Source organism: Chlamydotis macqueenii, chromosome 20 (assembly GCF_036417535.1).
Source record: "Chlamydotis macqueenii isolate bChlMac1 chromosome 20, bChlMac1.mat, whole genome shotgun sequence".
NCBI lineage: Eukaryota > Metazoa > Chordata > Aves > Otidiformes > Otididae > Chlamydotis > Chlamydotis macqueenii.
Window position 1 is genome coordinate 1,124,123 of NC_141575.1, and position 123,177 is coordinate 1,247,299.

The window sequence follows — 123,177 nt, forward strand, 5'->3', positions numbered from 1 at the left end:
CTCCCGTCAGTCAGGAAAAGTATCCCGGAGTCGGCATGGGTAGTTCTCTGAACACTTCAGCTCCGTGCTTAGGAGCAGTCAGAAAGACAAATTGAACATCAGAAGTTAGGAAAGGAGTAGAGAACAAAGCAGAACGCGTTATCGCGCCAGTCCATGAATCATGGTGTGCCCACGTCTTAATTGTTATATTTTATCTCAAAAAGGATGATACAGAAGTTAAAAGGTGCGGAAATGGGTGAGTGCAAAACTGGATCAGACGTGAAATGAGGAGTAGGTGCTAAAGAGAGATCTGTTGTGGTTTGGACAGGATACGTCTGGGTGCAAGAGAAGTCTGGGAAGTGCACGTGGTAGAGACGGTAAAGTGGGAGGCTTTGATCACAGTTGTTCAGACAAGAACTGCATGCCCCAGACGTGGTGGGGAGGCAGAGGCTTTTTGAAATAAAAAGGAGTTATTTTTCTCACACTGCGCAATGAATTCTGGAGGTCAGTGTTACAGAAATCAGAAATCCAGAAGTGTTTTGGACAAATGCATGGACCATAAAGGGAGCAGAAAAGCTGACGGCAAGCATGATGGGAGCTGCGGCTTTTGGGAGAGTTATAGGAGCTCTTGAGAGGGAGGTGGAGATGAGGGATAAACAGGACAGAGCAACGTGTTGCAGGGACTAGCGCTGTAAGAACATGGGTTCAGTTTTAAACCTTTGGGGGATTTTTGTTTATACTGGTCTTTTTAGTTTAGTTTGACAGCTCCACGAGCATTAAATATTGAGGTAAGTCTTTCCATAATCCGCATTTTATCCTATTAACTAGTTTGCAGCTGGAGGTGGGTTTTGTTTGGGGTTTTGTTTAAAGCCTCTTTCTCTTTTTAAGAGTTAGTGTTTGTTTATTGTGCAGATTCAACCCCTGACCGAGGTATTCTTCATTGCTATTGAAAGTTAATGGGGGAAAAATTGCATTCCAAACATTTGAACCTGTAGTAGCCATGGCTGAACTTAGTTGATCTCTGGTGATCGGTTCAATTTAGTTACGATTTTTAGCCATTAGGCTGGGGCTGAATGATGGTGATTTGGTTGAGGCCAAATGTCTGTAGAAAATTGGCTGTTTGATAAGAGCCCTGTTATCAGAGGGGGATACTTTCTCATTTACATTTAGATGAGTATTGATTATTTATTTACTCAGAGAAGTGAGATTCGTTCCCAATCTTATCTCTCTCGTCTCTGCTTGTCAGCAGAAAGAGAGATAGAGCTCCTGACATCAGCCCAAGATAACAGCACTTTGTAGTGAAGATAAAAGTTGGAATGGGCCTTTTTCTAGTCTTGACTGAAAGGATAAGTTTTAAAAATTAGAACTGATGGGTCATGCTTTCAAAACCCCATTCTGAAGGCTTTGCAGCTTAAATGGCAACAGAATTGGTTCGTTGTGATGTGGATGGCCATTCCCCTTTTGTAGGAGAGCTGCTTAATTTGATTACGTGGTGGGATTCTTCCTGGGGCACCTTCGTACCGCGCCATGGGAAAGCGGTACAGAAACAACTGGGGGTTGTTTCTGGTTTTAATTCCTGATGCACCTTCCCTGAAGAGGTATCTTGAAACAGCGAACTACAACGGCTGTCTTTAGGCAGAAACCGTGGTGCGCATGGCTACGCGGGGATTTTAGCGGAAGGGATGTGCTTTGCGCGGGATCACAGCGGCAGGTGAGGCGTGCGAGCGCCCGGCCCCGCGGTGCAGAGCGCGGCCCTGGGAGCGAGCAGCTCTCTGTCTGCCGAAGTTGTCCCCATTCCTGCACAGCTGCTGGTCTGTCAGAGCACCAGAACAAGTCTAGAAGAGAAAAATTGCTGTTGCTGGTAGTACCGGCAGCGTGTGGTTCAGGCACTCGCCCCTGCATGCAGGATGCTACCGGTAGCATGGTCTGAGAGTGGAGAAGCCCCAGTGCCTCAGGCCAGCAGGCCCGGTGGAGAAGAGACCCAGCCTTCGCACCCTCCTGGGGGTCTCTGGGGCCCAAACAAACCTCTGCTGGTTTTGGAACAAAAAGAGCTTGCTAGAAGGTACAGCCACTTCTCTTCGCCGTTTTGTGGCGTGTTTCAGACTGCTGCCTTGGTTCCCGCCTTCCTCTCCACACACGTGGACGCTTGTTTTTCCAGCCCTGCTTACTTTAACCCAGCCAGTTTCTCTCTCTCCAAGTATCTGTGACAAAATTACAGAACTAGAAGAGGTGTTCGTATTCATTAGCTTTGTTTTCTGGGTGCTTTGCCCTGGTAACCTCCATTTTTGCGTGCTCGCTCCCACCGTGGTGGTGGAGCATCGCACACGTGATTTACTCTCCCGCCTTGCTGCAGCGAGCCGCGCTGCGTCAGAGCCCCGGTCGCAGCCCCGGCCCGGTGCCACTGGGTGCGGGACGTGCTGGAGCTGCGGTCCCCGCCGTCAGCAGGAGAGCTCTGCTCGGGTTGCGGGCCAGGCCCGCTCCGCGCCAGGATTTTAAAGGCTTATTTAACAACTGCACAGAGCATTTGCATCAGATTACAGAAATCCCTAAAATCCAGCTTTGGTATTACCACGTGAAATTTTGTTGAAATTCCCAGAGCAGTATGCTGTTAGGAGACCGTTAAATTACCTCATATTTCTGCTCCAATGACATCATTTGAACTTGTGAGAGAAGTCTGGTAGTAAAACTCCTCCACAGAATCAGCCTAACATTTTTCATCTGTTGTGGAGTAGAGGTCAAGCAAATGTGTAGGGATATTTAAAATGCATTATTTAAGAGTAGATACTGTCTGAAAATCCATTTACACTTTTTTATTAATTTCTTAGTATTTTCTGTTTTAAAGGAGTTATTCACACGGCGAGTTGCCTTGGTTTCTGGTCTGTAGCTCCATTTCATTGCCTTGTTAGCAGACACTTAATGGCAGTCTTAACACAAACTGGATAAAGCAAACTGCCTGATCACAGAATTCTCAAGTTGCTCCAGATAAAAATCATCCTTTGACATCGGCGTGGTGGTGTCGAATGTTGTGATGAATGATGGCTGTCCGCAGGATGGCGGAAGCTTGTTTGGCTGCGTGGGGATAGTTTCTGAGATGGGTGATGCTGAAGTGCGTTTCACTTCTTCCTCTGCTCTGATTTTAAATGTTTTTGGGGTGGGAGTGGAAGAGGGGCTGTAATGACGAACCAGGGAGCTGGGACACGGCGACGGGCGCTGGCGTCCGCAGATCCCGGTCCTGGTGATGGTAGGCTGAGGCTCCGGTGTGCCAAGAGGAACACTTGGAGCTCGGGGTTTGGCAGCAACCGAGAACACCGACATTCGATGGGAGCCAACGGTTCCTATGGCTTTGTCATTGCTGGAGGTCATTCAGCATTTGGGAGTGGTTTGGAACCTCTGGAAGGTCCTTCGTACAAACGGACAGAGCAGGCAGGTTTTGCTGTCACTGCTTCTGTTTTTAAGCTTACACCAGTTTTTAAACACAGATTGATTTACCACTTTGATATTTGCTTCAATTCAGTATATTTTACTTCTGCCTAACAAGCCAGGCCTCTGTTTATTTAATTTATTTTAATTTTTAATCACATTTCCAGTAGCTGGGAGAGGAGAAATGATGGTGCTGTGTATTTGCCTTTCTGTTGTCTGAGCTCACGAGAGGTCTCCGCTGTTTCTGGAGAGCGGTTTGTTCTGCAAGCGCTTCGACCGACCGCGCATGTGGCTGCTGGTTGCGCTGGGCAGGGAGGGAGCGGTTGTGCTTTCCTCCCGCGGCCTGCGCTCCCAGAGCCACGGGAACAAGGGGGCTGCGTTTTACAGAGAAATAATGTTCCACTTCGGAGCAGAACGTGCTTGGGCCGTGCGGCGAGTGCTTCACATGGCTTCTGGGGAGACGAAATGAGAAGTCGTAATTGAAATTCTGCTGTAGTAAATTTAAAATTAATTGGATAACAAATTCCATTTCTTAGGCATGCCATCTGAGGCTAAAATACTTAATTTTTTTATATGTTTTAAATATTTCATCATATACTATCATAATTCAAAGTCAGGAAACATTCAGAAATATTTTAAGTGCTGATAAAGAGGGAATAGATTTCATTATTTCAGTTCTGGTTAGTTTGTTATATTAAGACCTGGTTAAAGGTGCTTTGCATCACTTAAATTTTTTCAGGTATCTGTTTAGCATTATTTTACTGGATTATACAGAAATTACACAGCTGAGAACTTCGTGTGCACATCTCAGGTGTGAGCAGGAGTGGAGGTCCACCCTGCGCTGCTTGGGGATACCGCGAGGACGGGAGCGTGTCTGCCTCCAGCTCCTGCCTTTGGAAGCAGCTTTTCGTCTGCCCGGGGCCACACATGGAGCTCCCCTTGCCCGAGTCGCCCCTCTCACCCCGCCGTGTCCCCTCCTGCCTCCTGCTCAGGCAGCGGCCTGGAGCTGGCCCACAGGCCTTTCACTGGGTGGTACTAGCGTCTAATTGTCTTATGCCAGTTCAGGCAGATGGTTTAAGGATCTATTCAACTAAAATATTTTTTTTAGAATGGCCTAATTTTTGCAAGAAGAATTTTTAATACTTTTTCTGTAGCTGGAGCGCAGTTTTTTAAGTAGTATCATCTTTCCTTCAGCAGTTTGGTTTGAGAAGAAGGGAGTTGGCAGCTGCATCTTGAAGTTCTACAGTTAAATGCCGTGTGTATGAAAATAATTCATTTGAACAACAGCATCCATACACGCTTATGTTTGCTGCAGTTCAATGTTAACAGAGTACAGATCTCTGGAAAAAGATAAAATCAGTCTTTCAGTGACCTGTTCTGCTCCTTGCAGCCGCTGAGCTGCTGGGCAATGCCAGACCCCCCTGTGCCAGCCTCGAGCCAGCCTGGAAAGCCGTGCCGGTGGCTGCTGGTGTGTGAGGAAATCCTGCCCCGTGCTTCAGAAGTGCAGCCTTTTGAGAAACACAGCGTTGGCAGAGGCAGAAACAGCCAAACTGGGTGCCGTGGAGGTGATTTTCACAACAAAACACAATTCTCAAACAAAGGACTGCTTTCCTTCCAGATGTTTCTTGGCACTCTGTGCAGCCTTGCCTGCGCAGCCGGGCTCTTCTTGGCTTTCCCCACCAGCGGCGGGTGTGAGCGCCGGTCTGGCTGGGCCGGGCTCAGGACGCAGCCTTTGACCCCGCACTGGAAGGGTGACGCGCCCAGGGCCGCAGGGTTGCTCCTGTCCGCGCCGGCTGCGGCTCGCGGGGCCGGCCTGCGGCGTGAGGCAGCGCGGGATGGGGCTCCGGTGCCCTGCCGATGGCAGCTGGGTAACGTTCACAGCAGCCTGTCCTCAGTCTGTGGAGGGCCACAGGGAGGGCAGGGCACAGGGGAGCAAACACATTGTGCTTTTTCACATCAGGAAGAGGCACAAATACCACAACACAGACGTACCCCAAGGTTGAGCAGGTGTTTCTTACAGCAGCCGTACCCCTGTCTTGCAGCGTGGCAGGGTGTTTAGTCCAGGCTCCTCCGGTGCAGGACTGACACAGCACTGCTGTCCAGAGTTTGCCGGGTAGCGCTGTTCGGCAGCGGAAGGTGACCGGAATATGCTGTTTTCTTGCACACTGTCCTCCGTTTTGTGACAGGGCCCCTCCTGTTGGCAAAGAGCTCTGAAACATGAACATCTTCCAGGGCACCAGTAACCTTGTGTTAGTTGAACGTGATAAGCCATCACTGTGTTAGAAAACAGATGATTTTACAAGTTACTTTATGTTTCAGGTCCTCAGTATCGGCTGGAGAAGCAGAGTGAACCTAATGTCCCAGTAGATTTAGACTGTACCTTGGAGAGCCAGAGCACTTTGGAATTCTGCCTTGTCCGGGAGAACAGTATGTTTCCCCTTTTCACTTTTGCTCTTGTAAATTGCTTAAACTCACATAAGTTATGTATTTTGGAATACAAGCTGTACTGTCTGGGCAAGTAAGTTTTGACGAGACTCTCTTTCCTGAGGCACTTCTCACTTGTGCCAAAACAATATTCCAGAGGGAAATGATGGATTTCATACCTCCTAGTAAATAGTCTGCATCCTGTTTATCACTTTCATGATTAATCTTTTTCTGTTAAACTCTGCTCTATAAAATTATGACAAACCCTGAAAAACACTGGAAATATGAAACTTTTTCTGATGCAGGCATTGCTCAGTGAATAAAGTGATTGGTCTGCAGTGTATTTTGCCGTGTCAATACGGCCGTTAGAGGCACCGATTTTTTTTTTTCTAATAGAATTTTAAAAATTAACCCTGCAGATAGAACTGGAGCAGTATGATGATTTTTAAAGTGCTAGACAAATAATCTTCTCTCCAGCTATGCTCAAATGTTTTTGTTACTGTTTTAATGGTCCTACTATTATTTCCTGATTTATTTATTTACAAGGAATTATATGAAACTTTAAGAAAAAGGCATTTAACATTGGTTTGTGTTTGTCCTTCGTAGCATTTTAGTCCATCCTTCATTCTTTGCAACAGTCATGCTCTCAGTTTTGGCATTTTTTCCATTCCACTTTAATTCAGCTGTGAAAAAGTTGGTTGTGCTGATGAGGAAACTGGTAGCGTTCATGCTCTCAGCCAAGACCATGCTCCCAGTGTTTGCTGCAAACAAACATAGTAAGAGCCTGTTTCAAGTAGTAGAAGAGTTGTTTTTTTCTTTACAAAGATTAGACCTTTCCATTTATGCTTTTTGGCTGTAGCATTTCATATTTTATCCTAAAACGACAGCAGAGCATCCCCAGAGCACCCCTTAATTCCAGCGGCGAGTAGCAGGCTGCTCCCACGTAAGGGCTAGCGGAGGGGAGACGGCTGCCGCGAGCTCTCTGGCGGTACGTCAGTGCTGGAGCCGGGCTTAAGCTCTCACAGTTTTGGCTGCTGTTCTCCGTAAAGTGGGACTAGCTCTGATGCTCCTGGTTCTTTTCTTCATGAAATGGTTCTAAGAAACTGTAGGAGAGAATGCAGCAGAAGGTAGCGGGGGTGCTGCGCGTGAGGAAACCGAGCAATCTTAACCTCGCTAGTCAGGTTGCACTCCGCCAGAATTCCCCAACGTTTCTGCATCCCAGCTATTACTTTTGTATTGATTTTTAATCTGTGAAAAGATGCATACTAGTCATACTTTCATAGCTTTTGCATGCTTTGATTTTTAAAAATACTTTTTAAATCCAGGCTCTGTAATTAAAAGTATATTGTATGTACTGTGTTTTTAATATATTTTCATGATCTGTGGAGGAATCCATGCCATGGCTTGTAGCTGTATCTACTGATGCTCTCAGCTCTCCTGAGTGATGAGGTTCAGGCTGCACTGTTACTTTAATAGTAAATCTGTTGTAAATTTGTAAGTGGTTTAGCAGGAGGCTTTTGGTGTACTCTGCATCAGTAGCCAATGCTCCAGGAGAGCCTCAGAAGCCTTGTCTCAAAATAAATGTCAGTCGGAATGCTGAGGGAACACTCTTCTCTTTCCCTGAAGTCCTTGTGCAGCCACTGCTCCTCTTCTCTCCTCGGCGAGGGGACACAAAAGCAAGCTCCTTGGCAGAACAGAACGTGGGAAGGTGTAGAGTAGATCCCTGAGGCAGTCAAGTCAAAAGTACTCTTAGTTCCTGAGCTCCCCTGGCCCTCGTTAGGCAAATTCATGGTGCCCATGGAAGAGCATGACCTGGAGCCCCAGCTAGGACGGTGATTTTCTCTAACAGAGACGCCCTGGGCTGGACCCTGAGGGCTCCCCATGCTCCTGGTGCTGCTGCAGCCGCTATCCTCCCCTCCTGCAACGGCGTCACATTGGTAGGTGATGGCTGTTTGTCCACTTCGTGGGTCTGGTGTTTGTCAGCCAGCGCCTGGAACATGGCAAAGCGAAGGCAAGACAGGTGCTTTGACTGTGTGGAGATCAAGAGCAAGTCAAGTTTGGTCAAGGCTGACAGTAATCGGGCAAAATAATAAATGCTTACATGAATTCTGTCTCTTTTCTGCTGTGCTATTACTGAATGTTTTCTGAATTGATACCAAACTTGAATAAGGAAGGTAGGAGAAATCTTCTGCTTATAGTTTCTCCCCAGAAATGTGGGTGAATTTAAGTGATCTCCCCTTGTCCCTGCTCAGGGATGTATGTGGAACATACAGTGAACTCCCTGCACGCATAGATGTTCAAGGACAACACAGTATACAAGATCAGTCATAATTCATGCATTGAGCATAGCCTGGTTCCCCCAGTACACAATAAGAAATTGGATTTTGTAGTGCTTAAAGAGCTATCTTGGCGTGGCATTAGGATAGAAATATTGACAGTTTTGCACTATAAATAAAATAATAGCTTGAAAGTCCCAACATCAAAATGAAATACTAATTTTGTGCATTTTTTTTTAATTTAAAATATTTTTGGCTTAGATATGCCAGTCAGGAAAAGCTCAGTTACAGCAGCTATTATTTTCTTATGTGCTTTTCATAGTCTCGTATTCATTTATAAATATATATATGTATGATGCCAAACACCTGCTAGTGAAATAGCTGCCAGTTTCCTTTGGGCAAATAGAAAGTTTATTTTTGAGGGTATTAAATGAAACAGAAAAGTTTCCGTTATGAAGAAATATGTATGGAGAGAACCCCCATCCACCCCACGTTTACTAGTAGCATTCCAACTAATGAACTGTTTCCAGTATGCAGAACTTTTAAACTCACCCCAAGATTGATCTTTCAACTGAAACACCGCACTTGGTAACGTGCAATGCTTATATGTGCAGCAGCAGACTATTCATGGCTAATTTAGTTTTATTCTTACCATCTTACTTCTGGAAAGTTCCTCTTTCTCATTTTATCATTAGATAGTAATTAGTATTCAAGGGAAATTGGTCTTAATATATTAAAATTGGTTTAGTGCCTTTAGACCTGTACCAAAGCCAATGTCTTATTGGAAAATGTAATTGGGGACTCTGTGTATGTAATTAATTGTATTACAATTAAGAACTTTCATTAAGCAATATACTAGTACATTAAAGTAATAAGGGACATTTTTGCAATGCAGTTAACTTTGTATCCTATTGCTTTGTCGAGGAAATACAGGCTCACTTGCTCTTGAGTAGGCTACACTCAGCGTTTCCATATTCTGACATTACTAATGTGACATTTTTGTGCGTCCTCTAGTGCTTACAGGAGCCCTTCGGATTAGGCTCCTTGTTTTAGCTTCTGACTTGTTTTCGGACTCATGCCTCTCGTGCCTGTTGTTTCGGTACTGTTTGTCTCATCCGAAAATCAGGGTTTTCTATGAGGGGATTGGGCTGAGTTACAAATATAACTCTGTTATTTCACAGTAGTTCAAGTACTTGAGAAAAATACTGCCTCTGTACTGAACCTAGTTTAAAACAAACCAAAGAAACCTAACAACAGAGTACAGACCTGCAGCTGTTGTTTCCAGAGTGGGAAATGTGTCGGGTTTCTGGATGACCATCAAACGTAGAGACTGCAGGCTCATGCCGTGGCTGTGGCTGCTGGAATGCCGTAGAGCTTCACCACAGTGGCCGTCTTAACGTGTAGAAGTGTGTAGCCCTTGATACCATTTTTGCTTTTTATTTAGATTCTGTGGGCAGAAAACACCACTCTGGGGTTTTTTTTTTAAAAAAAAAAAAAGAAGAAGGTTTTTTAAAAAAGAAGGTTTAATGGTTTGTATGGTTGTTGGAGTCCCTCCTCTGGTGAGGACCAGACAGGAGAGCTGATAAGAACCAGGCTGATAAAGAAGACACGTAGCTGCATGGAACGCATATGCTTCCATATGGGATCTCCCTTCGTCCAGCGCCACATATTCTCGCATGGTGGCTTTGGTTTCAGGGATTTAAAAACATTGTTTCTGTGAGCACACTGTCAGCGTGCCGTGTCTGCGGTTCCGTCCAGGAGACGGACTCTGCAAACACCGACTGCCCGTGCTCCCCACTGAACCGCACCCGACCGAACTGAGGCCCAGCGGCGTGGGGCAGCCTGCGCGGTGTGTGCGGCCCCGAGCGCGGCCAGGTGCTGCTCTGCCGGGGTGCCTGTCGATGCTGCTGGGTACAAGCGATTGTAGGGAGCAGAGCTGTGCAAGGTGGCAGGGTTGGTCTCAGAAGTGACCCTGGTCTTGCCCGGTGCAGCACCGAAGCCGTGGCTGCCGGTGCAGGGCGAGTCGGCCGGCCGTGCGGGCAGCAGGCGATGGTTGCCCTGGCCCTCCGTGCCTCCTGCCAGCCGGAGCCCCATGTCGAGCCCCAACCTCGCTCTGCTCGCACACCAGCTCCCGAGGCAGGGTGGGGGCTGGCACCAGACGTGGCAGTGCCAGCGTGCTGGAAGATCAGGAGGCTCTGTTCAGCTGTGCAGGTGTTGCTCCATCCCTGGCTCGGGGATGGCGGGGCAGAAGCTGCTTCTTTTCCTGCTCCATTTGTGGATTTTCCTACCCTGCTTTCCCGGTAACTAAACCCCTGTCCTGGGCTAAGGGAAAAGCCTCCCTCGTAGCTGTGCTTTGCACTTCATGCAGGTTCTTGTCTTGTGCCTTGTTTATCCCACACCTGACTCCAGCTTTTTTCACTTGTTCTTCCATGAAGTAAACATTTATTAGGTGGACTGTAAGGGAAAATACAGAGGTCATTGCGAACGGGGTCTCCACGTCGTTATGTGGAGGAGTTTGGTTCTGAAGAGGAATCTGTTCCTCCCAGGACCGAGCGCGCTCTCTGCCAGCAGAGCCTGTTGCTGGGTCGGCTCTTGGGCTAAATGATAGACCTGGAGCATCCACTTTACTTGATTGTCTTCCCAAGCAGAAGCTTTTACATTCAAAAGCCACACTGTGATCTCCATTACAAATACCCTGACAGGCCTCTAAATATTTGACAGGTTTATTCACAGCTGCTTGCATGTGGAAAATATTTTTATGATTTTTTCCCCAATCAGCCGGTGGAGATGGCTCTTCCCTCCGCCGCCGAGCGCCGGCAGTCTCGCAGACATCCGCGCGGAGCTGCGGGGTAAGAGCAATATGCCAAGTTCTGCAGTCAGGTTTTTCCCTGCAGGGCATTTCTCTCTGTTGTTACTGATATTACTGCTATTATCCAGTGCCCCCTCAGGGGTCCGCGTGCCTTGCCATCTTTAGACAGATGATCTGCTTTGATGGTGGAGCTCCTGGCTGCTCTCCCAAGAGCAGCAACTGTAGAAAAGCTGTAAACCTGAATCCATTCACAAAGCTTCATAAAACAAAGTCGGCAGAGGTTACTGATACGCGGAGGAACTGAACGGCTTCCAGAGCAAAATCCCGCTGTTCGGCTGCTCCGGCTGCGGCCCGCGATGCTCCTGCCGCGTAGACACTGACCACGTGCTCGTGTTTTTAGTTACAGTGACAGTTCTTTCCCTGGATATGACCTGGCAGGCTGCTCATTTTCTTTCTAATACTTTTAATTTGGGTGTGCAAAATCTGAGAAGGCTCCGCTTGATAACAGCCGTGTCAGGTCGAGACGTGGTGTCCCCGCTTTGCCGTAATTCGGCGTGGAGGGTGAGGTGGGGTGGTTCGAGGCAGGGCACGCGAAGGCAGCAGTACCTGCAGAGCGTCCTTGGGAGCCTTGGGCTCGTGAGGTGTTGTAAGAACATTTCACAGGAGCTGTGGGAACGGGGTAAATGTGTTGCTGTTCTTTGTGTTATTTCTGACTTTCTTACCGCTACTGATCGGCTTGTCTGCTGGTGCTAACGCTTCTTTACGTGTAACGTGGTATGTACAGCCCCGCTCTGTGGGGTGCTGCCCGTTGCACAGAGGTGAGAGGCTTGTTGCCCGCCGTTAGCGCGCAGCCCGGCGCTGGGAGGAGGCAGCGCACTGTGCACCGCGCACCCCAACGTCCAAAGGCTTGGGGGAGGCGGCTTCTCTGAATCCTGGAGCGGGGCTTCGTTGGGGGCAGTGCTAGCGGCCTCCCTGCTGGGGTTCACGCCCTGGAGCAGCCCCCAGGGTCCTTCCCTGCCCCTCCATGTCCCCATCTGTCCCCAGCCCCTAACTCCTCTGCGGGCCGGGGGACACCCGGGTGTCACAGCCTGGTCCCGCGGAGCTGCGGGTTGTGTCAGCGGTGTGTGCTGTAGTGACCGCACACTGTGGGGACAGGGACGGGGCTGGCCGCCCGGCCAGGAGCCACTGCCGGGGCTGAGGGAGGATTTCCCAGTGTCCACACTGCAGGGGGGTCCCAGCTCGCTCTGGACCGCAGGGCGGCAGTGCCGTTGCCAGCCTCCTGCTTTGCTTTCAGCACCGCCGTGCCGCAGTGTTTCACGCTTTTAAGTGCACCAAAAAGTTTGACATATCTCGGTGTATCTTTGAAGAACTGCAGCGTGAGGGTTTGACATGATACATTATGATAATCCATAGCATAGAGACATTAACACGGGGGTCTGACAAAATACATCGTCATGTCTCTGAAGGAGCCATTACAATTTATCTTGTCATTCTGGAGCAGAGAGTGGCTGCAGTGTTAAGATGGCTCTGCATAAATTCACATGTAGACTGTTTCATTTGATTTTTGGATTTCTTTCAAGCTGGATGGCACAGCCCAATTTGCAGGTTAACCCTTTGCTGTCTCCCTTCCCCAAGGAGAGGCCCCCAGCCGCGTGTCGGGAGGCTGCGTTAGGAGCGCGAGGAGCGGGCGTCGCGCTCTCCTGAGGGCAGGGTGGAAGGCTTGTGTGGCCTCTGTGAAACATGGATCTCCTGCTTTCTGCTCTCAACACATATTTTGGGTCATGTAACAGCAAATGCTAGCCTTACTTTGGTGCAGCCGTGAAATATATTGATCATAAGCGGTGACGTTTGTTGCTGAATTAACCGACAGAGAAGGGAATGCTTGCAGCCAGCCAGCCACACGCCTTGTGCTCAGGTGGGGCTTTTCTTCTCCCTCTCTACGTTTGTCCTGCTTACGCCCACCACCCCAAGGGTTTCCCTTGCTAAAGCCACCGGTGGGTACTTCTGCATCTCAAAATTACCCGTTAAAGGGAGCCTGCTTCTGCATCAGCACTGGGTCTGAGGCAGGTGCCAGGGTTTTCCTCCCCTGGGAGCCGTGGCCTTTCCTGGCAAACCACGCGCCTGTCGCCGGGGCGGAAACCCGCCATGGCTTCCCTGCAGCCGAGGTCCCCGATGGGCCTGGAATTTACATCCCCGGAGGGAAAGGCCAGCGCAGGAAGCGTTACTGTGAGGCTGCTCCAACTGTGCAAGTCTCGAACAACATTAATAGCAAAAACCTGACAAGTTCTCAGCCTGCTTTGCTGGATCTTTAAGACCTGTACTAAAATTCCATCATCTCATCTTCCCATTATTAAAATTTCAGCAAAATAGAAAATTTTCATTAATCTCCTGCAGCAAATTTAGTACTCTGAACTGGCAGTTGGTTCAGCTTTTAGGACTACATTAGCTGGGATATTAAACAAAACGTGTCATTCTTCAGTATCTTCTGTAAGAAGCTAAATCAGTTTTCAAACGTATTTATACCACTTTATCTAACAGCATCTGAATGATCATTTAGAGCTGAGATGCTTTATTAGCAGCTGGCATAGAAATTACTCTGTACAAAATTATATATCGCATTATAGTAATGTTTAAATTGGTGTTAATCCAATGTCATAAAATGTAAAAAATCTTTAAAGTGCGTTATATTTTTTCAGTAATTGGCATTTTGGCTTAATGAGATGTTACCTTTTATAAAGCCAGTACCTGCAGTAGTAATGAGAATACTAATCAGTAAATAAAGTGCGGCTTCATTACCGCAGGGCTGAGATCAGAGTGCCTGAGGTGTTGCCAGTGCCGCAGCAAGGTGCTGGTGTCCCATCCCACGTTGGGGGCTCGCTGAAACGCGGCAGAACAGTGCTAGTGCGTATGCCGAGGGCGGCACCTGAAGATGCTGCCCTGCCTGGGGACAGGACCCCTTGGCCAGCCTCCTTCCCGGGGTGCTGGGCTGCGGGCGTCGGGGTGGGGGTCCCAGCAGCTCAGCCCCCCCAGGTGTCTGCAGTCCAGGGGTCTCGTGTCACCTGTGTGGGATACAAACGTGTGTTGTAATGTCCTTAACGAATTACTGATTTCATCTTTGGATGAAGGGTGAGAACTGTCCCCTCCCAGAGACACGGACTTGGGCATTTTGTTCTTTCTTAAAAAGCCATCTGCAGCCGCAGATGTCACAGCCGTACTTGCGTGCTAGCTGAGTGGGATGCTGTATTTTAAACCTCTCGTTCATTATTGTTGGCTTGTTTTGCAGGTTCAAGAGGAGAAGAGGTCTCGGAGGAGGACCCTCAGATCGATATAGCTACTGTTCAGGACATGCTCAGTAGCCACCATTACAAGTCCTTCAAAGTCAGCATGATCCATAGGCTTCGATTCACCACTGATGTTCAGTTAGGTAAATCAATCCGTACGGTAACGCTTAGGAAAATGGAGTGGTTCAAACCTTTGGCCATCTCTAATAGCTAACTGTCCATCTCGGGCGTTTTTAAAGCAGTCGTTATCATATTGGTCTTTTATCGTGGAGCACATCACTTGAAGGTGTTACTAGCATTTCAGCAGTTAAAAAAAATTGCTGTCAGTTGAAAATACTTCAGTATTTTTGTTATCCACAGTCAGCTAGCACATGTTTCTTCTGAAAGAAGGCTATTATTTAATGACCCTGTCTCTTTTTTTTTCATCTAGGCTTCCTAATGGAAAGCTTCTTGCCAACTGTTTTGTTATTTTTAAATGAGGCTATGCAAAATTGGGAATGATCAGGTTTTTCCTTTTCCGAGACTGAAAGATTTTAACAACCAAGTGGAAATTTGAGGTGAACCAAGATAAAACCAGCTTTCTCTAAAGGTTTTGTATGGTCCTTATTAGCTTTCTGAATGCTTTTGAAAACCTGAAGGCCAAGGGATGACAGAATCTTGAATTATAAAAGCCCCATTACTGTTTTAAAATGATGGAATGGCTTTTGATCTTTGTGTTTAAATTGTGAAAATTTGATTAATGATGCATTGGTAGGTGACCTGTGACATTCTTGCAAATACCTTCCATAAAGAAACGATTCAGCAGTAAAATGCTAAGTGCCGTAGTGTTTACAAAATGCATCTACTCTGTAGGATTCAGTAGAACTGTTAAATTTACACTACAGCAATTCCTGTATTATTATCACTACAGTCTCTTCATTCTTCCATCCTTAAGCACATATAAAAGTACATGACTAGAATTTTTGCAGAAGAGGCTTTCTTAGTTTATTTTGACCTGTCTTGTTAGGGAAGGATTTATATGCTGGTGCTGAGGCAGGACAGCACCGGGCATGTTTTCTGCTTTGGAGCAAACTGGCTGGGTGTGATAGTTTGTTTCCAGTGAAGTTTGACTCACTGTATCTGGAAAGTGTCAGAAATGAGAGCTTGAAAAGGTCATGACAGATCACTAAAGATAAATGGTTAAGGGAGAAAGAGCTGTTAAATGAAACAAATGGCTTAACTTGAGCAGCAGTGCAGGAACTGACCCTGTCCAGCAGTGTAAGGACCATAAAATTTCCCTTTTATAACAATCTGTGTACTTGTATGTTTTTGATGGCAGTACACTGACAATGTGAGTTTTATAATGTAATTACTTCTACAAAATAAAAGAAAACCCCAGTGAGATATTCAAAGTTTAGAGATCAATGTAGACCATCAAACCCTCTAAATAAATTCAGAGCAGGTGTATGTGACTGGGTTTTCTCCAGAGTTTTTTAGGCATAAATAAGCTTTGAGGTGCTATTTGGATCAGTGCTACCGAGCGTTAATGTGTTCATCTTCTGCAGGTGACAGACTGCTCCATACCATCTGAAATGTAAAAAAAATATCTCTAGTTTTTTTCATTGCTCATCAGTAACTGTGATTGGGGAGCCATTCTGTGTCAGTTAAAGGACAGCCAGTTGCAAAGACTTTTCTCTGTTGCATGTTTATGTCATCGGTTTTACGTAGCAGCCGTAGCACAGCGGCAGTTTTCTGGAGGACCCTGCGAACGCAGAACCGTTCCGTTGACGGTATGGATGCTGTCGGCAGCTGTGCAGGAGCGTACTGGCTGTCAGCACCACTGAAATTCTGCACGGTGCCTGCACCAAGAGAATCCCCGTGGTTTTGGGGCTGAGCCCCAGTTTCCCAGGCATCACGCAGAAGGGTGTTTATGTGTGACAGAGCCCAGAAGCCGTGGAGAAAGCGCTCAGCGTAGCTCAGCCCCACTGCCTGCAGCTCGCTCCGGCATTGTGAGACATACACACGCCATCGAATTGGAATGGGTTCTGGATTTTATTTCGGTTGCATGGAACAGATTGTGAATTAATGATTGCATACTGGTACTCTTTGAAACGTTTTAGCTGTTTGGAGGCCTGATCATTGAATTTGAGGCAAAGTTTACTGAAAACACTGGAGCAAGCTCAATCTTCGGTACACTGTGCATAGCTGCTCTTGACAGTAAAAAGTGATACGTAAGTGACCGCGGGAGGAACGACCACCTTTGATATTTTTATGACAGTGGAAAGCTTTAGCCGTAGCAGTTTGAGATCCGAGGTTTTGTTGTAGCTTATGTTACAGTGTGGTGCACATACAGTAGTACTCTTAACATTTTCACAAAGGGTCCATCGTGTTGTGAAGGAACAAAACACATTTGCTTGTGTATCACATTAGCGAAGCCAAGAGAAGCATATTGTCTTGGAAAATTACTGCTGGCAGGTGTTTCAGAAAGGGGGGGCAGTTTCAGACCCCAACAAAGGAAGCAAGAGCAGAACAGTGTTAGTGGACTGACACATGGATGGCATTTCTTTTGATAAACTGAATGAATTAAAAAAATAGTAGAAGCAGCATTTTTACTTGATTTTTGAGTATGACTAATCTGTGCTGCAAAACAGAGACTGCAGAAGCCACGTACACAATGCTGTTCTGATTTTAGGTTTCAACACATACAGATTGTGAGAACAATAACACAAAAAAGACAACATTCTTTGTCAATGTGCTCTTTGGATGTGTGTGAGCTTAAGCCAGTGGTGTCGAGATACAGAAATAATGGATGAAGTATACAGCAACAATTTGCAGATAAAAATAATAGAAGTTAAAGTGTATTTTACATGATAAAAAAAAGATGAAAGAGGAGGAAGTCTGTTCCATCTGAGATGGTTACAAAATCCGTGCTTGGTGAAGTAGCCTCTGCTGAAAAGATTGATGCAACGGGGAGTGACCTTGGCTTGGAGCAGGAGCTGGTGATGTATGTATGAGCATCTCTCTGCTAAATGGACCCAGATTTGTAGCACTAATATACATGGGAGCCCAGAACCAAACTCAGGATGGCAATAAATCAACAGCCACTTTGGGTGTCATTTCTGGTTTATATTCCACTATTGTTCTATCACTTTAATTCATGTCACTATCATCTGTTCATCTGGAACAGTTTTATATAATTTTCCAGTGGAGTTACCTGACAAATCCTATCAAATTAACAAGGTGCGTTAACAATATTGACTGACTGTGAATTCTGAAGTTGCGGGACCATACAGTGAAAAATGTTTAAGGATATTTTCAGGGGTGACGTTTTTAGAAGGAGGGATGGGGAACAACCCTCGCACACAAGGAATTTGCACCTTTATTTTTAGAACTTGACTTTTTTCAGTGAGAAAATAAGAACTTTAACCATCAACTTCACATATTTTCCTTAAACTACAGAAAATGCCATTTTGAATAATTAGCTGTTACAGTGAAATAACAATACTGATTTTAAATAATCTGTCAAAAGTTGAATTACAGAACAAAATGGGCTCCAGATACAGAGTCAGCCTGCTCAAATTACCTAGTTCTAACAGTCCTTGTGTTAATTGGACTCTTGATACAATGCTTAATTGAAATGTGATCTCGCTGATGTGACGTATGTTTAATGACAAAGCGCATTCTTGGATTAATCGAAGGGGGGGAGCCGGGGGCGTTACTATAACCCTAATAGCGGGGTAAGAGGAAGGTAACCCTGTGTTTAGAGGAAGCGGCCGCAGCAAGGGCCCTGCCGTGGGTGTCTGCTCCTGGCTGGCTGTACGCTTTGGTTTTGGAGTTATGTGAAATACAAACGAACGTGGCTTGCATTCTGCAGTTTTAAGAAATATTCGGTTAATTTTGGAGGGCTTGGGAGAGTCCTTATGTGTGTGACATCTTACTTTTATTTTGTCACATGTCTTAAAAGTTTTATCATCAGCTCCTTTAGATTTCTTGTACTTCAGACGAGCCAAGCATATGTGTTTGTCTGAAATCATCGTAGCCAAAGCCCTCCAGAGGGAAAAGGTTCTCTCTGCTGTTTTCCCAGACATGCAAGAGTTAAATTATGTTGGAATACTTTTTTCCTGTATTGCTTCCTTTTGGCACTTTCTCATGAGCTTCACCTATAACTCAGGAGTGAAGAAATGTAATTATTTTTAAGGCTCCACTCGTCTTGATGTAAAAAGCGTGCTGGGAAGTTTGTTCAGTCGCGTCAACAGCTGCTGAACAATGCGCTTCTGTTCATCAGTGCAGCGTGGCAGGGCTTCTGCTCCACAGTACCATGGTAAAGACTGCTATAAGTTACAGCCAGCGTCCCAGGCCGGCTCTGGCGCGCCGTTAGCCCTCCGCCTTGCCCCGGCAGCGTCCCGCGGGAAAGGCTGTTCTTGCCCGACTTCGGGAGTGCCGTGTGGAGGGATGATGGAGGGATTTTCTGCTCTGGCTCACCAGAGGTCTGCTGCAGGATCCGTGTGTGGCAGCGTGCCGTGTCCAGGTCAGCCTACACGCAGCGGTAGCGGAGCGCCAGCCATCTGGGGAAGCCCGTGTTGGGAAGCAGCGCCCGGCGCCCGTGCCAGGAGCTACACAAATCCTCAGCTTGCTTTCAAAGCAGTCTAATTAGAGCTGGCTTTAAAATGCCAGCAGTGTGGAAACGCGGAGGATCTCTGGGACTGGATGTCTTTGTTTATGAGTGTCTGGGTAACACAATGCGCGTTCCTGTGATGCCGCACACGGGTGTTGTCCTCTCGTGCAGAGGACGTGGTGTGTAGGCTGTAGGAGGGGGAACAGGGATGGTGTGAGAGGGTCTGTTACACACAATAGTGGTGATGCAAAAACTAGCAGTATCTTTTTATAAATCTTACAGCTCCTGTAGCTACTGCTTCCAGAAGAGCTCTGTAAGTGTTGAGAATAATTTTTTCTGTGATGTTTCTTTCTTGTTGGTATGCTTATGCAGGGGAATAAAATGCAGATTACCAATGCAGTTTGATAACCATTTGCTTTTGGTTTCAAAAGCTCCTGTGCTTTCAGAAAGCCCAAAAGGGCAATATATTTTCATCCCATTTAAGATTTATAAAGTGTGTCAAACGGCTGATATGAAATCACTTAAACAGATCACTATTGTGGCTCTCTATTCTTTCTCATCTCAGGAATTTCTGGAGACAAGGTAGAGATAGACCCTGTTACTAATCAGAAGGCCAGCACTAAGTTTTGGATTAAGCAGAAACCCATTTCAATCGATTCTGAACTCCTCTGTGCCTGTGACCTTGCGGAAGAAAAAAGCCCAAGTGAGTAGTCCTTTTTATTTATGTCCTCTCTTCTCTCCCTCCCTGTGTGTGCTAGATGTCCAAAGAATTATTGCTGCCGTGTCCTTTTCTTTGTATAGGTGTATTTTATTCATTATAGGATGTTTTTAATCTGACTCAGTTCTGTTACAGAGAACACAACAGAAACAGATACACATTTTATGAGTGTCCTTCTAATGCTGCTTGCAGCTAACGGCCTCATTAGGAGTGTTTCTTGCCCGCTGTCAGTAGCTGCTCATACAGCCACACCAAGGGAGCACTGCCTTTCCCTAGCTGGTCTCTAGCCCCATGGCACGGTAATCAAATATCTGTTTCAAATAATAGCAATTTTTTTTTAACTTCTTGACATCCAGACTGGTTTTAAACAATTTCTTAGGTGCAATTGAGGATCTCGGACATACAGTAAGTATCAGCACAGCCTAAATTTGCTTCAACCGTGGCTGCAGGGTCACCAGGATTACGACGTGCTGCTGGAGAGCTCGGTTTCAGGAAAGCGTGACTGTGCCTGGCCAGCAGCAACAGCTAAGCTGGCTGGAGGTCAGGTTGGACGTCCCAGTTCAGACGGTCATCAACAAGAGGTCAGGGTTTGCTACCTTTGGAGCGCGACTTCGAAAGCCAAGTGCTTTTGCTTGTTGTATCAGTGGAGTAATGAGAGTCTTTATCTGTGAAATTTGCCTTAAAAAGCAGAAGATAGGCCCAGGGGGAACTGGGCAATGTCTCCCAGTGGTGCCAAAATGTAACTATCTACTATCAAAAAGTAACTGCGGCTGGAAGGCTCAGGTGGGTTTTATTACACTTGTTTGCAGGGTAGGGATGCTAGGTATTAAGTACTTATCTGCAAGGTGACAGAGAGGGAGAGTTATGTGCTACATATTTACAGAGGTAATGATCTGTTGCATTCTCTTGGAAGAGTAAATTTATAGCTGCCACAGATTTTATCAGCAATTATTGAACTATATCCTTCTCCCCTTGATTACCCGTTCCTACTTCATGTTCTCAGTCCAGTCATTGTCTTCCTTTTCTGTCTCTCCAGCAAGATTTCATGGTCCTTGGGAAGGCCTGATCCCAAGGAGAGAGCTCCCTCATGACCAGGCAGTCCAAAATGTGTAACAGTTGTCTTTATAGTTCAAGTGTGGGTTTGCACTTGTAAATGTGTTAACACCTCTGGGTTTGTAGCCACACTTCATTTCAAGTGCAAACACTTGTGGTGGTAAAACTGTGCCCAGCAAATGAGGCTGTGTCTGAAAAGCCAGCCTTGAAAGCTGAGGTTTCCAGTCACTCTTCCATTGACACCATGGCCTGAGACGTTCAAGCTGTCCCTGAACACCTCCCGAACTGCGTCCTGCAGGGGCTGGGGCTCTGCAGCCCCAGGGGCCGCACCTGCGGTGGTGGGAGATGATGCTTCTACCCAAATCCTGCCCACTCAGGCAGAAATAAGGGACAGAATTTGAACCCCAAATGGGGTCCAGCAGCAGAAAGGCAGTACCTTCCTGTGGAGACCATTGAATGAAGAATTGTGGTCCCTTTGGAGAAGATGCTCACAGGTTACGACAGAGGCAACCTTTACGATACTGAGATTTTTCACTCATTTTCACATGGCCATCATAAGCTTTATGTATTAAATAAGTGTTCTGCATAGTTCCAAAAGGAGAAAATAATTCCCCCTGAAATCTGCTGACCTCTTCCCCATTCACTGAAGATGTTCCAAAAGTCATTATTTTAGGGCAGTAGAAGAGACTTCTAGTGTGACGTCTCAGAATGATACATTTTGGGTAACTCTTAACAGCAGATCAGTATCTCTTGAATTTTAAATGGAAAAAAGTTATTTTAGTAGCATAAAGGAATGAAACTCACTGTATTTCACAAGTTTTGTCTGTGATTTTTATCAGCATAGTGATGTATGTCTGTAGCAGAGTTTACATCAAAAATTATTCCTGGATCTTCCCTGAATGAATTATTGCAAAGAAAGAGAGGCTGAGTAAAGATAAGGTCTCTGAGTTCTGCAATATATTTTGTTTTCATGGTTTTATCTCTTGTAACACAAACATGCTCCATCTCGTCTTTCAGAAGTGCTCTGCACATGTAGCAGTGCTTGTACGGCTGCGGCGGCCAGAGCGCCGTGTATGCTTATTGAGCTGCCTGCCTTCCCTGGACGCTGGCAGCTGGGCTTGTAATAAAGCTGAGCGCTGTGTTGCGAGACTGACTTGTAATTCTGAAGGGAGGCGAAGGGTTTTCAAGAGCCTCCAAAAGTGACCTTGCTTTTTAGTAAAGGCAGGGGCTGTTGGGAGTGGCGTTTGGGCACCGCGATTGGTACAGCTGGAGGATTCTGCAACAGTTGCTCTTCTGAACAGGGTAATTAACACAGTGTAATACTCAGCTCTTGCTTCCTGCAGATGAAAGAGGTTTCTGAGTTTTTGCTGATAGTTTTCTGCAGAAATGTAAACAGTTTCCCATGTGCATGGGCGTAGTGGAGAGACTCGCGCTTATTTTCTGTTAGTTTTCTCTGAAAAGACAGGTTCATGCAGCAAAGCTTTAGTGTCACTTGTGTGAACGCTAAAGGACTCGAGAGCTTCAGAGGTGGCGTGTTGGGAATGCTTACGGAGGGACGTGGGGCTGTTCTGGACAGGGCTGAAGCTTTGCTGTGCTGTGAGCTCGCAGAACCTAGAGCTGCGTCCAGGGCAAACAGCAAATGAAAACAGAAAGCTTTGGCATCTAATTTGCCATTAGTGTGGATATTGTAGGCAGGAATGGCTGATGATTTTTGTTTGCCCTTGTAGTACGCCTGGGTCAGCATTTGAATGTTTGTTGGTAAATTAAATCAGACTCCCTGAATTTAGACAGAGGGAAGAGGTAATGGCCCTGCTGGCCGATCAAATGCCATTAGAACCTGAAGACACTGCGTACAAACGGCTTCTTTAAATCAGGTTCGGTCTGATTATCACGAGAGATTCTGAATGTTTCGAGTCTTGAAAGGAAGCATCCTATCATTGAGAAATAAGATTTAAGCCTTAATAAAGTAGTTGTCATTTTTATAGCTGAAAAGAGCTTTGTATCTCAATTAAGTGTACATAATATAAAGTCTTAAGGAAGCAACATAATATGTTTAATACAATTATATCCCTTTGCAATAGTGTAATTTAAAGGAAATCTGATTCTGTTAATGTCTCTTACATTACTTGGACAAGGGAGAAACTTCAGTGTCACTGACCGCTGCCTCTTTACAAAGTGCACTGTGGACAAAGTGTGGCTGTGATGGATGCGTTGTGGCCGTCCCTTCCGAGGGCCGGGGCTGCCAGGCTGCTCGGCGTCCGCACCACGGACCATGGTCCGACGCACGGAGGGGCGAGCAGACCTCAGGGCTGGCCTGTAGTGGCACTGAGGATACGCAGGTGGGCAGAGTTACAGATTTTTAAACACATGGGTTTCTTCCATTCATGCGTATTCTGTGATAGCAGCAGAAATCAGATTTATTTGATTATTTACTTGAAACACTGAAGAAATGTTCTCTATGATCCTTTTCTTGCTTTTTTTTTTTTTCTTTCTAATAAAGCAGAAACATCTCAATTGCTAGGTCAAAATCTCCTTAATATTGAGGTAGTCTAAACAAAGGTGTTCTGTAGGTCACGGAGTACATTGGTAACTTCGGTTTGTAATTTAATTGCCTGCTTTACACCCTGCACCTTAGGATTTCCTTTAAATTCTTATTCCATTGTTGCACTGGGGCTTAACAGAGTGTTAACCTGGTAATAGGCACAGGGCCTCCCCATTATATGTCTCGCTATCGAGCGGTTCTGCATGACTAGTTAAAAAAGATGGCAAGAAGATTAATGAAAGGCGCCTGGTACAGAAGGGGGGTAGGTACCTTTGCAAGACTTCTAGCGAGGAGATATTAGAGCTGAACCAGAGCTTGGCTTTTTCTTTATCCTGTGACCTTTGAACCTGCCTTACTGTCGAGAGCTGCCAGCGGAGCCGACGTTTTGATTGATGTTGCTACACGAGTCAGTCTTTCCCATTGAATTCCACATCTGCAAGAAAATAGCTTTTCTAGCAGCGTTCATACTGGCTGTAAGTGATAGCCAGAGTGATGCCTGAAATGCTTTCATGTAGTTTTCATTTAAAGCTAAAGGTATTTGATGATTTAATTCAATATCCAGTTCCTCCAGATTATGCATGGGGGATAATAGCAATTTAATGAATTCATTGTTGGGTTGTGAAAGGACTAAAAACACACAGAAAGCGTTGGGGAGGCGTGCATTCCTGCGGCTCGGGGAGCTCAGATAGAGATGTTGCACATTTGCTCGGAGCCCTGCCGTGGGACCAGAGCAGAGAGGCAACGATTATCCGTGTGCTCTGCAAATGATGCACAAAATATTGTGTGGTTGTTCCTAACAGTCGTGCTCCCGCTACGGATAGTGCCGCGTGTGAAATGACAGAAGAAACTTCGGACGTGATAGCAGACTAATCACAGATCCTGATCAAAAGGTAGAAAACAGGTTCAGCAGAGAAGATGTTCCCAAACTTCAGGCTTGGAGCGAAAGGAGTCTGGCAGCGTGTAGCAGAAGGAAATGAGTCCTGGTGCACGTGGACAAGCTGTTTGCAGAACAGCTCGGTGCCTCAGAGGGGAGGCAGCAAGGGTGCAGATGGCCCCTGGGTTTACTGCGCTCCCCATTTACCGTGGCAGGCCCAGGACCGTGCCCGGCTGCGGGGCCAGCCTGAGCCCCGGCAGAAGGCCGGGGGTGTTGGGGAGCCGGCGCGCAGCCGCACGGGTCGGGCGTTAGTTCGTGGGGTGTCCAGCAGCGAGGGGCCCGCGCCAGCCTGCCTGCGCGGCCGAAGGAGCGGGCAGCGGCGAGGTGGCCGCTCCGCTGCGAGAGGCTCCTGCTGCGGCCCCGCCAGACGTGGCTGCGACTTATTAAATCCATCCCTCCAAACAGCCTTTCCGTAAAAGTCCTCTGGAGCGCAATCAGGAGTGTGCATTGCCTCATCCTTTTAACAAATATGTTTTGTAGCCCTATTAAAAGGGGTCTTCATCTATCCTGTCAAAGCTATTCTGCTGGGGTTTTTTAGTTTAATTACACTATCCAATTAAAACTCCTTGCTGCATTTTGATTCACTTCTCCTTGGGCTTGAGTGGATATGACATTTACAAGGCTCGCCTTTCAAGCAGACAATGGCGTGATTGATGAGGTGCAGACGCAATGAAGGAGGCGATTGCCATGTGGAAACACTGCTTAGTGCATTTTGATTTATTTATCATCTTTTTTCCCAAACAAGGTTGCTGGTGAAGAGGTTTTGGGCAACCCCGAGTTCCTCCTCAATTTGCACCATTCTTGCAAAAATCTTTATTAGTATTCTGCCTGTGATAATAATTCAAAGCAGAAACAAAAGACTGTGGGGAAAAAAAAATCCAGATGTGTGAACAGTTAGCACAATCTGACGTGGAAGTGCTTGTATGCAGCACCTTAATTGGAACTCTGCTTTCAGGACATCTGGAAACAAGAGACCCGCTAGTAGCCGTGTTTTATAGTATGCCTACGGTAGAATATAAAGACCTAAGCTATAGGGAAAACTATTATTTTTTTTTTCTTAACAGTCGCAGCCTTTGTTCCCACTTACATAATGCTGTGGTGGGAAGGAGATCCGTCACAGGTCCGTGGTGTGCAGTCCAGACTCATCGGTTCTGCTGGTCGGGATTTCATCCATAACTTCGACCGCACTCACTGCCTCTGAAGGAGACATGGCCTCTAAAATATGCACCTCTCGGAGAAATATCGCTGGCCTGACATGGGCTTGGCCCCCCTGTTACGCTCAGGACGACATTCCTGCTGAGCCCGTGTCCCCAGCGGAGCTTGGAGCTGTGGCCCTGCTGATCCGGCTGTGGCTGCGGTGCTGTTCCCGACATCCCGCTGGAAGAGAACATCTAAGTTTTCTTGTTATTAGAGCTTGTCAGGAGGGGTGTTTTGATGGTAATACAACACTTGCATTTTTGTAGGACCTTCAGGCCCCGCTCCAGGGTCACGGCATCATTTTTGAGGTAGCACATAGGGGTTTCAAACACGGAGCCCATCCCCAGAGCTTTTCGATTAAATACGAGAGTGGCTGGTGAGCAGAGGCTCCCGTTGGCGTGCTTGCAGTACATCTGCCTTTGTACAGAAACATCGCTCACGTGTATTTGATTTCCGTCATTCCTTGTGTGTTTACTAGTGTATTTCTAATTCTTCATAATCCCTTCTGCGGCTGTGAGCAGAGGTTTCAGGTTTGATCCTGTTGTAGTCACGGTTTCTGAAATGGCGAATATCTGTGATGATGTCAGGTGATGCCCCTCAATGTTTTGTTCGTAAGAGGCCTTTCGCTAGCTATTGATGCCACTAATAACTCTTAATTGTTGGCTTTTGTCTCATGGCCCTGCAATGACAAAGCAATCATCAAGGTATGTTGAAAAATTAACATAGATTTGCATTTCCCAGTGTTTGCTTTCTGTTTGTCCAGGTCATGAATATTCTTTTCATCCTCCGCCCAATTAGTGATTTGATTCGGTGCATGCTGTTGTAGAGTGGCACTGGCAGGAGGAGGAGAGGCTTTTGGTACGGTCTGGCGGGGGGGTGGGGAAAAAACATTTCCAGTCTTGGTAGATTCAGTAAAAAAAATTTGTGTTTTCTTGTGCAAATTCACGTCCTTCCAATCTTTTCCAGGCAAAAAGTATTGGTTTTTTTGACTCTCTGGTGAAGAGTTTGTATGTGGTTTCACCAGACCTAAGACAGAGCAGAAACGGGAGCAGCAGATTTGCACCTGGCCGTGCTGCTGGGTTTGGAAGGGATGTTGGCTGTGCCGTAACCAGCCTCGTCCTTCACTTGTTTTGGCAGTATAGTAAAAATTAAGATTGTTAAAATTTTTTTTAAATAATTTTAAATTGTAAAAATTTGAATTGTTAAAAATTAGGAGATACACCAAACAATTGCGTTTACGACGTTGTGCTGCGGAGCCAGTGAGCTCTCCTCCTGCCCAGTGAACGCGCATCCTGCCGCTCCGCCTGCCTGCCACGGGCGTTGCTGCGGGTGCACCCGCGCTGGAGCCTGTTAGCGTGCCGGAGGTAGGGAGGATGTATCAGCATTCAGCGCTGGGGCCAAAGGCCGCCCACGGGTGGGTGGTGTTTTCCTGCTGTCGCAGTGAGGTGACCCCCAGCGCGGGCTGCGGAGGCACGGCAGGAGCGGGGCTGGCGTGGGGCACCCGCACAAAACCTGCTCAGGTGCGCTGAGCTGGCCCGGGGCTGGCGCCTGTGTCGGACAAAAGCCTGTGATAACGGATGAGTTTGTCATTTCGTCGGCCTGCTGTAAACGTTTTAGCGGATAAGGATTGTTGGGGATAATGTGTGTTTTCCGTTGTACAGCCAATTAATTCTGATTGCAAAATACTGAAGTTGCCGCCGTTCAGCTCGCCCTTGCCATCGGCTGCGGTGCTGACACTGGATACGCCTCTGCCTGGTCGCAGGGCACTGACAGACAGCACGGCCGTTTGCTGGAGCCGAGCGCTCCGGTGTCAGGCCCTCCAGCTGAAGGACAGCAAGCCACCGTTCCTGTTGGAGCCGCGGTAATGAAGCCGCTCGTGCAATATCTGCATTTGGTTTAATTCTGCCGTCGTGTGCGGTAGAAGCCGCTTGAGCTGCTGCTGTTTGTTACCAGATATTCTTATATGGAAATAAAAAGCCACTGAAGTTCCTATTGATCGCCAAATTGCCAGGGGTGGTGCTGTATTGGAAAGAGGTACCTCACGTATTTAAGCACTCTTGGAAGTGGAAATCAATCTCACAATTCATGAATTCCAGCTGGCTAGAACAGTAGCAGAGCAAAGTGCCAGTTATGATTTCAATGAAGCAATATTTCACGCTGTAAATAGTGTAACGTGGACACGGCGCACATAAACATGATGCTGTAATGGGGCTTTTTAGAGAAAAGTCGTCTTAGCCTCTTTCCACTAAATCACCTCTCAGGGCGTGGGACTGAGCTACGTGGCCTGCACGGCAGGTTGTGCTCAACCGTGGCACGTGCCGGCACCGGAGCAGCCTCCGTACGGGCGTGCTGGCCAGCACGGGGGCGGCGCGGGCTCCCCGGGGGTGCGGGAGGGGCTCGGCTCCCTGCTACAGGGCACACGGGGACTGTTATTGGCATCTGTTGCTCTAATTGTCATCGAAAGAGCTGACTCCTCACAATCCTAAAACGAGCGCTGGAAATAAAGTTCTGCGTTCTGCTTCTGTCAGCTGTATAAATACTTTTGCCGGAAAGGAGGAGTAAATCACCAGTTTAAAAGAAAGATGGGGATACTGGGGAGGGTTTCTTTGTCAGACACGACGGAGGCTGTGATCTCGTTCAGTTTTCGTATGAACATTTCATTTGGCGGCTCTGTGCGCTGGCTCTGCGGGGTGACGTGCAGTGGCAGAGCTAGAGAGGAGCGTGCCAGCGGCACGCTGGGTCCTCTGCACCCGACGCAGGTGTGACGACGAACACGCGGAGGGGTTTTGTGTCTGCGCTGCTGGCTGCACGGAGCAGGTCACTGCTTGTGTGTGGGGGGCCCTGGGAGTGTGCATTGGGTTGCAGTGGTTGGGTGCTGCACGTGGCCCTTCCCGGGGCAGGACTGATGGCGAGCGGGCAGAGCAGCGGCGTGCAGGGGGGTGCCCTGAGGCGCAAGGCCGCTCCTCAGCTTCTGCCGCTTCCAGAGCCCCTGGCCTCGGCAAGCGGCTGAGCTGGCGAGGCCAGCATCGGGACAGCGGGCTTCTCGGGTCGAAGAAAACGTGCAACGAAACATCCAAACCAGGTAAAGGGAGTCTTGATCCACACCAGGAACCGCCCGATGAGCTTCCAGCACCCGAAACAAGGAACCTCGTTAGAATCCTCCCGACCGCGTTTTGTGCCATTTTTGTGTTCGTTCTTAGCAGTCAGTTCCTGTAACTGTGTGTAATGTTAAATGTCTGAGGAAAACCGTGGTGGCTGGTGGGGCGCGGTGCTGGGTCCCGTCCCCAGGAACGGCACACGGGCACTTCTGGAATCGTAAAGATGCTGAATTGGGTCCCAGGCAGAGCCGGGCGTGCATGCATTAACATACTAACGAGCTTGCAGCTAGGAATTCCCGCATTTTTAGTACCACCGAGGCATCATTTGTCAAATGATTTAAAGGGGGATTTTTATTATTATTAGCCAATTTTTCAATATAGACTTTATATTCCAGATTAGTGCATCATAATGGTGTTTAATTAACATGCCACAATAAAATACTGGCGTCTAAAATTTTCTGGCCACAGATCTGAGCATATATCAGTCACTTTTTGGAAATCTGGAGAACTAGATAACATAAATAAAATTTCAAATTTGCTTTCCTCCAGGAAAGGCCTGGAATTACAGTAATGTGGCTGTTACTTTACAGTTCGCTAATTCTGACCTTTGAACTGAATAGATTCTGAGAAAAATGGTGGAAAAGCACAATGTATAGAATACACTTAATTTTAATTTTGAAGCCATGAGCACCCATACAAGTGCAGGGTGTTTTGCCTTCCTGCACATTCTGCGTACAGACCTTGGTGTTGGCGCCGTCGCTCCCGTCAGCTGCGGTACCTGTACAGGGCGGCAGTCCCCGTGCCGTTCTCCAGCGCTCTCCGTTCGGGACAGAGCCACGGTGAACCTGCCAGCAAAGCGCTGCGTAGACGGGAATTACAGTTACACGTTAATTCTGATTGCCCTGCTTGTGGGGAGGGAGGTTCCAGGTTTGGCGTCTGTTCCGCGGCATCGTCGCTGCGTCCTTTCATGTTGTGCAGCGGAGATGTTTCCCTTTGCCGTAAGCAGCTGGGTAGGCTGGGGTGATGTTCGGGGAGAGGTTGCTGGCGTGGTGATTCTGGGGTTAATTGGCCTTTTATTTTAAACATAACGCTTACCTGCTGCGTGTGACGGCTGTACGGTGAATGGTCACATAAAGCAGCCCTAATGCGGTGGTTAACTGGAGCACAGGCGCTGGCCGAGCGGGAGCTAACCAGCCTTTTGATAGATTTTTGCATTTCCTGCAGCGGGGCTGTGAGAGGAAAACGAACTTTACTGAGTGGGGTTCAGCTGCTCCTGCAAGCCACCACTTGCCTTAAATTGAAATGACATGAGAAGCCTGTCAGCGTTTCATGGCTTCCTTCTGTCGTGCGGATGGTATGCTGAGATCACCATCTGTGGTTTTCTTCTGTCAGGCACACGAGCTCTGCCGAAACTTTACAGGAATATTCTGAACAGTTTTTTCTTATCTTTGCAGGTCATGCAATATTTAAACTTACATATCTAAGCAATCACGACTACAAACACCTTTACTTTGAATCAGATGCTGCTACTGTCAATGAAATTGTACTGAAGGTGAGTATTAAATTTTAACGTGACCCAAACCCGGGGTGTTTCACCACTTGTTAGGCATGACAGTACTCAAGAGGCTCTGGAAACAGCTGAGCGGCGCAGTGCCTGCGGACAGCCAAGGTGCGTTTCAGTTACCGGGCTGGTTGCTTGCTGCCTTTCTTTTCTTCATCTTTCAAACAGCCGTGCTGCAGACTCCTGTTTGTGTATAGTGTTTCCTTTTATACCTGTTTCGGTTAATAGAGACACCACTTTTCTGTGGAATTCTGCGGGAAACTACCCAATTTTATTGTGTCCAGATAGTTTCCCCCTCCAGCCGCGGATGGCCTGCGAGCCCCGTGTCGTGGCGGAGGTGCGGGGCTGCGAGGGTGCAGGTGCCGTGCAGGGTTGGGTGCCCCTGCCCCGGGGCCCGCGTCCGGCCCAGCGCCGCAGTGCTGCCGCACGGCTGCCGGCGCGGGACCCAGCCTTAGAGACCCGGGCGGGGGCGCCCAGCCGGTGGTGGCATCGAACCAGCACCGCGAGGAGCCGAGGGAGCTGGTGCGGAGCTCGGCAGCAGGGCGGGCGGCCGAGCAAAGGTCCCGGCACCGTGGGGGCTTTTGGGGCCGGAGTTAAGGTTGTGCAGGGGCTCCAGGGAAACCGCGCGCTGCCGTGGTGCTCGAGGCCGCGGGCTGATGCGGGGTTCGCGGCGCCAGCGCTGGCCCAAGCGCAGGCAGTAGCGTTGCCAGGACAGCGCGTCTCTGCTGCCCTTCGCGCGTCTCCTCCAAACGCAGGTGTTCGTACAAAGCAAAAAGGTTATTGTTCTCATCGCGATGCTGTATCAGAGTTGCGTGCTTTTCTTGTGGCTCGGTACCTACGCAAATCGGCTTGCTTTCTGAAACAAATTTTTGTAACGCTCTCGGAAGATTAAACTTAATTTTCCACAAGCTAATATTTTATAGCAATCGGAAATTTAAAAAGCAGTAATTTTGGCAAGCCATCTGTTATGTTTGCTTGCATTTTCTGTGGAGTTTAGAGGATTGCTAAATAACTGCTAGATGATAGAATGATTTTTGTTAATAACATGGCAGGTGAGTGTATTTGGGAGTTTTCTGCTTAAGCTGTGAACTGTTAGGCCAATTCTTTTGTGCCCACTTTATCTTAGAGAAGCCCTTGTAGTCCAGGACACTTGACACATCTGAGACTGGTCATAAGAGAAGGCAAAAAAAAAAAAAGGTTTTGTATGAATAACATGAATATTCAAGAGAGAAATATTACTGAACAGTACTTTTTTTCTTAAGTTGCAGATTGTTTTTGTAGAACATTTTCTGGTTTTGTGCATAAGTTACCAGTTTGTTTTCGTTTCCGTCAGCATTAGCAGACGCAGAGAAATCAGACTTTTCAAATTAGGCTTTTTACATGATCAAGTGAGAAAGACGGAGACTTTATTGACCATGAAAATTCCCTGTATTTTTATACCTTCAGCTGTAATATGCAATGAAAGTGAAACACTCTACAGTGCATAAAATTGTGCGAGTTTTAAGCCACAGCATATTAACCAGCTAATGGCAGACCAAAGGGCATTTTTATCTTTTTGATTCTTGCATTAACCTTCCATTAAAATTATCTATGTGATTATCACAAAGCACTGGAGATAATAAATTTAGGGAATAGCAGGCTTGTTAAATATCATTTTTAAATGCTTTCATCAAGTAAAATGTGCCAAAACACAGGGAAACTATGAGATCAGCTGAGTATGCAAACATCGTAATGAAATAATTATTTTTATTGAGGCTGATAAAGTCTTTTATTGAGGCCCGTTACTGTGTTAGCCCAGCACCACGGGTCTTCACGACTTGCTGCGTTCGCCCGGAGGTTTGGGTGACGGAGCTGGGACGAGGGGAGAGGGATGCCGAGAGCCTGCAGCTGCCGTGGCCACCCTGTGCCGAGCCGAGGGCCGCGGGAGGAGGAACCCAAGAGCGGCCCCGCGCAGAGCGGGCTCTCCTGGAGCTCTGCGTTGTCTCTGCGCCGTTTCCTTGGCCGCCCGCTGGGACCGGTTTCCCTGAAGCCTCGTTTGGTTGGGTGTGAGGGCCCTGCCCTCCATGGGCTGTCCTGCTGACGCACCGATGAAATGAAATACTATTTCATGTCTTGCAGGTTAACTATATTCTAGAGTCGCGAGCAAGCACAGCCAGAGCAGATTATTTTGCTCAGAAACAAAGAAAACTGAGCAGGAGAACAAGCTTTAGCTTCCAGAAGGAGAAGAAGTCGGGACAGCAGTAACGCCTGGCCTCGAGGAGAGCCTGTCTGCCGCGTTCGGAGGAGACGCTCCCCACCGCCCGAGACCGGTGGGAGCCTGGACTGCGGGGCCTCTGCTGCCAACGGGCAGAAGCAGCCGGGGAAGAAATCTGAATTATCCCGTCTCTCAAGGCTGGAAGATTATCCCTCGTTGGTGATGGGAAGTCTCCCCTGTGACAAAAATAAAGAGCCATATCAGCCGGAAAGAAGACTGTTACGCTTCAGGTTCCTTTGATTAGAAATAAGAGAATGACGTAGACTGGCATCATTTAATTACTGTATTATGTACAATCACAAGAAGAGATGTGATTACATATTATTTCACAGCCTGGTTAAAATAAATTATATACATCTGTAATACACCCACGTACACACAGGTATTGCTTGTGACATGATCAAATTTCTAAAAACAAAATGTAGGACAAATGTATCCATTTTTGCTATTAATAAACAGATGTAATCTTTTTCAAGGTCCATATGATGCACAGTTCTTTTGGGGGGAGGCTGTAGTCCCAGATGGTTTCACTGCTGTTGCTGAAGTGCAGGAGGCAGCCGTGAGCCAGGGAACAGCAGCCGTTGCAGGGGAGCGATTAGCGCCGAAACGGTGAGACGGCCAGGTCTGCTCTGCTCTGGTTTGTTCAGAAATATTTCTGTTTAACTGTGCTTTTCAGCTTTGCAGACGTTTTAGTGGAAGTTACTTGCTGTAGTCAGCACGGTGTTTTGAACGCCAAGGCAGCGTCTCTGGTTGGCAGGAGAGCGTCCTCCTGCCTGCGGGAGCTGCCCACGGCCGCCGTGCATCCGCGGCTGCTCCCGCCCCGGGCTCTGCTCTTCTCAGAGACAGCCTGCACCTGGGGCCTGAGAAATGCCTTCACCTTTTCTTAATACTATTCTTTAAAAATAAAAATTAAGACCTACTTTGTACTGAGATTTGTAACTATTTTGGCCTCGTCCCTCCTTCATACATCAGGGAACGGGTGAATGGGATTACTGGGAACCAGAGCTGCATTTTTGGTTCAGTTCACCAGAGGTGTCCTTCATAAATCTCCCCAAGGTGTTGAAGCTGAAGCTCTCTGCTCTGCTGCTGTGGATTTTGTACCAGGAAAACGCCCCCACTTCCAGGGGGCTGCAGGGCAGGCTGGGGCGCTGGGGGTCCCCCCGTCAGCCCAGCTCCCTCCCACCGCAGCGTGGCCTCCTGCACCGTCCTGCCTCGCATTTGTCTAGAGAAACCCTGAGCCTTAACACGTAGTTTGGGAATGGACACTAGGGCAGAGAGCTCTGTCTGTCACTTACCTGTTGCGTTCCAGTTCTCGGTTTTTCAGGTCTGGCCTTCCCGGAGCCGGTGTGGGTGCTGCCCCGGGAGCGGGGCCCTGCCCACGCCGCGCAGGCCAGCCTTCGCTGTACAGTCTTCCATGGTAACTGCAGAACAAGAGAAACGGTATTTTATAGTATGATATTAATTTTTTAAATATTTTATATGTGCAAATGCAGCACAGATGCAATGGGAAAAGACCCTTCAAATAATGCAATGTAAATTACTCCGTTAACCAACTCTGTGAACTGTTTAACATTAAAGTTGTTGTGTGAATGTCCTTTTGCCACCCAGTTTCAATTCTTTGTAACGGAACTAAGAGATTGCCTGCGTTGGTATCAGAAACTGCGCGAGTCTCCTACTTGCTTCCACGGCCGTGATGCTGTTGCCACCCCCTTCCATTTATTTATTATGAGCAGATATTCAATACGTGCAGTATTTTGCTTTCAGTAAAGCCTCAAGATTCACAGAATAAAACCACCTCTGCTGTCCAAGCTGCGGTAACGTTGTGGGCGCAGTCTCTGCCCCAGCCCACGTGCCTTTACACCATCTCGTAAACCCCCGTCCAGGTGCTGTGTTTTCAGTGCCGTCTTCCCGCGGAGCTGGGCCGCGCAGCGCGTCTCTGGGGAGCGCATCCCGGGCGGCAGGGACGGGATGCGACTGCTGGGGGCTGCTCTGAGCGCTTGGTGGGAACAGGCAGGGTCTGGAGCCCAGAGTCGGTTTGTTTGCCCCAGAAGAGCCATTCACAGAAGAGCAAATTTACTTTCAAAGCTCAGATGCAGTTGAATGCGCGGTGTGGAGGAAACCTTCCCTGAATTCTGGAAGCATCCAGCTTTTCGAGAGATGAACAGCCTGTCCCGCAGAACAGTCTTTGCTGCCGTTCCGTGTTTGCTGAAAGAGTTAAATCGCAGCTCATGGTTGCAATCTGTGCGCAGCTGAACGCGAATCCATCACGGGCTGGTCTTTCCCCGGTAGTTGTAGATTTAATTGATTCAGATGGGCATTCAACTGGGTCAGGAAAGCAAGCTGTTCCTTCCATGCCTCGTTCCTGGGCTCCGGCAGAAGAGGGTGGCTGCCGGCTGGCGTAACGAGGACGGCTTCTCGCTGGCGTGCGTCCGGAGCTGTTGGAGCCGTCAGAGCTTTTCTGGATTTTCTCCTGGTTCTGCTGTTGGAGGGGGCCTGGCCTGCACGAGCCCCTGAAGTTTTGCAGTCGATTGCACCTCATGGAGCAGAGCGCACGCTTGCACAAAATCTCGGGCACAGCCCCAGGGAGGCCAGGGCACGCAGGCAGAGCAAGCGCCAACTGGAGAGGTTTCCCCTCGCGGTAGCGGGAGCCCCAGGGACTCGTACCTGCGGGCTGCCCTCAGCCCAGCGCCTGCAGCAGCAGCCGGCCACTCGCTGCCCATCTTGCCTGGCTTTGCACAAAAATAGCCATGGCTCAGAGGGTCCCGACTCCACCAGGAGAGATGGGTGACCTTTGTGGTGAGAGCTGGAGGTCGTTTGTTGTGCTCTGAGGGTGACCGGGCATTTGTCTGGGAGGTTTGTGAAAGAATAAAACAGCCGATGGGCGGCTTTGCCTGCTCAGGCGCGGGCGGGTGGGGGTGGCCAAGGCCGCTGCAGCCACAGCGAGCGCTGCCCACGGAGCCGAGCCCTCGCTGCCACCTTGGCTTTGTCAGAGTGCTGGGGGACGAGAGAGCAGACAGCACCCAGGGCACCCAGCACTCGCCGGCACATGGGGCGAGATCACCAGGACGCCCGGCCTGCCCCCAGCTCTCCCCGGGCTTTGCCGTGAGCTCCCGCAGGAGCAGCCCGAGCCAGCGGCGCCTCTGGGTTTGCACTGGCGGGAGCCTGGTGCATCCCGGGGGATTTTGCAGCTGCCCCTTGGGCAGGGCTGTGACCTGGCCAGGAGCTCGGGCTGCACCCACCCCGCAGCGGGACAAGCAGCCAAAACCTGTCATGCAGCCCTGAGATGAACAGGGGGTTATTTATGGAGACGTGTTTGTAACAGGCCCATGAATTTCAGGGAAACGCGCTGCTGTGGCGGCAGGTGGCAGTGGGTGCTGCTGCTGTTAAAATGAATACCCCTTAAATCACACCCCAGTGCAGCCTCCCCAGTGCAATGCTGGGACAAGGGCGGCGATGAGGACAGAGACACACGGGCACAAAGGCCAGGCAGGGCCAGCCCGCGCCCCGGCCGTGTGCTGCTCCCCAGCGTCGCTGCAGTGCCCATGACGGGGGCCCGGGGCCACCGCGAGCGGCTGGGGCGCGGCCAGGGCTGGCCCTGTGTGCAGCCCCGCACTGCCGCTGCACGAAGGGTTAAGCACTGTCACATTTTATTCTCCCCACACACCTCTGCTTAAATGCAAAAAAAAAGAAAAAAACTCAACAGGGTGTTGTTCACTCTAGAAACCCTAAGCATGATTTGTGAACTCTCACAGCCTTGGTAATCTCATCAGAGTAATGGGATTATATTTCAAATCACCATGGCCTGTTCATTACACATTTAAACTCCTTTGACAGAGGAAAAGTTAAATAAAATGTGTGCGTCAGCCCTGGTTGACTTTCCCAGTTCTCTTTCTTGATTAGACAAACAGATGCTGAGCTCCAAAATGAAAAAATAATGTGCTCATTTATTCATTTTTCTGACAAGTCACAATAGATTTTTAACTACAAATGAGCCCCCTCCCCAGGTGGGGAGCGCGGGGGCAGCGCGTAATGGGCTCCGAGCCAGCGGCTGGGGCTAAACTGGGGCACAAGTGGTCATTTCCGCGCCGCGAGCGCAGGGACAGTGCTGCGATTCCCCCGCCGCCGCCGCCGCCGCTGCTGCATGATGGATTTCTCCGAGGAGCTGACGAACAGCACTTGCATGCCTGCCGCGAGCGCAGCCATCACCCGCAGCAGCGTGGCCCTGGCCGAGGCAGCCCTGCACGAAAAGCCCTGACCACGGGCGCCCACTGGCACCTCCTGCATGGCTCCGTGGCTCTGCTCGCCCAGGCCACAAGGCACCCGAGCGGCAGTGCTGGGGCGGCCACGGCCATGGAGGCTGCCACGGCCCGGCCACGCTGAGCATCTCCTGCCGCAGGCACGGGACCTGCGCTGTGTGCTCAGCTCCCGTCGTCCTGCTCTGACTTTTGCACCAGCATCAGGCGTGCGACTGCAGGAAGCGGCTGAGCTTGGCCCGAGCGCGGCAGGTCTCTGCAGCCAGCCAGCGCGCTGCCCCCGGCTCGTGCGTGGGTCTTCACCAGTGGCGTGCAGACCTCTTCCCGGGAGCTGCTAACGAAGAAACACACGTACGGCAGGGAGGCCGTGGGGCTGCCGGCGGGCTGGGCTGCGCTCAAGAGGAGGGTTTCACATCAGGGCGCACTGGGGCTCTGTTAGGGAGCTGAAATGCCAGATAATTAGAAATACACCAGCAAACACCGTTATTGTCAGGAGAATGCAACTGCATACAGTAATGAAGCAATTATTAATGAGCAACTGCAAGGCTGTCATTAATTTAAGCTTTTTCAGGATCACAGACTAAGGCAAGTTAAATGTTAAAACAGAGCTGGAGCTGGGCTGAGCGGGGCTTTTCCCCGCTGCAGAGTGGGCAGGTTGGGGCCAGTTCGCCGCTGTCTCCCCGGGTGAGACACCCCAGACGCCCGCAGTGCCTTCCCCAGCCCTGTGCCCCGCCTGGCACGGCATGGCACGGCACAGGGAGCTCATTCACCCCAGCGCCAGCATTGGCCCCTTCGAGCAGCCCGAGCGAAGGCTCTGCAGGGGACGAGGACAGGAACGGGGACAGGGACAGGGTCGGGGACAGGGTTGGGGCACTGCCCCATCCACAGCAGCATGGGCGCGGTGCGGGTGGCTCGGCGGCACAAGTGCCGGGTGTGTTTGGGGACGGCGCAGCCAGGAGCCACTCCCGCACCAGCGCGCAGCCCCGCGCCGCAATCTGTCACGGCGGCTGGGGCTCGCCGGCTCTGCAATATGTACCTCATGTCTGGGCTGTCATCGGACATAATTCCTCCCCGCTGGCATATTGCTGATTTGTGCATAAGTGATGCATGCAATCCACCTGAGCTGGGAGTCAGGGGTTCCGTGATCCGGCGCTGTCAGGGCAGAGTGTTTTAGTGCCTCCTGCGATTAGCTGGAATTGACAGGCCCTGAGAGCGGGGAATTGCACAACAGGGGAATTAACAGCCAGGGACTGAAGTGGAGTGTGGCACTCGTTTAATCTGCAATTTATCAGTTTATGTGGCTTCTTGTCGCAGGCGGAAGATTACACTCCAAAAAAGAAGGCGCTCTTTTTTTTTTTTTTTTTAAAATTTCACCTGACAGGGAGAGGGAAGAGCAATGTTCAGAGCCTGACACGTTCGCTGGCTCCCGCTGGGTTACCGGCCCGTGCCGAGCCGGGTGCTGGCACGGCAGCGACAGCACCATGGCTCTCGCCTCTCGCTCTCCCCAGCCCCATCGCACGGATGCTCCCACGTGCCGGCCACACCTCCGGGTGCCCCTCCAAGGGTGGGGGGGTGGGGGGTCCGTAGAGCCCCCATCCCGCTGCTCTCATAGCACTGGTGGGGCGCGTGGGAGGCGTATCTCAGGGCAAGGAAAGCGGCAGCCATGGCGCTGGCTCCTCCCGGCCCCCAGCACGCCGCGAGCTCCAATTTTGATAATATCGTTAGAGGCTGATAATGGTTTCCAGGAACACTGTAGCCTTTCTGCGAGGTGACAGCCTGGAAAGGCAGCGTGACAGATAATGTATTCTACAAGGGTACAATAATGTGACTCCGAGCACATTAAACTCCTCTAATGTGGGTGACATACACCTTCCTCTTAACATACATTATCGTCCTGGGGGCACAGGCGGCACGCCGCCACACGGAGCCGGCACCCCGGCGCCAACCCTGCGCCGCTCCCCAGTGCTCCCGGTGCTGGTACCGGCTCTGGCGCTGGTGCCAAGTGCTGGTGTCTCACCCCCCCCCCACGCACGCGGAGGCTCCCGCGCCAGCCGCGCTCTTCCTTCCCCCAGTGCCGGGAGGTTAAACCGCGCGATGCAAATGCTCTCGCTGCGCGTAGGCGATCTCCTTGGCCTTCCTTGGCGGCCTGCTCTGATACTGCAAACCTTTATCCAACCTTATGGTATCAAAGATTATTTATAATGAATTAAATACATTTTTAGCAGCTTCTTTCCACACTTACTGCCACACTTGCACTGCCATTTCAACTTAATTAGGGAGGCCTTGCTAAAGAGACGGGAATAAATGCGTCTATAGAAATATATCTATGTATAAATGAAGAAAGCAGCCACCACAGGTCAAACCAGTACTTTCAATTTATTGCCCTGGTACATTCATTTGTAAATAGCTTTGCCTTGCTGGTTTCTAAGTGCAAGGCTAATGTTGGAGTGCTTAAATTAATAGTGACGCACACCTTTCATTATTGCTATTAAATTAGGTGCTGGGCTTTGATGGATTCACTTGTTGCTGAACTAAAAGCCTCATAGATGTGGGTGTGCGCATCCATTTGGTTTTACAGCAAATTTAGGTCTTAATGTCAAGCCAGAGAGAGCTGAGCGAGTTCCTCCTCAGCGCACTCTAATTAGCAGGACGGGCACCTCCAGCGGCCCCGGCCCTGCTCCCGGGAGCGCTGGCACAGGCTCGCTGCCGCAGGAGCCCTGTGCCCAGCCGTGGGCTTGGGCTGTGTTTCAAGCAAGGGGGAGCCGGAACCCTCTGGCATCATACCTGGCGCCAAAGGGCTGGGCGGGCCCACGCCACCACCTCCCACGGGCACCAGCCCTGCACCGCGGGGAGAGAGGCCCTGAAACACGAAAAAACTTGTGAAGTCCCTGCAGACACGTGGTGTTATGATGTGTAACATCATCCCTGCCGCCTCCCGAGCTGTGACTGACGTGCGTTGGTGTGACACGGGGTCCTGTGACACACGGCCCAGCGCTGGGAGAGCCCTGCACCGGGGTGTTCACAAGGGGGTCCCGTTGCCCCATGCCGGCCAGGGGGCTGCAAGTGTACTGGGACCCCTTCGCACCGCCCTCACTGCTCCGTCTCATCTGTTAACGGTGTGATTTCGCCAGTGGCCTCGTGAGGAGAGAAAGAGCAGCTGTCTCCCGGGGAAGGGAGGGGAGAGAAGGGGTTTGTACTCCGGACGCCCCGGTGCCCGGTCCGCAGCGTGCCCGTGTCCCACGGCTCCTTTCTGACCCAGCGCCACGGGGCCGCTCGTGTCGTGGGTGACCGAGGCTGCGGCACCGTCCTGCTCGGCGGCAGGAGCGGGCGCCCGCGACGGGGGGACGCTGGTGTGCGGGGGCCCCCCACCCTGGCAGCCCGTCCCCCGCCCGGGGTCAGCTTGGGCAGCCGATGCCCCGGGGCCGGGAGGGAGCCGCGGTCGAGCGCTGCGGCCGGGCTGGGGCCGGGCTGCGGGGCGCGGGCAGCCTCCTGCGGGGCTGCACCCATGGAAACGCGGAGTGCGCTGGGACGGGGAGCCTGTGCTCTCCGGGTGACCCCGCTTCGGGGGGCTGCGGGGCAGAGCGCGGGACGGGGCCGCGGAACGGGCCACACGGCAGGGCTGCGGGCCGTGTGCGCGGCTGCGGGCCGTGTGCGGTGGCTGCGGGCCGTGTGCGGGGCTGCGGGCCGTGTGCGGTGGCTGCGGGCCGTGTGCGCGGCTGCGGGCCGTGTGCGGTGGCTGCGGGCCGTGTGCGCGGCTGCGGGCCGTGTGCGCGGCTGCGGGCCGCGGCGCCTTTGTTCTGCGGCCGGTTCCCGCTCCCAGCGCGCCATCTTGAGGCCGCGGGCAGCGGCCCCTCCGGCGCCGCACGGGCTGCGCGCCCCCCGCCACCGCCACAGGTTGGCCCAGAGAAAAGGGTCAGCATGCTCCTGGCGGGGGGGGGCGTCCCTACCTCTCCAGAAAGAAGCCCCCAGACCACCGGCGTGGGGCCAGCTGTCGGCGTGCCCTGTGCCCCGTGGTGAGGAAGGTTTGGCCACCGCTGCACGTCCATGTGCGCACGCGCCAGCATGGCCCCACGGCACGGGGCTGGCACGAGTGCCACAGCGACGCGCAGGAAACCTGCCAATGCCGAGTGTTTTTCGAACGATGAAATTGGTGTGCATCATGCAACGTAAGCCCCTGGGTTCCCGAGAGCTAAACCGCGGTCAGGTTTCGTTGCCGTGTGAATCTCGCTTGAGAATTTCACGTCCCTTTGGCACGGAGCCACGTTTCAGCGTTCCCAGGCGCGCGACTGTTTCCCGTGGTGAGCCAGCGTGTGCGGGGTGGACAGCCCTCGCCGGGGCGTGTGGGACCCACAGCACCCAGCAGCCGGGGGTCCAGGGACGAGGGGGCCGTGCCTGGCCCAGCCCCCGCGGCCAGCTGGGCGCGTGGGGACCACACGGCTCCATCCTCGCCTTGCCCATGCCGTCAGGGACCTGCACACACGACAGTTCTGAGCGGCTGGGGTTAATAATGAGCCCCCAGCGCTAACTCCATGATTTCTGGTGAATTAGGTAAAAAAAATACTCTCCAGGTCCCTTTGCAGACAACATCCATTCTCAAAGGCATCTCTTCCCCAGCTCCATGTGCCATTTGGAAAAAAAAAAAACAACACCACCGTCTTCGCAGGGAATGGGGCCAGTTCCATCCCAGTTTGGTGCTTCTCATCACTTTGTTGCTGAGGTGTGGGGATCAAACTTATCCCCGCAACGGAAAATAAACAATGCAACACGGTGGCTTCCCGAGGCTGTGACACTTCCCCTTGGCGCAGGGCCCCCGCTTCTGAAGCATCATTATTCATCAATAAAAGTTGAATCCCCGCGATAAGATGGTACCCCCCCCATGGAGGTACAGGCTGATGGACTGGGAAGGAGGGGATCTGATAAAGCCCTGATTCAATTACTGGCCAGTATTTGCGGGTTTTTTAATGGGATTTTGGAGTTGGTTTGTTGGGTTTTTTTTATTCTCCTCAATAATTTTCTGAAATGGTGCCAGCCACGGGAGGTGGCCAGAGATGAATGGAGGACCAACCACCGCAGCCCCTCAACAGCCGCGGGCAGGGCTGCCAGGCAGGGGTCTCATGGCAGAACGTCATCACGGGCTCTCCAAGCAGCTGGCATCAGCAACCAGGTCACCATTTAGCCTGAGGGACCGCCGTCCCCGTGTCCAGAGCTGGGGCAGGGACATCTGTTCATGGCAGCTTCCCTACGGACAACAACGGGGCGCCTGGGGTGGGAGGGGGGATGCACTGAAATAGGGGGAGCGGGAGCCCTCAGGCTTCAGGGAGCCGCTGCCGGTGGCGCGGTTACAGCATCGCCTGCCCAATTTGGGATCTTGCTGTCAGGGCTTGGGTGAAGTGCTGCTCATTATTAATTTTATTCGCTCGTGCTCTCCGAACCCGAATTCCCAGCTGGTGTGATGGCGTATGCCGTCCCGCCCTGGCAGTGGGGATGGGCGCAGGCGGGACGGGCAGACATTTCCAGTGGCGTGGGCAAGGTTTGGCGGGAGGAGCATCCCTGCCGCGGGGATGTGCTGGAACCGTGCGCCGCGATCACCTCCAGCTGTGCTAGGAGATGCTCGCCCATGCCAATGTGTCGGCCACGGCCCCAGCCCTCTGCCGAGGTGGGTGCCTGGTTGTCCCCCGCCCATGCCTGTGCAGGCACAGTGGGGACATGCGCACGGAGCTGGTGACGGGGACAGGTCCCACTGGTGCCCCGTGGAGCCGGTGGTGGGCACAGGACACCCTGGTGCCCCAGCCGGGACCCCTCTACTGGCAGTGGCGCTCGGGCACAGGCAGTGCCAAACACACAAACTCCCCTTCCACATCGCTCTTCAGTGTTTTAGAGATAATAAATCGCTAATCAGCAGCCACCCCCTCCTCTGTAGCAACGCTCCAATAATTAATTATAAACCACAATAGTGATCAGCCTGCGTGTACTCCGTCTGCGCTGACAATCATTAACCATAATACGAAATTTATAATGTTGAGATGTGGAACCTGGTGAGATGAACTGCTCTGCGTTTTAATCAGTTTTATGGGATGATATAATGCATTGATCGACAAAGACAAGATACAGCGCGTGTTCCTGTGTCTGTAGCCGTGCAACCTTATTAGTTTAGATTTACAAAGAGTTGCTTGATCCGGAGGGGAGAGAGCCGCTGATGATACCCTAGGCAGGACGAACCCATGCGGGACCCCAGAGGGGCTCCCTGGGTGGGGGACTTGCTGGGGTCCCCCAGCCTCGACTCACCTGGCGCTGGGCAGGGCCCCGGCATGGAGCCGGCTGCGCCCAAGCCCCCATCCAGGGCAACGCTGGCGGGACCCCGGCGTGTTTGTCTCGGTCTGCTGAGCGGTGGTCCCTGTCCGGCAACGTGGCATTGGGCAGCGTGTGCCTGCCTGCACGTCCGTGCCTGCGCCTGGCCCTGCCCAAGCCCTCCCTCCTCCCCCCGAAATGCATCTGTGACTGGGGCATCGCCTTCCCAACCAGTAGGGCCCAGTGCTGCCGGACAGCTGGTAACCATATTGGTGTGTCTTGGGCTGTCATATCGCATTTGCACGCCTGCTCTTGCTCCGCATCCAGGGAGGCTGGGGCGGTGGTTTCCAGGTCAGAGGCTGCATCCAGCACAGGAGGAAAATTCCCATTTCCCCGCCAAGACTTTAACTGTGAAGTGCCCCGGATCCAGTTCCTTGGCCCCCGGCAGCAGCCCCGCACCGCGGCCACCCCGGCACCCCAGCCATTCCCCGGCACGTCCAGCCCCGCGCCAGCGCCCGCCACCCACGGCTCACCGCTCCGGCCAGCGTCCCCCGAGGCCGCGGCGGAGCCGAACCACGGCAGTCGCTAGCGAGCGGAGCTGTGGTCGGCGCCGGTAGCATGGTTTCATGGAAAGTGAAGCGCGTCAAAAAATTTGGTTTCATTCTTCTAATTTAAAAGTTTAACTAATAAAAGTAACTAGAAGCCGTGGTATACTTAGGCTTCTGTTAGGCATTTGATTTAATAGTACATGACGTTTTGATTAAAAAATTAGCTCTATATAATATCAATAGAGCACACGATAAAAGGATTAGGAACTGGCTGACTGACAGGTCTCAGAGTAGTTGTCAATGGGGAACCATCATCGAACGACAATGTTCAACATTTTCATCCACGCTCTGGAAGTAAATATGAAATCAGTGCTGATGAGTTGGGGATGACAAGGATTAGTGGGGAGGTGGGAATGCTGACAAGGCGGGGCTGTGGGGGCTGAGACGACGCCCAGCACCAATGGCATCCCGACCTCGCTGCTGCTGAGAGCCGCCGGCGGCCGAGCCCCGCAAGGGACGGGCGACCATGGGGTACAGGGAGGTCAGCACGAACTTGGCCCCCTAAGCAGCACACGAGCCCGACTCGTGCGACCGGACCAGGGCGCAGAGTGGGTGTGGGAGGGAGCCAGGGACCCCCTCCCCCAGGGCCCCTGCACGGGGAGGCTTTGCCGGGGTGCAGCCTGCCTGCGCGGGCAGCTGCTGCCGGAGTTACTAACGTGGGGAGGGTGGACTGGGAAGGACCAGGGAAGGATTGGAACTGGGGACGTGATGAGAAATTGAACACCAGAGCGGTTCTGGCTGAGCCCAGCCGGGAGCATCGCTGTGCCCCGAGTGCCGGGGGGGGGGGGGGGCAAGGGGCACCCGACCCACGGCTGCCCCGTGGTGCTGTGTACGCGTGTGGGTCGGCCTCGGCAGAACCTCAGCTGCTCATGCCACAGGGGGCCACGGGTCCCCGTGGTCCTGTGGGGATGTAACAGCAGCTCAGCCACCCACCCCGCAGCCCCCACACCCCATTCACTCCCCAGAGAAATCACTGGTGCTGCTGCAAAGGGTCACGCATGAGCTGTGAGCCCTCACAAGGCACCACGCATCGCGCCTGGCACCCCAAAACAGCCAGCGCCAACGCCAGCACCAGCAGCCCCCACAGCCCCAGGGTCAGGTGCTGCATTTCTTAGGGTGAAGTATGAGGAGAACCTGCAACTGGGTTTCGTGTCAGCCCTGCGCTGGGAAGAGCAGCAGCCACCTCTGCTGGAGCTGCGGGCAGGAGGGCTCGCCGCACCCCAGCACGCGGGCGGCCTGCGGGCACGGGCAGCTGCACCGCCAGCGAGGGCAACTCCGGCACCCGCGGGCCAGGCACGGCACACGTGGCGTCAGCCGGGTCCATGTGCCACAACACTTCTGCGCGTCGTCTGAGTCCTGCAAACGGGGCGTGGCGGAGCTGTCAGGGGGTGGAGGGGCCAGCACACGCGGTGCTCCGCGGATGTGCGCCGTGCCGGCACGGCTGAGCCGTCTGGTGACCGCTGCTCGGGGTGCAGCTTTGAGGCTGGGGAGCAGCAGTTCCGCAGGGACCCGTGCGGCCCCGACGCCACCGGCCGCTCCCCAGCCTGGGACAGGGCGCTGCAGGGGTCCTTCCTCTGCCGGCTTCAGCGGACGTGGACATTAGAAAAGCAAATCTTTATTCGTGCGAGGAGAGTGCTAACCCACATTAATTCCCAACTGTGAACGCTTTCAATTAGCGACTGCAGCGCTCAGCCCGCTGGATGTGTTCATTAGTGACACGGCCTTGCCGCCCAGTGACGAGCCAGCTGACAAAGCTGTCCGAGGGGCATGCAAGGTTCCGGTGTTGCGTTAGGTGCCCCAGGTGCCTGCAGCGGAGCGGGGACGCGCTCCCACCGCTGGGTACGTGGCTCCCTCGTGGGCTCGGGGGGACAGCAGAGCCCCAGCACCCACGTCCCAGCAAGGGCGACTAGGTGCCTGTGACGGTGAAGGAGCCTCCCCTGTCCCCGGCTCAGCACATCCATCACCAGGAGAGGCATCGGCAGAGCCCCTGCGGCCACCGCGAGTGCTGAGGCCTTGAAACGCGCTGCGCAGGTGGCCCTAAGCCACCTTCAGACACCTGGCGAGCAGAAGGACACGTCCCGTCCTCGACAGAGGGCACGGGGAGCGAAACTGCGGGGCCTCCGCTGCTTCTGCAGGGCCACAGCTCAGGGGATCCGCCTGCCCGGGGGACACGTCCCGGCACGGCCGCGGCGCTGCCTGAGCTGGGCCCCGGCAGAGGATTCACCGCCGGGCATCGCTGCCGTCCTGGCTGCCCACGGGAGCCACGTGGCTCGGCGAGCTCCCGGCCCCGAGTGCCCACGGCAGCCCAGTAAAGGCATCGCGCTTCCACAGGGCTCGACTGGCCCAATAAAAGATTATCAGCTAAATAAAACAAGAAGTGAGTGATGCCACTGTGCCCCGCTGGATTGAAATTGTGTGAGCAAAGTGGTTTTCTCGGGGAGATTTATTTCCTCTGCCGGCTGCAGGCAGCCAGCCCAGCGGAGAGAATGAGCCTCTCGCTCCGAGGCCACTGCTCCCTCCCGCAGTCAGCACTCAGCTTTTATTTCATTTTTGAGGGAATCGGAACAATGAAAGAAATGCAAACAGATATTCACCCAGCACAAAACACAGGAGCACACACATGCACACCGTGCATGTGCTCCAGCGCTGCTGCCCTGGCCCTGCTCTCCCACGGCACCAGCAGCACCGAGCCAGCACCTCGGCACCGAAATCCACCCGCGGACCCCAGCTGGAGCCAGGACGGCAATCCCACTGCCTGGACCCGGCCTCAGCTGTGACAGCCGGGGCAGCGCTGGCGCCCATCCCCACCCCCTGCACACCAGGGCCAGCGTTGGTGCAGGCAGTGCCACGGCCGGATGCCAGCTGGGGACTCTGCCCCAAAACGCGCCCAGGGACGCAGCAGGCAGCAGGTACCGGGCCAGCAGAACCGACTGGGCTGGATGTGCTCGCCGTCAGCGCCCTTTGGGCTAAAGCAGAAGCTGCTGTTGCTGTATTTGCTGCCCCTGGGCAGGAAAGCTGCGCGGCGCCTCAGCAAGCGCTTTGCTTCGCTCTGGACCAGCGCATGCGGGCAGCCACGGGGCAGAGGACAGCATGGCCAGTGTCTCCTGCGCCCCGGCGAGCTCAGCATCCCGCGGTGCATCCCGTCCCTCCTGCTCAGTGCCGAGCGCCCGCAGAGGCTGCACGCGCGATGAGGACGAGTCCCCGGAGCCTCAGGGCCTCGGAGGAGCCACCGTCTCTGCCGCGGGTGGCTGCCAGCTCGGGGGACGCGTCCCAGGGCTTTGCCCTGCTGCAGCCCGCAGGGAGCTGCCACAACACCCAGCACGGCGCCCACGGTTATCAGATCTCTGCTGCTCAGAGCCAGCCTCCCGCAGGCAGCGCAGCAGAAATGGAGTCGTAAGCCGCTCACCATCCCCTCTCCTGCCGCGAGCTTCGATTTCAGATACCGTTCCCCTGTAACAGCCGGGCACCGGTGCCTGCTCCCTCCAAGCCCCGCTTGCTGGAAAGCAGGCCATTAGATCCCAGTAATTGTAAATATTGCAAAGTGCTCGAGTCAGCAGTCTTGCTGAATTTTGCTTTCAACATCTGCAGCCCAATAAATCTTTGTCTCCTTCAGGTGAACCGTGCTCTCCGCTCGGGCGCCAATTTACATCCCTCCGCACTGTCGCCCCAGCCGCCAGCCCGGGCCGTTACCCCGTGGGGCCGCGGCCGCAGGGAGCGCGAGGGTCCCACCGACCTCCCGGGAGCCACGGGCAGCCCCGGCCCCGCCAGCGCCGAGCAGCCGCGCCGCAGCGGGCCTGGCGGCCACCGGCACCGTTCGCTTTGTGCCAAAACCCTTCTACTCACCAGACCTTCACTGGGCTTTTTTTCCTTTTTAATTGTTTTCAAAACAGATTTCATGTGGTCCCAAAATGAGACCATGATTGTAAATTAAAGTGTAATTAGCCTTTACGCTTTTATATTCATTAACTCTTCTCTGTTAATGATGCAGAGGCTGGAGCACAAACCCAGCATTATGAAACCACATCCAGGAAATAAAATAGTGATTTAGATAATGGCCAGAATGTATTGCTACTTACACATAATTAAACAAATGCTCAATTTACACTTGGAAACATGAATGAATGTTGATTAACCCCAGCCCAACGGCTCTGCTGGCGATGTGGTTAAGTGGCTGTGCCGGCGGCAGAGCTGGCAGCGGCGGGCAGGGCAGGGCGCCCGCTGCCCACAACGCACCTGCCCGCCCAGGTGCTGCGGTGCCGCCGAACCGCGCGGCTGCCCCGGCCCGGACCCGCGGTCCACGGCCACCCGGGCAGCTCTGGCTCGGCGGGCTGGTGCCAAAAGCCACCCACCCTCACGGCAGCGATGTCCCCACGGCCGCACGGACAGGGGTTGCTGCCATGGAGGGGCTGTATCCAGAGCAGCAGGGACAGCGGGGCCAGGGCGGATGCTGCACCCATGGCAGCGGGGCCCAGGGCGGCATCGCCTTCGCTCCCAGCCGAGCCGCGCCGCGTGCCGGAGGAGCGCACCGTGGGGCTGTGCCTTGGGGTCTGCCTGCCGCTCCTGCGCAGGCTTTGTCTCCCGTCCCCCTGTGCCTCCTGCCCTCTAAACGTGCCAGTTACTATGGAGACATCCTCTCGTTAGCGCAGGAGGAGCCTAACGAAGTCCACTTGCGCAGGATAATGTAATTTTCTGCTGCAGATCTGGACGCAAGGATCCCGGGCAAGGGACAGGGGCCAGGCCTCTGGCTCCATCTCCCCTCAGGGTGGCACAGCGCTGCCCGCGCCCTGGCTCTGTCTGCCAGGGGCTCTGTGCCCAACGCCACTGCTGTGCCGAAAGCAGGGGCTGCGGTAGCCCTCGTCCTGGAGGGCCCTGTCCCGCGGGGAGAGAGGTGCCATCCATGGTGGGCTCTGGTACCCGGCCATAAGCTGAGCTGGAGCAACAGAGCTGTTCACAGGGACAGCTCAGGCTCCTCCCTAAGGACCTGGCAGATGCAGAGCTGGATCCGGTGCCAAGCGGGGCCCCCGCGGCGTTTCCCGGTGAGAGTGGCCGTGGGCACCCCGCCAGGACAAGGCAGGGACTCTCACCAGCAGCGTGCAAGCGACACTGCCCCACAGAGGGGTCACCTCTCCCGGAGCCAGAGCCCGGGGCGTGCTGGTCACGGGGGACCCCTGTGCATGCCCTGGACGAGCAAGAGCTGGGGGGCTACTGCAGATGCAGACCCTCCCTTTGGGAACCTTGGGGTGCGTGGGGGCTGCCCCCCGCCCCAGCTCCATGGCGCCCTGCAGTACAGAGGGCACAGGATGGGGTAGCTGGCAGCACCCCACTCCCCACACCCCAAATTGGTCTCCCTCCTGGCACCCCGTGCACCCTCAGTGAGGGAGGGGACAGAGGTGCTGGCGCTGGCAGGGCTGTGGAGACCTCCGCTGCCAGGGACTGCCCGTTCATGGCTGGTTGACTCAACAGGGCCATAACGGCTCCATCCATCGGGGTCAGCACGGGTGCCTCTGACACATGATAGACAATAATTGCTCCTGCTTAGAGACTTTTTAGTTCATGGATCATTGACCTGATGGGCTGTAACAGCTCCGAAGTAGGCTGCGCACCCCTGCGCTTAAATGTCCTCAGGAGCCAGCGGCTGCATAAAACCACCGCACGGGGCCCCGCGAAACATGCTCTCCCCAAAACCAGGCTCCCCAGCACAGGCTGCCGAAGGCCCTGGGGCCCCTCGTGGTAGCACGGTCACAGCGGAGAGGCCGTGGCAGGAGAAAAGGCCAAAACGTGCCGGCACCCCTCAGCACAGGGGACAGGACCGGGGTGACGGGGACTGCAGGCTGGAGCTCCCCTCTCCGATAGCAACTTCCAGGTATATGATTTAATGAAAGGCACAATAAGAAGTGAAACAATTAGAATTTCTGCCTCATTATCATGGTAATCTTATCAGTCGGATAATGAGGTATTAATGGAGATTTAATGTGCCTCTCATAACAGAATCCCTTGGAGAAAACACATAAGGAAATTGCTGTAAATCCACTTAATGATGGAAAGGTCCCCAAACACCATATTCCAGAGGATGAAAAATGCTGGATGCAAATGAGAGAGAATCAAGGTCAATAACACTGCGGGGACCGAGCTCAGGGCAGCACCACCGCCGCCGCGCGTCCGACCCGGTCCCGCCGCGTTGCCCACCCGCCCCTTTGGGGCGGGTGGGCAACGCGGCGGGACCGGGTCGGACGCGCGGCGGCGACTGAGATCCCACTGTCGTGACAAACGGGAAACCGTGCGGAGTTAGCGGTAAGCCGTTCGCACTTGCCATGCCAGCGCTAGCGCAACTGCTGATCGCATTGGAACGAGGCAGAAACGTGAAACCCAGGTGGTTAAACTGCTCTCCTTTTAATCGTTTTTTTACAGAATAATACATTAATAATCACGTTAGAGACAAGATGGGTTTCCTGTATACAAGATTGTGCAAGCTCATTTAGATTTATAAAGGCTTTACCAGTTTCGAAGAGGAGAGGCAGTACAAAGCTTTTCAATAGAGGTAAAGCACAATTAAAAGGTACAGAACACACACTACTAACGCAGCAGAGATTAACTCTCAGTAGTACAGGCTGAACCAAGCCACCAGCTGTCACCCAAACAGGGGTCTTCCTCCCCCTCCTCGTCCCCTGCTCTCCTGTCACGCTGCCAGGCGGAGGCTGCACGGTCTGCGCCGCAGCACGGCCACACGAGTCACGCTCGTGCCAAACACAGGAGCTTCACTCGCCCGCAGGTTGGCTGCCGAACCGCTCTGCCTCCTCCTGCCGCTCCTGTTCGGGCCTCGCCCCCCGTCCTCCCCACAGTAGTCAGGCATCACATGGCAGGGAGTCCTCAAACTGCCCCCAGAATTCAGCTGAACAGAACACAAACGTTTTCAAGCGATACGAACTAACACTGTGCTCACCAGAAACTCACCTACAGCAAACAGGATCATGTTCTTGGCTTTTTTTCCTGAAATTTATGGCAGTTACATTCAGCATTTGGTAGTATAAGGTCTTCAAAATAAAAACTTTCAAACTTAAATACTTAATAAGCTATACATGTTCCAATTCTCCTTGAAGAGGATTTAAAATAGCTTTAAAGAGAAACCTCATTTAGGATTAGGAGCAAAAAGGAATCTCCAGGGATGAAAAAACCAGCCCCTTCCTTTCGCTCTGCTACCCAAAAAAGGAAACCACCACCTCTGCGCTATTAATAGCACAGCCACGCCATGGCTCAGCGTGGCGGTTCCTCCACGCACACCAGCCACCAGCGCGGAAATCAACGACCGAGCCCCAAGTCCATGACTGCGCTCTGCCAGTGACCTCTCCCTCCCCTTTCCCCAGAATGTTCCATTCACCCTTCAGTGGTTGAAGTAATTTAATCAACAGAAAGCACCAAGTTTACAGCAACAGGTACACGGTTGGCTGGCACCTTTTGGCAACAGTTCCATTACTTTTGGTCCTTTATGCGCCTCTGTTCATCTTCTATTGCACACCAAAACATAACATCACTTCCTATACATGTAATTTATCATTTTAAAACAAAATGTTATGGGACACCAGGGGAAAATAGTACGAGGATGTTAGAGGAAGTTTTTTAATTCTTTGGAAAGTCTAATTCTCTAGCTACACGTATCACGACTACATAAAGGACTTTCAGAGTAGGTCGAAAAAAAGAAGCAAAGGCCCGTCTTGCTATGAAGACTCTCAGCTCGTCTGGGGCTCAACAAAACATTTACTGGTTTTAAATAACTAAATAATAAGAAGAAAGACTCCAGTTCTTTTAAGCATTTTTCTATGCAGAAAAACAAAGTGATAAAAACTGGGAAGGAAATCGTTCTTGCCCCTTCCATAAAGGAGAGCAAATCAAAGACCTGGTGGTGCTGATCAAACCCCGCCTGCCGAGCCTGCAAACAGAAGCAACGCACAGGGGCATCACCAACCCCGGTGTCTTTGTGCCGCTGAGGATTGTACAAACACTCTCCTCGACCAAAACCCAAACTGCAGGACTAAAACAACTTTCATTCATCGGTCTCAACACCTCGGATATTCAAGTAATAATTAAATGTTACATGACACTTCAGTATAAATAAATCTATATTGCTTTTAGATATGATCTGGCCATATCTTCAAGGGCATATTTGTGCTTTGCTGCTGAGTGTTATTGGTCAGGGCTGTGCTTGCAATATTAAGTTACGTGTTCAGCACCAAAACCCCATCAAGGCGAAACAACTAGAATATTGCAATGCTACACAGAGCGAGTTACCACAGTAAGGCAGATCAGAAGGATTTTGTTTCTACTGAGTATTGCTCCTCCAGACAATCAAGTCTCTAATAGAGGAGAAAGACTATAAACAAAAGAAAAAAGTTACCATCCCACCCTCTCATCTGTGATTAGTTTTGCAAAAACGCTATCCTGAATTACATATTAGAGTCTTAGAAAGTTAAGTTTCTTTAATTATGCCTGGACAAGTAGCACAACCAAGTCAAGCACTCAATACTTTACATAAATTGCTCTAATTTCAGTTAGCCAAATTGTTTTTCCCAAGTACTAGTTGCTTACAGGTTTTAATCAACAAAATGCACACAGACAAAAAAAAAAAAAAAAAAAAAAAGACCCCAATGAATCATATTTTGAAAAGAACGTGAAAAAGATTCTGTTTTCTTTACCACTCACAGACACCAAGTGTTAACACATCCCTCTGTCAGAAGTGCAATGAAACTCTGGGAAGAGCAAGAAATAATACTGACATGAAAGAGTTAAATGCTCGCTGTCCTTTTTCACTGTAATTCCAGCTAAAAAAGAACAGCAAGTGCTCGTACACAGAGAACAACCACTGGCCATCACTCAGACCATTTCACTCATGAAAAATCCATGTGGTGGTGTGCATAAAAACTTCTGTAAATTGGTAATTGTCAGTTTAAGGGAAAGGCGGGGTGAGAAATCTATAAAACACCCTGAACTGATGTCATGATATGTTTCATAAAGAACAGTGTTATATTTTAAAATATTTTATATGAACAGTAAAACTTGCACTGCTGCATAGCAGACAACACAAAGAACATTTAGTAAAAACATTCACTGAAACCCCTGGCATATGTATTTAATGTCGCTAATCAAAATATATATTACAGTCCAAGGTTCTGTTAAGGAGCTCTGTTTGGGGTTTGTACAGTATACACAATATTTCAGAAAAAAATATTACAGTAAGGTATCTTATTTCTCCTTTTTTATATTAGACTTATCTATTGTAACTTACAGTCCCTCTCCTCTATATATCCAAACCTCTATAACACCCTAATGCCCTAGCCAAAAAGTGTTTCACTATCTAATAAGCCCTGTCTACTATAAATTCCAGTTTTAGAAATTTCAGTAATCTTAATTACATTTTAATAAATAGTTCAGTTTGCCCTTTTTTAATCTTAGCTTTTTGAGGAAGTCCTTTCATTACCAAAACACAGTATGTCACAACCCGTTAGAGGTCAGAGAGGCTTTTGCTTGTTTATTCAAAGGATAAGGAGTCCAAAGATAATTGCAATGCATTAAATATAGGTATATAATATTTACACTGTCCTCTCAGATTTTAAATTTAGGTGAAATACAATTGATAACTAATGTCAGCTACTACAAACTCTCAGTGTGGCTGGTGTTTTATCAATAAAAGGTGTATTAGGCTAGAAAGTATACCAAGTGGTTGCCCTGATTCTTCTTGTTTCGACTTTCTATTTGAAATTAAATGAAGTGAATTATTCACGTGAACAAGAATTCAGGAAGAGGGGTTGTGGAAATAGTATGAAGAATTTTCTGCATGTTTTGAGATTCCAAAATACCTGAAAACTATGGTCCCTTTTGCAGTGCCCGCATCTATAGGGGAGAAAAACGCAACCGAAAGAGAAGAGGAAAATCTGTTAAATTAATTTGATTAGCAAAGGTGTGTTTTAAAATGCCTCAATTCTGTACAGTATTATACAAGGAAAGTCTCTTCTTCAGCTTTTGCAGCTGTTGTACATTCTTATATGCTCTTCTTCTGCTAACAGTCTGCCCATACATGTGCTGTTTGAGTTACTTGCGATCATCAATAGTTTTAATGAATTCGACTGCTGCTGTGAACTGCATCCACCAGTACGATTCTTCTCCAGATAAACAGTTGGCATAGAAACTGCTAATGTACTGAACAGTGGACAGCAAGCAGGGTGGATTTGCCTGAGGGTTAAAGAAGAGAGAGATACTCACAGCTTGTTTGCAAGGCCAAACATAAAACATTACAGGATACAGAACAGCAACACAATTCCATTTGTACCGTGACCCTCACACGTTCAGAATACACGACTGTAGGACACACTGGTTACTCATCCCACACACTCAGAAGGCATCAGACTTGATTAAAGCAGCATTTTTCCACAAGGAAAAATGACTAGCAGGCCAAGAGAACGCAGAGTAACACTGGCAGAATCTATAAAAGTCATCAAGAATTTCAGCACATTGGAAGCCTAGCACTGTTCTAGCATCTTCTGTACGACAGCCCATTCTCCAAACACTCGTATGTCAAAAAAGGTCAGCAACACAACGCATGCCAGTCCTAGTGCCGACCTCTGTCCTGAAAGAGGGCAACATCAAGCAGGCGCAGATGACAGATGGTGGTGGACACACCTCAAAAAAACCTCACTCCACACACACCACCTGTATCCCTATTTCCTTGGTTCCAAATGCAAAGTTTGCTTGGATTCTAAAACAGTAACTGTGACCACATTTCTGATGCTTCAATTTAAATCTGCCAAATTAGATCTGGTTTTGAGTATAGCATGCTCCCAGTTATCCAAATACGTTATTTTTCTTCCTAAAATGTGCTGGTTTATTACAAGAATTAGCTGGGGTTTGTGATCTTTGCAAAAGAACTCACCTTTATGAGGACGAAAACCAGAACAGGAACAAAATCATCTGCCCCAGGTACCGAATCTTCATTTGCCAGACTAAGCAGGTTCATGATGGTTGAACACATTCGGAGGATACACTGTACTTTGTCTCGTGGGGTTTTGTAAGCACTTATTGTGCGGATTTCAGACTGTGCAGATGGCCACGGTGCCTCCCGGAGATATACCTAGAAAAAAAACAACATGCTGCCAGTTCTTGTTTATCCATGCTACTGCTGTGTGCCACAGAGGATCTGAAGTACCAGAGACATGCAGACAGGAGTAAGGCTCCAGAGAAATGGGAAGCATTAAGTCAAGGTGGTTACATTACACTCACAATGAAGGTGGCTTCCTGCTGCGTTATAATAAAAACCTACAAGGAGCCAGCACTCTACGTGCAACTAACATCATTAGCCCGTACTTCTCTAGTACACTGTTTCAAATGAAGGTAGAGCTGCATGTCTCTGTCTTCCGTATCAGCCGCTTTACGAACACTCACTGTTTTGAGTCATACAGTTCAACTGCTGAACTGAGAACCTCTGACAGACGACTTAAGCCGACTAATCTGCTTTCAGTTATGAGAAAAGTGAAAGCACTGGGCAAATTCACAGATCTGCAACGTTCCATTAATTCTGGCTGGTTCAGAAAGTAAACTTGACAGCGGTAAACCACAGCTATGGCATATGAATTACATTAGAAGCATAAGGGATTCCAATCTTGTCTTTTGAAGCAAGTTATCAGGAAGTTACTGCATCTTAGCGCAGTATAGTATTAATTCTTAAATATTACTATCAGGACTGAGTTGGTAAAATCACAAAGAAAAAAAATAATGTGGAAGCATCAGTCAGGGAAATATACCAAAGCATGGGTACAGCACGTTTTTCCTGCAGGATGTTTCAGCTATCACAGATAGAAAAGCAATGCTTCTAAGTGTAAAACAAAACAACCCTCTCTCCATCCCAATCACAATCAAAACCAAGCACCCCGACACCCATACGAAAGTGAAGGAAAGGAGAAGTAGTTACCTCAGGTATCTGAAGTGCTTTGTGGTTTGCAGTCACTACTTTAGACAACCTCTGTATGTGCTCATGAAGGACCCTGAAAACAAACAAACAAAAAAACCAAGTGTGAAAAATAAGCAGTAGCCAGCCAGTAGACCCCTGGGGTTTCCCACTAGTTTTAGGTTTGATACTACAAGAGATCTTCAGGAATGCATACAATCCTGATGGTCCCACAGCTAACGGACACGAGGTCAGTAAGAGATGCAGAGGATTTGCTATATAATCAAGTACACCCACACAGCCAGTAGAGCATTCAAACAGCACATGTTCTAAAACACAAAAACCAGAAACTCCAAACACATGGAAAATACTGTACCAAACCAGAAAACGGAAGGAATCCAGGCAGGTTTTGATCATTCTCTCAGCATGCACACTTGCAGATCTGAAAGCCTGTATCCCAAGTAATTACATTTATAATTTTATTCTGTTCTAGCAGTTCGTTGCAAGCACAAACCAGTGCTAAAGGACTTCCTTGTTCTTTTACAAAACGCTCTGAAAGAAAACATGAGTTTTTACGGCATGGCTAACTTAGTCAAGTCTGTCACACGAAGACTGCACAGCCTCCATCTGCACCAACTGCAAAAGAGAAACCAGGTACTTCAAATCACATTAACTTACTGGTCACGCAAAATATCTCCATCCTGATTAGGGTAGAACGCAAGTTTGAAAATACGATTCATCACACTGCGTTCTATAGCTAATTGTGCATCCTGAAGCTGTTCTTCACTGGCATTCTGCCATATGGCATCCTGAGCCATAGCCCCATATAAGAACTGAAGAAAATCCTCAACTTGGGCTGTTTTATCATCTGCTGCTGTGAGTTTCTGGAAATCTGATAAAAAGTAAAAGGAGAGAGAACATTCAGTTAAGTAAAAAACATTATTTCTGATAGGTTTTTCTGGAAAGAAAAGCCCAGAACCTGCTTCAGACTTCTCACCAGGCAGCACTGAAGCTCTGTTTTGCCCATGCCCCAGTAAAGGAAATACAAGCAGGAACACTTGAAATAAATGGAGGAATTAAAGGAAAAGCATATAGAACACATTTACCAAAGCATATGGGCAAAATACTCTACTTGATATGTGTTAATCACTTCCTCTGTAGTATCACTTCTTACGCCTTCTTTCCAGCCACCCACAGAGATAACACCCAGAACAATCACTGGAACAGTCGCGGGTAGGAGCCAGCACACACAAAGTCATCAGATGCTTGAAGTGGGGCAGAGGGGGAAATACCAAGAAAACCCAGGTGTACCATTTCCTACCCCTTCCTTTATTAAGCAGGCATATTTGCAACATCCATATGTATCTACAAAATACAGAATGACTGATGCAGCCAAGTTAACGGAGCATAACCACATCACCGGCCATTCATCAGCTTCATATTTATAGCACCCTGCACCAGAAGACAACCGCCACTGGCATCTACCAGCAGCCTAAAAGACACAGTTGCTAGTTTCTCTTTTAGATCATCCAGAAATAGCTGTCTTCTTCCTGTCCCATGGAAAGGCTTTAACTCCTTCCTAGGTCACTGAGTCTCATTACCAAAACATTAACCCCAGTAGACGCAAGTTCTCACATTAATTCCAGCCTAATCAGGTACATTAAATATACAGCACTATTTTGCTCCAGGAGCAAGAGCTGACTCCACATTTCTTATGTATTTCATTAAGTCAGGTATGTGCACAGAGAACATAGAAGTAGTTTCTTTTAAGTGACTCTGGAGAGAGCTGTCTTCCTGGTGCTGATATCCCTCATGCTATGATATTCTTGAATCTTTGATTCATACTACTACTATTCTCCATATCAACCACAGGTTCTGTGCTGAGGACCGAATGCTGCAATTTAATTTATCAATTATCAGTAGATCTAAAATAATTAATAGTATTCATGCTTCTTCCATGGGGCAGATGCTAGATAATATGATTTAGCATAACTTTTTAGGCCAAGTGAGGACAAATTACCTTCATTCTCTTAGCCCATGAAAAATGGAGACAGTTATCATGGCTTAGCTGCCACAACATACAGTTAAGTCACAGTAATCTGTCTATCTGAGCCATTAACTCACCAGCTGAAGTAAAAACCATTTGCGGAATCTGCTTCTCAGAGGTTGTATTCTAAAACATTAACCCAAGCCAGCACCTAAATTTGGAGTCAAGGAATATAAACATTTCAGAGGCTGCATTAATCTTACCTTGAATAAACTCCCTTATTTTCTTTTCTTTACTCTCTAGCAGTAACCTCACACAAACTGTAGTGAAGTATCTGTTGGCCACTTCTTTATCTCGCAGAACTCTTTGCAACAGCCTTTCCAAGTGCGCTTGTGTTGTTTGTAGGCCTTGGCGACATCGAGTTAAATAAGCAATATATGGAGCTCTTTTCCTAAAATAAAGAGTGCTCTATGTTCATAATAAAGATAGAAGCTAATAGCTTTACAAACTGCTAAGTTGTAGTGCAAGAGGAATCTTCAACCTGTTGTTTTTAAAACAAAGATAACATGTGAATTGGGAAGTTCTGCCTTATACAGATTTCTCTAACTGAATTCACTGCCCTTGCAGCACCCCAGAATGCCAGACCAAAGCAAATTCCAAACAGTATCTCTTCTGTGTTAGAGCTGAACGTTAGCTGCAAATTGATTTAGCGTGAGTTTCTTACCATCTGAACTGACTTAAAGTCCAAGCTTTTTTAAGCCATTCACAGATAGGTGAAACAATTCCAACATTTTGTGGGGAAGGAGAGATGTACAACCTGATTTGGTAAAATACAATTTAAACCAAAAGGGATTTTCCCAATCTGCTAGTGAATAAATACACACATTTGGAAATCCATCGATAATAAGATACCGAACAAACTACCTGTAGTCCTCCGCAATAGATGCCAGCAGCTTTCGACAGGTCCTGTTATCAAAGCGGCTTACACATCGCATTGTCTCTTGCAGCTGGGCCATCAAGTTCTTGTCTTGGAGGTTAATAGCTTCAGCTAGCTGAACTTTCAAGAAGCACACAATTTCATTATCTAACAAAGAACAAAGGAAAATTATTAAGAAAAAGAAATGTAGGCATGATGAAAATAAAACTGGTTTTGGGAAACAAAATGGGAAATGTTACAGTTTAAAGTAAAAATTCTGTACATTAGGCAATAAATGTTATTTTAAGAACAATTTAATAAGTCTTTCTTAATTTTCCAGATCTCAAGGGATGTTTCCATATCACTATCTTATTTAGTATTTAGAACCATTCTGAAACATGAAGCCAACCAGATAAGGTGACAAATTCACCTGTCTGCAAATAAACCTAGAACGAATGGAGGGATGCAAACACAAGACTCGTACACTAAGCCAATGTAAAGACTCAATAAATCATTCAAGTTACTCTGTCAGTACTGTACCACAATTCCCAACAGTATACGTATTTTTGGAAGTCGAGTCTACAGCTTTAGGCTCTACCTGCACTATATCTGAGATACTTAATTAGGAAAAAAACAGACTAGATTTAGTTGGCTGTAGTTGGCTTTAGTTTAGGTTTGTTTGTGTAGTAAGAAAGAAAACATTTTCGGGGGGAAAAGGTGGCCTATGCCTTCTATATCTATGCCAAATAGAAGTTACCACAAATGGTGCAGTACAAGTACCATTAGATAGGTGAAAAAAAGAGGTACACACAATGCAAAATATCTGTATGCATAAAGAACATTTACCTTCAGGGTCTGTGTGATCTGGTAGACCGTTCCTTGTTGAATGTGTCAACATGGGGAAGGCAACAGAATCTGCTGAACAAAGAGCCAATCTCAATTTCTTCTTCGCATCCCTTAAAGAGGAAAAATATTTTCTTAGCAAAGTTGCTGCAAGGTCTGCTTCTTCAACAAGCAGTCTTTACTTTTTGGGTTTTTTGTTCAGTTGGTTTAATACTGCCTAAAAGTTATTTAACTTAATTTTAATACACAAATGTTGTCAAGACATGAGAATATCAGTTCTTTTGACATAGCACTTAGACTTAGAAATCTTCCTAACAGTGAACTCCTCTCAGGTTACGATATCCCCCCTTCATCAGTAGAAATATGACAGTTTGAGATGCTTAAAACTAAAAGCATGTAAAAGTTTACAATTAATCCATATTAAGATTTTTGTGGAAACCAACCACATGACTTCAGTTCTACTCTGTGGGTAAGATTAAACTTGCCAATGTATTTACCTATAGGAGAAAGCAGAACTTTGTGGCTGTGCTACTTGACTTGCCGAGTCTGGGAGATCATCTGCAGACATGTTCTGCAAAGCCTCATCTCGTGGAGAGTCATGCATACTCTCACCATCCCCAATAGTCTCTATGGAAATGAAAACGCCAACATTACACTTGAAGAGAGGAGTCAGAAAAAAGTAGACTAATATTCTCTATTTTCTTCTTATTATTCTAAGGTCGAGGAGGAACGGAGATAGCAAATAAAATAACTTGTTCTGAGTAAGTGACAAAAAGTATATTAAAAATATACCATCTACAAGTCACTAAGAAGAAATTGCCTCTGTTTTGGAATGCGATATACTTCTTCAGTATCCATTAAAAAAAAAAAAACAACAACAAAAAAACCCACGCAAAACCAAAACACTGTTAAGAGATGGGCTATTAACAAACAACCACCTCAATGGCAATAGGAATTCAAGGCCAGGTTGGCCGGGGCTCTGAGCAACCTGATCTGGTTGGAGATGTCCCTGGCTCCTGGCAGGGGGGTTGGACTGCGTGGGCTTTAATGGTCCCTTCCCACCCTAACTATTCTATGATTCTATGAAAGGGCTGAAAGAGCTGTTCTTGGGAATACCGATTTAATTCCCAGTCTCTGAGGTACTCCCACAGATTATTTGATGAACGTTCCTGGTTTAGAGCTCACATTGTTCAGCCATTAGTACCAACACTTAGCTTTAAGGAGGAGAAACTATGTTGGTGATGATTACAAAAGCCAGGTTCTTACCTGCACCATCATAGTTTACTATGGCTCCTTCACTAGGACTGGTTCGCTTAATTGCATTCCTGTATTTGTCCAGAATGTCCTCTGCAGCTTGTGCCTGTGCACTGAGCCTCGGGCTGGGATCATCTGAAAAGGCCATTAAAAACCACAAGAATTAACCTCGTTTTGTTCCAACTGAAAGCAAATAGAAAAAAAAATTATACTGAGACATTTGGGCTGTTTTCAGCCATATCAAGCAAATGTGTCCCATGTAGCCACAAAGCAAATATATTTATAAAGTCTGAAGTAAAAGCAAAAAAAAATGGAATGAAGTGAACAAATAAAGCCAGATCCTTAGCATATTTATACTGTATACACAAATGGTTCTTATATGTTTGAAGACTTCTAGAAATGATTAGGCAAACAGAAAACTAAACACTCAGGTTCAAATCATGTTTAATCTAGCATTTAAGTAGTTATTACAGGAACGTGTCTGCAGCTATCCTTACAGCTCAGCTATGGTAAGGGCATCAGCTTTATAATGAGAGGGGAAAAAAAAAAAAAAGTGGAGACTTGAGTAAACAACCAGTACTATACATATTGACAGAAGCATGACAATTTAAAACCAGTCTTCAAGGCAAGAAGTCTTTATCCACTTCCTTATTCAGAAAGCCAGCTGTGAACATTAACTACAACGGTGTGTACCTTTCTGTAAATAGACAACTGGTGGGCACTCTGGAACTCTAGAGTGCATGTTCTGGGAGAAAATTACTGTGACGATATTATTCACATACCTTGAAGCGTTGAATATCTGTCAGGCACCATGTCGTCTTTGTCTTTTTCTTGTTTTTCTTTCTTTCTAAATGGAATAGGAGCTGGAAATACGAGGTACCTTATCAGAGACTATTCTAAGATAATTATCAGATTGAAGAAAACTTTAAGGAAGTGGCTAATGAATAAGTCTGTCATCAAATAAACGTCAATAAAAGCATAAGCCTATCTATGAGGTGGAGTAGAACTGTACTGCCAGTTTATGTAGTAAGCTCTGCCTTTAACAGACATGCTACCGTGAGCCAGGCAGAACAGTTTTACCTTGCAGGCACAGTACGCTCCAGGCAACCACTAGCCAAGGGAGTCAGGTAGCTTCTCATTTTTATTTACATATTTATACTTCAGCTTAGCCAACAGTCCTAACTCAAATATTGGTTATAATGATATGAATCTTTTCCAGCAACTCCTTCCCACTAGTACATGGAGGGAGAAGATTCAAAGACAGCACATTGTGAAATGGAAAAGCAAAGTGGTATTAAACTCCTGTATCATTATCTAAAGTCACACAGAGACTGCAAGGATTATGCTGGTTCCTTTCTCACTGAAAGTCTGTTTTAAAAAAAGGCAAGTGTATCTAATATCGCAAATACTGTTCCATCCCCAGTTGTCATTATTCACAGGATGAAAGCCAAATATTATCTTGAGCAAGCTTTACTTTGTAAATATCTAAAGCTTAATTTCCACTCATGCTGTATTACAAGAGATATCCTAAGCTACTGGTATCCTTCAAGTAACAGGCCACCACCCACAGAGAATTAAGACTAGCTCTCAGTGAAGCTGCCATGAGGTTAGTACCATACAACTATGGAACAACTGGCCTCACAGAAAGATTCCAAGGGTACCAAATGATTAAGATAACACAATGGCTAACCAAATTCATTTCAGCTTACACACCTCTTTATAGGTACTGCATACTTTGTATTACAGTAATACAGTATATACAGTATATACAGTATTACTGTATACTTTGTATTACAGTTCTCTCTTTACTGTAACATTTGCAATTCTGTAAATAAGAATCATTTGTTTCTAAAAATTAAAGAGAACAGCTATTACTCTGTAACAAATCTATGTCAGTCTGGTCAGTTCTTCAAAGGGGAACTGTAAAAGTGACTAAAGATACAACAAAGGCAGCATGCACTCTTACTAAAGTACCAAAACCAGACGGACATGATCCTACCTTTGGGCATGGCAGACACAAAACGTTTCCTCCACCAGGGCCTGTTTCTGTCAGACTTCTCATCATCACTGTCTTTTCGTTCTTCAATCTGTAGAAGGGCAGAGTCTACATTTAAGCATCTATTGTATCAAGTGTAAAGACAAAATTTCCCCTCAACATCACGTTATGCTACATCGACAGTAAAAACAGAACTACAGCAGAGCACACAGTCATAGCAGGTTAAGTTCGAAATATCCCTCCTGAAGAGAGCAGCCTATGAATGCAAAACCAAAGACAAGGAGAAACTTAGATTTCACTTATTTCTTTTCTAAAGAAAATTACTTTTCAGGATGCTGGAGTATTTTAAATTTAAACACTACAACAAATCTATTTCTGAAGTCCCACCAAATCAAGTAAAGCTCATCCAGTAAATTTAAGAGAAGCCAGATTCATTTAAGCCACTCTGAACATCTGTAGCTTCAGCTTGTAAAACATTATTGTTGAACATTTAAAAGGTACAAAAGTGCATTGTAACTCCTTGCTAAACACATTTAACACCACTCTTCTGTCATTAGGTGCGTAATTAAAGTGGGTATGCTAGAAAAAAATTAAAATGATAAATAGAAGCCTTACCTCTCCTCTAGAGGAGTCTTTACTGGGAGACGAAGATGACGACTGAGATGCAGCCACCAAAACAGCTGCCCCAGTGCTGGTGGTTGGCATAGGAAGCTCTCTCTCCTCATTACCAGGACGTCTGTTCCACCCAGGATCACTCATAGGTCTCCGAACCGATGATACTATATCTGAACTCCTACTGCGGACTAGCCTCTCTGGATAAGAATGCCTCTGCTTGAAGGCTTCTAAATCAGTTGGAATTAAACTGTGAGACCCAAAGTTTGGTAATCGGGCTTCATTACCTCCCATAGCTCCTTCCAAGATTGGTGGATCTGGTGGTGGATGAGAGGGTCTTGCATAGTGTACTTTAGGCCTTACTACAGCTGATACACCTGCAGTCATAAGCATAAAAGAAGCCACAGACATTTCTTGTAAGAGTCTTCCAAATTAGCTGACACTAACATAGGAGCATTGAAAATGCCTAGTTTTTTAAAAAAGCTTATTCTTTACAACTCACCCTCATTTGACGACAGAGGGTCAAACAGTGCAAGCAAAGAATCTGTCTGAGAAGGAGGAGATGTCAACTGACTGGCTCCTGAAATACAGAAAAAAAAAAAAGTTAGCACTGTGACAAGAACTACCTACAACATAAGACACATTGGAAAAACAGCCCTCAGCAACAGAAGTTTACAAAATTTATACTGCAAAATATTTTTAAAGATATTCTTATTCTGAAAGATCTCTGGAGTATGCAGAAATGATCAAAGAACTACATCACAAGAAGTGGGGAAATCTTGAGGAGCGGATCCATTCCAAAGTGCAAGAGGACAGTCAACTTAATCAAATCAAATTAGGAAAAGGTGATCTTGGATCTAGTACTCAAGCTCTCGTACTACAAAATACCGGGGTCTCCTTGTCAAACAAATACAGTCCTAGCAAATGAGGAAAACATTAAGCTTAGCCACCAGAACTTTGAAACAGGGAGAAACTATAAAATTTAAGGATTCTACAAATGTCATTTTAAGCAACGTTGTGAGAGCTCAGTTATCAGAGATTCTGATTCTCACTTACAGGTAAGTTACTTACCATGGGCTGTTTCATCCATGTCAGGACTTGTCACAGAATCTTTTCCCCCAAAGTCAGAGCTACATTCAGACCTGAGATCCTCAATCTTATTAGGAATATCTTCGGATGTTGCACTAATACCTTACACATAACAAAAGAAGAATCTGAAATAGTCTTTCAGAGAAAAAGGAAGCAAAATTCTGAACCTGTTAAAATGTTCAGTGAACAATAATCAAGTGCAATAATCACAGCAGCACCTAGAGACATTTCATTCCGATTTTCTATACTCCTAAAAAACATTTCTGCTCTACAGCTGTTTTAACATAGCCATGAATACACTTTGACAATCGGCATTATAAAGATGCTTCACTCTGCTAAGTATTTTGCAGAAAACTAAGAACTGAAGTAGATATATACTGATTTACTCAAATGAAAAAAGTTGTGATAATAAACTAAATGCAAGAAAGTTTGGAGTTCCTTCCAAATCAGCACCACCGCTATTGTAGCACAGAGTATTTGATGCTCTGCTGCCTTTTTTACTTCAAGATAAACAAAGAATTACTGTCTTGAAATTCCAGAATGAGTGCAAAAAGTTATTTTGTGAGGGAAATTACGTATGACTAAAGCAAGTGTAGCAAAGCAGACGCTGATCATGTTCTAATAAAGTGTTTTCAGAAGTAATTAAACCCACCTGATACAACGCTGAGGCCTGGTGTACTGGGTCGAGAACTGACCTCCCTTACATCTGTGTCATCAGACGTGCTACCCAGCCCAGAACAGCTTTCCAGTTCTTGCAGTCTTTCCTCCTGTTTTAAGTCCGGGGCCTCTACAAAAGGGAGACAATGAAGAGTAGAGAGAATCTAGCATTACTCAATGCCATGCTCCCTTAACGTGCACGTACACAGGGAAGGGAAGTGTACTAAGTTCTAAGCTAACCCAACCACTTTAGCAAGAGTTTTCTCTCTACACAGAAGGCAGGGCTCTGCACAGACAACAACAGCCGATCTGCACAGGCATTCTAAGAAGTTTTTACTGGTTTAAGTAACGCATTTGTTAGAGACAACAGCATACAGTCAAATCTTAATTAACCAAAGTAAACTTAAGTGGCAGTAACAATGTTTTCTCTCTTCTCTCCGTTTGTCCTTTTAATACTGTAGCTGTTCACAAACACTAACTTAACCCTAGGACAATAATTTCTCAAAGAAAGAAAGAGGTTGTTGCTTTTCATTATATGCCTCTGGAAGAGTCTTGATTCACACTAAAGAAATAAGCAAAAACTGCACCATTCTGACCTGAATCACTTGGTAATACTTCCACACTCCAGGCCTCGCTTGTGGTTTCTGATATGGTTGAACCTGTGCAGGGATCAAGCAACACGGATCCTGAGCCTGGCAGACACAGCAAGCTGCCTAGCATGTTCTCTGCAGCTGCACCTGCAAAAGTAAAGCCAAAGTATAGAGCTAGATACTGACTTCCTGAAGACAGCTCTAAGTAAGAGGAAAAAAATAAGAACACATTTTAAGTGTCCTTAAAAAAGTAATCAGGAAAGACAATGTTGAAAAGATAGAAATGAGCAACCAAATACAATGCAGGTCATGCACACAAAATCCTCCTACAGAAAAGCTCCAGTTTAATCAATGAAAACACATCTGGTTAGAAAGAGAGGAGGGCAGCTCTGCATCCTCACTATTTCAGAGCAAGCATGAGGCATTTTAAGGTAAGAGATTTACCACCAAGTTACCTGCTATTTCTTGCAAACGATCTTCATCAATATTTGGATCGAAGTCACTTCCCAAGACATCTGTACTCCAAGTTTCGCTCACCGTTTCTGATATATCTCTGTCATCAGTCAATCCCATCATATCACGGATTTCAAATTTACGGAGCTTGTCATCAAGATTATCCTGAGTTGTGGCTACGTAAAAATAAAAGTTCTCATTTTTTTAAAAGGCTTCTCTAATTGCTTTAGATTTAAAATAGTAAAAAAAGCTCAACTCAAACAAAACAATCCTCTAATTCTGTCAGTTAAGACAGCGTTTTACAGTAAGGCGTGCAAAGCAGTATTATACTACTCAACATATGCTGCATGAAAACAGTTTTTAAGCACATTTGAGACATAAGAAGAAAAAATCTTAAACTACACCTGGTGACCGATCAACGAAATTGACAGACAAAACAAATAAAATTAAGCACACTATCAAGAAATTGATATAATTCCTGTAGGAATCATAGAAAAGCTGAGGCTGGAAGGGACCTCCAGACATCATTCAAGTCCAAACCCCATACTCAAGACAGGGTCAATTACAGCAGGTTGCTCATGACCAGTCATGTTTTGAATATCTCCAAGGCTGGCGATACCACAATCTCTTTGGGCAACCTGTTTCAGTATTTGACAAATATATATTAAACAGGAAGCTATCCAGATGCTTTAAGACTACTCCAATCCAGATCATCCTATTCCCCAAAGAGAAAAACATGGTATCAAGCAAAACTTAACAAGCAGGACTTAAGCCTCACAATCCCATGCAATCTCCTCTTCCTAACAATGGACTACAAAAGTATTTCTAGGGAGAAAAAAAATCAAATCCATAAATAAATGCAAGAGTGATTGCGCAGGGAAAACTTTTACTTATTTTTTTCCTGAACCAGACAATTTTCCAATCTTTTTCCCCAGAACTTTGGCTTTACCATCTCCAGCACCTCAGGCACTTGTACTAGAGAATTTGCACCTGCCTTGTTCATGCTCTAACAGCTGCAGAGCCTCGACGCCATTGCTCCCAGACGGGCCCGCGCCAAGCTCTGACACAGACTCCCCTTCTAAATCCAGAGATGACACAGAGTTGGAGCGATTTGAAGGACCTGTGAAAATAGATTTTACTACAAATCTGATTTAAATAACAGTTCCTAAATACACAGGACACAATTAACTAGAAAGATTAAAAGAAATGAAGTAGCAGTTCCAATATAAATTCAGGATTTTATGAACTAAATATACGTTTGCTCTACTCTCTATCCCTGTTCTATAGATACTTAATCTGCACTGTGATTTGTACCTCCCACGTTTAGAGTACCGTACTAATTATAATAATCTAGAAATACATTACCAGAAACAGTTGGAATCTCACTCACTATTACCATACTTAACTGTAAATAAAAAGTTAATAAATTCTTTGCCATTAATTTGTTTACTTGTCCATGAATTTGTTTTCTTATTTTGAGATGAGAGCAAAAACTGAATTATGAAAGTTATACAAAATAATGCAGGCCGAGTGATCTGTAAAAACTCTTGAATACCACAAACAGACTTGTGCTTTGTTGTGTCAGAGGTTCAGTCCAGAGTCCAGAAACTATTCTGAGATATGTAATAGCTTATTAAAATATGATGAAAAATAAGTCTGAGAAGTCTACACTTAGAGCTACGTTAGATTATCTTAATAACTAGTACTGCATTTAAGTTTCTAAAGAAAAAAAAAAAATTCCTCTGTTTTCTCTTTCTAAATACACTTAGTTTTTTTCTTCCTAATTCTCAGACTCAGTTATGCGTTTGCAGGTCAAAATTTAGCTCCAGATTTTTTTTGTTTGAATGGCACTCAGGGTAAAATAGCACAGTCTTCAAAATGGCAAAGATGACATGCTGTATTTAACAGAAGTTCCTTTTATAGTTAAGGGGTCGGAGAAAAAAAAAAAAAAAAAAAAAAAAAAAAAAAAGGACAAAACTTCTTCAAGACTTAAGTAGCCCTTCACCTTCAGATATTCCTTCCAGATTATCACTGCAGAGGGAAAAGCGCAAGGTTTTATCAGGTTTACCATGGAGTTTGTTTTCATCAACAGGGACATCTCCTTGTCCGCCATCTGCAAGCTGCATGTTTAAGACCTGTAGAGTGGGGGAAAGAAACAAGACTTTTATAATTAAACATCAAACAAAACATTGCACAGATTTTTTTTTTCCTTTTTTGTCCCCCAGATGTTAATGACACAATCAAATTTCTAACATTCTGTTTCAAAAAAAGACAGCTATTTCCGAAGTCGGAGCCTGGAGAGAATGCAAGGTAACGAAGAAGCGAACATAAGGCAAGTCCTGATAACAACGGAGCCACCAGCTCCCTCATCACCCCAGCAGACTAATATAATACAGAAAGTGATCATTATGAGGCTGCACGAGGAGATAATCCGAACTACCAGGCAAGGCAGCAAAGATGAAAGCAGACGCTGTGCTACAGCCGGTGAAGGAAAAGGCTGTAAAACCAGCCTTACCCTAGGCAACAGGGTAATGCATTCATGGCAACATGACCACAGCTCCACCCTCACAAGAAGCTGGGCCTGCGCGTTTCAAGTCTGAGCTGCCAAAACGTTGGGATCAGCATTCCAGTTCTGTCATTCACCTGTGCTGCTTGATCCAAAGGACAGAGCATGCAGAGAGATAATTGAATCAGTTTCTTCAGGCTCAGAATCAGCAGTCTAAGTTTGCTCTTAAGCACATTAGATGACAAAGCCTCTTCATAAATCTACCAGGTTCATTTTTCCTGTGTTAATACACTGCTTTTCACACCTGGCAGATACACTAAGTGAGGGGGGGGGGAAAAAAAGTCTAACAAAGGGAAATTTAAAAGGTACAACCCTCAAGTTAAGTAAAATAAAGTAAGGATTTTAATTCTCATTTTGGATTTATTACTCAAACTTAGTGTCACAACTTCATTGTTCTGCTATTAGAGAACACAGAGGTTGTGTGTATACCAAGAAGTTGGTATACTTTTCAAAATATCTGAGATGTGATAGTTTTTGCATACCTCATTTTCTGACATCATTCCTGGAGTAATCTGTGGACCTGTCCCCAAAGAAATCACCAGCACTTCTTCCGGCTGAACTTCTGGGATAGTCTCCTGGGAGGATCCTTCATGATCTCCATGCTGATCCATTAGAATATTTGATCTGCTTCTGCTACGAGTTGCTACGAAAATATTTTGAAACATCAACATTACAAAGCTTTTCCTTGTTTAAGGAGGAAAAAAAAAAAAGACAACACAATGGAAATATACAGCAGCCACGTTTTCAATTAATAATATGCATACTAAATAAACTTACAACATGCAAAGTCATATTAGACTTCCAGAGATGGAACTAGTGTTTAAATTTGATTACTGAACTGTGAAAAAGCAAACTTTCAACATAAAAGTTTAGAGAAACAAGCTATACTATGACCTGTTTGCCTACACAAATTCAGTGTATTCCCATCACAGAAAGACCCTTAATAAATTAATTGAGAAAATGAAGAAGTTTGTTACCAATAAAAAAAAAGTCTCAGTTCCAGTGGTTTATAGCTGTTTAATTAATTTATTCAGAAGCTTTTTCTCCTAAAATGCAGGGAAGCTAATTAAAACATGTGTCTCAAACCCAGACACATAATTCAACATCAGGTGGTTTACTTTCAATATTCTGTGACTCTCTATTAGTCTTTTCAAGTAGCCTCATATTCCCACGTTTGGCACTGTGGAAGGAAAAATGCCCACATGGAATTAAGATTTCTAAGTATGACACCAGTCATTTCTTTATTTGCTCCTGGGAAAACAAGGCGAGCGTGCAGAAGTCACAGTCAAATTTTTATTATCACACAAAGGCACATAAGGAGTTTTAAAAACATGTACATACGAAATGAGTTTCATATAGAAATCAATGACAAAATCTGAAAAAGCAACTCATTGCCAAAGTAAACCGAAGGCATGCTTAAGTCACGTGTTACAAGTAAAAGTTTCACAGAGAAGAAGGGAAAATAGGGTATTACCCACCAAAAGGGGTTACTAGAGTTATATGAGCTGAAAGATTGGTAGCAGAAGTATCCCAGGCAGTAATGGCTGCCAACTGCTGTCCTGGATTTCGAAAGCATTAAAATGAAACAAAAGAAATGAAAACTTTGAGCAAAAGCTATTTTATACCATAAAAAGAAATGCTATTGTGCCACTACTTCATAGACATAAGACCAGAGCCATTCAGAATTAGAGCTAAAACAACATGGGATAGGTTTGTTTTGGGGTTGGTTTTGTGGGGTTTTTCACCACTTATTGGGCTCTACATATTTTCCTCCTGTTACACACTAACACCAAATCTCTCAAACAAAAATATCCCATGTGGTCATAGTAATGTAAAAATACACTGACAAAGAGTACCACACTTCCTACCTTTAGAGAAAATATTATTGAAATGGAAGAGTTCAAGACCCAGAAATTCTATTAAAAAGGGGACAAAACCCCAACAAACATAAAATTGCATTACAATATACTAACACTTGGAACTAGACCGGGCAAATAATGGAGAAAAAAGAAAGCTTCTCTTCTCAGCATATACACTAAAAGTTCTGCTCTTGCTTCTTCATCCTCCTCCACATTTGCTCTCTTCTGAGACACAAAAATTTTGAACTTATTCTATCCCACTAATTAAATGTCATCGCTTCCATCTTGCCACTTACCTGAGCAACCTTCCCTCCTAGATCTGCTTCCTGTCTTCAAACTTTCCCTTTATTACCACTGCACTAGCGTGACCACCCACCACCCCAGTTTTTTTCTCAAGTTCAATTGATGAAGCTCACCATACTTGCATCAGAAAGTAAGGAAGTAATCTGGCTTTCTATGCAAAACAAAATTCTTCACCATCGACACAGAAAAAGTAGGAACTGAAGGTGCAGTCAAAGAGTAACCCTGAGAGATAACTGAAAAAATGGCACAGAAAACATATCGAGGTACCAGAAATCATGCAAGAAGTCTGCTTGCTCTCCTTACCTATTGGTAATCGATTTTTTTTGTTAGCTGGAGTAGTTGCAGGAGAAAGTTGTGGGGTATTATATGGAGTCATTTCAAGGCTGCTGCTTTTCCCTGGTTTGTTCTGGGGTAGGTTTGCCAGCAAGTTTTCCAAAGCCATCCGATCTTCCTTAAGTTGATCGCTTGACATTACATTCCGCATAAAGCCAACCTAAAAATTCAGAATTAGTGTCAGTAAGAATTGCAGTGCAAATTGTCAGCCTTGTTTATCCTATTTGTAAACACATGGGGACAAGTTTATATTACTTCTTTTTAGAAACTGAAGATATTACCAGAGTAGTTAGCTGGCTGTATGTCATGTAAACCACTGTTCTACTCAGCCCCTCTAGAAGGTTAACAGAAGACATTGGAGGAGTTTCAACCGCACGCCCATCAATAACTACATCCAGGAAAGCAGCCACACAGCTCTGCAAAGAGAATAAATACTTTTAAATGAGAGACCATTTACTAGAAGTTGGAAAGAATGTAAGTTACGACAGGAGTTCAGCAGTTTACATAACGATCTAAGTTTTGCTTCCTGCTTTTAAAATCTTAGGATATAATACCACATATCATTAAAATCACTGAAGAGCAAGCAAGGAAAGCATGCAGTTAGTTTTAGCACCTTCCTTCATTCCTTTTCTGCATTCAAAAGCGTTACTTACTTAAGTGTCTTACAATTACAAAAAAAAAAATAAATTAAACTGTTATGACAATTAAACTGCCCCTTCCTGAAGAATCTACTGAGCGCAGACTAAAAGTGAAACAAGGAAGCAATACGCAATGTCACTTTCTAATCTGATTGAATGTTACTTGTATAAATAAATGCATAACTTTGTGGGATGACTGTGTAACAATAATGATTAGCAAAATCCTGGAAGCTATACCAGCAAATCAACAGGTTTTTTTAACATACGACAATACACCAAAGATCATTAGTTTCACTGCTCCTCTGATGAAGCTAATTTCAGTATTGCTATGGATGATTCATACTAACGAAGGAAAAGCTGAACAAAAAAAAGCAAAACTATGCAAAAAAGGAACAAAAGTTCCTTGCATTAACAAATTACTTGGTTTTAAACCAGATTTCATACAAAAGTTGTCTTCAGAACAAAGTGTTTTCTTTAGGTTAAGTAGAAAAACCACAGACAGTAATTCAGCATTTCAGTTTAAATGGTAACTTGCTTTTATTTCTTTTTTGTATTTTCTTTTATTGTGTCAGGGTAGAAGCAAGAAACCTGACCCTTAATTCTAATACTCAAGATTTTGTTCCCAGCTTTCTGCAGGGTTTAATATGCTTTTCAGTACATGTAACTCAGAAGTTAAATGGTTGGTAAGTCCTTTGCAATGTCTGAAAAAAAAAAAAAAAGAGACTGCAGAAGGATGAAGTATACACATGAGTCCTAGCTTTTTTTAGTCTGTGTTCTTACTTTGTCAAATTTAGCAAGGTTGCTCTTCATACGCGGATCTCCCTCTTCAGAACCTGTCATTGCCAATTGCTGCAGAAGTCTTCCAACCTGAAATGAAATAAGTATGAAGAATAAGCATTTCAAAACAACATCACCATGGACCTGATTATAAAAATTAGTTAAGACAACTCCTCCATTCTAATTTTTTTTTAACTTAATACTCTGAGAAATACTTAAGATTGAGTAGACAGTCTTGTGCTTGCTTTCAGGGCAGAAAAAAAAATGCAAGAAGCTTTAGAAAAAAAGCAGTCATTGCATTTAACAAGAAAATCTGCACACACAGTATGCTATGAGCATCCATACTTCCCCCCTTCCCAGGAACAAAGCATGTTTTGTTTTTGCAACACATCAGAACTGAGAGTTGAATCAAGGTCATCTTAAACCTAGAGATTTCAAATGGCTGATATATTTTACTTAGAAAATGTTGGAGGGAAAAAAAAAAATAAAAGGCAAGAGGGCAGGGATAACCCTTTTTTCAGAGCACGTACTCCTTATTAATCTCCAACCGCAAAGCAACTCTCAATTTTAAACAGTCGCCACCTGCAAGCTCTGCTAGAACACACAAGCAGTAACACTGGAGAAGACTGCCAATGTATTTTGGAAAAACACTGGCAAGGCCCTGTCAGTAGAGCCCAGGTAAGGCTCACCAGAACAGCTGTACTGCGAGAATCACTCACTGTCCAGTTTACAGACAACATTAAAAAGTAGGATTTGTTACTTGTGTGGAGAACACCCTCAATCAGAGAAGTGGAGCTTAATACCTTGAGGCTACACCTCTACAGACTACCACTGAGCTGCCCAAGTACTGGCACAAAGACAAAAATTTGTCATGAGGGCTGGGGAAGAACCTAGGGTCTAACGAAACAGTAGCTAGCTACTGACTAGAAACACTGGTCACTACTGCCAGACAAGAAGTCTTTTTAAGCAAAGTATGTAACGATTTTGTACAACGTCTGGCATAATATTTAACATTAGCAAGAACAGCACAACACTCATTTACACACATTCCAGAATCCACCTTATAGTCACTTTTACACTTTAGCTTCCATCCCTTTTAGTGGCTTTTATAAAGCACACTTGCAACTCTTCTAAGAGATAAAGGAATACACTCTATCAGCTTTTTAAAGTCAATACTTTAAACAAACAGACAAACTTTAGAGTCTGCCTTTTCAGCAACAGATAACACAAATATTTTGTTAGCATTCGTCTTCCAGGTAGGAGGCAGAGTACCTTTACTGTAGTAACATCAGTTCTGTCCAGAAAAAAAAAAAGGCCAAGAACATTTCTTTTCTTTTTAAGACTACTTTAAAGTGAATCATACCTGCATCAGATTAAATCGTGCCACTTCATTTATAGGAGCATCAGAAATGATCCCATACTGTTCTGGGTTAACAATTGCAGGACAGATGAAACACGCTAGAAGAAGATCTGTGCACATTGCTCTGACCTCCCCAACCTCCAGCCTGTCTACGCAGGAGAGTGTTTTGTACATTTGTGACACAATCCATCTCAAGCTGTGAGGAAAACAGTAAGTGTTTTGTTTGAGATAGCCAATGAATTTGTTCACCAAGGTCACCAGCTTGGCCTCATTGGAGTCAACCATCTCTTGGACTCTTTGCTTGAACTTTTCTGTGCCTTTCTCTCCAAATAACTTTTCCTGTTGTACTGGAGAGAATCTCTCAATTAACTTGTTTGGATCAGTTTCCAGGTGGTCTTCATCTTCAACCAGAAGCTGCATGATTGGCTCATGTAAAGTTGCAGTAAGAAAAAGTTTTGCAGAAAAGAGTCCTTCAGAGAAAAGTTTGAATAAGATGCTGAATGCACAGGTGCCTCGTCTCAACAGCCGCCTAGGGTTGTCGCTTTCCTTGAGTTCAAATTCAATCAAGTAACGGAGGACCTGGAGGAGGTAGCTCTCATCCTCCTGCATGATGCAATTGCCATAAATGGAGGTAAAGACTGTGTGAATGACACTCTGAGTGTTGTCCTGGTTGAGCTTCTCTCCAGCAACCAGACAGGATGCAATAAGCCTAGGGTTCTCTCTCAATCTGTTTAGGAATTCTCCGTAAGCAGTCTCCTGAAATCCCAACTGCTTATATCCATCCACAAACTGTGTGTCCTCCAAGATTTTAGCATGCTGGCAACATTCAGCAGGAGAAGCTTCAGCACTGTAAAGAAAAACATCGAAACAGTTTAACTAACTCTGAAGCAAACAAGCTTCATAAAAGACGCCACGTGGTCAATCGATTAACAAGTCTAGCACCAAGGAAAAGCGTCTTTCCATATCGCTAATACAAATGATTTGCAAATTCAGGAATAAGGAGAGTTTGTTCCCATAAACTATGAACAGAAGCAAACCAAACACATACACCAAAAAAAGATAACTGAAACAGACTACAATAAGTTTCAGGTGAGCCAGATTCCCTAGTTCAGATTTGTTTAAAAACCTTACTGTTTTTATGATTAGTGCAGCAAAGGACTCCAGATGCCAAGTGTGAGTAATCTGATGGAATTTGCTGCAATTCACAGAAGTTCAGGAGTTTGTTCTCCCCAGGCCCATCCCCACCACGCCAAGTCACCTCGTTATGATCAGTCTGTCCAAGTTAATCCTTTGCTGCTTGGAAATCCATGCTGTGCGGTACAGCTTTTCAGCTGTCTTCAATACATCTGCATTGAGCCTTTGAATAAGTTGCTTTTCTGAGTTTACATACAGCCGCTCCTGCTTGAGGTGATGAGCCAGCGTGTGTATATCCAGCTTCACCATCTTGAGCAGCGAGTGGGTTACACAGTACTCACTGAAAGAAAATTAAACAGGTGAATTCCAACAGTTAGGGAACACGTTCTGCCAGTGCTAATGAAGAGATAAGCAGGTCAGAAACTTACACTTAGCAGTAAATACTGCTGCACCCCTTCCAAGTCAGCATATTAATCTGTTCTCTCAAACCCAGGACCCACCACTTAACGACTGAGTCACTCTTTCTTAATGCAAGGTTTCCTAATTGCCAATTTAATTAACTCCTTGTTATGTCAGCACATCAGGGACACTGGCATAGTAGCAAACGGTATTTTAAACTTGCACTCATGAGCTGAAATAGTAACACAGTACAGCGCTACAAAACTCCTGCACCACACCTCCAACATGCAAGGTAAGAAACTGGCCATTGCTCGGAGAGATGGGGCCCTTAGCACAGTTCAGGCGACACAAGCTCCAGCACGTGAAGAGGAGTCCCATCGCGACTCTGTCAGGTGAACGGGCAAAAAGATTTTGGCACTTACTCCTTTGTCCCAAAGCACGCCCGCATAACGCAGCACTACCGGAGTACTCGGGTGTGGTTATCCCTGCCCTCTTAAAACAAATGCCCTCTCTCACTTGTGCATAAGAAGCACCAAGCACCCAATATCAGTCTTTTCTGCTAAAAAATTTTAAATAATAATATTAATTTAAAAAAAAGAAATAAAATCAAGGAGTACCAATATTCAGATAAGGCAGAAGTTGGAAATGAGTCTGGAGACTTTGCTCAGCAATAGAATTCATTAAAAAAAAATATTCCCCAAATATTTCAATTCAGAAGAATATTTCTTTGGGCCACGATTCAAAAATGTTGTTTTAAAGAGAGAAAAACTGAAACAGCTGTAGGCTTTCATAGCACATGAGGGACAAAAATCTACACAAACTACTGTTATGTCTCAATGTAACATCAGCTCCAACTTCATTATTAGAAAACATCTTAGTTACCAGTTAGATAAAGAGGATCACACCATTCAAAACAAGCTCAAGGAGCTAATCCACCTAAAAAAATAACTCCATGGAAGAAAAAAAAAACATCAACTGCATTAATGCTGACAAGGGAAGGGGCAGAATCATGCAGATCAGATTATGTTTCCATGGAATTAATGATTAACTGCTTTATGTCTTCTTCCCCACCAGAACTAACAGCCATGCCAGCTAATTTGAGAGGAAAAAGGGTTTGATCCAGATATAATCTGTAAGAGCTATCTGTCAGATACATTGGCAACGGATACGTGTCAGAGCTGTCAGGGGATCTGGCGATGAGCCCTCCAAAGCCACGCTACAGTTACATGAAACAACCTGTAGTGACTCAGGAGGAGCCTTGCTGCACAAGACCATTTAGTCCACGCTTCAGAAACTACAATGTTCCATGCACTGGCCTAATGCTCTCCTCTTCTAGTGTTTTAAAGATCTGTGGTTCACTGCTCAGCATAGCAGATGATCCTCTCTGAAGAACACAGATTAGCTCCCTAATTAGGCATAGGTTTTACATTTATTGAGTTTTTTCAGCAGCTTGTGGAGAAAGGCTGGCAACCAGGTGCACTGACAACCATCACTGCTCCTTGAGTGTGTAATTAAGTTCTTCCATCTACAGTTTTAACCTCACAACCAAAACCCTAGCAGAGACAAAAAGAGATGCTGTCACAAGTCTTTATGCATTAAAAAATATGGCAAACTTATTACACTTGATAGTTTAAAAGCCATTCCTAGCAAATACAGACAGCCGTGTATATAAAGCTCTCAAAAAAAAAAAAAAACAACAAAAAACCCACAACAACAAACCCTCAAAAAAACCCCAATAAAAAACCCCAGCAACCCTAATCAGTGGTTACAGCTCATGCATCCAAACATGAGATTAAGCAAGGAATTTGAAGGACGCACTAATTTAGATGTTTTTAACTAGGACAGTCTCAGAGAAATTATTAGAAAAACACACACTGCTGCTACTGCCAAAGTTCTTTGAGAAACAAATTACAACTTCTTGCAAGAAATTTATTTTTAGTTCCAGAATTTAAGGGCTTGCAAAAAAAAAAAATAAATAAAAAAGCATTAAACTTGATACTGCCTGCAAGCACAGTAGTAACTAGTTATTAGGATGAGCTATTGGTATCAGCCAGGGAAAAGAAGTTGTATCCACGAAAAATACACATCCACGCAATCTACAGAACTACCTTCTGTCTTTCCAGATGCTTTCCACCGTTAGGTTGTACTGAAGAGTTGCTCATGGTTTATCAAACCTCAGCAGTTTTAGTTGATGTTTTCCATTTTAAGGTGGAAACACACACAGGCTCCGCTCTTCTGGACAGAAAGTCAGTCCAGGTGGTTCTCCTGCTTGTAAGCAAGTTTTGGGAAGGAACAGGGGACCCACATGGGGTACCCCCGATGAACAGCCTGTTGACTTCGCCTGCGTTCCTACGCCTTTGCCTTGCCAAGTTTCAAAGCAAGTTTCTATTTTTGTGTCACTCATTATAAACACATTTAACAGTAGACAAGCCGATTAAACGGCTTCCAAGGTGTCTCATATACTTACAAGTAAAGTGCTTTCTCTCACTGTTTCACTCACTGTCTTTCTTTTTTCTTTTCTTTTCTTTTTTATTTTTACACTAGAGATGTTTTCAGCACCAGGGATGGGCTAAGCACTCTGACAGCTTTCAGCCGCAGAGGAAAGACTGTTCTTTTGTCCCCTGGCCCACAGGTGGGAGCAAACTTCAAAAGCCCAGTCAACAAAAGAGACAAAGGTGGCCTGGAAACAATATACTTTTTCTGTTAAGTTATGATTATCAAAATAGCAGTTAAACTACTGGTAACTTTTTCTGGAGCTATGAACAATTAGAAGGGTTTTTTTGTTTTAAATCAACTAGTACTCAGAAAGCAAATAAGACTCCCACACAGTCCTGAGTCCTAATACAGATGCATGCAATTCACCTTGTCCATCAAACAAAAAAGCAACAAAACAATAGAAAAGGTCAGACTACTGCAAAACAATACTGTACCATTTGTGATGCCACCTGAAAAAAGAGACAATATAGGTCTCCTACACGCTCAGAAAATGAAGGTGTCACCTAACATACAAATGACTTGAGCATTTCCTCATGATACTGCATCACAGCCATTAAACAGAGACACTGAAGCACTGAGAAACTGTGAGAAGCTGCACACTGCCATGCATTTTAATTTTTTTTAAACTGTCACCGTGAACTTCAAGCCCAAACCAAAACAAGGCTCTGAAGACTACCATCACCTGCATCTGCACTTCTAAATATACTGATCCCATGACTACTTGATAGTATCCTATCAACTGGCCACTACTCATGCGTCTATGTTATCTGTCTCTACTGTAGAATACCATAAATAACAGAAGCAAGAGGGCAATTGATTTGGAACTGAACCACAGCAGGTTAATAAGTACCACTACTTTGTCAAGAACTATGAAAATCCACAGGATATTCCCGTCAATCTACAGGAAGTCAACTGCACAACAGCAGTTTTCACCCTATGTACAAGAAAAAAGGATAAGCAGCTTCCCCATCTTTATAACTCTCCATAAAAATTCAAACTAATTTGATCGCTAGAACTGCTACTGAAATACACCTCTCTGAAGAGGAATGCTTCATTCACTTCCATTAACCAGTTTTTAAAAACTAATTATTCTGAAGTCACACAAGTACAGCAAGCAACAACACAAAAAATTTTGTCTTGACCTTAAGTTTCTGGCAGACACTTGAGAACCCTAGCGATGTAAAGCAGGTAGTCCAATGCACACGATACTTCAGCAGGTTTCAGATGGGCTCTAAAGAAAACCTGCAATATAGTTAAGAAAACCCAAAAAACATAGTTGAGCAAGATGAACAAACTATTACTCTCTTCAGATACTGATACTAACACAGCCTGTCTTGAAAGAAGAAACTATTGTACCACTAACACACCTACCTGACACACGCCACTCCCTCCAAAAACCTCTTCCCCTTACGATCAGTGTGAAAAGAGAACAGTTACATTCTCTGACCTTCCCAGGCCACACAACTTTCGCTCCGTGCCAGCATTCGGGACGAGCTTTAGAAGCAACTACCCGCAGTTACATATTTGGTAACACACCACAGAAAGCAGCATCAGCGCAGAGTGAGCGGCAGCAGCTTCAGCCGGTACCAATTCCAGAAAGCTGTTTGTCAGATTACCTTATCAGTTCCCCATAAACAAAAATGTGTCCATAATTAGCCAATTTCCTGGACTACCATGCACCATACTTGAAATAACAGAGGTCTGTAAATAGTTCTATAAAGGAGATGGTTTAGGAAATATAGATACCCAACAGTCTGCTGTGGCTGAAGAAACAACAGACATTAAATAGCTCCTGCTATGTGCAAACTATTTTTCAGTCCTGGCAATTTAATTCGATATGAAAGCATTTCAGTTTTTTTTTGTCAGTTATTTCAAAACTGCTTAGTAACCTACTAAAAGCTGCGACACGGTAAGAGACACTCAGCACAATTCAAATTATTTCGCTCCACCATATCAACAACAAAGACTGCATGCCCTGACAGCATCTAAGATGTTTCGCCCTGCTATCAGTACAACACAAGCTTTTTCAGAACCCAAGACAATCTACGTCTTTGACGAACACAGGACATAGAGCGCTTCCTACATTTAAAAGTTCTGGAAAACATTGCATTTCATCTTTAAGTACTGACCATCTCAAAGTACGTGGTTTTGTACCGCGGCACACACGACAGCAACACCTGTATTGAATATTTCTGCCATTCAGTTGACAGAAAAGAGATTCAGCAAAGTAGTAAATACTGCTAGTACACTATATTCTTCTTCCTCCTCCAGTGTTTCCTGCTCAGGGTTGTTTGCTCCTCCTGAGTCTCACTACGCAAGACTCAACTTCCAAAGCAAGTTTGGGCAGATCTAATGTAGGCAGGGCAGGGCAAGGAAGAACTGAAATAACTCCGTCTTACTGAAAAATAATTCCTAAGCAAGCTTGAATACCTTCCATGCTATTTCACCCCAGATGAAATACCTCTTTCTTCATTAATATTTACAGTAATAACTAACAAGCCTTATGGTTATATATAAGCTAGCAGCCTACCTCCAGAAGTTGAGCTAAAAAAAAAAAAAAAAAAAAAAATCCATTTTTCAGTAGGATAGTTCACCATAACCTAGGAGTTCCCTGCTGAACTCTCACGTTACAATACCCGCAATCTCAAAACACGCGTTCAACATGCAAAATGCATTTCAATTTGCTACAGTTCAACTATCTAATCAATATTAATAAGGAACTCCTACCTCAAGTCTGTTCCTGCCCAGTGGCTGCTCTGCAGCTAGCATTGAACATACTGTCTATCCAGCAAGACTTATGTGCAAAGAACACCCCATTTCTCATGCCCCTTAACAGAACTTATCAGTAATGCACAGGATCAGTTACTGAATTATCTAGTACGGTACTCCTGCGTTGCATAAAACTAGCAAAAGCATACAACCATGCTAAAATCTACTCCAGTTGCCTGTCGTGCTAGCAGGAGGCATTGCCCTTACGTAAGGAGTCATACTAATAAACTTAGTCAGAAGAAGTGCAGAACTTGAAGCTGCTCAAACTGACAAAAACAACCTGCTCCCAGCCCCTTCTCTCGATACTGGCTCCCTTCCTCATCATGAAACATCCCATCTACGGTCCACCGTGAAGGGTAACTGCTGCGAAGGACAGAGCACCTTCTCCTAGACCTGACAAATCTCACACCAAAACCCTTGTGTGGAGTATCTTAAATATCTGGACCACTCCACGGCAGCAGCAGTTTAGAAGCCCATCTCCTAAAACCACCACCCTGCTGCTTTTAGAGAAGTGCGGTATTTCAGATTTCACACACTGTCTGTGCCGTTCCCCCCTCCATCATCTTCAAATAGCGGCTTCTACTTGCGAGTCACCTGCATCGTCCACGAAACCAGCATTGTACCTATCTCTAAGCGTAGCATCACATGCTCCATTTGAGAGCTTAATCGTAAACAGCTCTCTTCCTTCAGAGCACAGTATCATGACTTTGCAAGAAAAAAAGACAGACAGCTGCTTAGTCAAGTTCTTCAGCATTAAGGGTCTATTACTAACAAAAAAGAGAAGTCACGATACACACCAAATTACAAGTTTTAAACCTGCATAACACAAAAGCCATAAAGACGAGGCGGCAGCGACGCTCACGCCAAGCCGCTTCGATAGCGACTCATTGCCGAATCCCAGAGTGGCCGTGAGCAGAGAGGGCCCCAGCGCCAGTGCTTCAATTCTTGAAATACTTCCACAAACCTCAAGAACTACCGGTTCCCAGACACTAACATGGCAGGTAGGACTGGCTCCGGCCGGAGGCGGCTGACAGAGGGAAAAAGGCAGAGACAAACACTCGAGGAAATCTTACCGCCAACTTCACTCGGTGCCCCTCAGCGCTCCCAGGGCGCCAGCCTTCCCCTCGCACATGACTCTGGACAACCCCCTGCCCCGTCCCCGGAGTTAAATATCAATAAATCCAACCTACCTACCCACGGCTCGCTCCCCCGGAGCGCTGCCCTCGCCGCACCGTTCGCTTCCCTGAAAAAAAAGAACCAAAGGGTTTTGTCAGGCCCCGGGCCGGCGGGAGGGCTGCGGGGCGGCCTGGCCTCGCCTTCCTCCTCCTCCTCCTCCTCCTCCTTCTCCTCACAGCAGCGCGACGCGGGGGTGGCGGAAGCCAAGCGGTGCCGCGGAGAAGGAACGGGTGGGGGGGGGAGACGGGGACGAGCCCGGCCCTACCCGCCCAGCGCTCCGGTTCCGCCGCCGCCCGGCTCCCGCTGCGGCCCCGAGCCAGGCGCGGCGCGGCGACTGCGCAGGCGGCGGGCGGTAACGGCGGCCGCGCTCCTGGGAGTTGTAGTCCCGGGGCCGGGGCCGGGGCCGGGCGGAGCGGGGGGCCCGGCCCAATGCCTCCTCCTTTAAACGCCCAGCTTACCCGCAAAGTGACCATGCGGTTCCAGCCCCCCTGGCCCAGGCAGGGACACCTTCCACCAGTCCAGGTCGCTCTCAGCCCCGTCCCACCTGGCCTGGGACACTGCCAGAAATAAAATGCTTACATTATTTACCATTCTCAGGACACATGGCTCTATTATGAGATAATTCTTTTCCAAAAATTCCAGGGACTAAGCTCACCCAGACACCGCAGGATTTTTAAACAGAGAAAATCAAGTCAATGTGAATGCAATGCAGATATAATTCAATAAACAAACCTCAAAATCACAAATATATAAAGGATGCAAAATATACTTCAAAATAGAAAGAACAGTGTCAAGACCAAAGTAGCATTTCCAGATGTACGTTGAGCAACAACAAAGCTGACAGTGCCTCACTTCATAACTGTACGAAATCCCAGCAGCTGGGCCAGGTGCCACTGGCACAAGAAGTAACTTTTTAAAAGTCATTTACACTCACAGAAAACCAACACAGCAGCATCTCTCTGTACTTGTAACCACTTTTTTAATACTACAATTACCCAAAATTATTTTTGTTAGACTTCAGATCTGGAATCATCCAAAGGTGAAGGAACAACGTTTTATTTTTCATCTTACGTCACTCTTCAATCACCCAAAACTTTAATTTTTAATTCAGAGTTCTACAGTTGTAACTTTCGCCTTAAAATGCGATATTAAATATAAGCAGGTAGATCACATACGCGTACATGACCCACAGACATGTAAGCCAACGGACACCAGAGACGCAGCCAGGCCTGTTACCTACACAAGCGGCGTGACCTGGGCAGATCTACTCTCCCAAGGACTGTGCCTCCACCTTCCCCTGGAGTTTCCCATCCCCAGAAGCCGAGGGGCTGATGCAACACCGTGTCATGAGTTACATCTGAGCGAGGGCACGGTGACTCGGTGTCCAGCATCGCGGTTCAGAAGGTGCCAAGGGCCTTCCCTGACAGAGCTGCTGGCTCCGGGCGGGGGCCGGTGGGGGGCACAGTGCCGCCCAGGGACAGGGCCCGGGTGGGGTGCGCACCCCGAGGTGCACGTGGAGAAACCCACGTCTCCTCAGGGCTGGCCGCCCACATTATCACCTTGACCCCAGCGCTCCCGCAGCTGCTCGGGGACGGACAGGGGCGAACGGGTGTAAGTCCACCGGCTCGGAGGTCCCGCTGGGCCAGGCCCTACTCGGCCACAGAGGGATGCGTCCCCCCTGCCCGGCCCCGGGGCCGCCGCTGGGCCCTGGCCTCACCGTACCTCCCTCACGGGGTCCGGGCGGCCCCGGGGGCGCTGCCAAGGCCGCTGCGGGCGCCCCGGAGCGTGAGGCGTCGCGGGTGTGCGGGCCACCGGAGCCGACCTCTCCTCGCCATGGCGGGCCGCGGCCCACCGGGGGTCGGTAACCATGGAAACTTCCAGAACGTCCCCCCGTCCCCTGCCCTGGGCTCGCCATGACGGCCGCCCCCAGCCAATGGGCTCCCTCCGCTTGGCTCACGCTTCTCTGTTGATAGGTCCGCGACGCCGGAGGGGTGAACCAATGAGGTGGCGGAAGGGGGGCGCGCCAGGCATGTCAGAGGAACCGCCTGATTCTCGCCAATCGAGGAAGGCCAGCTTAGTAGCAGCCAACCAATGGAGAGGCTCCAGCGAGAGCTCTGCAGCCAATGGCGAGGCTCCACGAAGGAGTAACGGAAGGTATATAAGGGCGGGCGGCGCGGCCTGCGCTCTCAGCAGCAGTTGGGATCGCGGACGCGGGGTCGCTGACGGTAAGGGCGCGGGCCGGGCAGCTGGGCCGGCGAGGGGGGCGGCGGCGCTGCCGGCCGCGCACGTGGCGCCTCCATTTTGTGACCGGTGGCTTCTCGGCAGGGTGGCGCGAGCGGTCGGCATGAGGCACCTTCTGTTGGCGCTGCTGCTGCTGCTGGGCGCCGCGCGGGCGGACGACGAGGAGAAGAAGGAGGACGTGGGCACGGTGGTGGGCATCGACCTCGGCACCACCTACTCCTGGTGCGTGGGGAACGGGCCCGGCACGGGGGAGGGAGGGCTGAGCCCCCCGAGGTGGGGCGGCAGGGCCTGCGAGACCGCGGGGGGTTTGGGGCCCCTGGGCGTGAGGGTGGGGAGGAGGGGCAGGGCCTGCGGGCCCCCGGGGCGTCCTGAGCCCCCGCGTCGGGGGAAAGCGGGCTGTGGGGGCCGAGGAGCAAGGGAAGAGCGGTAGGGGGAGCTGCAGGCCCCAGCGCCGCCTGACCGCTCCGTTACCCGGCAGCGTGGGCGTTTTCAAGAATGGCCGCGTGGAAATCATCGCCAACGACCAGGGGAACCGCATCACGCCATCCTACGTGGCGTTCACGCCCGAGGGAGAGCGCTTGATCGGGGACGCTGCCAAGAACCAGCTTACATCCAACCCTGAGAACACTGTGTTCGATGCCAAGCGGCTCATCGGCCGCACCTGGAACGACCCTTCTGTGCAGCAGGACATCAAGTACCTGCCGTTCAAGGTGGGGCCCGGACGCGGAGGGGCGAGTGGTGGGAAGGGGCCTTTGTGTGTGGTCAGAAGAGGCTACTGAGTCACGGTGCCCTTCAGAGCATCCCTGCGGTTCCCTGGCCCTCCCGAGAGGGTTGGGGTGCGGTGATGTGGCTACGGGCTGTGACAACTGTTTCCTGCATTAGCTAGCATTTGGGTTATGTCTTGTTATAGAGAGGCTTTGCTTAATCTTCAGACAAAAAGAAACGCTTGCATAAGGGGAATGTTCTGTGAATTGTTGAATAGGAGAGCATACATTGTGCTTTTCAGGTTATTGAAAAGAAAGCCAAGCCCCATATTCAAGTTGATGTTGGAGGTGGACAGACAAAAACATTTGCTCCTGAAGAAATTTCTGCTATGGTCCTGACAAAGATGAAAGAAACTGCAGAGGCTTACTTGGGGAAGAAGGTAAGTTCATGAGAGCTCCTAATGAGAACATAGAGCAGCAGCTTTACAGCCCTCAAGACGGGTGGGCTGGATCTGTGCACTGACCCTGCAGTCCTAAACTCTGCTCAGTGCTGCTGGCCTTAGGCAGCTCAGCTGATGGTGGCTTGTCACCTCTCTTCAAAGAACAATGGGCTGCTTGTTATCAGCACTGCCGTGGCTATTTACAAGCTATGTGCTTTCCCTTCTGTAACAAAACTGTATGTCTTCCTCCTTAATCAGGTTACCCATGCTGTTGTTACTGTGCCAGCCTACTTCAATGATGCTCAGCGTCAGGCTACGAAAGATGCTGGTACCATTGCTGGGCTGAACGTGATGAGAATTATTAACGAGCCGTAAGTATCCTGGCCTGTCCTGCCTGCTGGGGAGGTGGGCGGTGGTAGTCCCCGTTTTCTGACTGGGCCGTTCCCTGTGCAGAACGGCTGCTGCCATTGCGTACGGACTGGACAAGAGAGAGGGCGAGAAGAATATCCTCGTGTTTGACTTGGGTGGTGGAACTTTCGATGTCTCCCTCCTCACGATTGACAATGGAGTCTTTGAAGTTGTGGCTACTAATGGCGACACTCACCTGGGTGGAGAAGACTTTGACCAACGCGTTATGGAACACTTCATCAAACTCTACAAGAAGAAAACTGGAAAAGATGTCAGGAAGGACAACAGAGCTGTGCAGAAGCTGAGACGGGAAGTGGAGAAAGCAAAGCGAGCCTTGTCATCTCAGCACCAGGCTAGAATTGAAATAGAGTCCTTCTTTGAAGGAGAGGATTTCTCGGAGACGCTTACTCGAGCCAAGTTTGAGGAGTTGAACATGGTAAGTTTAGAAAGGTAAAGTTACACTGCCCCAGCTCCAGAGACTCGGGAATGTGCAGTATTTCATGCTGTGACATCGCATTTTGGAGTATAAATAACTCTGCCTGCACTGAAAAGCAGGCAGCTGCTCCTTGCCAGTGTAGCTGGGGGGCTGTTTGTGTTAACGACAGCTGAGGTCCCCTCAGGGCTGGTCATAAGCCAGTTGATGTTCCTCCTCTGTACCCTGAGGCTGCACAGCTGGGAGGCAAGGCATGGAGGAATACAGTCTCATGGTCTGTTTTTTGTTTTCCTAGGACCTGTTCCGTTCCACTATGAAGCCTGTTCAAAAAGTTCTGGAAGATTCTGACCTGAAGAAGTCTGATATTGACGAGATTGTTCTTGTCGGTGGCTCTACTCGCATCCCCAAAATACAGCAACTAGTTAAAGAGTTCTTCAATGGGAAGGAGCCTTCTCGTGGCATTAACCCAGATGAGGCTGTGGCCTACGGCGCGGCTGTGCAGGCTGGCGTTCTCTCTGGGGACCAGGATACAGGTAATGACACCTTCCCTGCCACTGCAAGGGTGTTGACTGAATAACGGGTATTGGTTATTGACAAACAAACGCAGTAGAACTGAAATATTTTCCAGCCCGTAAGAAGATGGGTGCCTCTGAGGCCTCGGGTCCTGCTGGCAGCGATGGGATGTTGTTTCTTTCAGGTTGATGTTATGTCCCAGTCTCACCCCCGATCTGTTACAGGTGACTTGGTGTTGCTTGATGTCTGTCCGCTGACGCTTGGCATTGAGACTGTCGGAGGTGTCATGACTAAACTGATCCCAAGAAATACTGTTGTTCCCACAAAGAAGTCTCAGATCTTCTCCACAGCTTCTGACAATCAGCCAACTGTGACAATCAAGGTTTATGAAGGTAAGTGTCACCTGTGGTGGCCCATGCGACAGCTGGAGTCACAGCTGCTGTCTTGCCACAGAGGCTGTAGGTATCTTCTAGATGCTTATGGCTGTATCTTTCTAGAGAAGGGCTTGGTAACAGTGCTAGTGCTCTGAGGCAGCTCTGACGGGGCTTCTTGACCTGCATCAAAAGCTGTTACTAAACCTTTCAAATGTGTCTTCTGCCGTGGTTGCATTCTGAAGAATTTTTCAGAGTAAGAGGTGGCACTGTAGGAGCTGTCTAGACAGGTGTTGGGTTGGAATTAAAAACTTAGAGTGTGCAGCTCATGGTTTAACAAAGCACAGCTAGGAAAGAAATAAACCGTATCCAATTGTGTCTTCCAGGTGAGCGTCCCCTCACCAAGGATAATCACCTTCTGGGAACTTTCGATCTCACCGGCATCCCTCCTGCCCCTCGTGGTGTCCCCCAGATTGAAGTTACCTTTGAAATAGATGTGAACGGAATCCTCCGAGTCACAGCTGAAGACAAGGGCACTGGCAACAAGAACAAGATCACCATTACAAACGACCAGAATCGGCTGACCCCGGAAGAGATTGAGAGGATGGTTAACGATGCTGAGAAGTTTGCGGAGGAAGACAAGAAGCTTAAAGAACGCATCGATGCCCGGAACGAGCTGGAAAGCTACGCCTATTCTCTGAAGAACCAGATCGGGGACAAAGAGAAGCTGGGCGGTAAGCTGTCAACTGAAGACAAAGAAACCATAGAGAAAGCGGTAGAGGAGAAGATTGAGTGGCTCGAAAGCCACCAAGACGCAGACATTGAAGATTTCAAAGCAAAAAAGAAGGAGCTGGAGGAAGTTGTTCAGCCAATTGTTAGCAAGCTGTACGGAAGTGCAGGCCCTCCCCCTGGTGACGAGGAAGCAGCAGAGAAGGACGAGTTGTAGATAGTGGCCTCTCCGAATGTGGTGTGTGTATATATTGGACTCAGGAACACTTGTTTAAAATATTGAACTCTTAATTTGGAATGTAACTTTGAATCTTCACTCGTGAGTGGAGCTGGAACCGCTAGCCCGACGTGGCTGTATACTGCTTTTCGTTAGCAGTTGCTTGATGTCTGGGGAGGGCAGGGGAGCGGGGGGGAGTGTAAATGCAAAAGGGGGTTAGAAGTATTGGCAGTGTTCTATTTAACAGCTTGGTCATGTGAATTTGGTGTAGAGCTTTTCTACCTGAAGTGACCACAATAAATTTGTTATTTACACTGGACTCTGCTTTAGTTCCATCTTTTCCCTTGCCTGGTTAGCAGCAGTTTGTTTTGACCAGGATGTGGCTATGCCTGAGGGACAGGATTCAGATCAGCCTTCGCGGTAAGCCTTTCATGGCGTCACGTCAGTGGCGACAGCCCTCCCCTCAGCTGAGCTCTGTGCCCCCTAAGGCTGGCTGCCCTGCAGCTTCTCTTGTGGAAGAGCACCCCAGCTCCCTTGGTGTGGAGAAAGCTGGGAAGGAAAAGCTTGAGAACTGAAAGCTGTAAAGATGCTGATGCTAAAGGCTTGGCAGCTTGCGAGTTTCTCTGTGCCTTGAGGCCGCTCTGCTCAGCAAGGCCAGCTGAGCGCAGGGGAGGGCTCCTGGGGGAGCGTGACTTCAGCCTGGGAGGTGCTGATGCAGCTCTGCCCCTCTCCCACTTCCTGCGCCGGGCCCTGCGGTGATGCGTGTGATGCAATAGATCCTTACAAGGAAGGAGGGGGGGTCTCCCTGCTTGCGCAGCTCTGCTGCAGCGGGCAGGTACCAGCCAGAGCTGTAAGAGCTCTTTGCCCCCTCAGAGTGGCGATGTGAACCTCACCGCGCGGCATGCGAGGTGGACAGTGGCTTAACTACAAGCGGTTCCCTGCAGTATAACAGCTATTTCTAGGAGCTTTAGTAGGGGATCATATGAGACAATGGGCCAGCTTGAGGACTGAACGTGAGTCTACACCTAATAAGTGTTCTTGGGAGCGGGGGGGAAGCCTAATTGTAACTTAACAGTTTTTATTTAACTGTGGTCATTATCCTTGGGATAAGATAAAGGCAGGCGAGTACAGAATGAGCTTTTCTGGTGCCTGCTCTAACACCTCCCTAAAACCACTCGCCACTTTACATTTCCCTTCCCTGGTGTGAAGGACAACTCCTTTCTTGTTTTCATTCATTCATTCTTCAAAGAGTGAAAGCTAAAATGCAAATCATCCCCTCCTAAAGCTTTGTTTCCAGGTACCGCTGGCTTTGCAGACAGAAGTGTTTCTGTAGCCAACAGTACGCGAGTTTCCTCCAGGGAAAGCTGTCTGGACACAGCGCAACCCACTCCAGGCTCTCCCTGCCGCAGGACCTCGGGGGTGTGCTAGCACAGTGCCATCCGTTTGAGGGCAAGAGCTTGTTTATTGGAAAGAATTACCCTAATCCCACCGTGCTACGGAAACAGCGTAGAAAGGGCTGGTGCTGCGCAGGGCCGGAGCTCTGCTATTCAATCAGGCTGACAAGGCAGTCCGCGTATATTTCCCCCTGAGTGTCCATCCCACCAAATATTAGCAGCAGATGCATGACTCCATCTTCATCGCAGCCCTCCTCCTCTTGGCTCTCCTGCTGACAGCCAGCTTTGTCACCTGCTGGCACAGTTGACTCTTTCCCAGCTTCGTCTTCCCAGGTGCCAGCTCCTGCGCCTCCGCTCCTGCCAGCGCGCCAGGGAATGACACACATGGCGTGGTCCAGCCTCCCGGCGGGCAGGGGGGAATCAAACTGCAGGAGCGTCCACTGCTGCTTCTCTGCAGTGCAAAGATACACACTGACATCTCCAAATGTAGCTTCACAGGTTAGAAGCACACAGAACAGTGCCATCGTTAACTAGACGAGTTTTCAGCAATGTAGAGCATTTAAGTCTTGTACTTGTGTCCAGCAGAGCAGTGACACTGACTGCCGGGGGGATGGACCCAGGAACCGAGGGGGTAATGTGTTTTCCAACAGACTGGCGTTTACCGTTACGCAGCTGGGAGAAGTCTCCCTACCTGTGTGATACTTGTACATGGTATCCAACGTCCCGTCTGGACCTATTCCTCCAAAAATGTACAAGTGGTCTTTAAACACAGCTGATGAGTGGGAAGCCCGTCCTCCCGGGATGTCACCAGAGGCCGGTATCTTAACCCACCTCATGTCATCTGTTGGAGAAAAAGAACACCTCTGTGGTTAGGCATTATAAAAATCCCACGGGTGGTGTGGTTTTAAACAAACAGGGTAATATTTTAAGCACTTGAGAACTGATCTTTTAGAAAAAAGGTCCCCCAAAATCAAACACATCACACAACAGCTATTGCTCTGTGGTACCTATACCCATACTTACTTATATCAATGCAGAAGAGATCATCGTAAAAAACATCACCAGCTAAACCTCCATGGATGAGAAGTTTGGTCCCAACTGCAACCATGATGTGCCCGTGCCGAGCAGAAGGGGGGTCGCCATGAGTACGTGGCTGAGACCAGGTCAAGGTGGCTACAAATGGGACCACGCGTGCATTAGGAAGAAAACTCTGCAAGCTCTACAAACCAGCGGCCCCGGAGCCCTGCTGAGGCCTCCCAAGGAAGCAACTCCAGCGGGGTCAGAGGAGCATTAATGCCACACCACAAAGCGCAGGCAAGCCCTCCGACGGAGCTCTGTGTGCTGTCTGGGTCTCCCAGCAGCAGGAAAGAATGATTCAAATTGGAAAGCAAACCCCTTCTGGTGCACACAGAGCCGTAAGAGTGAACAGGACAGCTCTGACAGTACATGAGCAGCACGGGACAATGCCACCAGGGAAAGGAATCGGCTGTTGGGCAAATGTGACAAACCACTCCCATCTCCCATGGCGTTTCTCATCCCAGAGCTTTACACCGCCATTCCGGCCCAGATTCCCAGAGACTACATCAAGATATGTCCGTGTCAACAGCGAGGAAAATCTACCGCCCATTTAAACGTGCAGCCAAAGGCAGAGCCAAACATTTCCATGTCTTTGGCTGAATCTGGAAGGCAAATCTCCCGTTCAACAGCAGACAGATTCCACCGCTTGGTGTCAGGGCCCTTTACGCGTCCAGAGGTACCTGTGTCAAACACGTGAAGCCGCTGGTCTTTAACTGGCTCTGCTCCTTTATCTCCCCCTCCAAACACATACAGACAGTCTCCGACAGCTGCCGAGGAGGTGTGAAACGTCCTGGGCAGCGGCTGCACGCCGCTCACTTCAGGACTCTCCCAGCGTCCTATTTCTAATTAAGACATTTCATTAACAGAGTAGTTGATGCGCTCTGCTCCCCCTCCCGGGTGACAGCCACCACGAAGGACCGTGGCAGCAGCTCCCGAGGGGAGCCCGGGGCGCGCAGCCGGGCCCTCGGGCACTCACCCAGGTCCAGCGCCTGGACGCAGCTCCGGTTCCCCGCCGGGTGGGCGCCGCCGAAGACCCAGAGGCACGGGCGGGCGGCGGCGGGCAGGAACGTGGCGTGCTCGTAGCGCGGCCGCAGCCCGCTCCAGCCGGCCGCGGCCCAGCGGTGCGCGCCTGGGGGGACCGAGAGCGCGGTCGGCAGCGGCCCGGCGGCCCCGCGCCCCCTCCCCAGGCCCGGCCCTCACCCAGCTCCACGAAGTGGGCGTCCGCGAAGGCGCCGGCGGGGTCGGCGCCGCCCAGGAGGAGGACGCGGCCGGGCCCGCCGCCCGGCAGGAACAGGCAGCCGTGGCCCACGCGCCCGCGGGGCCGCTCACCGCTCGGCGACAGCCGGTACCTGCGGGAAGCGAGGGGAAGCAAGGGGCAGCGCTCAGCCGGGCCGGGCCGGGCCGGGCCGACGCTTCCCCCTCCCGCTCCCCGCTCACCACTTGGCCGGTTGCGGGCGGCGCCCCGGCTCCAGCAGCGGCAGCGCCCGCGGCCCCATGGCGGAGGGAGCCGGGCCGCGCGGCGCCCACCGGAGCGCGGCCACGGGCGGAAGCGGCTGCCGGCTTCCGGGCCGCGCGCCGCCGGAAGTGCCCCGGGCTTCCGCTGGCGTCGGCGGCCGGCGCCGCTCCCCGGAAGCGCCGGGCTCCGCTCCTGGCCCTGAGCCGCCGTCCAAGATGGCGCCGCTCGATCTGGACAAGTACGTGGAGATCGCGCGGCTCTGCAAGTACCTGCCCGAGAACGACCTCAAGGTGCGGCCGCGGCGGGCGGGGCCGGGGCCGGGCCGGGCCTGGGGGCGCCGGGGGCCCGGGCCCGGGGGTGGGGGGCTCCGGACGGGCCCGGTGGCGGCCCTGACCCGCTCTTCTCCTGCAGCGCCTCTGCGACTACGTGTGCGACCTGCTGCTGGAGGAGTCCAACGTCCAGCCCGTCTCCACGCCCGTCACCGTCTGCGGGGACATCCACGGGCAGGTAACGGCCGCCGGCCCTGGAGCCCCGGCCCGGCCCCGCGGTGCCCCCTGGTGCGGTGCAGCCCTCACGCCTCTGCTTCTCCCCGCAGTTCTACGACCTGTGCGAGCTGTTCAGGACCGGCGGCCAGGTCCCCGACACCAACTACATCTTCATGGTACGCGCGCGCCGGGCTCGCCCGTCTCTCCTTTAAAAAAACAGTTTAAGGTTTAAGTCCTGGTAGGCCCGTTGAGTTTCAGACCTTGCCTGTGCGTCACGTTTGCTTTTGCCGTCTGGCTGTTGCCGACGGGTTTTATTTTGTTGAGTAGAGCACGAGTGACGTGGTGTAGAGCGGTGCAGGAGGAGAGGAGCATGTGCTGGTCAGGCAGAGCTGTGCAGGTGGCGCAGCGGCACCCTGCCTTGGTGCGGGGCGTCCCGGGGTCCCTCGGGTTCTCGGGGCAGCTCCGGGTGAGTGCAGTGGCCAGTTCGAAGCCGCAACAGACCAAAGAACGCGTTGCAGATCCAAGCAGATCCCGGCTCCCCTTCAGCGCTAGGTTTCTGTGCGCACTGCGAGAGATTCAGAAGGGATGTATCGCTTTGCACTGTTCATGGGCTGTTTTGGCACTGACTGATGTTTTCTTGACTTGCAGGGTGACTTTGTAGATAGAGGTTATTACAGCCTGGAGACTTTCACTTACCTTCTTGCACTAAAAGCTAAGTGGCCTGATCGTATCACGCTTTTACGAGGCAATCACGAAAGCAGGCAGATAACACAAGTGTATGGATTTTACGGTAAGTCTTTACCCAACGATTTTGGAACGGGGGCTAACGTGTAATGACCGCGTACGGCGTCCTGCCCTTGGGAAGCCTGTCGGGAGTGCAGCGCTACCTGGGGCTTTCCTGGAACGGGCTGGGGAGCGAGCTCAGTAAAACTTGAATGTTGTCGTCGTGTTTGGGAAGTCGAAGGTGCGTTAGTCCAGATCTCGCTGTTCTTTTCCTCTAGCATCTGGGGTTTTTGTTTGTCTTTTTGGTGCCACATTCAATTTCAGAGTCAGAGAAAGAGCATGTATTTATGCAGAATGTGCTTTGGTGTCTTGTAACGAAAAGTTCTACGTGAAATCATGATGTTACTGTAATTCCCCTTACGCTTCAGTAAAACTAACCATCAGTGTTGCATGTAGAGTTTGCTGTGGAAGTCACTTATTGTGAACAGTGAGCATCTGGGAAAATGCCGCTGGCAGGAAACGAGCAGCAGAACAACTGTTGGGAAAACTGAGGGAATTAAATTGCTTGGAAACTTCTTTGTTGTTGTGTGAGGCTTTGCTAAAACCTGAGGAAATCTGGAAAATATCTAACGCCTACCACAAAGAATAGTGTCTGTTGCATGCTTTCTTTTGGATAATGTGTCAACAAGGTCAAGAGAAATGTCCACAGGTTGCTTAAGAAATCCCTGCTCGTCAGGTTTATTGCCACGTTCGTGTGGCTTTTAATGAAGCCACTGTCACTCCTGTTTGTGGTACAAGTACCTTCCACCAGCCCAGGCCAGTTCACACTTCCCGCCTCAATTCTGTATGAAATTTGCTAATTAAGCCCTCGTCTGGTGTAGTCAAGGGTCAGTTCCTGGCCATGGGAAGCAGCGAAAGCGTCATCAGCCGCGTTGCATGAGGCCCCGTCGTCCCTGCAGCGCCCAGCGTGCGGCTCGGAGCGAGGACCAGCAGGCACCTCGGTCCTGTAGGCCGGGCGCTTCCCACCGCCGCTTTCCGCTGCTCCTGATAGGGTTTTTATTACGCGTCTGACTTCCCAGTTCTGCATAGGTGTTTGCCTCTGATCTTACTGCCTGAATTCCTGCTGGTCCATTAAGAAGAAAAACATTCTCTGTTTAACAGATGAGTGCCAAACGAAATACGGAAATGCTAACGCTTGGAGATACTGCACCAAAGTCTTTGACATGCTCACAATAGCAGCTGTAAGTGTAACCACCACCGTACAAAATACAGTAGGCTGTCCAAGCGTGACTGCTGGCGTTAGTGACCTTAGGGTCACGCTGGAAGCCTTCTGGGCTGGATTAAAATATCGAGTATTTCACACGTGGGTGTCTTTTTCTCCAGTTAATAGATGAGCAGATTCTCTGTGTGCATGGTGGCCTCTCTCCAGACATCAAGACACTCGATCAAATTCGAACCATTGAGCGTAACCAAGAAATTCCCCACAAAGGCGCCTTCTGTGACCTCGTTTGGTCTGACCCAGAAGACGTTGATACGTGGGCGATCAGCCCGCGAGGAGCGGGCTGGCTCTTCGGTGCAAAGGTGACAAATGAGGTAATGATGCCGTTGCACGCAACATGCAGTCATAGGTATGCAGTTACTGAGGCGTTCGGCTCAATGTGGTATTTACCCTAGCGGTGAATGGATCGGGGGCACTGTGAGATGATGAACTCTCCTGGAAGGCCACTGCGCGTAAGCTGTGGTGGTGGAGAGGGTTTGCTCAAGGCAGTTGGAAAAAAATGAGCCGTTTGAAGTGAAGCACATAAATACAGCTGCCAGCTGTGACGATGCCGATCTTGCATTTCAAAAGTATAATGCAGTGAGACTACCTAGCACCGCTAGGGTTTGTGTAGAATACTTTTCTAAGAATTTAAGAGAAAAAAAAATACCATTTTCTTTAACAGTTCTTGGCTTAACTTTTGTTACTTTGGAAAACAGCCAGCAGACCTCTCAGGGCGAATGCAGGCTGCCCTTCCCGCGATCCAGAACGAGCTGCGTTTTGAACGCTGCGCTTGTGCCGTCTCTGTGCCTTCCCGCAGCTCGCTCGGGACGGACTGAGCCCCACGGGCGGCACAGGCTCGGCCACAGCGGCCGTTGCCTCTGTTCCACAGGAGTTTCTCACCGCTCAGCTCTCAAAACCCAAATAGTTTATTTTCAGTGCGCTGTGCGAAGCAGCTTCTTTTTAACTGCATCACAGCGTGCGTGTGGCGGGGCCGGTGTGTGGGTGGGGGCGCGCAGCCGCTCAGCGCTGACCTTCCTTCTTCCCTTTACAGTTTGTTCACATCAACAACTTGAAACTCATCTGCAGAGCGCACCAGCTGGTTCATGAAGGCTACAAATTCATGTTTGATGAGAAGTTGGTAACGGTATGGTCTGCTCCAAATTACTGCTACCGCTGTGGAAACATTGCGTCAATCATGGTCTTTAAAGACGTAAATACCAGAGAACCAAAACTATTCCGCGCCGTTCCAGATTCAGAACGTGTCATTCCTCCTAGAACAACCACGCCGTATTTCCTCTGAGACCCCTCCCGCCTGCTGTCTCCCTCTTCCCTTCTACTGCCCCTTTACAATATACTTTTTATTGAGCACTTTGCTGCTGAAATGCTGCCTCTTGCCTTTTTTATTTTTAAATTATCTAAATTTATTGTGTATTATCGTGTCTGTAGCAAGTTTCTTTTTTTTTCCCCCCCTTCCCCTAGGTTAATTTCAGAGTATTTGTAATACGTCCTTGAAATTCATCCTACAGCATGTAGTTCTTGTGCATTTCTGGGTTCAGACAAAACGTTTTCCTTGTAACGATCATGATACCCAGGAAGCCGCCCGGGCCCCGTGCGTTGTTCAGCTTTTTGTTTGATCAGTTTTAAGAGATTTCAGCAGCAAAGTCACTGCCCGCCGTGTGCAGCGGGACCGCGGGGGCCGAGCCCGTCCTCCTCGTAGCTCGTTTTAAGTGGATAAATAAAGTGGTCAGAAGGGCTGTTCCCCGCCCCCTTTTTTGTTTTGTTTTCTTAGGAGTCCGGTTATTAAAAATACGAAAGCCTGCTACAGCGACTGGATTTGTACATTAAAATCACTGTTCCGATTTTTTCAGAGGCCTTGTGTTTTCACTACAGCCCAGCCCCGCCCCGAGGGCGGTGCGGGCCCTGCCCCGCTCGCTGCCCGCCGCCCCCGTCCCCATCCCGGGTGCGCGGGGCGGGCGCGGCGGTTCCGGTTCCGGTTCCGGCGGGGGGGGCGCGGCGGTTCCGGCTCCGGTTCGGCGCGGGGCGGGCGGGATGGCGCGGAGCACGCTCTCGTCCCGCTTCCGCCGGCTCGACATCGACCAGTACGACGAGAACCGGTTCGTGGAGGAGCCCGAGGAGGCGGCGGCGGGCGGGCCGGACGCGGGCCCCGAGGTGGAGGCGCTGCTGAGGCAATATCCTTTGGGAGCGGGCGGGGGCCGGGGCTGCGGGCGCAGCGGTTTGAGTCCTTGACCCGAGCCCCGCACGGGGGACGCGCTGCGCGCTCTCCAGGCCGCCATCAGGAGCTCTCCGCTGCACGCCAAGAGCCCGGCCGTGAAGGTAACGGGGCCCGGGCTGGGCAGCGGGGCGCGGGCAGCGCTGGGGTTCCCCGGGGACGGGGCTCGGCCCCGGCGCTGATAACGAGCCTTTTGCGTTCGCCCCTCCGGCTCCGCGCTGCTGAAGTGGCAAACGCTCGCCCGCCGGGGTACAGAAATAAGCCAGCCTTCAGCGTGGCCACCTCTGAGCAAGGTCAGACACAAGGCCTGGGATCGTTTCCAGCTTTGCTGGGCCTCACGATGTTCTCCCTCCCTCTCGCAGGAGCAGGCCCAGGGAACCATGCTTAAAGTCCTCACGTCTTTCAAAAGCAGCGAAATAGAACAAGCCGTCAATTCCTTAGACAGAAATGGCGTTGACTTGTTAATGAAGTACATTTATAAAGGATTTGAAAAGCCAACAGAAAACAGCAGTGCAATATTACTTCAGTGGCATGAAAAGGTACGTGTTGGGTGCTCTCCTGGCTCCGGAGGGTCCTCGTCGGTGCTTTCACAAGAGCCCCCGCAAGGGAAGTAGGTAGAGGAGCACAGTAACTGGCGTTTCCGGTTATCTTTGGTCTCTTTGAGTCTGGACTCGTTAAGCCTCTGCCTACCTCAGCCAGGGAGAGGCAAGACTGGTGGGGCCAAGAGTCTACTGGAGGAAGCATTGCGCTGCCCTCTGGTCTAATGAGCGCGGTGGCCCCACTGAGGAGGAGGAGCTGGGAGTGGCGGTGGCTGAGGGATGTAGCTGGCTGCGTTCCGTTGTGGCCGAGTGAGCCGAGGGGGCACGCAGGCTGGCTCCGGTCTGGCAGTTTGCATCAGCTGAGCGCTGTTAGCAGCATACGTGGCACAACTTAGTGACAGGATTTAGCAGACCTGTTTAGTTTGTGCAGGAGAGGCTTCTGAGGTCCTCAGAACGATTCCCCTGGGCTCCAGAATGGTCCTCTCGCGATGCTGTGAAACGCCTGTTGTGAGAGAGGCAGGGTCGGATGTGTTCATCAGCTGAGGGCTGAAGGGTCTCTGTGAGTGGTGAGGCAGCTGCTCGGCGCCGCTGCCCCCAGGCAAGAATCCCAGTGAAATGGCTTCGTCTTCCCCAGCTGCAGGGGTTTGAGCTGCAGCACTGGCCGTCCCTGCTCCTCCTAGGAAAAGCGATCCCCAGGAATGCTGCAGCGCCCTGTCCCACTGGCACTGGGGCGGTGCAGCCTGCTGCTGGTGCCGGTGTCGTTTTCACAAAGTATGCTTTTCTTTTTTCCGTGATACGCAAAGACAGAACTTGTGTAGGGTGACTCCAGCTATTAGCAGCTGTCACCAGCTTTGTAGAACCTTGACAAGGGAAGAGGAGGGAATTTCTCAGGACAGCAAATAATTTGTTTCTACTTGTTGGGTTTTTTCTTTTTTTTTTTTTTTCTGTTGTTGTTCCCACTGGAGACTGTTTTCAGGTAACCATGGGTGGGTGCTCCCAGCGTGTAACATTACGCACCACCGCCCTGACTGGAAAGATGACAGTGCTTGGAGCATGTAGGCACACGTAAAGCGTCTCGTCCTCTTTGTTTTGAGAGGAACAAGGCAGGTCTGAAGTAGGCTGGGCAGGGTTTAAAACCTTGCTTGCATTGGCACGACCAGTAAGACGTGTGGCTTGCTCAGAGAGGAGTTGGCTGCTCAGTACCCGTCTGTCCTCCAGAGCAGGCCTGGCTGTCCTCCCGTGCGTATCGGGTGCGGTAACTCAGGAACGCTGACGTGCGCGCAGGTTCTGCTCCGTGTGGACGCTTTGCAGTCATCCGTTTCCCAACGACAGCGAGGTGTCTCACACCGTTGGTCGCTGTTCCCATTTCAGACACTGCAATACCCGCTGGGCTGTACCTGAATTACAGCTGCACGTAAACATGCCTCATTTTAAGCAGTCAGCTTTATTTTTTTATAAGCACATCCATCTTCTTCTGGACTTCAGAGGGATTTGCCTTCAGGGATGCAAATGAAACGGAAACGAGCCCTTCTTCCTGTCCCATTCAGGGATGTGGGCGATGAGACATTCTGCATCGTCGATGACCTGCAACATCGGTATCCTTCTCTAGATCCAAAAGATGGTTTCTTAGATTTTGGAGATTGTGATTTTTCCCTTCCCCTTTAGTGGTATATGGGTTACGAAATTACTGTATTTGGTCTTGTCTGCCCTTCAGTCCCTTGGGTCTTACGTCACGGAGTACACTTATAGAACATTACTGTATATGTACTGCAGTAATTTGAGTCAAAGATCACTCTCATCTGTACTTGCACAGGGGAGGTGAGGCACAAACTTCCCAAGATCGGAACAAGCAAGGATCTGAGTTCAGATCTGAGCTCCCCATGAGCCTCTCAGCTGTCAGCTTAAATCATGCAGAGTGCACACTGCGGAGGGAGTCAGGGTGCGAGTGCAGAACTTGTCATCGCGGGTGGAGCAATGGGAACTGTATTTCCTGTGCTGGTGGCAGCAGCCAGCACCAAGCGCTGGGCTGTGGTCTGGGGCCGCGTGACTGAACCGGCTGTACGAGTGCTCTGTGCCGAGACCGCCGTGGCCTGGCCTCGCAGGCTGCTGGGGGCAATGCAGTTTCATCGTGGGAACCTGACACTGCGTAAGAATTTAGTGCCTCAACAAAATGACTTTTAATGTCTTTAATCGCTGCATGTGCTGGAGAAAGGAAATAGATTTTCCCCAATTAACTGTTTTAAAGATTTGAGAGAAAAAAAAGGGGCAGAATGAGGTGCAACAGCTGAAGCTGCCTATGTGTGAGAAGTAAGTTTTTGGAGAAGAGCCATATACTCTTATTACAAACATGTAATTGTTTGTTCGTTTAAGATGCCTTTTGCATGTGACGCAGTGGCTGGCTTGCGTGATGCAGTGACTCTGTGTAACACTTCTTTTCCCATCCCACAGGCATTAGCAGTAGGTGGACTAGGTTCCATCGTAAGAGTTCTTACAGCAAGAAAGACTGTTTAAAAGCCTACTGACTTGAACCAAGACGACGATCAGTTTTGGACTCAGAAGAAGGAATCAGCTGAAGTGACGCTGGTCCATCTTTGCTAGAGATTGCAATCTACTGAAATACTATGGAAACCTCCTCTTGGAATGCTTTTAATGTGAAAGGTGGGGGAAGAGTAAAGGTATTCCTGCATATTTCGACTATCCAATCCAGGAGCCAAGACATTCTACTGATCCCTTCTTTAAAAGGCAGAGAGAAGGCACACTCCTGCCTCCTGTTACTGTAAGTGAACAGGTATTTTCAGATGCTGCTTTATCGAAGTGTGGTGATAAAAGATCCCGTGTGCACTGCTTTTTTTAAGAGGTAGCTACTTCCTTGGCAGACGCAAGATCCTGACAGCTTATGGGCGGGAGAAGCGTTTATTAGAATGAGGGTTTTGTACGTACGGTCGCAGGACTGACTGGACTGTGGGGCTGATTTCACTGTAAAGTGCCTGCTGCATCAATAAAGTTCTTGGATCACATGAGTTAAGTAGTTATTTTTTTTTCTAAATCTTAAGTCTGACTGACTCAAAAGCAGGCCAGCAATACACCAGTTCTAAGCTAAGTGTCCACCTTTGCATGAATGCTCTTAATTCTATCTACTTACAGAATTTGTCCTCAAATCCAGCTCTGCTGGCTCTAGGGAGTGAGACCAAGCTCAGCTGTTCCCATCAAGGCTCCTAAGATGGCAGTGAATATAATGCGTAATCACACGTGGTTTGATTTTTATATTCTTGTCCAGCCTAGAAAGTCAAGAAAATACTTCAGAACTTATATGCACTAGTGTGTCCTCACCTTCTGCAGGACTTAAGGACAGAAGAACAAGCTGCTTCCGTTGATTCAGTATGCACAGATGTTTTATCCTTGGTTTGTCCAGACAGGAGGACACAACTACTCAAACCATCGCCGTCTCCACCATCAGTTACGGCACCCTTGGCAGGAGCGCTGGCATTGTGTGGTGTCTGCCGTGAGTCCGGCAGGGTTATCTGCCAGGAAGGAGCCTGCCTTTTGGCACAAACTGGCATACTTCCAGTAAAGCAGCTGCTCAGGGAGGTCCTGCTCCATTCAGTCTTCGTTTTTATCAGCTGCTAAAAGTGCAGCAACAGCAGCTGTCCCTGGTGAGATGATTTTCGGAGGCATAATCACTCTACCTCATTCCTGACCTAACTCCCTGGGAGAAACAGGGGCCTCAATTACATGGCTGACCCGTCCCTACCATGGGCAGAAGGTGAAATTTGTTTCATGCTTTGAAATCTCTCAATCTTAAATAGCTATAGAATCCCAGTAGAGATAACCGAAACTATAAAAAGGAAGAAATCAAGATTAGGGTTTTGATCGAAAATGTATTGCACCACAAATTTCATAGTGTTTCATAATACAGTCCATATTTACAGCATAGAAGGAAAGAAATCCAACGGCCATAGAAAGGATTATGTATACCTCTGTTTTTATACAAGGGAAAGTGCATTAGCTTTTTAATATATGTATACACACCGTTCTTGCTCCGATACGTCAAGAAAATTCAACACTTAAGAACTAGTTGTTACAGTAAGTCGATCCTTAAATTGAAATTGTGTTAGTGAATATATAAGCTAAGATTTTATATTGTCACTCTTTGTTTCAGGCTGCCTGTCCTGCTTTTCTTACTGTTCAGCAGTAACCTTTCAAGCCAGGATCAACATAAACCGATTAGTCATTCAGCAGGCAGCAGCGTTGAGTGGGGGAATCCTGGTCTCAGGTCCCACAGAAATAGGCCAGGGCAAAGGGACATTCTAAAGAAAAAGACCTTAGAGAATAAAACCTTCCCAGAATCAACAGGCTTATCCTGCCCCTGCTTTGTTTCAGTACAGAAGCAATTGATATAAACCCACTTTTTGATTGTCTATTTTCATATTAGAGCAGAGCTGTACTCTTCCCATAAATTTCCCTATGCTATTGTTAACTGCCATGGATCAGGTTACTAAAGACTGTGGTTGGACAAGCTTTAGAGTACTAAAAAAATCCTGTTGGTTTTCTTAACTTTAAATAAAAATAACTGAGCTCTAAACTGAGCAGTGTCACTTGTGCCAAGGTAATAGCTGTCGCTGAGTACCTGTGTCTGAGATATGGCTGATCAGCAAAGCCGGGGAGGGAGCCAGCGTACAGACCTGCGGCACATTTACCGCTCTGCTAACCAACCTCACGTGGAAGGAGACTTTCATCTTTACCACAGCACACGTGTGCATGGAAGCAGGGAGCAGCTCACATGCTGTAACTCTAACACGCTACATCTCGACGGCCACCACCAAGGTCACTCAGACCCCTGTCAGCAAAGGAAAGTTAAAAACTGAACAGTGACTGTATCTCCACTAGAGGACAGGTTGGATTTTCTTGAATATATTTAATAAAAGTATTGTTAGTAACAAACCTCATTGCAAGAGAACTACCAGAGTTGTAACCTGCTCATCAAATTCCATACACGTGTAGTTTTTTTTTTAAAATACATCCCATCTTTAAGAAGTCAGGCTTACTGCTGCTTCCCATTTTCATCTAGATTTCGCAGTGTTAATAACTACAGGCAAAACCGTGCTTCCACTCCGTGAGACAAGTGGCACCTTGGTCTCCTTTTCTTAATGGGGAAGGAAAGCAAATTGCTGGAACCACGATTTGTTCATTAGGAGTTGAATTTTGCCCTCAAAACCAAAAACTTCATGAGCAGCGTTTCTTTTACCATGTAGTCAGGACACAGTTAACAGCCCACTACATGTTCCTAACAGTTTTTAAGCTTGAGTATCTGAAGTACAGAAAACCACAACCAAAGAGGCAGATACTGGTTATGAAGATTTGTTGCTAGCAGACTTGGAAGAAAAAAATAATAATATATATATATATATATCAAAGTGTTTAGTACCAATATTCCTCACCCTTTGTCACTAGATTTTTTTTTTTTTTAAATAAAAGGTATTCTCAGTGTGCATTTACAATACCTGGAATTCAGCTTTAAAAATTTAAAATGGTTTACTACCCCTTCTTCCCAACGCTAACAACCTACGGTACAGGCTAATAGATTAGTTTTAAAGGCGACTGAGTATTAGGTACTATAATTAAGACCATTTAAAATATTATTTTTCTTTAAGAAAAGTAAAATCAGACAACTCTAAAGTTGTGCTCTCAAATTAAATAATCATCATTAACATGCAGCCTTCAGGACTGCAGGCCAGGATATACGCACCTTAAATTACACAGTGATATGAAAAAATGCAAACTATTAGTTATGTCAGTATAACAAGGCAAGGCAGATTTCTTTTTTTGGTTAAAGCTCCTGCTCCTGTTCTTTGAAAGGCTTTTCAAACTCAAAAGACCCAATACAGTACTGCCGACATTTTTTTTTTTTTTTTTCACTGCTTGCTTTCCACAGCGAGACAAGGAAGCTTTACTGTGCCCAGAGTTACTCAACTCTAGCACTCCGTAACAGAAGCTGGAATCACCGCCATAACACGCACGTGTCAGAAGCCTGAACTGCCAGCACCGGTATCAGTGAGGTTAACGTTACCCTTTGGTGCCAAGAAAACAAGACCGATGAGCACAAGGAGCTGACCTCCATTGAGGGACCATCAAGACAACGGTCCCCGAATCCAACCCAGAAGGTGTTTCAGTCTGTAGTCAAAGTTTCTCCTTGCACAGTATTAGTTTTGTAAACAGTGTCAAAAGTTCTCGTACAAAATACTGCAATGACAGTGATTAAGACACACCTGAATTAGTGTGTTCAGCGTTCTTTTCACAGAAAAAAGTGGCTAGATGCTGAGTGCCCGTTTTCAGGTTCCCTTAAGGCCACAGTGTCCTTGGGCTTGAGATAGACGGCCGGATACTGCCTTTAGGAGATGGCTTCGACCCAAACCATGACATCTAGGACAGGAAACAATACACATTATGCTAGGTTCACTTTCAAGAAGCTGAGGATTTGAAAAAGAAAGAACATTGTACATATGCATCTCCCCATCGTTGGCTGAAAAGAACAATTTCTAAAACAGAGCACTGCAGACTTCAGACTGAAGAAGTGAAAATAGTTTCACACAATCGGATCAGGAAGAAACAGCATCATTTTCCACAAGTGAAGATGACTGAAGATTACATTTACATATATTCCTTTAAAATAATTACAGATCTTCAGCCATTTAAACACAGTGCCTTTGTCAATCTAGTACCAAACTGTTCCCTGAACAAGCAATCATATGTAGACTGGACATGCCCAGCCTTACTGAGTGGGCAGAGATGAATGCAGGACACAGAAAGAACCGAGGCAGCACTCATTCATGAACATTTGCTAATAACCACATACCCAGGGACACGCAGGAGATCTCATTTTATGCACCAGAAAGGAGAAACAGATCTAGGCGTCTAAGCCCAATGCCAAAACGACAAATCAAGTATTCAGCTTCCTGCTTTTAAACGTTTGACCATACTCCAGCAAGAAGCTTCTAGCTTCCCTCCGTGGACTGAGTCCGCTGGGCAAAACTGCTCTGAAGCACTGGGAAGTTGCTATTTCCCTCACTGAAATGGACAATTTCCAACATGTATGTGATTAGCTAACATTTTCAAAATAAATTACATTTATTGTTGTAGCTAACATTTGGAAAAGATACTTTTCACGATCTCCCAGCATCTAAGAATTTTCATTCCATCTGCTGGGAGTCCCATTAGAGACTACAAGTGGAACAGAACCCTTACCTTGTACTCCAAAGTTTCTTTAAGCATGTTTTCTTCCTCTTGAGAAAAATTCAGTAACACAGATACAGCTTTAATTAGATGGAATGCCTGAAAGAAACCACAGTATTTTGTTGCTTATGATGCTCTCGGGCTCTACGTTCTGGACTATAAGGCAGCACTGTTTTACTGTAGGTTTAGTCACAGACTTTTTAGTCACAACTGCAAAAAGCAGACCAGCAGCCTTCTGTTATCCCCAGTTCCAACAGATGAGGATGGCCTGTATCTTATCTCTTATGGGTGCTTCCTGGCTGTTCTTTAACTTTGGTTTGCATGTTTTGGGGAAAGACAACAAATGGGGAGCCTAGTTAGTTAGAACAGAGAAGCAGCTTGGCTCCTGTGACATCCTAGGTTTTTTGAGCTTTGAAAAGTTGATCAAACCAGCACGTACGCAGGAAACTGTTTACAGTACTAATACTCTAAACGAGACACACAACACAGAGTTAGTAAAGGAGTCAAGCACTCAGGACACCATAGAGTTGCACAATTATTTCTTGATCTTAGCCACTGACCTGCAATATTGTTGGCAGGATTTTTTTGATACAATGTGGAGAATGTGAAGGAGCTCCAAATGCACAAGGAACTATGTCTCACAGATCAACAGCAAGTGGTTTACGTCTTTTTCTTGGGGATTTTTTGCTATCTTTCTTAAATGTACAACCACTCTAATCACATACTCCACATGCTTTTTAGAGTAGCACACAGGGAACATCTTGTGGCTTCAGACCTTTAACTTGCAGGCATAACTACCTCTTAAAAATTCACATTTCCCTTTAATTTAGTTCATAATCTGTTCTTCCAAACATATCACTGTTAGCTATTTTGCTTAATTGTGCTGAATCAGTCAACAACTTTTAAAGTGCAAAAGTATGGAACTGGCACAGAAGTGTCCTTGGCAGATACCAGGTGGCAGTTTCTAGAGAAAGACAGACTTGGAAGGAAAAGGTAAGCGTACATCTTTACCTCAGATTCCCGGCAGGACATGAATTTTAGTACAACGTGTTTAAGGTATTCAAAGTTTATCTCCCTTGAGTCATTTAAATCAGAGTTGTTTGTGACAGTCACAGAGGCATTAGGCACTTCAGAATTTGTTTTTTCACGTACTTCTGGAACCTCACTGTCAGGCCTTATTTTCTAAAAAAAGAAGAGAAGTACATTGTAGACTGTCAGCCTGACACTGGGAGAGGATCCAGGTCCGAGGTACCTAACACGGAGGGCTTGTATCCACAAGGTGGGTACAACCTGAGCATTAATAGGACAGGCTTCTCATCCTTCATGGGATCACAGCACAGAAGTGTCTTCACCTCTCCCTACACTCTAGGACAGAAGCTACCTGCTGTTAGATTTACACGTACATTACCCAAACCAGCATGGAACTGGCTCCACGTAGAAACTATCACCTGATCATTTTATCACTAACCTGCTCTGTGCTTTTCAAATGTGGGCATTCTCCAAAACAATTCTGAAGCTCAGAACAAAAATAGCAATATAAGAATATTTTAAAACTTCTGTTATTTTATTTTTAAATAGAAGACATTTTTCTTGGAGAGGAAACTGATTGTAAAAGGAATTAAAGGGGAGCTTTCCCTGAGGCAAGTATCACTCCCATGGTAAAACTCAGCTGAATGGCAGCTAAGCAGCAATCAAACCTCAGTTGTTCAACTCTACAGAAATACATTAAATACCCAAGATTACCAAACACAGGTCTTCTGTAGCTAAAAATGGTGATGGCTACCTGTCACATCATCATTCAATAACTGATCCAGAACAACAAATTTCATGGTTTACCCATCTGCCTGCAAACATAAGGAAACTGCACACATCCCTAGTAAAAAAGCTATCTTCTAGCTAGCAGTCAAAGGTTTTGGAATTAGTAGTGCAAGTAACTGACAGTAAGCACCAGCTGAAGAGACATAACCCTTACCAGCTCTTTCTGGAGGGTTTTCTTCAGTTCTGTCATTCTTTGTTGTAGCTGCTTTATCATCTGTAAGCAGAGCAAAGGACAGTGTTAATACAGTAGCCATTGTAGTCATTTTGACCCAGAGATACCTAGAAAAACCCATGACAAACAAGTGTAATTAATGAAACAATCATTAAACAATGTTGACAGCTCTGAAGAAGCAACCTAAATGTCTTGCCTTTCTAGCTGCACAGATTAGCAGACGTGTAACAGGATACTTGGGCTTCATGTGACAGCGCAGTGGAAGTGAACTGAACTCACACAAAGGGGCTCTGCAGGAAAGCTGTAAACGGTATCATTTGGTGCACCTTTCCTCCAAAACAGATAAGGATTCCTACAATAATGGTTGCAGTTTTTATCCACTGTTGCTAGATATTTGTACAATCCAGAGGGGGAAAAAATGTTACTCACAGAATACTGGATTCAAACTGGATCTGCCATTTTGGTAAGCCTGTTCTTCTAAGGCTGCAGCACGGGCAGCACCAATTATTAGGCTTCCTAATTAAAAAGGGAAAGACTAACAGCCATTTCTGCTGTTTCAGTTCACCTTGTTTTTCTCAGCAATTTGCTGTTCCAGCTCTCTGTTATCCTTCTGAAGTTGAATAATGTCTGCAGCCGCTACCTCTCCATTCTGCTCCACCACATGGTTTTCTGGGGAATGTAAATGTTCGTTGTTCAAGGCTCTCAACGATTCCTCTAGTTCTGAAACCTACAAAAATGAAAAGAGTGAACTGGAGGGATATCATGACATCTGCAGCCCATGAACACTCCCAAGGGAGAAAGCTAGACTTCACTTTGGTTGGTTTTGTGGGGTGATGGTTGCATTTTTGAACTAGCAAGCATTAGTGGCAATCTAGTTGGCTACATCTCTCGCTGGCCTGCTTATTGTCTTTGGGTCTCTGTGTCGTTGGTTTTACGGTGATTCTCTCAAGAAGTTTTATGAATCAAATAAAACAAGGAGTTGTCTATCATAAACCAGGCACAGATCTGAGAAGAAACAGCTTTCTTTAGGAAGACAGGGAACAACAAACAACGGAGGTCTACACTGCTGGTGTTTCAGGTCACGAGCAAGTTGTCAGAGCGAACAGGTCCAGCCACGTGTCACCATGACAGAACCAGGGTCTCTTGCACACCTGCTTATTCTCCTGAGAAGTGTGAACAGATCAGCTTTGCAACTGCACTCACATCTTTCTCATGTTCTCTGGCCAACAGGCCCTCCTGTATCTGCAACTTCAATGCATCAATTTCCTTCCTTGTCATTTCTTCTTTCTCCACTGCTCGGCTATTACTTTCTTCTATGTCCAACTGCAGTTGATGCATTTGCAGCAAGACAGCTTCATGATCTGAGAAAGGAGAGACCTGCTTAGTATCAGTCCAGTGAATCAAATGGGAGCTTCTAATTATTTTTCTTAAATGAAGCACACTACAGTGACAGTAAATTCTGACCTTTTTGCCTTGCTCTGTTGTTAAAACAGAAAGATGATGGAATTAAAGCCACCCAAGCTCACATGAATGTTTTTGCAAAGGACCAGCCTGTCTGAAAGTCAGGGTGATTTTAATACTTAACACAATTATCAATTACACCTGCTCTAAAAGACCCCCATCAAACCCCTGTGTGACTTGTGCTGTGACTGCACAGGAACACTTGGGGCTGAGCTGTGAGCAGAAATGGTTAGCTGGCACAGATGCCTAGCCAGCAGAATAGCGCAACAAGAGGCTACGTTTTCTTCCCTTTCTAAATAACGGCAACACAGAAGAGAAACACAAAGGAGTTAGGAACTGAATGAAGATGACTGCACTTCATTTTTTTTATGACTGTGGAATATCAGTTTGCAGTTGCTTTTTAAGAATGTAAATAATCTTTCAAGCAAGCAGTTTTTAAAGTGGTGCAATGAAGTAGCAGGTTTTGATTCGTATCACTTATTTCATGTGTTTTGCACAAAACAATCATTTACAACAAGTACAGCAAGATTTGTTATTTTATAGTGTATAAACATAAGACTGATTTTAAAAAGTGGTTTTGTTTTTAAGGATGCAGTAGAGAGATTGTCCAACTGTTACTGAAGGGTGTAAGATTTTGAAAATTCTAATAGATTAAATACGGAAGAGAAATCTAGAATTATTACAATCTATCGACAGGCAAGCCCAGAACTAGAGACTGTACTTAGACAAAGCTGTCTGGGATAAAGAAGACTTGTTTGGTCTAACCTTGACTGAGTTGGTTTAGTTCTTCTTTCTGTTTTAGAAGTGTATCGCATTTTTCGTCAATCAGCTGGTCTTTTTCCTTTATTAAGGAAGCCAGATGTGAAACCTTCAAATCAGGCAAACAAACAAACAGAAGTCATCAAAAATATAAAAGTAGAAGGAGGCATTGAAAAATGTCAATATACCTCAGAGGTTCAGAATTTTTTTTTTTTTTTTTTTTGCTGGGAAGGACTGAAGTGGAATTCTTGTATCAGCGACAAAGGCAGTGGCTGGTATCTACAACTGGCAGGGGCTGCCTGAGCTCTGCGCCAGGCAACACAACACTTTGAAAAAGTGGTTTGTGCAGCATTAGCATTACAGGAAATACAGTGTGGATGTCTGACCTATCCAGAGACTCACAGAAGGCACCACCTCTACAATGCTGGCCTCGTTAAAAAGCACTAAAGCCAGCATGCTGGAAGAACTAAAATCCTCTTTGCTTCTGACAAACTCTGAGCCACCATTACAGATTGCCTGATAACCAGCAGGTGGCAGCTGTAAAACGGCCGCTGAGCGAAACCAGAGATGGCCTTATACCCCTCTGTCTGTTAGGGCCCGCCTCACTAAACAAAACCAGAACACCCTCTTACATACAGCTGGACCAAGCAAGCACAGACCTACAGCAGTCCCAGAAGAACAAAGAAACCAAAAGATGGGACTAAATTCAGTCAAACTTGCTCCGGTGGCAGTTCCCAGCTTAAGGAAACACATTATCCACCATGACCATTTTTAATAAAAGAAGAGCAGAACAAGACCACCTAAAATTTCTATTTGGTTACTGGGTACAACCTCCTCCCCACAAGGAAATTTACAATTCTGGAACTGCTGTGCTTCAGAGGGACAAAGATGTGATATAAGCACTGAAAGGAACAACAACAGAACAACTAGATTTCTTATAGACAAACTGCCAACTAGTCAGTGGCTCAGGATGGCTGGCCACTGCTACTACGCACTCTCTTACAGATTTAAAGGGCTCTGAAACATCAGTCACCTTCCTTCTGAGCAAATGTATTCGCTTGCTACTACCTGGTCTTCCCCTCAGTTGTTCATATTCAGCTGCCACCACTTGCCATAACTCTTGAGCCTACAAACTTACAAATATCCCTACTTTGCAGTCAGCAGCATTTTTACATTCTTCCACTGGAATAACTCACGTAAGTCGGTAACATTCCTGTGCAGGCATTTACACAGACACCCTTAGGTTGCAAGTTTACTGAAGCAACCACTGCTGTCTTGCACGCTGAGGATATGATTCTGATTGATGTTCCTGGCTGCTATCATAATTAAGTCCAAGTCTAGCCTGGCCTGTGAAAGGTGGGGAGCACCCAAATATATTTTAGACTGCCGGTAATAACCAACCTGCTGTTGTAATTCCTCTCTCTGTTTTCGTGTTTCTTCCAATGCTTTGGCAATTTCAACGCTGACAGTCTCTCTGCTGCTCAATTCATTCTGCAAACCAAAAGTAATTCAGAAGTTACTCAAAAATTAAAATCAAGTCAGTCTCTCATCTTTGAAACTAAATCCATTAGCCACTAGAATTTATGGCTATTCTAACACACCACAATTTACACTTCCAAATGAGAGTTACTGTTTTGTTTTACTGCGCTGCTGCTATCTGCACATTTAAGAGCAACACAGAACCGATGTAAGAGGCCAAATACATTCAATGCTTAAAATATCTTTTCGTTTGAAGTCTCTGTTACAAAGAAGTAGCTCCCTCTTACAACTGATCTTTATTCCAGGAGGTACAGAAAAAGCTTTCAACAATCCAAAATTACAGTCAAAACTTTTAACTTTTGTTTTGAATGCTGTGAATGGAATTTGGTGTTGAACTATTCTGTATTCACTACCACTAACAGGATTTAAAAGCTCTTCATGCCTGACAATATAGGAATGTTATTATTTCTGCCTGATTTAGGCAGACCCAAGCATTCTGTTTCAGAGAAGGATCAGCCGTTTGTAATGCTCCTCAAACGCATTTCTACTGAGTACCAGATACGATATACAGCTGTAAGGACATGCAACCTGAATGTGATGTGACTACAACTACTGAGAATGTAATACACTTTGCCGTTAATAGTTTCTCAAACTAGGCTCTGCATTTAACCAACGTCACTAACCAATTAAGCCCTTACCTTTAGCCTGTTCAATTCAGACTCTTGTTTTTTTAAAGAATTCTCATACTCTTCTCTGCTTCCATTAAGATTTTCATTTTCCGTTTCCAATTGGCTCTGTAAAATAAAGATTGCTTAAATAACTGTACTTAGTATTCTAATGCTTTGTTTAAACAATTAAACACATCAAATGCTTTGTTCGTATTTAGTTTCTCAAAGTATGAGATCTTCTATTATAATGCTACGAGTGCTGAATAAGAACAGTCAGACAACACGCAAGGTCTACAAGCCACATTAAAATCGTTTTGTGAAGACTCGCGTGGCCACTGAACAGTTTCTGTACTTACGATCTTGTGCTGACTAGCTGTTTTATCAAATTCCCAAGCTGTTTCAAGAGCAGCAATCTGAGACTCCAGCTCAGCAACTTTCTGATCGTACCGATGTTTCTCACTTAAAATCTGTTGCTGCAGTTTACTTCTTTCATCCTCTACATCAGTTTGCTTAATAGAAATAAATAACACTACGTTAATAAAAAGGTATTGTGAAGCTCTGACAAGAAGCAGACACCATTCCATGAGACACGTACTCAAACTGAAGCAATACTATTCCCTTGGCAGCAGCGTCACGTACTCACATACAGACACTAGTTTAGGAGACAAACAGCAAGAAAACACTAGAGTAATGAAACAGAGAGGTGAGTCTCTCTGGGGATGCTGAAGACTGATCTGCTACTGGTCAGTGGAACATTATGCAGAATACTCACCAGCTTCTGGATCTTCAGATCCTGCTCAGCAGCAGCTTCTTTGCTCTTTTTCAATGCTTCTGTTGCACTCTGTAGTTTTTGTTCCAGTTCTTTATTCTAAAATATAACCATACGTTAAATTCTTTATCCATTGGCATCTACGTTATTAGAAAAAAATGTACAGAACATGGGACGACTCAGTAGTGGTGGACTTGGCAGGACTAGGTTAATGGTTGGACTCTATGATCTTAAAGATCCTTTCCAACCTAAATGATTCTGTGATACCTTTAATGACTAAATGCTACACATAGTTTCACCTTTGGCTGAGAACACAAGAGCAGTGAGGAGAGGAGGTATGGGGCATAAAGAAGATGGAAACAGTGGGTATTTGTACTGGAAAAAAAAAAACCCAAACAAGCTTACGTGTGTTTCCAAATGGTTCACAGTCTCGGTGTGATGCGTTCTGTCTGTTAGTAGTTGCTGCCTGGTTTCATCCAGTTTCTGCTCAAGAGTAGCTTTCTGAAGATTACATTGAGATGAAGAACAGGAGGAAGGATGGACAAAAAGGTAAGATTTTTTTAATTAAGACTTCTATTTTTTTTATTCATTAATAAGGTCAAACTAAAATGAAATAGTTATTTTGATATGCAATACAGCTTTGCTCTTGGGAACCAGCAAGTTTGATGCTACTGCATGAGGTCTCCACAGATCACGTTGCCTTGGGGATGACATCATTAATTGAGAATGGGAGATTCACTGGCATCCTGTCACGATCCAGATGGTAACCCTAATCAGCAGCCAGGTCATAATCTTCTAACCCAGGCCAAGTTTAAGGGATTTAAAAAAAATTTTTAAGCTGAACTTCTGCATCACAGCAAACACATGTTAAAAAGCCACTCTTTTGCTTTTAAGCAGTTGGATGCATTGCCTAAAGAGACAATGCTGAAAGACCAATAGAGACATCTGTGCAACATCTACATCAACAGGCTCAACGTAGCCACTCACGCAATTCTATCCAGCATTGACAGCGTGCCAGTATACACTGAAGAGACAAAGGTGCCTGCATCACATCATCATATACTTTTTTCCATGTGTGGTAAGTAACACGTCCTAAAAAGTCTCACTAAGATTGTACTTTTAAGCAGTCTATAAATGTGTAATTACCTCCTTGAGTAGCTCCTGAACATGTTCATCCCCTGAAAGATTTCTTTCTAGCTTTTTTTCCAAGGAAGACACCTTTTCCTGCAGCTGTTCAGCAAATTTACTTCTCTCAGCAAATTCAGAAGTCATCTGTGAGAACAAGAAATCACAGAATCTTCTTTGTAGCGAAGCTTTCATCTAATCCATTGCAGTTTGACTTTAAAAAGTGCCATTAGAAAGAGAAAAATTATATTTGGAAAGACAATATGATCCTAAAACAGTTGTTAGACACCAAATTTCAAACTCGTAGTGCATTACCCAAGTGTACACCTTTACACCAGCCAAGAGCAGATACATCTGGAAACACTTAACCTTTTGCTTGTGTTGTTCATATTCCACCTTCAGAGATTCATGCTCCACCTGTAACATTTCCAGTCTCTTCTCACAACCAGAACCAGCAACTCGAGCCTAAAAATTTTGAGAAATTACTTGCTTTGAAACTTAGATTTCCAAAAACACATAATGGATATCTAATCTAACTTCTGCAGACAAGGAGCTCTTCGAATCAAATCTCACTTAATTCAAACTTACATTTTGCAAGTCTACAGAAAGCTGCTGAATGACAGTTTGTAGCTCCTGTTCTCTTAACTCCAGAGCAGTGATCTTATTTTCTGCATTTGTCTCAGCTGTCATTAGTTCGTCTCTTCACAGAAATAGAATTAAAAAAAAGTTACACACCATCCAGAAAAAATAATCTTTAGCAGATAATCCCGCTTCTTATGAAAATAGACTAGGAAACATCAACATGATATTCTTGTCCTAAAACCAGCCCCAGCTTGATTATACATTTTCAAAAAAAGTGACAGTTAAGCATTCAAACTATGACAAAAAAGAAATCATAACAAGCTTACAAAATCCTAAACAAGTATTACTTTAATTGTCTCGAAAGGAAACATAATCTTGGCATTTACATCCACACCGGCACACCAGAGGCAATTATTCAGTCAGCTCACTATGTGTATAAACTCTTTCAAAGAGACAGAACTGGGCACGAAGTAAAAGTATAGGCGAAATGCATACACTGCTCCTCAGAGAGCACCACAGCCATACCTCTGTGCCTCCAGCTCCAACAACTGCTGCTGCAGCTCTTGAAGATCCTTCCTTAGGCCCGATGACTCGCTGCTTGCATCCTGAAGCATCTCTTTAGCATGGGCTAGTTCTTGGGTGCACACCTCTAGTTCCTGCTCTCTTTTGCTCAGAGATTCTTCCTTTTTCAAAAGCTGAATATCAGAACATTATACTTGACAATACAAATGACCTGGTAATACTGATAACGTCTTCTCACTGAAACTTGTGGTTTTTCTGTTAAGTTATGAGCTGAATTAAGTGAAATAATAAATATGTCCCAGAAAAGTTGCTGGTGAAATAAACAATGTAATATTGTATGCATGTACCTACTACTACAATTTTGACACTGACCAAGACTGTATAAAAGCATTAACGCTAAAAAAAAAATAATGCAGAGCTACCACTAACTTGGTATTCTAACAGAAATTTTAGGAAAGAAAAAAAAAAGTTTAAAATACTCTTACCATGTGTTTAACTTTGGCAATTTCCTGCTGCTGAAAGCCCTCCAGTTCATCAATTTCATCTCGTTTTTGAAAAAGATTCAAACTCTGCTCCCTCATTTCTTGTAACTGTGTTTCAAGCCTTTTTTTTTCCTGATAAACCAACAAAAACAAAAGGAATCCAAGAATATCTGTATGCTGATTTCAAGTCAATGGGACTTAAACTCTCTGGAAAGGAATCTTGTCGTGCTTTCCGAAAGGCTACATGTAGAACTAGAAGCTCTTCCACATTCACATCACAGTAGGCAATGTGGAACAAATTACCAAACTCCAAAAATGTAAAAAAAAAAAAAAAAAAAAATCTATATTCATTACAATGCAACCAATGATCACCTAACTGAACTCTTAAAAATGGACAGCAAATAGTACCATGTTTAATGTACTCATAATAATTCATAAAATAGACCAAGCGAAACAGCTAAAACAACTACAAGATTGAAAGGCTGTATTAAAAAAATCCCTACCAAATAGCTTCACTTATTTTATAAAACAGATGACCTACTGCAAGACCTCAGACGAAGTCACCACCTACTTCTGCATCCCAGCTGCTTCCTCTGTGATAAAGGAAACCATTGTTCCACCTTACAGAAGTACATCTTTCTCATCGCACCCCATCATTATTTACTTTTCCAATGAAAAATAATTCCAGAAATATCTCCTGAAGCATTCAGGCCGGTAACGTAAGCAAATCTCTGGCCTCTCCCACTGAACAAAGATCAAATAATAAAAAAGGCTTAACAGAGTTGAGCTGCAGGGAATTAGCAGGCTGGTTTTTACAAATACACACACATACTCAGAAAAAAATACTAAAAAACCCTAGTGGCTAATTACCTTTTCAACTTGACCCAGTTTTTCCATCCACTCCTGAACACGAAAGAAAGGAAGGAAAAAAAAAAAAATAAAAATCAATTTGCAGACTTTCAAGGACAGCAATTATGGTTAAAAAAAAAAGAAGAATCTGTATTGTTAACAGAGATACTAAATTGTGGTAGTAACCAAAAAATAATCAGCAAAAAGTAACGGCTAGTGTTTTAACACACAGAGGCTGAGGAGTCCTTTATGCTACCTGAATACATAACCTTTATGCAAGTAAAACAAAATAAAACTGACAACAAGTCTACTGCAACCGAATCTTACCAAACACAAGTACAAGCTCACCCTTTCATTAGAAATTCTTGTGCGCTCTTTTAAAAAACAGTAAGAACTGTCAGAACAATGACAAGTCCCACACCACTTCTGACATCTAAACTTAATACTCCCTTCTTTTCTCAACGTTGGCACGCTAAGCAAATACAATGCAGAACAACTACTTTAATTAATGGCAACACTTGCTTAAAACATCAAGGCCATACACTCAAATCTCCAGAGACAGTCAAAAGTCGAGTTGCTGAAGCTCTGTTACCTGGTCCTTTTTTTCTAATGCCAAAGCCATTCCTTCAGCCATCTTGGCTCGACTGGCCTGGTGAGCTTCATTCTGCTCCTGAAACTTCCTCATGGAGGCTACCAACAGAGAATCATCATCTATATTAAAAACTCATTCTTTTAAATTGCTTCTCAATTTTCTGTAAGTTACTTATAACTTTAAAAGTCTGTTTCTGCAAGTAATTAACCCCCTCTTGACCCTTCAGCGCGAACGCCGTGCCACTTCTTACCTCACACTGCTTGCACATGGGACAAATGCCAGAAACAGCAGAAGGCAGCACTACTGTTCCTCCTGGGCTATAACACAGCTATACTTTTCAAAAAAGTCTCTCCTGGACGTTAGTCCCAAATTTGGCTGGAGTATAACAGCTTTGTTCAACAGCCAACACAGTACTGCTGCTTTTTACACTGTACATAAGGCAAGAACTTGTGTTCTATTTCCTTGCGCAGTGTGAAAGCAAACTATTAAAATACCTGTGTATCAAACTCGTTTCGTTCCAACCATAACAGTTTTCAACTTAAAAAAAAAAAAAGCAAAGAAGAAAAGTACGTACAATCTTGATGCTTTTCTAATGCATTTTCAAGCTTCTCTTTTATCTTCTGCAAGTTTCGGATCTGATCAGCATAATCTTGTGTGAGGAGGGAGAAGCACAGACCAGGAATGAACAGACATTGGGGAAGGAAATTTTAAAAAAGAAAAGAAAGAAAGAAAAGAAAAAAAAAGAAAAAAGGATGAGTGGAAAATGATAATGATTTTCTCAACCAGAAAATCATTCCGTCTGAGGAAAACTTGGGTGACCATAACAATGAACACAAGCAAATAGTTCTGTACTGTGCACAGGGTAAATGGTTGGTACAAACAGGAGGACCTGTCCTAGGTGCACTAGTCACACAAAAAAGGGCAGTACTAGAGAATAAAGAACTATCCCCACTAATGGTCATCTATCTAACTCTGCTTAGGAAAGGTCTCTCTCGCTGGAGGCTGTGAGGACGGGGCAATTCACAGACGCTTGCACCCTGGTTCCATACTGCTTGTTGTTCAAGTGGCAGAGTGTTTCCGAGGCTGGGCTCTCACTGGTGCTCCACTGGCTAACAACCTCACACTCCTACGGCTACTGTGCCTGCCAGCAGAACTGACAAGGCAGTCAGATTTAAAAAACAAAACACAGGAACACGTTAGAGAAGTTTATGCACAATGGAAAGGAGGATTTACTTACTGATCAGGCTGCTTGCACAAGTCTCTTGACACTTAGAGCCTCCCTCTCTCGTACTAAGCCCGCACCAGCACTTTTAAGTTTACTTTATACAAACAGGTGAACACTTTGCTCTTTCAAATTGCAATGGGAAATGTTTGAATGCTATATTATCTTGAACTGAACAGGAGCCTGGTAAGTCTGCTGAATAAATTAAAATAATCACGAGCCGGCTACAACCTCTCCTTACTTTCCAAGGCCGCCTATGAGCTTTAAGAAGCAGCAGCATAACATTGTTCAGACTTGTCTCCGATCCACTCCATACAACAGGGACCGAAAGCAGTGTAAGAGCAGAGCCCTCACTACAGCTTTACAGAATAAGATATTATGTTAGAAAGAAAAAAAGCCTCAGGACTCTTTTATGTTGGATCCTTTGCTTTTTCTTCGCTTCAAAGTTCACTTCTTTAAGGGTGGCACTGTGTTACTGCCAACATCAGAAAGCTTAGATCCTAAGAGAAACAAATCATTATGTACCCAGAATAAGTAAAATAAAAGTGGGGAAAGACACTATTTGAAACATGGGGACAGAAAGCTACTCCAGCTGTTCAAAAGAATCACATAAAGGTGTTGTGAAATCAGCAGAAAGGAGTCAGTTGTCTATATAAAAAAAATCAGCTGTACTGTATGCTACCTAGATGACAATCAACTAAAAAAAAAAACCCTAAACTAATGTATTTTTAACAAATTAAAACACTTAAGTTCAAAGGAAAATACTTCCTAAAGTAATAGGGTTTTATATTTATCAAGACACATACCAGACAGCTTGACCTCCAGTTTTCTTATTTGTTCATTTCTTCTGAACAACTGGGATGAAAGATCCTCTCTAGAGCTGCTCCCATCAGAAGCCTTGGTAGAAAAGCAACACTCATGTAACTTACAAAATTTAGAAAAAATTATCCTGCCTTTTACTAACTCTATGATAGTAAACACTGTCCCACCTAGGAATAACGCTTCAGTTTTCCACATCAAGGGGAAAGTTGTACTAGCACAGCAGAATGTGTAAAAATTGCTGAAGAAGAAAAACAGCAAGGGCTTAAACAGCCAGCTCTGCAACACTGGCCTGCTCCATGAAATACAATGCTTTTAAAACAAGCTGCACTTGAAAACTGTTTGTTCAAACTGATCACTACAGAGACAGCGTAACAGAATGACTGCAGGGAAAAAAATCTGGCTCTAAAGTACAGGTTTCAGGATGGGTGAAAGCTAAAGTCTTTGGGAAAACTAAGTAAGGAAAGGAACAGCAACACTCTTCACGTGGGATAAGCTCGCTTAAGCACTAACGGCGGCAGTCTTTCCATGCAATCGTCTCTCCACGCAAAATCCACTGCATAACTGACCCATGATTCTCTATGGGGTTTTTTGTTTGCTCCCCAAAAATCAATATTAAAAGCAGTTAAATTAATACTGCTAAAACAACTAATTCTTGGAGGTTTGCTGAAAACTACTCAAGACTTCAGCTACCATCGCTGTTTTCTGTTCTCTAAACTCACAAGAAGGTAAATGAAATTTCTACGTGAGAATTTGTTAAGTGCAAAAAATTTCAGAAAAACACAAGATCAACATATTTCCATTGTAAAATGTATTTAAACTTTAGCAGTTCCAACTTTCTGCTTAAGAGAATTGGAATTTCAGCTGAGCTTCATAAAAAATGCGTTAAAACTCAACTGAGTCAGTGACTTCCCCATCTTGCAGACAGCAAAACGGAATCATAAAGCGACTTGCTGCAACACAGCGGGTACTGTTGGCTCCAGTGATGTGACACAGTGTCTTAGTCCAGGTTTTGAAAAATATGATAACCATCAAGGGGCAGAGGTGCCAGAGCATTACAGGGCACACATACTCTCCTGGAATTACACAGCTTGCTTAAATAGCACTTTAGAAGGAAAGAGAGTTTAAACCAGACGTTGGAGGAACTACACTGGTTTGGAGTGCAGCAGAACTGAACAGACGTTATGCTCGAGTAGGAAGGTCCACAGCAAGGTCCATACCGGTCCATAGCAAGATCACAGCCAACCAGTATCTAGCTTGCTTTCCTCCGGCTTCAGTAATTAATTTTACAAATAGGTATCTCAGAGGTTACCACAGCTTTATGTCTGTTTAACAATGTTCTGTATCGAGATGGCTTTGTAGCTCATGTTTACGGGAGAATACAAGCCTCTTTGTAAATACTAAGGTTAGCATGCAAACACTTTCCCTTCAGTATTTAAGCTTATACAAGCTCATGATTCATGTATGCATTACGACATACACCTACAAAGACACCGCAATACGTATTCAACTCATACACTAGACTAAAGCCGGAACAGAAATATTGTTAGAGAAATCAAAATTCAAAGCAAAGTGTAACTTACAAAGTCATCTCCGGAGTCTGCCCCCACGGACGTAATCGACTCCTTACTGACAGACCTGGGTATCCTGGCAGCTCCTCCTGGTCTGGGAGCAACAGCTGCCTCTTCTGCTATCTTCTTCTTCAATTTTGCAAACATCTTACTGCTCTACAGCACTGAAATAGCCAGGTACTTTGAAAAGCCACTACCTCCAATGTGATTAATATACTGATGCTCTGTTTAAAGCTTCCAGATGCTGAGATTTAATTTTGTGCCTCATCCACTCAGTGTTATGGCATTTCTAGTTCCATCAAAGCCTTCACAGCCTAAGAGTACCTGCAAATTAAAGAAACATGGTTTCCACGCCAAAAATTTCTAGCTGTATTAAACACGTGAAGGTAACTAAGTGCCTTTCAACATCACACCTGCTATAATACGCTAAGAATAAAGTCACCCACAGCAGAACCCTTTAAAAAAAAAGAAAAAAAAAAGGGAAGCCAACCAAAACCAAAACAAACCAACCCAACCCGAGCCCCTGTTCAGCGGCACGGCTGGCCCCCGCCGGGACGGGCAGTGGCCGGGGCCGGCGGCAGGCGCGGGAGCAGCGTGCGGGGCGGGGGGGTGTCTCCGCAGCCCGGCCGCCACGCAAAGGCGAGGGAAGTCCCCGGCAGGCCGGCCCGCGGCGGCTGCTGCCCTGCTCCGCGGCAGCCCAGGACCCGCCGCCGCTCACCCGCGCCCCTCGGCCCCCCAGCCCCGCTCCCCGCCGCCCCCCTCACCGCCCATGGCCTGGCCTCGCCGCCGGGACCGGGACCCCGCCGCCGCCGCCGCCGCTTCCCCTGGCGACGCTGACCCGGAAGCGCCGCGCGAGCCGGAAGCAGCGCGAGCCGCTGCGCAGGCGCGGTGGGGCGGGCCCGAGGCCCAGCCCTGGCCCCGGTCGTCCCGTCCGCCCGCCCGCCGCAGCGCACCGCACCGCACCGGACCAGGCGCCTCGTTACAAGCATTCGCCACAGTTTATTAACAGTAAACTCCTTCGACGCGGCCGGAAAGGCGAGAACAGCCAAAGAATACATGTGAGGGAACACGGACAGCGCCCCGCGGGCGGCGGGGCCCGCCGCCCCCGGCCCCCCGCCGTACACAGAGCGCGGCACAGCGAACGGCTCGTACACAGCAAACCGGGAAATACCGGGAAAGCGAGGGCCGCCGGCGGAAACAAAAGCGTACAGAAATCGGCTCGAAAGTCACTGAAAAGGGCTTAAAACGTGGTAACGGCAGCAGGAGGCAGGCCTGGCGTTTCGGTTTTATCACGGATACAAACCAAGGTGGAAAGGAATGCGTTCATGTCCGAAATGGAGTAAAGAGCAGTTCTCATCTTCATCGTAGCTTCTGCTTTTCCCCGAAACTCCCAGCAGTAATACAAACATACTTCTTTCTTTCCAAAGACACCAAGAACAATGGCAGAATAGTTTCTGCTGTTACATTGCTTTGGCAATTTACAGATCCCTTGCAAAAAGCTGCATTTGCTCCAAAAAGGTTTATTTATATATCTCTATATATTTTAAGTAAAATATCTTGTTTTTACCAAAATATGATATACAGGCACATGGCTGTAAAATAACTTCAAACCACTTCACTATAAAATTACTTTTGGTAACAAATAATCTGATTCCCAGAGAGGTGAAATACTCCTTTTACCTCCGCAGATGCTGACGCGCAGTTCCGCTCTGCATTTCCTGAACACTCCCCTCCTCCTTGTCCTTCTCCCTGAGCCTTGGCCAGGGCAGGAGCCAGTTGTGCTTTTTAGCCTGCGCGAGGCAGAATCCTGCTCCTAACAAGTCACTTACAACTGAAAAGTGATAATATGCGTGCCAAAAGAAATCTGCAAAGTCAACGGGGCAGATACTCACAACAGGCTTTTATTCTTGAAGGAACAGCTGCTGTTACTAGATCTGGTACGATCTGCGCTGCTCAGGGCGCTCCTTGGGCAGCCTGCTCTCAACGCGAGTGAAACGAGGATCTTTTAACAGCAAAACATGTCTGCGTGCACCTGGGCAGCTGGCACATTAGTAAGTCAACAGGAATGCAGAGACACTCCGTAATCCTGCAAAAGATCTGCCAGATTCAGAAATCTTGAACTGTATCTCCTCTGTCTTGGCAGAGTAAAGGTTTGGAGGGAAAAAAAAAAAGTAGCTTACTTTCACTCCTAACTATACAGCAGATAGGCTTGTCTGATGTGTTCCTCCTCTGCTCTACAGATCTTCAAAGCACTTGCAATACATTTGGTTACAGGAACAGTATTGCTCTAAAAGTCAAAGACAGTAAAAATCTAAGAGAGCCACCTCAGGAATGTATCATCTCTTGGCTCTGGAGATTTCTGCCCCTGTCATCTGTGCCAGTATCCCTGACGCAGAGGCTGACTGCAGGCTAGTCTAACGTTACCGAGCTGCGGAGCAGCTTTCAGCTCTGTGTATTAGATTTTTCCGCCCTTGTTTGTAAGATTACTCTTACTGTTACTGACTGTGGAGCTCCCTCAGTCCCAGGAGCAGCAGCAGCCACTCAACATGGAATGGGCAGGACTAAATGAGGGCTCTGCCACTGCTATCATTGGTGACCTGTAGTAAAAACAGCTACCGAAGAATCTAACATAGATAAAGCTTTTACAAAAGAAGCCTCAAGACAAAAAAAAAAAAAAAAAAAGTTGTTCAGACAGAGTCCAAGCTTTTTAGCTTTCAGGAAAAAGCAGACTTGCAGCACAGCATGGAGTTACAGCACACAGAAGGCAGCAGGGCAGGGGAGGTGTTTCACAACAGCATGCCAGGGATGAATCTTGGCGTGGCATTTTCATCCCGTCCTTAGAGAAGCCTGACCAGAGCTACTGAAGTTGTAGCTTTTGAGGATGATTACTTGAAGCCTAATTTCCTGTCCCCCTCCCCCATCTATTTCCTATGATCCTTAAAACACATCTCTGCAAATCTCCTTGGGGAATAGTCTTGAGAGGCTTAGTAAGTCAGGACTTGACAGGTATTTTGACGAACTACTCAAACAAATCATCCTGAAACTTCAGGAAAGCACTTGAGGGAGGAGGTCCAGTTTGCAGAGCTCACAGAAGTTAGTGCTCCATTTCGCTTCCACACAAAGCTAAATGACGCATCACATCCCAAGAAGCGTTAAAAACAGAGCGTTAAAGACTCATCACTGTGCATTCCCCTCTCACTGTTATTTTGAGAAGTCAACGAGGGAAAACCAAAAGGCAACAGCAGTAACTTTGGGTGCTCTAAAGCCGGTTTGAACAGGAGTTCAAGTAGAGGTGCCTGCTGTGGGAGCAGCATTCATTTGAACATACTACGTGCAGTCAGTAGGGAGCTAGGCAGAAGTAGTCCAGTGAGGACATACTCAGTCCAGGTCGTGTGCTCCACTGGCCTTTAATTTGGCACCGCTTGCTGGTAGCAAGTCTTCTCCGCTGACACAAGCAATAGGTACGCAGGAAAAGGGAGAGCAAGACAAGAGGGAAGGCATTAGGCCTAAGAAGAGAAGGATTTGTTCTCTTCTCACTTAAGAATGGTTCAGTCTTTGCTTTGCTTCCACAGTGAGGACTGCTAGATACATAAACCAGATTTTTCTTCAGTACATACAAGCATACATCAAGAAGGTACCTACGACCACAGCACACAGCACAGAGTAGCACAAGTTTAGAATGACTTAGTAAGTTCAAACAAGACAAGCGTTTACTTGGAGGAGAAAATAACAGAATTTTCATCTTGAATGCAGTTGCTTTGGGTGAGAAAGGACAGGGCTGGCTCAAAATCCAAGACCAGATACTGATCCTGTCTACAGCTAGAGCAGACAGAGGGTATCAGCCTTTTGCTTACAATTTCGTACTCCTATTGACATAACAAGAGTGAAATCTTTATCTTTGAATATCCCTACCAGCAGTGTACAATCTGAACCAAAGATCAGTAAGGTAAGAAAAGAATGAAGAACCTCAAGAATGAAGTTTTGACTTGGACAGTCATTGCTGTTAAGTTCAACTTCTGAACTAATTTTCAAGGCCTTAAAGTCTCCTCCTACATTCTAGCTTCTTCAGTTTGTTTCGTTTTATTTTTTAAAAGCACAATCTCCTCTGAGGAGATCTACCTTAGTAACAAGCAAACAGAGCCTCTTCTTAGGGCTGCAAAGTGGATTGGAAGCCTCTCAGATCACAAGGACAGACTGCTTGCTTCAGCCCAGCTCAAATGAAGACTGGGTCCGGCTTTCCCAGTTAACAAGCAGTGGTTCACCAGCCCACGCTAATGGAGTCGTCATCACTCCTATGCTTAGAAATAGCACACTATCTTCCAGATACATGGAACCAAAATTAGAAGAAAAGCAAAAAGCAAAAGCTAAAGGAAAAAAAAAAAAAAAAGCATTTGGTTGGAAAGCAGTGAGC

General features: G+C 47.2%; 7 protein-coding genes across 34 annotated transcripts in view; 4 read left to right on the top strand and 3 right to left on the bottom strand.

Moving 5' to 3' along the window:
- Window positions 1-32,619, top strand: part of MAPKAP1 (MAPK associated protein 1) — a 105,146-nt gene extending 72,527 nt beyond the window's left edge. For 7 of the 10 annotated variants that reach the window (XM_086763448.1, XM_086763458.1, XM_086763453.1 and 4 more), the window contains 5 exons: window positions 5,719-5,826; window positions 14,192-14,332; window positions 19,349-19,486; window positions 29,780-29,877; window positions 32,005-32,619. In XM_086763448.1, the coding sequence (XP_086619574.1) occupies window positions 5,719-5,826; window positions 14,192-14,332; window positions 19,349-19,486; window positions 29,780-29,877; window positions 32,005-32,130 (611 nt within the window). In that variant the 3' untranslated portion in view covers window positions 32,131-32,619. The other 3 variants (XM_086763450.1, XM_086763449.1, XM_086763452.1) reach the window with 3 other exon arrangements.
- Window positions 32,620-49,660: 17,041 nt separating this feature from the next.
- Window positions 49,661-81,901, bottom strand: GAPVD1 (GTPase activating protein and VPS9 domains 1). Of its 16 annotated transcripts, none has more exons than XM_086763956.1 (30): window positions 81,691-81,728; window positions 81,440-81,492; window positions 81,214-81,276; window positions 78,623-78,722; window positions 77,093-77,249; window positions 74,710-74,925; window positions 73,455-74,298; window positions 72,095-72,181; window positions 70,958-71,092; window positions 70,647-70,836; window positions 68,664-68,824; window positions 67,621-67,750; window positions 66,610-66,735; window positions 65,618-65,791; window positions 65,169-65,309; window positions 64,568-64,702; window positions 63,898-64,017; window positions 63,329-63,406; window positions 62,830-63,203; window positions 62,218-62,305; window positions 61,001-61,081; window positions 60,231-60,353; window positions 59,462-59,591; window positions 58,968-59,077; window positions 58,130-58,289; window positions 57,469-57,656; window positions 55,897-56,110; window positions 55,243-55,315; window positions 54,208-54,405; window positions 49,661-53,510 (listed from the first exon to the last, which is right to left on the bottom strand). In XM_086763956.1, exons 6-30 carry the CDS (start codon window positions 74,892-74,894, stop codon window positions 53,370-53,372), a joined length of 4,386 nt encoding a protein of 1,461 aa, XP_086620082.1. In that variant the 5' UTR covers window positions 74,895-74,925; window positions 77,093-77,249; window positions 78,623-78,722; window positions 81,214-81,276; window positions 81,440-81,492; window positions 81,691-81,728; the 3' UTR covers window positions 49,661-53,369. The 16 variants fall into 16 exon arrangements, with proteins under 16 accessions (XP_086620082.1, XP_086620081.1, XP_086620076.1 ...); XM_086763955.1 differs by having other exon boundaries at window positions 77,093-77,929; XM_086763950.1 differs by adding an exon at window positions 76,221-76,537 and having other exon boundaries at window positions 77,093-78,722.
- Window positions 81,902-83,620: 1,719 nt separating this feature from the next.
- HSPA5 (heat shock protein family A (Hsp70) member 5) lies at window positions 83,621-87,800 on the top strand. Its single transcript, XM_086764010.1, has 9 exons — window positions 83,621-83,650; window positions 83,751-83,888; window positions 84,145-84,376; window positions 84,673-84,810; window positions 85,069-85,181; window positions 85,264-85,654; window positions 85,947-86,184; window positions 86,389-86,556; window positions 86,922-87,800. Exons 2-9 carry the CDS (start codon window positions 83,770-83,772, stop codon window positions 87,479-87,481), a joined length of 1,959 nt encoding a protein of 652 aa, XP_086620136.1. The 5' UTR covers window positions 83,621-83,650; window positions 83,751-83,769; the 3' UTR covers window positions 87,482-87,800.
- A 1,125-nt stretch (window positions 87,801-88,925) lies between these two features.
- RABEPK (Rab9 effector protein with kelch motifs) lies at window positions 88,926-91,537 on the bottom strand. 2 transcript variants are annotated; one of them, XM_086764018.1, is made up of 7 exons: window positions 91,390-91,537; window positions 91,153-91,301; window positions 90,929-91,081; window positions 90,633-90,794; window positions 89,899-90,048; window positions 89,567-89,716; window positions 88,926-89,326 (listed from the first exon to the last, which is right to left on the bottom strand). In XM_086764018.1, exons 1-7 carry the CDS (start codon window positions 91,446-91,448, stop codon window positions 89,025-89,027), a joined length of 1,125 nt encoding a protein of 374 aa, XP_086620144.1. In that variant the 5' UTR covers window positions 91,449-91,537; the 3' UTR covers window positions 88,926-89,024. The 2 variants fall into 2 exon arrangements, with proteins under 2 accessions (XP_086620144.1, XP_086620145.1); XM_086764019.1 differs by having other exon boundaries at window positions 91,393-91,463.
- Window positions 91,538-91,540: 3 nt separating this feature from the next.
- Window positions 91,541-95,739, top strand: PPP6C (protein phosphatase 6 catalytic subunit). The gene is made up of 7 exons (XM_086764020.1): window positions 91,541-91,698; window positions 91,820-91,915; window positions 92,004-92,069; window positions 92,542-92,683; window positions 93,778-93,857; window positions 94,000-94,209; window positions 94,929-95,739. The coding sequence occupies exons 1-7, from the start codon at window positions 91,624-91,626 to the stop codon at window positions 95,175-95,177; spliced, it is 918 nt and encodes a 305-aa protein (XP_086620146.1). The 5' UTR covers window positions 91,541-91,623; the 3' UTR covers window positions 95,178-95,739.
- Window positions 95,740-95,895: 156 nt separating this feature from the next.
- ARPC5L (actin related protein 2/3 complex subunit 5 like) lies at window positions 95,896-99,666 on the top strand. Its single transcript, XM_086764024.1, has 4 exons — window positions 95,896-96,067; window positions 96,140-96,211; window positions 96,470-96,646; window positions 99,095-99,666. Exons 1-4 carry the CDS (start codon window positions 95,927-95,929, stop codon window positions 99,155-99,157), a joined length of 453 nt encoding a protein of 150 aa, XP_086620150.1. The 5' UTR covers window positions 95,896-95,926; the 3' UTR covers window positions 99,158-99,666.
- A 111-nt stretch (window positions 99,667-99,777) lies between these two features.
- GOLGA1 (golgin A1) lies at window positions 99,778-119,615 on the bottom strand. Of its 3 annotated transcripts, XR_015260744.1 has the most exons (24): window positions 119,531-119,615; window positions 118,779-119,090; window positions 117,183-117,273; window positions 115,729-115,803; window positions 115,155-115,252; window positions 114,584-114,616; window positions 113,717-113,845; window positions 113,235-113,404; window positions 112,716-112,827; window positions 112,497-112,592; window positions 112,149-112,274; window positions 111,408-111,503; window positions 111,006-111,101; window positions 110,590-110,742; window positions 110,264-110,359; window positions 109,488-109,577; window positions 108,093-108,195; window positions 107,070-107,227; window positions 106,432-106,593; window positions 105,849-105,908; window positions 104,888-105,058; window positions 103,889-103,975; window positions 102,913-103,066; window positions 99,778-99,924 (listed from the first exon to the last, which is right to left on the bottom strand). XR_015260744.1 is itself a non-coding variant. In XM_086764022.1 (23 exons), exons 2-23 carry the CDS (start codon window positions 118,911-118,913, stop codon window positions 102,986-102,988), a joined length of 2,406 nt encoding a protein of 801 aa, XP_086620148.1. In that variant the 5' UTR covers window positions 118,914-119,090; window positions 119,531-119,615; the 3' UTR covers window positions 100,505-102,985. The 3 variants fall into 3 exon arrangements, 2 of the variants coding, with proteins under 2 accessions (XP_086620148.1, XP_086620147.1); XM_086764022.1 differs by lacking the exon at window positions 99,778-99,924 and having other exon boundaries at window positions 100,505-103,066; window positions 113,235-113,392; XM_086764021.1 differs by lacking the exon at window positions 99,778-99,924 and having other exon boundaries at window positions 100,505-103,066.
- Between the last annotated feature and the right edge of the window lie 3,562 nt (window positions 119,616-123,177).

Excerpts from the sequence above, each read along its gene's own strand:
- GAPVD1 (XM_086763945.1), bottom strand. Across the intron at positions 58,290-58,967 it reads AGATCACACAGACCCTGAAG|ATAATGAAATTGTGTGCTTC; the intron begins GTAAATGTTCTT and ends GTTCTTTGTTAG. Across the intron at positions 56,111-57,468 it reads AATAAGGGAGTTTATTCAAG|ATTTCCAGAAACTCACAGCA; the intron begins GTAAGATTAATG and ends ACTTTTTATCAG.
- ARPC5L (XM_086764024.1), top strand. The coding sequence starts at position 95,927 with ATGGCGCGGAGCACGCTCTCGTCCCGCTTCCGCCGGCTCGACATCGAC. Across the intron at positions 96,212-96,469 it reads CCAAGAGCCCGGCCGTGAAG|GAGCAGGCCCAGGGAACCAT; the intron begins GTAACGGGGCCC and ends TCCCTCTCGCAG. Across the intron at positions 96,647-99,094 it reads TACTTCAGTGGCATGAAAAG|GCATTAGCAGTAGGTGGACT; the intron begins GTACGTGTTGGG and ends CCCATCCCACAG.
- GOLGA1 (XM_086764021.1), bottom strand. The coding sequence starts at position 118,913 with ATGTTTGCAAAATTGAAGAAGAAGATAGCAGAAGAGGCAGCTGTTGCT. Across the intron at positions 112,275-112,496 it reads ATGAACAACACAAGCAAAAG|ATGACTTCTGAATTTGCTGA; the intron begins GTTAAGTGTTTC and ends TTGTTCTCACAG. Across the intron at positions 111,102-111,407 it reads TGAACCATTTGGAAACACAC|AATAAAGAACTGGAACAAAA; the intron begins GTAAGCTTGTTT and ends GTTATATTTTAG.
- HSPA5 (XM_086764010.1), top strand. The coding sequence starts at position 83,770 with ATGAGGCACCTTCTGTTGGCGCTGCTGCTGCTGCTGGGCGCCGCGCGG. Across the intron at positions 84,811-85,068 it reads AGGCTTACTTGGGGAAGAAG|GTTACCCATGCTGTTGTTAC; the intron begins GTAAGTTCATGA and ends CTCCTTAATCAG. Across the intron at positions 86,185-86,388 it reads CTCTGGGGACCAGGATACAG|GTGACTTGGTGTTGCTTGAT; the intron begins GTAATGACACCT and ends GATCTGTTACAG.
- RABEPK (XM_086764018.1), bottom strand. The coding sequence starts at position 91,448 with ATGGGGCCGCGGGCGCTGCCGCTGCTGGAGCCGGGGCGCCGCCCGCAA. Across the intron at positions 90,049-90,632 it reads GCTTCACGTGTTTGACACAG|CCACCTTGACCTGGTCTCAG; the intron begins GTACCTCTGGAC and ends TCCCATTTGTAG. Across the intron at positions 89,327-89,566 it reads CATGTACAAGTATCACACAG|AGAAGCAGCAGTGGACGCTC; the intron begins GTAGGGAGACTT and ends TTTGCACTGCAG.
- PPP6C (XM_086764020.1), top strand. The coding sequence starts at position 91,624 with ATGGCGCCGCTCGATCTGGACAAGTACGTGGAGATCGCGCGGCTCTGC. Across the intron at positions 91,699-91,819 it reads TGCCCGAGAACGACCTCAAG|CGCCTCTGCGACTACGTGTG; the intron begins GTGCGGCCGCGG and ends CTTCTCCTGCAG. Across the intron at positions 94,210-94,928 it reads GTGCAAAGGTGACAAATGAG|TTTGTTCACATCAACAACTT; the intron begins GTAATGATGCCG and ends TTCCCTTTACAG.